Here is a 143,250-nt window from a genome sequence, read left to right as displayed (position 1 = left end):
TAAACAATATAATTTAACATGTGTATATATTCTTTTGTTTATTAAAGTTTTATAGATGTTATGTGTATCTGTGTACATGGGAATGCAAACACAGAGGGGGCCAGAAGAGGATGCTGGATGCTCTGACTGGCTGCTGGGAACCACACTCTTTCCTCTGTTAGAGAAGTGTGTGCTCTCAACTACCTCTACAGTGTAGTTTTACAATTATAACATCATTCCCAGTTCAAAGGAACTGCACAAGATTATGAATTAATCACAAGCCATGTGACTTAGGCCACTTATCATATCACAGCCAGCAGGCTGCAGAGGGTCTTGGATCTTCATAAGAGCTGGCTTGCTTCCAAGCTCCTGCAGATCCCTTATGGCCTTGCCCACAGCACCTGGTCTTTCCCTATCCTATCTGGTGCAATTGACGTGACTCTTCTCAACTGTGGGATGTGACTCATAATAGAAGATACATTCTGGGCTGGAGAGATGGCTCAGGAGTTAAGAGCATTGGCTGCTCTTCCAGAGGTCCTGAGTTTAATTCTCAGCACCCACATGGTGGCTCATGACCATCTATAATAATGTCTGATGCCCTCTTCTGGTGTGCAGGTATATATGCAGAGCACTCATATATAAAATATAAATAAATAAAAATTTTAAAAAAGAGAAGATACATTCTATTAATTCCATGAGTCCATACAATATATATATATATATGTATATATATATATATATATTTAGTTTGGGATATGACCTTTATTGAGCTTATCCACCAGAGTGGAAATAATGTGTATACAAAACCAAATGTTTGTTACTATAACTTCTGCAGCACAATTAGAATCCAAATGGCTTTAAAAAAAAAAAAAAAGTCAACTCAATCAAAACCCACTACTTCAGAATCAAAAGCTTCTTCGAAGCCACAGTAATACTTAAATATGGTTAAGACTCGAATTCAGAAATTTGATTGGCTGGAGGCTTAATTAAGCCTCCAACTTGCTCAAATAGAATTACAAAAAGGCAAAATTGTGTTTTTCACAGAGATACAGTCCACGGAATCACCGACACTGGACAGCTGTTAAGAATATAGAGACCTGAGATAATAAGGAACCAGGCATCCTTAGCAGTCTTCTGTTGTCCTCTCTTCCCATCAGAGACTTGGGGGGGTTTGAAGACACCACCACTAGCAATTGTAGCCTTGATCAGAGAGTCCAGTTCTTCATGTCCACGAATAGCACGTTGCAAGTGACGAGGGGTAACACGTTTTACCTTTAAGTCTTCTGGTGCATTTCCTGCCAACTCCAGTACCTCAGTGGTGAGCTACTCCAGGATGGCTGCACTGTACACAGCGGCGGTCACGCCCACGCGTCCCTGGCTGGTTGTCCTAGATTTCAGGTGTCCATGAATTCGGCCCACAGAGAACTGCAAGCTGGCTCGCTGCGAGCAGGAAACCGCCTTAGTCTTGGCCTTTTCGGAGTCCTTCCCAGCCTTACCGCCAGCCACCTTCGACCATGTGCAGATCCTTTTTCGTTTGTTTGTTTGTTTGAAATTGGGTCTCCCTGTAGTCCTGGCTGTCCTGCAGCTGGCTATGTAGACTAGACTGGCCTTGCTGTTCCACAAGTCTTAAACAAATCCCCTAGCCGGACACCAGTTGTGCTCAGAGAAAAGGACTGTTCCGGTATTAAACCAGAATCCTGCTGGGGTGAGAAACAGCTGTGGAAGCCACTGAGCTCTGCCCTCCTCTACTCCCTTGGCACTGGACTCTTTAGAAAACTGTGAGGAAGACCAGGCAGAGTATGAGCCCAGTAAATAAATAGAAGTAGGGCAGGGGATGGCGAGAGGGAGGCAACTTGGTAAGATAAATGCCTCTAGAACAGAGGGTGTGGTGCTGCTGTCTTTGGGGGGGGGGTGTAGATGAGGGGTCGTCTTTCGGATCCAATGTTGACACATGAACAGAAGATTTTCTTCTGGAAAATGGCAACTATAAAATGTCACCTTCATGACTCTTGAGACTGGGAGTGAGGTGTGTCCCAGGGGGTGGACAGTAGGAAAGAAAGAGTGTGAGGGAATATGGTGAAGATGCATTGTATACTTTGTACCTGACTGGTTTCTGTCAACCTGACACAAGCTGGAGTCGATGGAGAGGAAGGAACCTCAGTTCAGAAAATGTCTCCATAAGATGCAGCTGCAGGTAAGCGTGGAGTGCATTTTCTTGATTAGTGATTGATGGGCATCAGAGGAGGGTGTGGTCAGCCCCTTGTGTGTGGGGTCATCCCGGGGTTCTATAAGAAAGCAAGCTAAGCAAGCCATGGAGAGCAAGCCAGTAAGCAGCACTCCTCCATGGCCTCTGCATCAGCTCCTGCCTCCAGCTTTCTGCCCTGCTTCAGTTCCTGTCCTGATGTCCTTTGATGATGGACAGTGATGTGAAAGCTTAAGCCAAATAAACTCTTTCCTCCAAGGTTGCTTTGGTCATGATGTTTCGTCACAGCAAAGATAACCCTAACTAGGACAACCTGTATGAAATTTTCAAAGGAAAAAAAAATGAAAGCTGAGCCCTGATTTGTTTCTTGTCTGGCTTTGTCAATCACCAGTGTGTGATTAATTCTGCTGAGTCTCAGCTTTATCAGTAATATGAGAATAATGATAAACAGGCTTATGGAAAAATCAGGATGCTTAAATAATGTCAAAAGATCTTAATAGGTTTGGGGTCATAGTGGTGGGAAAGAAGAAACAGAACAAACACAACAACCACAAGAGACCCCACGCTAATCTCTGTGTGACATTTTGAGATTATCCGAGACAAAATGGTTGGATGGACCTGCAAGTTTGCATGAACCGTCCCGCACACCTGTCTCCCAGAACTAGTGTGGGCTGTTTATACTTTTAAGTCTTCAGTGATAGGCACTGTTCCAACAGGGCAGGTTGACACGGGAGAGGAAAGAGCTGAGAACAATGAGGTAACAAAGTACGAAGTAAAGCAGTAGCTGAGATCAGGCACCATGTTCAGTCCGCCATCGTGGTTTTGGGGCTTGTGAGGTTCTTCAAGAGCTCAGGACCAAGAGAGTCTGTGTTGGCTCTCTTGGAGATTCCCCGCCTAAAATACACTTACAAATGCAGGGATTTGAGATCTGATGGTGGGGATGGGGGAGGGACACCTTGAAGAGAGTGAATGTTTCCTGTAAGGTATAACGAAGAGGTGAGTCTTGGGAGCCTTCTTAGCGCAGTAGGCAGCGCGTCAGTCTCATAATCTGAAGGTCCTGAGTTCGAACCTCAGAGAAGGCAGTTTTTGCTCACTGGCTGATTTCCCCTCAACGCATTCTTACCTAGAGTCTTTTTTGGACAAACGAATACCACACAAGGGTTTAGGATACCCACGCCTGTGAACTGCCTACCCAGATCTTTCTCTGCTAACTTTTATACAACTCACAGCCAATCTTAATGGAACTCAGAGCCATGGATGACAGAGGCGATCTCGAGGTTCAGTGAATGGAATGGTCCTCTAGTGGATCCACAGACTTTCTGGGGCCGCAGAGAAGCAAGACAGGATCGCTCTGTGGCGTTGGCTGGACCGCTCAAAGAGGCGGGACCTCCTTCTCCTGGTGTTTGGTACTTACCGAGCGACTGGACATCAACTTTGTGGATAGCTACAAGACTGGGCTAGTTGAATTGGTGTTCTTACTGAAAGGAACTAGGAAACAGACTAAGCCTGACCAGAACAGGGAGAATCCAGGCTGTGAGAACACTGGTCCTGGGTCAGGTGGATCTTGGTGGAGAACTGCAAAGCTTCCTAAGGAGGTCCTGACACCCAGGGGACCTGAGTAGTCCAGGAGAGAGTCCGACCCTGAGGAATGCTGTCTTCAAGGAGGCGTTTGTACCTCGCATTGCACATCTACCAATTTCAGCTGTAGCCTCGGAATTCTTCACATTTCTGACAGGACACACAACGACCAGCCATGCTTCCACAATGACATCCGGATAATCTGCTATGAAAAACCGCTGACGCCAAGAAATGATAAAGGATAAAAACCCCTGTGTCTCGTGGGGGTGGGGGTGATGGGGGCGGGGCAGCAACCAGGTGTGCTGGAGAGCCAGTGCCAGACCTGCCCTTACTAATTAGCATAAAAGTGTCTCGCTTAAGAATAACTCCAACAAAGTAGACTAAACAGGTGTTCTGTTAAATCTCTACCCTTTAAATAACAGCAATTCCTGTCTTCCAGATGTCCTGCCTTGAGGCCTATGTTAGAGTTTCTTACCGAGCAGTCACCTGACCTGAAATTGGACACATACTTGAACACTTCTCAGGCTGCAGTCTAACGTTTCCATTCCTGACCTTCCTGGGATTTCTTGGGAAGCACAGTTTTCAAGTTCTAACAAGACATCAGTCTAGGAAGAAGGAAATGGGAAAAATACAATTTCCTGTTTTACACATTGTAAAGTCCCTTCCCGAGATCCTCATGTCTGAGTTCCTGGAACCAGTGAGGAGACACCTTGCATGGGAAGATGACTGTGTGGCTGTGTTAAGGTCACAGAATCGGGAAGAGAGTTTAATTTTCTTAGGGTTCCAGAGAGCTAAGAGGCCAGCATGGGGGTGGTGGGGAGGCTGCCAAGCAAGCCACAGGCATGGCTGGATGTGAAAGAGGAAGCCAAGAAATCACACCTCAGCCCCAAGCACCAAGCACAGAGACTGGAGGTAGAGTGAGCCTATGGAGTCTCAGGGCTGACCCCTGTGACACGTCCAGCAGAGGGCAGCACTTCTGTAAACAGCTCCACCAACGGGGAACCAAATCTTCAAAGTACCTGAGCCTAAGAGGGGACATTTGTCATTCTAATCATCACAGAGAGATTGTCTGGGACTACCCAGGTCAGTTCAATAGAATCACACGAGTCCATAAAAGTGCAGAACCTCTCCTTGATATTATCCAAAGTAATTCAGTGGCAGGAGACAAAGAGAGATGTATGTGAGAAGGAACTGGCCCTTCAGTGCTAGAACTGAAAATGCTGGGAGAGGGCTACAGTGAAGGGAGAGATGAAACCTAGAAGCTGGAAAGAGAAGAAAAATGATTCTCCTGATGGAACACATACAGCCAACAACACTCCAGTTATAACTGAGAGAGACTTGGAATAGACTCTTTCTCTAAAGAACTGTGAGATGGCAAAACCATCATCATCATCATCATCATCATCATCATCATCACTAATATTGAAGTGTATTTGAAGATATATGTTCTGGCAAAAAAAAAACAAACATGCAAATGAACAAAAGCACATTTCCTTTGGAGTAGAGGAGGTAAGGAAGTCACATCTCTCTTGAGAACTGCTACTCTGCCAAAGACCTGTTTCTGTGGGGGGTTCAGGTCCCCCAGAGGACGTGTGGAGTCGGGTGTGGGAGGTGGGGAAGGAGGAGATGGACATGATCTGAGGGTGAATCAGGATGGCTGCCAGCAGGTTTTATTGACAAAAGATTACACCTTTTATTTCACAGTGGATTAAATGGGAGAAAAGGAGCATGTGAGCTGGCGTGTAGCTTGAAATCAGGAATTGAGGCCTTGACTTGACAATAGCCACCAGTCACATGTTAATGCAAGGGCCTCTTGCCATAGATAAGAAGAAAGACTGCTTTATCAAGCAGGAGCTTACCTCAAGTCCCCAAGTTCAGAGACCCTTCTCCAAATGCCTGACCTTGGGAAAAGGGCTTCTGGGGAGCAAACACTGTATTACAGTTTCTTAGTCTCGCTATGTGGGCCTGTTTCCTCACAACACTCCCAAAAGGGAATGCTTACTATCTTACTCTTTCCCCACTACACTGTACCATTCTGATTTCCCTATTCTTATTAACTGAACTCTTGCTTACATGCCTCAGGCTCTGGCTATGAATTGTAGACAGTTCATCCTCGGGACCAGGTGTGTCTAGTAAATCTCTAACTTTCCTGTTCTTGGTGTAATTAGGAGGGTGCTGTGGGATGTTTTGTATGGCAAATGTGTTAATAAATAAAATACTGATTATCCAGTAACCAGGCAGGAAACATAGGCGGGACTAACAGAGAGGAGACTTGAGGGAACAAGAAGGGAAGGGAGAGACAGCCTGCAGTGGCCCCCAGGACAAGGAAGATGTAAGGTACCAGTAAGCCACGAGCCTCATGGCAAAGTATACACTAATAGAAATGGGCTGAATATAAGAGTAAGAGCTAGACAATGATAGGCCTGAGCTAATGGCCAAGCAGTTTAAGTAATATAAGCATCTGTATGTTTATTTTATAAGTTGGTTAAGGGACTGCCAGGGCTTGGCAGGACCCGGCGAGAAAACTCCAGCTATAGGAGGGCACATGGGATTCCTGGTTCCATGGTGTTGGGGAATTTTTTCCAAAGAATTCTTTTGTTTGGAGAGGCTACCATTGCACATATTTTCATCCTTTACCAAAGCCCATACTAAATTTCCCATAAGGGAAAAGTGGTCCATGTGTTATGCTCACATCACAGGGACCCCCAGATGATCACCATAGAAACTGCATCCCATCATATATAAGCAATGAGCCTTTATTTCAAGCTTGAGCTTGGTTCCTCTGTCTGTCTGATGCAGCAGTGAGAGCAGAGAGCCCCATGCCCAGGTGGAGTAGGGGTTTTAATCATAGCAGAGGTTGGGGTAAAGGGATTTCCAGGTTTCAGGACCCTGATTGGCTGACATTTGTCTGCAAAAAGGAAATAGATGTGTGCTAGGCTCAAGGACATCTGGCTATCTTATCTGATGATTGGAACGTTTGGAATGTCAGGTTCTTCCCCTTAGATGCTGGCCCATCCCTGGGTGGATCCCTAGGTGGTATTAGTGAATGGCTTTTCCAGGATCCATATGTTGCTTGCCAGTAAGCCTGTCATGGCGCTACATCTAGACCTCTAAGCCTGTCATGACAGCTGTGTTGTCAAGCTGTTTTGGGCCCCCCACATCTCCCCTTCACAAGTCCCAACGACAGGAATCAATCATGAGTCCTATCTGTCCAGGGGTTCAAGGGTATTGGGACCTAAAAACCATTAGCCGACAGATTTTTCTAGGGCAGTGACATCTATTGTCATTCTTAAGGCCCTGTAGTTCTGATCTTTGAGTACAGCCAGATTATAATCATGAATTATTAATATAGAAATAATAATTTCTTAAGGCCATATAATATCTCTTTGGTTCTGCATAAAGAAGGTCAATTATCTTATTGCAGAACCATGGTAGTTAATGGATCCATCCATTGAGAACTCTAGGCCTATTTTCCTGTTGTGCCAATGGACGTCATTGTTAGCCATTTAGTTCTTTATGCCATTGAGTTTTCTGTTGACTTGGCATTTCAACCTCTTCTGGACAGGGAGCCCAGGACAATGAATTCTCTTCTGGAACTGCTTCCAGCTGACACTGGGACATTGTTGTCAGGGCCTAAAAAGGCTGAAAGGCCAGTAAAAGGCTGGGCAATGGGGCATTTGTCAGAGCATATAGTTATCTGACCCAGCTGTAGAGACAGGAAACAATCACTGTGGCTGGGCTGGTCCACATCAGCTTTCAGCAAGTCTAGAGCTCAGAGTCAGCAACTGATGCTTGGCTGTGTCTGTCAGTCAAGTGGAAGCATGTTAAGACAAGTTTAAACTAGGAACAGAAGTTAAAATTTATGAACTTATTTGGAACTTTTAGGCCCATAGTCTTAGTGATTGGGAAGGGGAAGAATTCCAAGTTCAGGAGAGAGAAAATTACCATCCTTAGGAATAGACAGGTGGACAAAATTTAGGCTGTACTTATCTGGAGACCTTTTGACTCGTTTATGAGAAGTGGATCCAAGTTTTATGAATTTTTGATCCTCTGGGGTCTATATGAATTTTTATCTTACAAAATGACATTAAAGTTTTAGATACATTAGCATTATTAATCTGTACTGAACTCCATATCATAGACAAAGCAGGCAATGGGTGTCTGTAAAACAACAGAAGTGGACTAATACCTTTGAGTCCTAGCAAAAACTACAGACTTAGATCAAAATTGCCAACCTGGTGGAAGGCTCTTTTGGAAGGCAGGTCCCTATCACTGGCTCAGCTGCCAGTATTAGCCTGGCCCAGTATCTAATCAATTCCAGACTTTCCTCTGAGAAGGGCATCGGGTACAGCTAGAACAGTGTAGGTTCGCTCATAACCCCCTTCTGCTGTTTTCCCACGTCCAACTGTGTAATTTCTGGTCAGTGATTCCAGGTTTTAAATAATTTGTAAGTGTTTAGTTTCTACACTTTATCATCAGCTAAGAATTTAAAAAGAAAATCACATTCTCTGTTAATCTCAGCTGTAAATGCTGGGATCCATAATTAGTTTTATAAGCTTTTCTCTTTTTTTTTAATTTCGTTTGTTTTTTTTGGCTCATGGATTTTATTTCTGTTTGTCGATAAGAAATGTCAGAGTGGAATGTTAATAAATTTCAGTTTAGTTCTGTAATGTCAAGAATTTAAGAATTAAAAAAATGGATTGGTTAAAAAAAACCTACAGACTTGGGTTAAAAGCATGTACATTATCTTTCTGTACAGAAAGCCAGGTATAGATTGGACAGAGATTTGTTTGGCCTGATGAGAAGCACTTTTAAGTTTCTATTTAGAAGACTACCAAAATAATCTAAATTCTTGAGCTTGTGACCCAGACAGTAAGCAGTCATTGTTCTATTAGCCTATTAGAACTCTATTAATGTTAAACTCCAGACTTTTGAAATCTTAATAGAACAACATCATAGAAGGGAAAAGAAATCCGAAGCATTTGAGTTATCTATTTATATCTTTGTAACTTGTATTTACATCTTAAATCATTTTGAGACCCTCAAAGCTCATAAGCTTTCACCTCAGAACTTCATATATCTTAAAACATTCTTAGACCTTCAAAACGTGCATCACCTTAGATTGCCAGCTCTCAAACTTTCAAATACACACACAGAGACACACATACACACACACACACACACACACATACACACACACACACACATACACACACACACACACACACACACACACAAAGATTCAAGTCCTGGCTGCTCATTGGCCTCTGGGGTGACAGGTAGCACTAGTTACAATGTTCTGTCTATGTTTTAGTAGCTCAAGTAAGATGACTTTGAACCTCATAAGGAGTCAAGATTGTTCCCTAAGCTGGTTTGACTTCTGGATAAATATTTGTTTGGGTTCTTATTTAGAAGTGCTCTGCCTTGTTTTTCTTTTATTTGATTGATTGATCCCCCCCCCCCAAGTTAAAGCCTGTGTGGCCTCTGGTTTAGAGTTACTTTTCTGTTCTGTTTTCTTCTATCTGGTTTATTTCACTCTGACTGTTAGATTTGGCAGCACAGCCTGAATGCCAGGGACCAGGCTTTGGGGGCATGTTTTAGCAACTTGGTCCTACAATGCTTATGCTCATGCAAAAACTCAGTTCTCACTTAAAGTGGATAAGATAGTTTATTCTGGAACCAAATTTGAGTGACCAGCCTGGAAACACAATTACGTTATCCCTAGTCCCATGTTCCAATTTGGAAACAATTTTGTGAAGTTTTCATAATAACAGAACAAAGAACTTCATAAACCAAGGCACTTTTTAATACATTGATGGAAACATTTTTAGGCAATGGCTTTAAGGCTTCCGTTCACCATTTCAGAAACCCTTCCTTTTTATGCTGACCAATTTTGTGGTTTTGGTGGACATTCTCTGTTGAAAATTATATTTCCTTTTTACTTTTCTTTTTAAACCCAATTTAAAGTGTGTGTGTGTGTGTGTGTGTGTGTGTGTGTGTGTGTGTGTGTGTGTGTAGTACAAACTATCCCATTTTAACTAGCATATGTCTATGACTTGGTGACATTAATCACATCCACAGTGCTTTATATTACTGTTAGTACATATGCTTAGTGCTAAACTTATGTTCTCTTCTAAATCACTACAGCTTTATTATACAAAATATTTGACTCCAGGGAGAGATCAGAATTAGCCTCTCTCATCACATTAGTTAGTTCACTCACTCGTACCACTCATCCTTTCATGATTTCTGCCCTGGGTTACAATTCCTAACTTCTTCACCTGGAATCGTAACCCTCACAGCTAAATCAAAGGAGAGACTCTTCAGAACCAAAGGATACAGATGTGTCCATATCCCTTGTCCAAACTGATCTTCCATATGGGAATACAACTCTAAGGAAAAAGAGAAAGAGCCTAGAGACTGTAGATAAAAGGACAGACACTAGCTAACAAAATGAGAGGGAAGGAGAAATCAGTGGTCAGGACACTGGAAGCAAAGGAAATGGTACAGCTTAAGAAGCATCAGGGTTTTGAGATCCCCCCTTTTTTCCTTGGTAGACAAGTGCCTACATATTATAAAGCTTGGGTCAGTGAAAATTGCTCAGTGATATCTAGCCTGCCACAGCTGTCACAGGGAAAAGCAGAGATTTTTTTTTTATAAAGATGGCCTAGATATTACTAAACGTCAGTAGAGGGAGATGGGGAGGTTGGGCATGGGATAGATTGAGGGCCAACACAGAAACCTGATCTAGTGTCCTGAGTCCCCTGGAAGAGGCATGTTCTTGTGAGAAGGGAGGAAGCTGATGATGGGCTGGGAAAAGATGTGCTCAGGAGCGCCTCTCTGCTCTTCCTCCCTCCAGACCTGAGTTATTGGCTCCTTCCCTTTGAGTATCTTTCCCCCAGATATTTTTTAATTGTTTTAATTTCTCCCCCTCCTATTTTTCAATTTAAAAAATTTTAAAATTATGTGTACATCTGTAAATGTGAGTGCATGTACCCTCAGAGATTGTTGGATCTTCTGGAGCTGGAATGACAAATGGTTTTAAGTCACCCAACAAGGGTGCTGTGAGCTGGACTCAAGCCATCTGCAAGAGCAGTAAACAGCCGAGTGGTGGTGGTGGTGGCGGCGGCGGCGGCGGCGGCGGCGGCGGCGGCGGCGGCGGCGCACGCCTTTAATCCCAGCACTCAGGAGGCAGAGCCAGGAGGATCTCTGTCAGTTCGAGGCCAGCTGGTCTACAGAGTGAGATCCAGGAAAGGCGCAAAGCTACACAGAGAAAACCTGTCTTGAAAAACCAAAAAACCAAAACCAAAACAAAAGAAACAAACAAAAGAGCAGTAACCTTCTTAACTGCTGATCCATCTGTTCAGCCACACTTGACCATTTTTGAAAAAAGACTTGCGGGAAGGCCAACTTCCTATGGGGGTTTTGAGTAAGAGGTGATCGTCTAGAGGTGGACAGACTGTCACAGTAAGGACTCACTCAGCTGGGGCTCAGAAACAGGATTTCCTTGAGGACTTTGACCCAAACCATATCATCAAGACAAAATGGGGTATGCCCCCACCTCTCTCCTCCAGGATCTCTGAGCCTAGGCTCTGAGATAATTTGTTGGAACCTGGCTATATAGATGGATAGGTGATGTGTGATACCAGCTGGATAATCTCAAGTCAAGTAGCAGGTCCCGTGAAATGAAGGGCCTGAATATAAAGCCTCAAAAGGAGTCAGTAGCAATGGCCCAACATACTCCTCAGTCACATAACAGGTAACATCAGGAAATTCGGACCTCCGTAGGTGGAGTTTCTCTTTGTCTTGGCAACTACTCCTAAATAACCACATAGAAACTTAATATTAATTATTAATGCCTGGCCAATAGATCAGGCTGTTACTAGCTAATTCTGACAACTTAAATTAACCCATTTCTATTAACCTACATTCCGCCACATGGCATCACCTCTCTTTCATCTTGCACTTCCTGTTTCCTCTCCATGCCTCCCTGGCAACTCCTCTAACTCAGCCCTCCTCCTTCCCAGCATCCTCCTAGTCTGGCTTTCCTGCCCAGTCTCTTCCTGCCCTAGTATAGGCTAATCAGTTCTTTATTAACCAATGAGAGTAATACATATTTGCACTGTACAAAGGTTGTTCCACAGACCTCTTGCACCAAATTAGTGAGACTGTGTTTTGAGTAGGTCATTTATTTTCTCTACCTTCTCAGAAGATTGAGGCTACCAGGCACAGTAGAGACTAAATTTTGTCACCAGGGCTCTAAAGACTCCCCAGTGACTTTTGTTTTGAAGGGTGGCTCATCACTTTGTATGCTCCTAGGCATTCTGAATCTAGGAATAGTTTCATTTGAGAAGACCTTTATCATTTCCCATGATCTTTCTGTTTGTCAAGGGAAAACTTCAATCTGTCCAGCGAAGATGTCCACTCAAACTAATAGCAAATAGCAACTACTTTTGGTTAATGAGTAGAATCTATTTGCCAATCTTCCCTTGGGTCTTCTCCCTGCATCTGCATTCTAATGGGAAACGGGTGATTTCTGTAAGAATTATTTTTGACAGAGTTGGCATCAGTGAACTATTAGGGGTATAACCTCTAATAGTTCTCTCTGTAAATATCTTTTTAATTGAATGACATTTTTCTTCTTCCCAGGTGGTACATTTGGTGAAGAGATTTTAAAGTTTTTCAGTATAGGGACTGATGTAGCCATAGATTACCATCAGCAGTACCCACCATTTAGGATGGTCCAGACTGCAACCCTGTCCCTGGGCTTCCTCTATCTTGAGGAGAAGTATAATATGGCCTTTCAGGAGGAGGACAGAGTCTTCCCATAGAAAGGGAAACATTCCTTCTATCTTAAGTTCCACAGCTTCAGCATCATCATCGACTAGGTGATCACCCAAGACCTTCAGTGCCTTTCCTTTTGGTACTTTTGGCATGCATGACTGCAGCTTTCTGGGAAGCAAGACCTTATATAATAACTTCAAGACTGTCTTGGAGTGTTTGATAGATGTCCCCAAGATAGTCAGAAATCCTGTCTCCTTCCAGAAGTCAGTATGGGCACGCAGTATCAGTATGCGCATTTGGAATTTGTATTTCCATTACTATGGTCAAAGCCCTTGTTAGGATGATAAGTTCTTCCAGTTGGGCAGTGGTGTTAACTTGTAGAGGGTTAGGCTCTAGATTCTCAGATCTGGTTATCATTACATACCTCACTCTAAGTTCTGTTGTGGGATACTTAATCATTTGTGAACCCCAAGTTTGTGTTTGCATTAATTAATTAAAGCCAACCTTGGGTTAGGAGGCAGAGCCAGCAAATAGTTGACAGAAAGTTGTAGGCAGAAGTTTCTGTCCCGACAGCAACTCCCAAATACCAAGTCACCACATAGAGGCTTATGTTAATTATAAATGCTCGGCTGGTAGTTCAGGCTTATCACTAACTAGCTCTTACACTTAATTTAACCCATAATTCTTATCTATGTTTAGCCACATGGCTTGGGATCTTTTTTTAGTACAACATTCTCATCTTGCTTCCTCTGTGCCTAGCTGGCAACTCCTGACTTCATCCTTCTTCCCATCATCCTTCAGTTGGTCACCAGGCTTGAGACTTATTAGTTTTGAATGTTCAACCTAGCTTAGGCTTGTTTCTGGCTAGCTCTTTTAACTTAAATTAACCTGTTTTCTTTATCTACCTTTTGCCTCAGGGCTCTTTACTTTTCTTTCCTTCTGTATATCTTACTTTTATTGTGTCTGTCTGTCTGGCAGCTGCCTGGCTTCTGGCCCGGGGTGTGTCCCTCTCTTTCTCCTTGTTCTCTTCCTTCTCTCACTCTTCTCTTCTATTTATTCTCTCTGCCTGCCAGCACTGCCTATCTTTTCTCTGCCTATCTATTGGCCATTCAGCTCTTTATTAGACCAACTAGGTGCCTTAGGCAGGCAAGGTGAAACAAAGGCAGCACATCTCTACATAATTAAACAAATGCAGCATAAATGAAAGTAACACCCCTTTACACAGCTAAAATAATATTCCACAGCATAAACAAATGTAACATGTCTTTGCCTAGTTAAAGTAATATTCCACAGCATACTCGTGTTTAACCTGAGATCCTCCCTGCCAAGCCTTGGGTAGTCAGCTGCTTAAATATCCATAGCCAGTTTGGTTTGGTTCTGAGACAGAGTCTCACTACCTAGCCTTAGCTATCTTGAAGCTCTCCAGATAGACCAGACTGTTCTCAATCTCAGAGAGATTTGAAGAGGCTTTGGAGTCAGCATAGAACACAACTTGACACTAAATTCTCAGCACAAAGGAGATTTATTTACCCTAGAAGGGACAATTAGGGATAGGGACTGCCTCTGGATCAGGCAAAGACAGTACCAGGTTTCTCTGTAGGGGTGGTTTTTCAGGAGAAAAGGGGGAAGTCTGTGTTAGGATGAGTTGCTAAGTCCTGATTGGAAATGTTAGTCAGTATAGCCAAATAATGAATTTTGATTGCTGGACCTTGATGTTTTGATAGTTGGACTCTGGTGTTTTAGTCAGGCATAAGGAAGTGACCAAATAAGGCGACTAGCTTTAGGAATGTGGAAATGCCTAAATAAGGGAATCTAACGGTTTAGCATGGGAGAGGGAAGTGGTGAGGGCAAGACCTGCCGGTGCCATGTTTAGCAAGGATTGGGCCTCTTAGAGGGCCCTTTAAGACTTGTCTGCCTCTGCCTCCCAAGTGCTGGAATTAAAGGTGGGTGCCATTACACCTGGCTTCAATTATTTTAAAGGTAGGAAACAACTTTTACAATTTTCTACTTGTAGTACCTGGCTACAGTATAAAATAGGATGTTCATTAATTTTAAAGTTAAATGGGATCTGCAGATTAGTTGTTCACCAGATTAATTTGATACTTTTACATTATCTTCCTGTGTATCAGTGGAAAACCTGAGATGCCGCGGCAACTTAAGGGGTAAAGAGAAATGAAGTAGGGTTGATAAAGTGCCTGGAACACAGTGTATACACCATATAAACATAATCCATAGTATATGAAAGGATGAACGGCGCTGGTGGGTTGGTGGAAGCGTCATGGCCACGGCAGAACCCAATATTAGTTTTTAGAGCTTTAATGGAGGGAGGGGGTGGTGAGGAGCCAGGCCTGGCAGGGGAACAGAGCAGGAAGAGAGGCACAGAGAGAGAGTGTGGGGGTCCGTGTCCGGCTTTTAAGGCCATACATAGTCGCCCGCTGATGAGTAAGCCATCAGACAAGACTCAGAGCTGTGCATGTACATGTAGCTAGAGTTTTCCTGCCTTGCCCACAGTCAGGACAAATCTCTGTCACCCGCCAGTCCCACAGCCGCTCAGACCCAACCAAGTAAACACAGAGACTTAATTGCTTACAAACTGTATGGCCGTGGCAGGCTTCTTGCTAACTGTTCTTTTATCTTAAATTAACCATTTCCATAAATCTATACCTTGCCACGTGGCTGGTGGCTTACCGGCGTCTTCACATGCTGGTGGTCATGGTGGCGGCTGCAGTGTCTCTCCGCCTCAGCCTTCTGCTTCCACAATTCTCCTCTCTCCTTGTCCCACCTACTACTTCCTGCCTGGCCACTGGCCAATTAGTGTTTTATTTATTGACCAATCAGAGCAATTTGACATACAGACCGTCCCACAGCATGTACAGAATCCTAACAGTATATACCATCCAAACATCACCCAGGAGTCTACTTCATCTGATCTCTGTAACACCTGACCCTGCTAGTAAAAACTTAATGTTATTATTACTAAACTTATTATTATCTTTGTCTCTGTATTTAAAATGAAAACAAAAAGAAAAAAATCTTTAAAAGTATTTGAATTTCAGCGATAACTAAGCTACTCCAGCATGCTTAAAATTTCAGGAATGATTTCTCTTTTAAAATCATTATTATTTATTGTGTGCATATATATGTGGGGGGGGGGGCTAGCTCGAGCATACTACCACCCAGGTGTGGAGATTAGAAGACATGGGGAAGTCAGTTTTCCTGCCTCTTGACTACGGAGAATCAAACTTGGGTTGTCAGGCTAGGCAGCAGGCACCTTCATTCACAGAGGCACCTTGCTGGCCTAGATTTCTCATTTCTTATAAGATGAAGCCTGCCCCTTTGAAACAACTGTGACTCATTTCCATCCCATCGAATCTTTGACCTCACGCCTAATTGTCTGTTCTTCTCTGAACTTTCCCCTAAGCTGGCCAAGTGTCCCATCCCTATGCTCCCACACCATCTTTTACAACTTCTCAAAACTATTGACACCTGCAGTTTCTAGACTGTGAGCTGAGGACTGAGCTGACTTGTGTATCTGTATTGCATTGTAATGTCAGGTGAATCAGAGATGCTCAATAAATATTCAGAGACTGAATGCACTGAATACTCTGCTTGAGCACACATGTTTATGTCTGTCTTAGTTAGGGTTTCTACTGCTGCAATGAAACACCATGACCAAAAGGCAAGTTGGGGAGAAAAGGGTTTATTTGGCTTATACTTCAGCATTGCTGTTCATCACTGAAGAAAGTCAGGACACGAACTCAAACAGGGCAGGATCCTGGAGGCAGGAGTGGATGCAGAAGCCATGGAGGGGAGCTGCTTACTGGCTTGCTTCCCCTGGTCCACTCAGCCTACCTTCTTATAGAGCGCAGGACCACCTGCCCAGTGATGGCACCACCAACCATGGTTGGGCCCTCCCTCATTGATCACTAAATGAGAAAATGCCTTACAGCTGGATCTCACTGAGGCATTTCCTCAACTGAAGCTCCTTCCTCACTGATGACCCTAGCTTGTGTCAAGTTGACACACAAAACCAGCCAGCACACTTATAGTAACTGACAAAGGATGCTCAGCACTTATCACATCTTAATTTTCACTCAAGTAATTTCTCATAATACTCTGAGGTAGCTATTAGTATAGCGGTTTCAGTAATTGACTTTGGTATCATTAGTTCAAACCAGCTTCTCATAACTAAATGTGTAATCCTGGCAAGTTAATCTCTCTGTTTACAGTAGAGTCTATGCATGGACCTTGGTAGCTCTAACAAGCTAGGCTCAGCCACGTATCTTAAATATGTCAAAAATACAGGCAAGGAAAAGCAGAGAAAAGAGATTTACTCAGTGAAGAGGAATGAGTAAAGATGTTCAGTGACTCCCCCAAGTCCATCTTTGGCAGCCCTAACATGAGGTTCAGTTGTTTTTTTTTTTTTTTGGGCGGGGGGGGGAATGAGACGTGCATAAGTTAGCAGTCCAGGCCAAGGTGCAGCCTCACTCATCATCATAGTCAGAGCTGTGTGAAATCTTGCTCAGAATTTCCCACTGGCTGGCACCAGGGCCCCTTCTTCCAGTATAAGACTCCTGCCAAAATTCCAGTTCCTTGGAGTCCATTGCCTCAATAGTCTCATAGCTGAAGGCATATCTTAGAATATCTTCCATTCTGCAATTGCATGTGTATATTTCCTCCTACTATAGTCATACACAGTCCAATCTATAAAGTGATCAGAATTATGTTTGGTACATATCACATTCAAAAAAGTTAATACACGTTATTTAAATATTAGAATGAGGGCTAGAGAGATAGCTCAACAGAAAAGAGCCCCCGTTCTTGCCCTGCTTTGCTTCCTAGCCAGTACCCACATGGCAGCTCGCAAACGATGCATAATTCCAATTCTAGGGAATCTGATACCCTCCAAGAACACCAGGCACTCAGGTGGTGCGCACATACATGTGCACATATATGCTGGCAAAACACTCATACACATAAAATAAATAAATCTAGGGAAAAATTTAAATGTTAGAATGGCCATAATGGGATTTTTTTGCCTTAGAAATTTTTCATTTAAGACAAACAAGCTGCAGCAACTGCAGAATTCCAAAAACAGCAGTTAGTGAATCCAGAACACACTGACTGCCATCCTCAGGCCCTAACTCTAGAGTGTAACAGCGAATCCAACTTCTTCGCCAGACCAGAGGGTTGTGGTACTCATCTTCCCGTGAGGGTTTTTATTGTATACATATATGTAGGTATGTATAGATACATGTGCTATATTATATACTTATTTTTTTTTTTATTGTGTGTGCGTGTCAGAAGGCAACTTTTGTGGAGTCGGCTCTCTCTTTCTGCCTTTTACATGAGTTCCAAGGATGAAATTCAGGTCTCTATGTTTGAGCAGTAAGCACTCTCCGCTCATTTCCCACAGAGTCATCTTGCCGGCCTATATACATTTCTCTTCCTTCAAGTTAAGAGGATATTTACTGTTCTTCTTCTTCTTTTTTTTTAATATCTCAGTTCTCTAGCCTGGAATCGCAATCAGAAAGAACCGAAATCCTTTCAACAGCACTGTTTCCCCGCTGCTTTCTCCACGTAGCAAGGCCGTGCCGCCGCTCCCCTTTCAAAGCCCTCCTCATCCTTCTCTGTCCTTGGCTCCCGCGAGTGACAGCTCCGCAGCGCCTTGGATTCGCCACTGCTCCGGATCTTCTCCGGTGTTTCAGTCTGGGTCCGCAGCGTCTATCCTTAGGACGCTGCTCCTGGCTCCGGATTTGAACGGACGTAGCGAAAGCAAACAACGTGGGACGTGGTTTCACCCCCGCGGGGACCACCTCGGAGGCCCGCGTCCCAGCCTTGCCTTCCAAGGACTGAAAACTGGATTTGCCGGCCGTAAGCGCCAGGGCGCAGGCGCGCTCAGGCCCCGCCCATTTCCGGAGGCTGGCTGCCTATTGGCTCCGGGCCCCGGTGACGCCCTTTAAGGGAGGGTTACGTGCTGGGGGCGGGGCCGCGCCGCCGTGGCCCAGCTGTGAGAGCTCCCGGTGTTGGCCTTGCGGCGCGGGTGGCCGGCGTCGCTCGGTAGGAACCTCACGATCGGCCTGCTGATCTCTTGGCCTCACACTCCCCTCCTGACACGCTGGACCTGGACCCGCCGCCGCAGAGTGCGCGGCCCCGGAAGCCCCGGCTCAAGGGTCCAATCACCGGAAGTGCCGCCTAGGGCGGCCGGGTAAGCTGGCGGCCGGGCAGCGCGGCCTTTAGCGATGCGGGGGGTCAGGGACCGGGCGCAGCGCCCCGATGTCAGGTGCCCCGTCAAGGAAAAGTTGGGAGGTGAGCCTGTAGGACTGTCTTGGAGGTAGCAATGAGGCCGGGCTTGGTGGCAGTCTGTAGCCTTCCTGAATGTGGAGAGAACCGGGGGCGTTGGGAAGACCCTCCCCCAGTCTTAGGGGCGGAGATTAGTGAAGCGGCAGTGGAATCTGTTTGCTCAGAGCATTCCAAAGTCATTTATTTTTAGGGGCCTTGGTTAGATGTAACTCGGCATTCGTGTGTCGGCTTCCTGCAGTTTTAGTGTGTGAAGAATGAGTCTTTGGTCTCAGAAGTTGAAATAATGCTGTGCCTATCCGTCACTTCAGCGTTTGGCGGGTGGAGGAGGCAGGAGGGTAGCGAATTCAAGGCCAGCCTCAGCTGCCTGGCGAGTTTGAGTCCAGCCTGAGCTACACGAGACACTATCTTAATAGCATGGGACAGTATTTAAATGGTTTGCTGTAAGAATGTGTAAGCTTTGAAGCCATGTTCAGCGCTGTTGCTTTTTCCTCTAGGAGAGGGAAGAGTTGAATATATGAGTAGTTCTGGATGAGAGACCTCGTGGAGCCAAGAGGAAAGGTCATTGAGCTCTTGTTGTGGTAAGTGGCGTATGTCTGTTTCTATATAAATGTGAATTTTGATACAGGGATGGTCTAAGGAAGAAGGAAATGGATTTGTTCCTAACATAGTGGTGCCAAACCTGGCCCGTCATACCAGTTAAAGGACACTTTACTTTTCCAGCAGACGTGCAGGTATTCACAGTAGGTGATTTGCCATCCGAAGAAGCCAGTGTGCCCGATGCTCAGGCAGGCTCTGGAGGAAAGGATGGATATTTAAACCCTGGCTTTGTTACTTGACTGTCTGTGAGGTCTTGGATAATTAGCTAACTACCAAAAGCAACGGGTGTTCTCTTTTAAGATGCAGGCATTGGTGTTGATAACTGACTTTACAGTGTTCTTGGGAGGATTGAGTGTTCATAATCCATGTAATCAATGAAGTGAGGCAGTCTGTAGTCTAGGCCTATACAGCAGGTGTGGGTTTTCAAATAATACTTTAAATATTTACTTTTGATTGTCCCATATATCCTTTAACTGAAAAGATTCTTGAGCACTGAAGTTCTGTTTCTCAGCTTGTTCATTTGGACTTCTGTTTGCCCTTTACTTATGAAATGCGGTCTGATGTTGCTCATGAAAAGAGAGAACTTGCTCCTTCCTAGGAGGGGTAAGAGAAGCATTTTAGAGACAGTAACCTGGAGTTATGATTTGGAGCATGTGTTTGTGTTTGCCAGATGGACAACTTAGCTTATATTATTGTTGGAGACCCAAGGATATTGATAGCCTTATTTGATTCTGATACTTGTTTACTTGTGGGGTTTTTGTTTTGTTTTGTTTAGCAGCTGTATTCTTTTTTTTTTTAAGCAGATGTATTCTAAATGTACCAGTTTTCTAAATGTAACAGATAAGATGTTGCAATAACCAAAAGACAATATGGTAACCTTAGTAGATGTTATGTTATAGTAGGAGAGCCAAACAGGGGAACATACATAAAATACATGTGGTAAAGTTGGATAGTGATGTTGAGAAGTAAGGTGGTGTGAAGGGACATGAAGTCTTCTGATAAGGCAGTCAAGGTGTGCTGCTTTTTGAGGTAGTAAGTTTCAGTCTGCTGCATCCTCAGACAGTGGAGAAAGCTGCATGGAGGAGCAGCGGTTTAGGCAGAAGAAACTGTTAACTTTCTAAGGTGCCTGTGAGGATGAAGATGGCAGAAATTCCATGTTATGGAGGACAGTAAAAACCTGGGATTTTATCCTAGATATGGTAAGAAACCTTTTAAGATTCCTGCTATAAGAAACAGTATTTTAAACTTCGGAAGTGTCATAGTCTGTTTTGAAGTTTGACAGCCAAATTGTATTTTGTTTGCATAGGAAAATTGTTTCCTGGTTTTAAATATTTTTGTTTTGTTTTTTTGTTTGTTTTTCTTGTGCACCACACATTCTTGGCTATTGAGGGCAATTGTGATGCTTTGGATTGGTAGTTTAATGAGATAATCTGATCCATTTTCCAAACTGTGAGCAAGCTCAGTTAAAGAGTTGAGGCAGGAAGATTCCAAGTTACAAAGCTAGCTTGGGCAACCTAGAGAAATGTAAAATGTAAAAAGGATAGGGTATATAGCTCAGTGGTAGAGTGTAAAAGTGTGTACAGGCCTTGGGTTCAGTCTCCATTACCACAAGACAGTAAAAAGTCAACTTACCATATTTCTGTTTGAGCACTTCTGCATTTTGGCTCAACAAAGATATTTATTCTAGGCTGGTTTGAAAACCCAGTTATCTAACATGTCTCCGGATTCCTTTCAGTGATGAATAGTATCTAGAACCCAGAGTCTCAGTGTACAATAAGTACGTTATTGCTGGGCTTGCACTTCTGTGACTTGACAGCTGACAGCATTAGGAAAAGAACACATTTTCATATGTACACACAAGTCTATTTTCTCTAAAATACAAACTCATTCTGACACTGCCCTTCTAGTCCAGCTAACTACAGTACAGAATTCTGATTTTGTTCTTTTCTACTTGTAACTTCCTCTGTGACTGTGGGAATCTAAGTTTCATTATCCAACTCCGGTAAACACACCAACTGGTATGTGCTATGAGGAAAAGCCCTCTCTCTAAAATTTCAGTAATTGTATAGAGTTGGGAAGGCTCCATGTGCCTGTAATCTCAGCCCTCTTGGATCTGAGGCTGGCAGATCAGAGTTCAAGACCTGCCTGAGTACATAGTGAAACTATTTCTAAAAAAAAAATACAAGGAAATGAAAATAGTAATTGTTTATTATTATTGTCTTTAGCGTGAGTTAATATAGTTTTATACTATGTCAGAGTTATTTTTTTCAATTTCCGTCTTTTGAGTGATGGTGTTATTTGTTTGAAACACACTGTCCTTTGGTTTGTTTTGAAACAGGGTCTTACTTTGTAGGCCAAGGAGGCTTAGAATTTTACAGCCCAGACTGGCCTCCCATTTATGACAGTTCTCCTGCCTCACCCTCCAAGTACTGAAACTGTAGGTGTGAGCCACCATACTCAGCTGTCATTTGCTTTTATGGGACAAACATTCATAATTGAGAATAAGCCTCTGTGTGTGATTTATTTGGGAGCTGGGTGGTAGGCCCCACAAAATAGCAAAAACAAGCAATAACGTTTCATGGTACGAGTGTTTTGCCCGCATGTATGTTTGTATACTATATCTGCGTGCCTGGTGCCTCAGGCCAGAAGAGGGTGTTGGATACTTTGGAACTGGAGTTACCAAAAGATGGTTGTGAGACATCATTTGAGTGCTGGGAATTGAGTCCTCTGGAAGAGCAGCACATGCAGCTGAGCTATTTCCAACCCTCATTCGCCATTTTTAAGGGAAATGTTTATTCACTGTTAAGTCCTTTATGTATAAATGACCTAGTATAAAATTCATTTTGTCCTTATATTTTACAGAAAGCTGTTTTAATTTTGATTTTCTCAAGACCAGAAAGTGAATACTGTTTTTCTTCTGTCTATATTATAGGTAAGCTACAGTTTATTCAGTCTTATAAAATGAACCTCTTCTCTTTCACCAGAGTAGTGCCCATCTTCTGTGATGTGTTAACCCTTCTAGTTTATCAGGTAAGGGGGAAACAATTTTAATTTTTTCCTTTAATTATTAATGGATTATGTGTATTAGTGGTTTGCTGAGAGGACACACTGTTTTCTCCTGTATCCGTACATAGTTTTCACTCTCGGGGTGTGCGTCTTTGCTAACTCTGGGTATCCTAGTCTCTTGTTAGAAGAACATCCGTCCACTTGAATCAGGGCCATCCAAATGGCCTCATGTTGTAGTCATTCTTTAAAGATCATGTGGCCAAATGTATCACATTCTGAGATGGTAGGATTAGAAGTGGTACACAGTTTGGCCTATAATAGATAACAACCAGCTAAACAGTTATAATAATCCACAGGAGATGTGAGAGTGGTTGGAAACAGATTGGCAGCAGCAGAAATTGATGAGAAGTGGTTGGATGTGGGTTTATGAAGTTTGAAGTGGAGCCAACACATTGTTGACACCTTGTTTGTGAGGTATAAAACAAAAGAGAGTGCAAGGTGACCCTTCAAGTTTTTGGATGGATTGAGAGTTTATTGTAAGTGTAAGGAAGGCCTTGCTTACTCTGTTGACTGGAAGACACGAGTAGATTCCAGACAAGTTCTAGGCACTCATTTCTGTAAACTCAGCCTCATCAAAGAAAGTAGGAATAATGTTCTCTGATGGTTTTAGGATTTGAGGGTTGGTTGTGAGAGGGTCAGAGCATGCTCTCTGCTCAAGATGCTAGTGATTTTTCTGACAACTGTCTCCTGAAAGGGAAGACGGTGTTTGGTGTGGCTTCTTCCCACCAGGCATCCTTTTAGCTCTTTGACACCCACCATGCATAAATTGACAAGGTGGACTCTGATTCACCATCTTGGTAAGAAATACATAGAGAAGCATCCGCTTATGTAATAAGGGTGGATCTTCTATTGTCTAACAAGATTCACTTAATGAGTGTATTCACACTTCTAAGATACTATCAGATGAGCAGAGAGAATGGGTTTAGAGTGTGAGGAGTTCCTCTGTGATGCCAGGAGGAACTGTGTCTGTGCCTTTGAGTTCACATTTCTCAAAGACTGCTTTACTTATAGTTGCTAGTCTTACAGCACATTGTTGTCTGCCCCTGTCCATCTCCAGCACAAAGGTACATCTGTATGCCTTGTAGTCTTGACTTTTCAGTTCTTATATCCTCCAAAACTAAATTGTGAAGCCTTTCCAAGTGACATTTGGAACACTGGTATCTGTTTAAGCTATTTTTTTTTTTTGATTGCTTAAATTTCTCACTCACTACAATAAGCAAGGGCATTGTCTGTGCCTTTCAGAAAGAAATAATAAAAATTACTGAGTGAAAATTAGAAACCTGGAATTAATAAACTGACGAAATAGGAAGTCATGTATCATCTCATTAGCAGGAGGTAAGCATGATCTAGTGTGCCTTTGAGATCCTTTTGATGATGTGTTTTTTTTGAGCTTTGCTCCATTTTATCTATAAGTGTGCTGAATTTGGTGATCATTTACATTTACTAGCATGCCATTTTCAGTGAGTTTTGATATTTTCATTTATAAATTTATATGTAGGCGCCAGTCTACTCTTGGATACTTGACCTTTGTGATGAATTTTAGACATTCTCCCTAGAAAAATAGACGTATAGTGAGCAACAAATGGTTCATAGGTTATAAAGTAGCCTATAGATGCCAAATAAGATCTGTTGTAAGTTTGAGAACTTGCATGTGCCAGGTATTGTCCTGGGTGTTAAACAGCAGTGAATAAACTGAATAATAATAATGGAAGTATGTGTGGGGAATCTTGTTTATTAGGGTTAACATTCAGTGGAGAAAAACAAAGTAGAAAGGATGGAAGGAGTGTTATGTAAGTTGGGATGGAGAATAAGGTGACAAAAAAGGCCCCACTGAGAATATGTAACAATTGAGCAAAGATTTAAATGAGGTAAGGGAGAAGCTTTGAAGACATCTAGAGGAAAAGTCCTTAAGCAAGAGAGGGAGAGAGAGACAAAGGACATAAAGACCCTGAAATGGAAATAGTTCTGGTTTGCTTGAACCGGGGCAAAGGCCAGCGTGACCAGAGTAGGGGAAGAGCACAGAAATGACTCAAGCTGGGACCTAGGGGTCAGGTTTCCTTGATGTTTGCAAGTTTTTAAAGGAATTGGGGTAGAAAGTTCAGGTGAAATATCTAATTGGAATATGTTCTAGAAACCCTAGAAGACAAGAACTGGAGGCAGTCAACAGGGTTTTGTTGTTGTTGTTTTTTGGTAAGTTCTAAAGGAACTATAAAGGAAACATGACGAGAAGATTAGTTTGAGGCTGAGATAATCATGAAATTTTGCTTGTTAGTTGTGCCTTTTTTTGTCTTGAAGAGAAAGGATAGCCTGTTTACTAATTAGAATGATCCAGTAGAAAGGAGTAAAGTGATAATGCAGGAGAGTGGCTGAAGAACTGCTGTCAGGATGCAGATGAAGGAAGCAGATGGGAATCCCATTCAAAGATGCAAGTTTGTGGATTGAGCAGCAGCAGCCTGTCACCCCTGGTGAGAGAAGGAAGCAAGCTGTGCTTCAGCACACCTGCAGGTGTGCAGGCTGGCGGCAGGATCACAGGGAAGGGTGGTGTTTGCATTGATGTGTGTGCTTTATGGTTCTGCGTGCTCGCTTTCATTTTCTTAGTACAATAAGATGAAAAGTCATATTTATATTACTAAATAAAAGATGGTGATGCTGTGTGAAAAAGATTCCATAAGACAGTAAGTGTGAAGGACCAGAAGATGCTTGCCTTTGGTTTATTTACTTCCTATGTGTCCTGCTTATTAGGCCTGTCCTGATTTCCCAGCTAAAGGAAGGGAAAAGACGAGCCCAAGTATGCAAAGTGCTCCTAAATTTGAAATATCTTGAGTGCCAAACCCTGCTATGAAAATTTCACATAACAAACTTTTGTTTCATTCACAAAATTATTAAAAATATATGAGGAATGGTGAGATGGTTCATTCAGTAAAAGTGCTTGCTATGGAAGCCTGACATCCTGAATGTGCCCCTAGGGCACACATAAAGGTGGAAGAAAAGAACAAACCCCTTAGAATTGTCCTCTGACTGCAGTTATACATTGTGGTCCAGGCATAATAACAAGAATTTTTTTTATTTAAAAATACTTTATGAATTTATCTTCAGGTCCCGTGTATAAGTTGACTATGAGACATGGATGAGTGTTGTGTTTAGATATGTGTCCCATCCCCAAGACAACTCATTTTGTATATACAGATATTTAAAAGTCTCAGATCCCAAAAATTGTGTTCCCAGGATAAGGGGTCCATGCAGACTATACAGTTTATTCCTCTTCCCTCCTCCCCTCTTTCTCTCTCCCATTTCCCTCCCTCCCACTCTCTTTATCTCCCTCCATCCCTCCTTTTCTTTTCTCTGCAGTTATTCAGTGTGTATGTAGGAGGTGGGCGGGTGCTGCATGGCAGCAGTGTGGATATTGGAGGACAGTCAGTTCTCAACTTCCGCCATGGGAGCAGAGCTCAGGTCGTCAGGGTTGGCAGCAAGCACCTTTATCCCCTAGCCATTTCTCAGCCTCAGTAAAAAGTTTCTATGTCTTTCCTGCAGTGATTTTGGCTTTGAGACTTCTTAGTGATAGAAATATAAATATTTCTACTTTGTCTCATAGGTTTGGAGGTACCAAGTAAGAAATTAATATATACGATGCTGGAAATTTGTAAACGCAAACTGCTAATGAATGAAAGGTTTGAAACAGATCTGTTTTTGAAGTTACCAGGAAAATGACTATGAAAACGGCTCAAGAAGACCAATGGAAAACCACTTAGAACGGAGCCATAGAAAATGTACACTTCAGAAGAGAGATGTAACCAGAGAACTCAAAAAAGAAAAATATACCATGTATGCCCTCAGAAGGGGAAAAAGATTTATATTCATGTACATGAGATTACTCAAATAGATAATCAAATATATCAGTGCCTTGAACGTGAACAGAACTTTTGTGAAAACTTAGCACGTATGTGTGAGAAAACATATACTGGGGAGAAACCTTATAGATGTGATATGTGTGAGAAAACCTTCATCCAAAGTTCAGATCTTATTTCACACCAGAGGATCCATAATTATGAGAAACCTTATAAGTGTAGCAAATGTGAGAAGAGCTTTTGGCACCACTTAGCCCTCTCAGGACACCAGAGAACACATGCAGGTAAAAAGTTTTATACCTGTGACATCTGTGGCAAGAACTTTGGTCAGAGCTCTGATCTGCTTGTCCACCAACGAAGCCATACAGGGGAAAAACCTTATCTGTGTAGTGAGTGTGATAAATGCTTCAGTCGAAGTACAAATCTCATAAGGCACCGAAGAACTCACACAGGTGAGAAACCATTTAAGTGTCTGGAGTGTGAAAAAGCTTTTAGTGGGAAATCGGATCTTATTAGCCACCAAAGGACTCATACCGGTGAAAGACCCTACAAATGCAATAAATGTGAGAAAAGTTACCGACACCGTTCAGCCTTCATTGTACATAAAAGAGTCCATACCGGGGAGAAGCCGTACAAGTGTGGTGCCTGTGAGAAGTGCTTTGGCCAGAAATCAGACCTTATTGTACACCAGAGAGTCCATACCGGTGAGAAACCATATAAATGCTTGGAGTGCATGAGAAGTTTTACCCGGAGTGCCAACCTAATTAGGCACCAGGCAACTCACACTCATACTTTCAAATGCCTTGAATATGAGAAAAGTTTCAACTGTGGCTCAGACCTTATTGTGCATCAGAGAATTCACATGGAAGAAAAACCACACCAATGGTCTATGTGTGAGAGCGGTTTCTTCCTGGGTATGGACTTCGTTGCCCAGCAGAAAATGAGGACTCAAACAGAGGAGCTACATTATAAATACAGTGTATGTGATAAAGGCTTTCATCGTAGCTCAGCCCTTCTTCAGCATCAGACAGTACACATTGGTGAAGACTACATCTGTAATGGGAGTGAAAAAGGTCTGGATCTTAGCTCTCATGCATCGGAAACCTCACGGATGTCTTGACAGGAAGTCACATAACCTTAAAAAAAAAGGTATTTTACACATCTGAACTCATTAAGAGAAAGACTTGTAGGTGAATTTCAGATTTCCCTCAGATCTCAGACTTCATTGGGGGCCAGAGACAAAGAGAGTCTACAGTCTTAGGAACTGTAAGAAAAGCTTTATGCAGAGAATGGCTCTATCAGGACACCATTATTAGCCACATTTGTGAGGAACTCCACAAATGCTCTGGGTTTTGGAAAACCTTCCACACAAGAAGTTTCATCAGATCGGAAGCTGTACACGTGCAGTATGGGAGCTCTCCAGCAGTGGTAAGCCCTCATCATTACAAGAGAATTCACACCAGAGAACAACCATTTAAATGCTTTGTGTCAGCAGTACTTTGGACACTATGTACGCCTTATTGGATATCAGAAAAGTCACCCTGGGGAGAAACCCCAGAAATTAGAGGAAAAAGCTCTAACAAAATTCTGACTATCTTACCCATCAGAGAAGCCATACTGGTATAGATGAATATTTGTCTTGAGTGTGGCAGAAACATTTGTTGGAGAGTCTTACATGGGTTTGCATCCTCCTAAACAAGAATCAGAAGACAGATAAGTGTCTGAATGAGAAAAGCTTGTTAATTTTCAGCTTTTGGGGTGTATCTGGCAACTCACAGCAGTAAAAACCCATAAATGCCTTGTGTCTGAGAAGCTAGAAGCTCTCATCTAATCGGGCCCCAAAGAACTGGTTCTCCAGAGGAGTTGTTCCAGTGTGAGAGATCTAGTTGTGGGTGAGAATCTGTATATATGCTATGTCTGAGAAGAGCTGTTCTTGTAGTTGAACCATATTGTAAAAACTTAAATAGAGTTGTATGGAAGGAAATAGTGTCTTAGCGACCCAGAAGCTTGTTCTGGAGGAGCTGGGGCAGGTCAATGTGGATCTGAAGGGTAACTCAGGTAAAGACGCTTTCTTTTGTCTGAACCACTTAATGATTGCTTTAGTTTCACTTTTAAAAACCCATAAATCCAGTAAGGAAAGGATTGTAATCTTGTGTATAAGGTAGGGCATGGGCTATTGTTGGAAGGAGGGAGTGCTTTGAGTTTTCCTTGCTTTTTTTAAACTCTCTTCTCTAGAACGGGAATGGTGGGTTTCTAGCAGGCTGGGAAAAGAACTAAGAAGCTAGGGAGTACTTAGTTTGGGTTAAAATTCTCAGTAGTTTCCCCATTGCATGATCAACTTCAGCAAAAAGCAGAATACTCAGCTCTTTACTTAGTGTTGAGATCTGCCCTCAAAATTGTCCCTAAAGTATCTTCTGGTTTAGAGATTCATTTCTTTTCAAGTCAAAATAACAAATTCCAGGATACTGGTTATGATGATGTTATAGTATCTAGGTTTTTGTGACTTGTTACATCTCTTTCAGTGATAATTACCATATCAGCTGCCTCAGAGCAGGAATAGGACGAAAGTTGTTAACCAGAGAAAGCAGAGGAGAGACACAATGAAGCGCTCTTCATGGAGGAAGTGGACACTGATTTTGAGGGTCCTGACTCCAAAGCTTATGTTTTACATTCTATTATCCTGATGCTTGCAGCAAATTAAGCTTCATAATGACACATTTTTTTCATTTATTTCAGTTCTGTCAAGGAAAGAAAAATACAGTTTAATCCCAGGGAAAGGATTGCAGTCAACACAATATAAGGTATATTCTTGGTTTGGAATGCAGGATTCTAAATGTTAGAAAAGTAGTTGGCAGATTCACCTGAGGTTTAAGGATAAATAAACATTTGTTTCCAGTGCAGTAGGTTAATTGTCTTTAACATACTTTGGATAGCTCACGACCCAAGCATCTTATGGTTACTTCTCATTATTTTTCTTTCTTTGGCTTAAAAGACTTTTAATTCAAATATTTCAAGTTCCTGTGGTATTTGGGACTCTGTAGAATATAATTATTTTATTGTTAATCACAGCCTTCTGGTTTTGTTGTAATTTGTTTAATGAACCCCTGAATTCCATGGGGTATTAGTGTTTAGCGTCATGAAATTGATCTGGTGATACCTTACATGTGGCTGTAAGCTCTCAACCTGATAGTTGTTTGATAATCATAATCTTAAGGCCAGTGAATTTAGCTCAGTAAAGAATCTGGTTCCAGTGTTTTTCCTTAAAAAAAACCGGTTGTGTCAGTTTTAATCTGACGTGTTCTAGTAATTTTTATAAATAACTTTAGTATTATGAAAATTTGTCCATTGTGATAAACACAAGATACGTAATTTTCTCCTTGGGGAATATCATGCCTATTACTAGCAAAAGTTTCATAATTGTGATGCTTAAACTAATATTGGGTATATGACAACCTCAGTAAAAAATGAATTAGTTATTATGGCTGCTCATTAGTGCTCATTAGAGAGACCATGGAGAAAGAGACAAAGTTTAAAACATTAGTAGGTTGGTGACTTACCCTTCAGCCTGTCTCACTGGTAATCGTCTATAGTCTCTAAGTAAACTAACAGTGGACCATTCCTCAAACAGAACTTTGAGGATGTAAAGCAGGCCTGAGGCCTGTTAACTATGGTGAGAAGGTGTTGGTATTACATAGCATAACCTGAGGTTGGAGAGGACCACTTGGGAGCCTGTAACCAAAGCTAGAAGGTGGTCACTTCTGGGATGGATGGAGGTTCCCTTGAAGCAGTGCCAACCCAAATCTACCTCAGGTAAGTAGTTAGAGTAACTTTTTCAAGATTTCAGACCAAATGAGATAAATTATATTCCGTCCATGTATTCCTCTATGCTTTATTGTTTTTGTTTACCTTTAATTCTTAAATAAACATTTGTTCTGAAAAACTCTATTTTTGTTTCCACTATACTATGAGAAATTAACAAGTCCCCTGCATTTACATTGGAGTATTGTACTTAATGATGCAATGTGTAGGTGGTAGCCATAACCATTGGACAAGGGCAAAAGGCAACCACATTCTTTGCCAAAATATCACAAGGAAGATCTCTAGCCCATTTACTAATATTCTTCCTCTCTGAAACCTCTTGAGCTTAGTTTCCCCAGTCTGCATAGCTCTCAGCACTACAGTAAGGCCCACTGAGCTCTGCTTACAGAATTCAACTGCTTTTCTAGTCCAAAATCCCAAAGTCTGCCATATTCCTCCCAAAAAACCACATGGTCAGGTCTGTCACAGCAAAAGCCCACTCCCTGGATTCTGTTTTAGTTCCTTTTCTAGAGAGGCTGTGATAACACACCATGACCAAGGCAACTTATAAAAGAAAGAGTTGAGTTTAGTGTACTGTTACAGAGGCATAGAGTCCGTGATAGTGGGGGCCAGGAACAGCTGAAAGCTCACATCTGCATCCACAGCCACGAGGCCAAGAGCTAACTGGGAATCACAGGAGTCCTGAAACTGAAAGCCCACTCCCAGTGACATGCGCCTCTTCCAACACGTTCACACTTCCTAAACCTTCCCCAAAAGTTCTGCCAACTGGGGACTAAGTATTCAAATCAATGGGCCTATGGAGGCTGTTCTCATTCAAACCACCACAGCCGAGAGAACCTGCATGTGGGTCCCCAGAATCAGTAAATCCGCCAGTAAGTCCTGGCAGTGGCGGAGGAGAGACAAGAGGATGCCTGGGGCTCGCTGGGCAGCTAGTCCAGCCACAGGGTAAGCTCCAGGTTCAGTGAGATTGACAACACTGGACATTTTCTTCTGGCCTCTGCATATGCACACATACCGAGTTGTGGGAATAAGGTGGGCAGGGCGGCTTACTCTCAGCACTCAGAAGGTAGATATCGGTAAGAAGGTCAGGAGTTTGTCAGCCTGGGCTACATGAGACCCTCAACCAGCACAAAAGTCAAGATAGAAGGACGGTTGGTAGTGACCGGTAACATCCAATTGACGGTTAGAATCTAACGAGAAAGTGGAGACTCTTGGGGTAACTGTTTTGAATGTATTTTGTACTCTTTCATGCCTGTTTTGAAGTTCTGGACAGGCTTATTTTCAGGACTCAGTCTTAAAATTGACAGATGGTATTATCTGAAAACAAGAAGCCTCTTCATGTAGAACTCTTAAGTAGACTCTTCTTGAACCCAGTATCTCTTCTGAATGAGGGCCTTAGTTTTAATAAGTAGGGGAAAGGAAACTGCTTTTAAAGGCATGGCACTTGGCTCAAAAACAGCGTGGCCTTAGGGAGTTACCTATAACAGCTTATCTGTAGCATCCCCCTCCCCCAGGAAAGGAGTGCTGAGGGAATTCTATAAAATAGCAGCTTTCTCATGATCTGTCTGTGTTGATGCCCCAACCCACATTCAGCCCTGCGTACTTAATCATTCCCCTAGTTAACTATTTGACCAGGAAATAGTATCTAGTAGTCCCAGCCCTCCTGGCTACATAAAGGCACACATCTAAGGAAATTAGTGCCTTGACTCCATTTGAACAGGCCAACCCTCCATCCTCTCGTTCAAGTCCATTGTCTTCAGTAACCTTTAGAACCCTCTTTCCACGATCTCTACTGATTCATTTTCTTCTTTGAGGTTTTTCCTGTTTCCATAATATGTTCAGGTTGCCTTTAATTCCCTGTTGAAAAAAGTTCATTCCTACAGTTAACCCCTCCCCAGAGTTTAAAGTACTCGTGGTTTTCCTTTCTAAAATATCTTACTCTAAATCTGACTTCTAGCTGCCGTTGAACCCAAGTGCAGTGTGTAGTCTCCAGCCCACCCATCTCATTTTCCTGTCCTTAGCAACATAGGATAATATGGATTCCTTTCGTCTTAAGCCAGAGTTTCAGCCCAGACTATCTTCAAACTGTGTAGCCTAGGATGATCATGAACTTTTTAATATTTCTTTCAGACTTTTCCTTTTGTTAAGTGTTTTGCCTGCATTGTGTGTATGTGCATTATATGGATGTCTGGTGCCCAAGGAAGGCAAAAAAGGGCATTGGATACCCTGGAGCTGGGCTTAAGGATGGTTGTGAACCACTATGTTGGTACCAGGAACCAAACTTGGGTCCTCTGTAGGAGCAACAAATGTTCTTAACCACTGAGCCATCTCTCTAACCCTGACCATGAACTTCTGATCCTCTTGCCTCTGCCTCTCTAACTAACACTTGCCACCATACCCAATTTATGATATGCTGAGGCTCAACCCGGGGTCTTGTGCATGCTGGGCAAACACTGTACCAAGCAGCTATATCCCCAGCCCCACTGACTTTTTCTTAACTCCTCTGTCAGATCCCTTCCCATCTCAAAAGTTTATGCTCTCATACACCGTTTTCATTCTTATCCAAAATCACTGAAGTGTAGAAGCATACTCAGAGGTCTACACATATCTGAGTAAGTCCCTCCTCGATCACAGGAAGCCAGTGACTGAATTTCTTTTCTTTCTTTTTGTTTTTCATGACAGGGTTTCTTTGTGCAACAGTTCTGGCTGCCCTGGAACTTGCTTTGTAGACCAGGCTGGCCTTGAACTCAGAGATCCACCTGCTTCTGCCTCCTGAGTGCCGGGGATTAAAGGCATGTGCCACCACCTCCTGGCTGTAACTGAGTTTCTTAGATTAGTCTTTGTGAACAGACTGGAAAAAGATTCTGCTTGCCCTGACCTAAGCTTTCATGTTACAAGAAAGGGACATAGAGAAGACTTTATGGTAAGGACCTAAAGGCAGCCTTTAGGAACTTGTCCTGAAGTGATGGCCTACAGGAAAATGGTTTCAGTCCTGTACTTTGAAAGCTGTGAATTCTACCAACCACCAGTAAGTTTTGGAAAGTGTCCTAACCTTGCAAAGACCGAACAACAGCACTAGGATAAGCTAGACTGTAACCCCAAAAAGTTTAGAGGTAATTGGTTTAAGAAGTAAAATCTGGTAGTTTATTACAGTAACAGAAAACTAATACATGGACTAAATAAGCAAACTACTTTTGTCTTATTGCTGCCTCTCATTGAGTAGAAAGGGAGACATCTGTGTGGTGATATTTTATTTGTGCTTTAATAAATAAAGCTTGCCAGGATAGCAGAGGTAAAAGCCAGCCATTATAAGTAAACACAGAAGTCAGGTAATGGTAGCACACGCCCTTAATCCTATCACTTGGGAAGCAGGGATGTCTGGATCTCTGTGAGTTCAAGGCCACACTGGGAACAGAGCCAGGTGGTGGCACATGCCTTAAATTCCAACACTAGTTAATCATGGAGGTCTGTACAGACAGGAAGTGACAGAACTGGGCAGGAAGAGGAAGTGATGTAGCTGGACAGAGAGAGCAAATCAGATGGCAGAACAGCAAGACATACAGGCATGGTTAGACAGGAAGTATCTCGCTTTTGGAAGCTGCAGAGTTGGTGAGGTGAGGTTAGCTGTGGCTGTTCCTAGTCCTCTGATCTCTCTCAGGCTTTAACCCCAATTTCTAGCTCAATTTCTAGTTTTTAATTTAATAAGACTGTTTAGAAATTTGTCTACACATCTGCTTTCCCCATCCAGAGCCACAAAAGCATCTCTGTTGTCATCTCTGTTTGCTCTTACTCCTTTAGCTTTATTTTGTTCTCCTGTATTTAATGTTGCATTTCTTTTTGGAGAGGGTGTGTGTGTGTGTGTGTGTGTGTGTGTGTGTGTGTGTGTGTGTGTGTGTGTTTATAGGCATGTACATGTATGTACATGTAGGTGCCCAAGGAGGCTGGAAGAGGACATTGGATCTCCTAGGGCTGGAGTTACAGGTAGTTAGGAACCTCCTGACCTGGGAATCAAACTCAGGTCCTCTGGAAGAGCAGCAAGTGCTCTTAACCACTAAGCCGTCTTTCTAACCCTTTATGTTTTGTTTTTGTTTGCTTGCTTGGTTGAGACAGTCTCACTGTAAAGGCCAGACAGACCTTAAACTTGTAATTTTCCCACTTCAGCTTCCCAGTTGCTGAGGTGACAGGAAGTGCCACCATGCCTGACACCTATTTAAAATTTTACACCCAAAGAGTAGACGAAACTTCACTTAGATTCCCTGCTTAAAATTTTGCCACATTTGCTTTATCTGAATGTATTACGCTTCTGAGTTTTTTAAAAACTTGCCAAGCCTTCGACCCCTAAACACTTGGACGTGTGTGTCCTGACAACTGGGGCTTCTGTTACGCACTGCCATGTCTAAGGAAGGTAGAGTGCATTCTCCACTAGGTTGCTCTGGGAGGCAGAGGATGTCTGTTTATCTCATTAGTAATGATGCTCTTTGACTTGTTTATATTTTAAATAAAGGTACCTTTTTTCTTTTGTAATATGTACTAAGTGCTATGCTACATTAACAATGTATGGAAATTTTAGCATTCTAGATTATCCTTGCCTAAATGTATTTGGTAATTGCAAAATGGTCATTTCCTATTTCTGGAGTTTGTTTTATATTTACTAGTCTTGTATAGAAGCAGGACTCTCCTTAACTCTCTTTTTTCCTCCTAAGTATTGGTGTAGACAGGGGTTTTTATTGGTATGTTATAGTCCACTACCATCACTCTTTTCAATGTTTAAATTATGGCAAATATAACCCTCTCACACCACTTCCTGTGTTTTGGTGTGAGCATGTCCCTACAACTAGTTTGATTTATAGTTCATACAGTATTCCCAAAGCCCTTATTCTTGAACTTTTACAGTCTTGGATTGGCTGTTTCTCAAAGAATCCCCAATTAGTGCTTAGAAACTGAAATTTGAGCGCTAGCTTTATTTACTCTTTGTGGGAAATTGGCTAGCTTCTTTCGAGAGCTCAATTGATAATCTAATTTGAATGCCACTTCTCAAAATTCATCCTCACTTTACTCTTCCATGTCTGTCCCTAGAATCTTTACTTAAGAGGAGACCCACTCACCTTGTATGCTCATGAATAGGGTGTGGGACTGAATTTTAAATAACAAACTAAGCCAACCAAGCAGAAATCCAAAATGGAATGTAGTGAGTAATACATGGGAAAAGGTGCATTCTATTGAACCACTAACCAAAGCACTAGAACTGGCAACCATTGAGTTTGTAGTGATAAAATTAGAATATTCCTAATTCATTTACATCTTTATGAATTGATGTCCTCATCCAATCCAAAAAGTGCTTCCTCTCCAAACCCATAATTAGCCATGCTTTTATGGTGCATGCTTTTAACCCCAGCACTCAGCCTTCTGCAGGAGGCAGAGGTAGACAGATGTCTGAGTTTGAGGCCAGCCTGGTCTACAGAGCAAGTTACAGAACATCCAGAAAATAACAACAAAATAACAACAACCTCCCATAATGGTTGCTGACGATCCACCCAGTTTTGTGTCAGCCTAGGTTTTCTGCAACAAAACATGCATAGAAAAGAAGGCACTCAGAACTGCAAACAGATGTCTGTTACTCCTTGGATTTTTCACCTTCTTCACCTAAAATATTACACTATTCAATAGTTACTCCCAGCAAACGAGAGTAAAGACCACTACTCAAATTCTTTGGTCAAATCATTCACACTGTTCTGTGGGGGAGACAAGGCTATCTCCCTAAAGTGGGTTTTGAGAAAATAGCATTGAACATAGGAAAAAAGTGAGGCTTATGTAGCCCAAAAAACTGCAAGAGTAGGGGTTCTTCAAGGGTTGGGGGATTTCTAGAGCAATTTTGGTTATGTAGGAATTCTGCTGAACATTTCAAAATTATTTGGCAGAACATCTTATGAGGGTGGAAGTTAGGGTATAAAGTATGTAAGATGTCAAATTCCAGAAAATGGGTCAAGACCTGTTAAATCCATGTTTTACAGAAAACAGGAATGAATTTATTTTGACGTTGTAATAAGGTGGCTTCTAAAGATGAAGTCGGGATGGTCCATCACTACCTATTTATGTTTATTATTTCCCTTCTGAAAACTAACTCTAGTCTACATCCATTGGACAGCTATGGGTCCAACGGGCTAGAACAGCGCTCAGCTCTGAGGGAAGTTTAACTTTTTCTGGAGACCAAATGGAAGCAGACATCAGAGAGTCAAAAGGAAAATGTTGCTGATGGAAGCTAACTATTGTATTTGTGTGGGGTTGAAAAAAGGTGAGAACTTGGCATCATATCCACTTGATCATACCCATCATATTCTTCCATTCAAACCACAGATGCTTAACAAAGGAAGAATCAGCCATAACCCCAGAGCTCTATAGAATTAGAGGATCATGAGTTCAAGACTACACAGGGCTACATGCAATTTCCAGGCCAGTCTAAGCTATATAGGGAGGCTTCATCTTGAAAACCAAAAGAAAAAAATTAAAACTCATTAATTTAAATGTTTAGGGTGCTTTCTTCAAAATATCCCATGGTAATAGGATGGGGCCTTTGGGGTTTTTGTTTGTTTGTTTGCTTGTTTGCTTTGTTAACTCTTTCCACCTCCATGGCTCAAAAACCTACTAAAGATCTTATTGATATTTCACCCAACCTAATTGTTTTTGCCATTAGCTTGTATGTCATCATTCCAATCTTACTGATAAAGCAGAGGCTTAGTAGAACTAATCACACAGTGGTAATTGATAAGCCAAGCAGTAACCCTGCAGAATATAAAGGTGCCATTATCTGTCATCCTGTCCCCTATTAAATTAATTCAATCAGGATATCATGTCCTTTCTCTCTTGTAATTGATTTTCATTTTGTTCACTTTCTTTTTGCAGCAAGGTCTCACTGTGTAACCCAGGCTGACCATACACTTTCAGCCTTCATGCCTCACCCTCTCAGATGGGGTTATAGACATGCACCACCATACCCTAGACTTTGTTCATTTTGTTTTGCTAGACAGGCTTTCTCTGCGTATCCCTATCTGTCCTGGATCTCACTCTGTAGACCAGGCTGGCCTTGAACTCAGATCTACCTGCCTCCACCTCCCAAGTGCTGGGATACAAGGTATGTACCACCACTGCCTAGTAAAATTAATTTTTATTTATGTGTCTGCTTGTCTAGATGTGCACTGCATGTGTCTAAGTGCCATAGGAGACCAGAAGACAGCACCAGATCCCCTGAAACTCGACCTGCAGGAAGCTGTGAGCTGCGCCCAGTGTGGGTGCTAGGAACTGAACCCAGATCTTTTGCAAGAGTAACTGGTACATGTAGTCACTGAGACATCCCTCCAAGCCCCCAAGACTCTTCTTGATTTAAAATGATTTTGGGGGCTAGAGACATGGCTCAGTGGTTAAAAGCACTTGCTGATCTTGCAAAGGATCCTAGTTTAGTGTGCACACACATCATTGGTTCACAACTGCCAGTAAATCCAGTTTCAGAGGATCTGATGCTCTCTTCTGTCCTCTGTGGGCACATGCACATATGTCCTTGTGAAAAGTTCAAGAAGAGAGGATTGGAACCATTTTAGGAGTTGAAATTAATTTCCAAAAGAATTGAAATCAGGGTCTAGAGAGATGGATCAGCAGTTAAGAGCACTCGATGCCTTTGAAGAGGTTTCAAGCACCTAGGTCAGGTGGCTCACAACCATCCCTAACTTAAGCGTGTCTGATGCCCTCTTCTAGCTTCTCTAAGTTCTTCCTGTATGTGATACACTTACAAATAAGCAGGAGCAGGTACATAAATACAAATAAGTAAATTAAAAAATTAAAGTTTAGAATTGAAATCTGGATCTCATATAGATACATTTTTCAGGTTCCTTGCAACATTGTGATATCCATGATATGGAAACTACCTCAATACACATTTCTGGATGAATGGAGAGACTATAGCATGTTCATGCAATAGAATATTCACTGAGCCTTAGCCAAGAAGAAAATCCATTTTATGTGACAATGTGGACAGGCCTGGGAAATACACTAAGTGCAGCAAGCAAGTTTCAGAAGGACAGTACTACATAGGACTACATGAGCTGTCAAAAGTAGTCTAACTCTTATTAATAAACAGTAGAATGGTGGTTATCAAGGGAATGAGAGAGAATTGTTGATATTCAAAGAAATGAATATAATGTTCATGTTTCAATATGTAACTTGAAACTAGATGAGGAAACAATACTGATTATAATATTGTACCCAGTGTTAATGCTGACAATATAAACCCTGCCAGGGAACAGAAGTAGATGAAGACCAAGAGGTCACTGGCTTCTATTTAATTATAGGCAATTTGTAAATACGTCTGTTTTTCCTTTGCATATGGGAACACATTAAATTTTAAACTTTTAAATTTAATAAACCATTGTCTCCAGTTTGGGTTGTCCATATCCTTCTGGATATGGGGCCATACACTAGAGTGTGGTTGGGCCTCAAGGAGCCAAACCTTTAAGAAAAACTGATTATCCCTTTCCCAGAATCCATGAAGTATCCACATTTCCTCAGGAATGAGACCACATGGATCACTTCCTATTCCATGCTAGACTATTAACTGACTTGATTTTGAACAGGTCTTGTGCAGTGGACCACTGCTGCTGTGAGTTCATAAGTGCAAAGATTCTGTCATGTCCAGAAGACATGTTTCACTGATCCTCATTGACCTTTGTCTCCCATAATGTCCCCCTTCCTCAGTAATTCTTGTACCTTAGGGAAGGGGTCTGATAAGACACCACATTGATGGCTGCACACTCCACAGTCACTGACTCTGCTCTTTGACTACTTGTGAATTTCTACATTAACCACCATCCACTCCACGAACTCTTATGAGCTCTCAGAGCTACACTAAGATATGGATAGATGGAGATGGATTTAGAGGTCAGTTTGATACTAGATCCATGCACTAAAATAATACCAGTTGATTCATCACTGGGGCCTGAGCTCCTCAACCGGATTAACAGAACCAAGCCCAGGTTTCTTGCCTGTGGCCCTAAACCCAGTCAGAAATCAGTTCATTACTCCTCTAACATCTGCTCCACTGCTGCACCTCTGGCCGTATTTTGCCATGCTGGTTGTTCTTGCATGTCAAAACATTCACAGCTAGAACACATTACATTTTATGAATACAAAAATGCTGTGATGTGATAGACTTCATGTTTTGTAAAATTTCCCATGTATTTTGAAGAGATTGAGTAGAAAGCGCTGCACCTGCAGGGATGCCAATCATTAAAGGAACTGAAGAGAAATGATGATATTCTGGTTCAGATAAGCAGTGGTAGACATGAGGAAAATGTTCGTGCGGCTGTAGACTCCTTGGAGATAGAACTAAGATAATTTGTTGGTGGATTATTCATAGACATTGAAAGGAGAAATACAATGTAATCTTCATTTCTCTTTTAAAAGATTTGTTTATTGTACTTATTTGTGTGTGTGTGTGTATGTGTGTGTGTGTGTGTGTGTGTGTGTGTGAGAGAGAGAGAGAGAGAGAGAGAGAGAGAGAGAGAGAGAGAGAGAGAGAGAGGCAGAGACAGCAGAGAGACAGAGGTGTATGGATGCCTTCAGACCTGGAGGTAGGGGTGGTTCTGTACTACCCAATGAGGGTGCTGGGAAGTGAACTCAACATTCTCTAAAAGAACATTCTTAACCATGAAGCCATCTCCCCAGCCCTGAGACCTGTTTTTCAAAGTCTTTAAAACTATAGACAGAACTAGAAATTCTTAAATTATATTTTTAGTGAATTTGACTGAAAATATCCGTCTTTAGGGATTAAGAAATCTTATACATCACTGACTACCTTCCAGAGACTAGAGAAAGACAAGGCATAAAATGTATAGAGAGCAGCTGTCAATCTGTATGAACAGAGGTTGGAGTTCATGCTAGCAAAGTTGATATCTGAATGCCAGGACTGTGAGGAACTTTAATACATTACAAATCCTCTGCGGTGCTAGAGCATTATATTTATAATAAAATCAACATTTCAAAAGGGATTTATTCTTCCCTCCATTCCTTCTCACAGAATTTTTAATGCTATTCTCAGAAGCCAGATAGCAAAGTTTATGTTCTTCCCATTGGTTACCGTCTCTCTTTTTTCTTTTTAATATACAATTTATTTGTATTTTGTGTTCATTGGTGTTTGGCTTGCATGTATGTCTGCATGTGGGTGACTGTCAGAAGCCCTGGGACTGCAATTACAGTCAGTTGTGAGCAGCCATGTGAGTGCTGGGAATTGAACCAGAGCCCTCTGCAAGACCAGCCTGTGCTCTCAGCTGCTAGCCATCTCTCCAGCCCCTCATTGTCTCTTCTTTTGAGGTCATTCTGATTTCACTTGAATTCTTGTATCTGTGATGTGTTACATCTTCAGTCACCACCAGCAAAACCAACAAATTTGGTACAGCCTTCCCCTAAATCATAAGCTGGTCTCCAAGCATCTGAAATCATTCTGTTTACTGTACCTGCTAGTCTCCATCTGTGGCATTAATTAGCAGCTTGCACACAGAAACCCCATTCTTCATAAATTCTAGTGGGTAGAGGGGTAGCCTTCAAAACCATTTATTAGCCAGTAGTTTTTGCTGGCTCCCAGAAAACTGTTGTGTAAGTGTGAAATATTCTAGAAGAAAAAAAAAATGTGCCTTTGAAGTACTTAAGCAGTTGTACGTAGCTGATGGAAGATGGCCCGGCTGCAGCTTGCATGCATTATATAAAAAGCATATTTTATGCTTATATGGAAAGAGACAATATTGCCTGTCAGAGCACAACTACTGATTGGTTACTGCCCTTTTCCAATCACATTCTTATTGTCACCCCCATTCCTTACACTGCATATGCCCACAGGTGCACACACAGGAACTGTACAAATATTTGGATGATTTTAATGCATTTTTTTGTTTGATAAAAGACAAAGATACCGCTGGGTGGTGGCACATACCTTTAATCCAGCACTCGGGAGGCAGAGCCAGCCGGATCTCTGTGAGTTCGAGGCCAGCCTGGAATACAGAGTGAGATCCAGGACAGGTAACAAAACTACACAGAGAAACCCTGTCTCCAAAAACGATAAGGAAAAAAAAAAAGACAAAGATACAAACAGGATATACAGGAACAGAGAAACAGCAAATTTTCAGAACATGAAGGGTGTGTGTGTGCGTGTGTGTTCCTCTAAGAAATTATGTAGTGGGAGATTGTATCAGTTTAGTTTTGTTGAACTTCTGTTGCTTCATATATATCCACGAGTACAATAAAGATGATCGTAAAGGAAGAGGCTGCCATCAGTTAAACAGCTCAACAATGAGTAGGTGTAGTATGTAAGATTATTTCATTAGAGAAACTCCTGTCACATATGAGTAGGAGGATGTTCACATTTCTAATGGACTAGCCATTGTTGGAATATAGCGTTTATTTTGGGAAAAAACTATTTGGAAAAATTATGGAACTTAATAGGTATAGACTAAGGAAGAATCTTTTTGACATACATTAAGACACGCGTGGCTGTGCCGAGAGGACTCCGCCGCCTGTGCCCGGCGGGGACGCGCTGCTCCTGGACTCACTCCTCACGGGACTCTGCGGACCGCGACAGTGGCCGGAGGGACGAAGCCCCGCGGGCCGCGAACGGCGCAGATCTCCCGGGCACCGTCCCCGGCCTCTGGATCCCCGCGTCCACCGGACCCGAGCGATGCCCTGGCGGCCCAAGAGACGCGCGACCTGGCCGAGGCCCGCCCCCCACTGCGCTATCCAATTGTTTTTGGTGAACTGAAGGAGAAATGGGTAAAATTGCAGATTGTCACTTGGAGGCAGCAGGGAGATCTGCGCAGGATGCGGACTCGGTGAGGGCTGGAGGGGGCCTTGCGGTGGTGCGGCCACCGAGCGAGTGGACCGGGCTGTCCCGGGCCAGCATCTCTGCGTCAGGACTCGCTGCAAGGCGACATTGCTTGCTCTCGTACAGAATTTTGTTTCTGCTCAGAAAACTTTCTACTGAGAAAAACTCAAGATTCGTACATTTTTTTCAATTTCAAGAAAAGTTTACAATTTCAAAAAAAATATCAAAACCAAACCCAAAATAAAACCGAAAAACTTTGTCATTTTGCAATTACCGTTTTTCCTAACTGTAGAGACTGAGAAAACCTTCACGTGTATATGGCCGGTTAGCTCAGTTGGTTAGAGCGTGGTGCTAATAACGCCAAGGTCGCGGGTTCGATCCCCGTACGGGCCATGTGATATCTGCATTTTGGAACAAACTCCGAGATTTCCGTCTACTTGGAAGCTATCTAAGCATACCACCTTAATTCGGAAGCTATCTAAGCATACCACCTTAATTCGGAAGCTATCTAAGCATACCACCTTAATTCGGAAGCTATCTAAGCATACCACCTTAATTCGGAAGCTATCTAAGCATACTACCTTAATTCGGAAGCTATCTAAGCATACCACCTTAAGTCGGAAGCTATCTAAGCATACCACCTTAGAAGGGAACACAGCTCAAGCTGCTCTACAGTCTTCAGTTCGGCCGCTGGAGGGCGACTTGCAGTCTGAGCAAGTATTCTGTGCTTGTCTATGCTCTAAGAAACACCCGGATCAGCGATCCTAGGAACGGGACGTCGTCTACATTTTCCTTGCTCATGCTTAGAACAATCTGTGGTTCACAGATCTTTTACAAAAAAATTTTTTTTTTTTGAAAATTGCCACAAACTAACAAAACACCCCAAATCCTCTGTCAAATGACATTTGTGTCATTCTCTGCCTGTAGAGGTAGACAGAAAGTTAAACTTTTATATTCCGGAAAGCTCAGTTGGTTAGAGTGTGAGGCCAATAACGCCAATATCGTGGGTTCGATCCCCGTACTGGCCAGTTGCTTTTTTATTCAATAAAAATAAGCCAATACTAATGTGCTAGAGAAAACACACACAAAATCTATTCTGTGCAGCATTTAAGTCATAACTCTTTCAAAGGACTCTTTCTTTATTGCCCCACGGCTCCTAGCTCTGGCTTGTTTAAGGAATCTGGAAGCAGAGGGATACAGAGAAGACCTGAGCCTTTGTCCTCGTCACATTTCCTAGTGTCCTTCTCTCCATCCGCACTGACTCCTCACCTGACCTCCTGGGTGGGTCAGAAGGGTGGGAGACTCCTGCGTGCTTCCTGCCTTCTGCTCATCTAGAGACACTGAACTGAGGAATGTCGGGTTCAGAACCCCAAGCCATTCACCAATGTCCAACAGCTGAGTGGGGGCCAAAGCGTGTCCTGGCAGATTCTTTCCTGACAGTTCTCTGAGCGGGAGCTTTGTCCCTCCCAACAGTCCCAGGGAGCCCGGCAGAGGTCTGCGTTGTGGTTTTTACTAAGAACCTTTCAGTGAGCTCCCCCATTGCATTAAAGGCAAGGATCACAATGAGTGTAAAGCAATAAATCAGATGTCCTCAGAATTTTCTCCAAACTTTAATTAGTTCTCCAATGGAATGGAATTGGGGCTTTACACACTAGGCAAGCACCATGGCACTAAGCCTCTTCCCAGACCTTCTATTGAAAGGTCTGTGGAGTGAATTTGAGCGCCAGAGGTTCGTCACCCAAGCGTGGGAAGCATGAGTCCTCCATTATCTGAGCATCACTGTGTTATGCGTGGCTGTCCCAGCGGTAACATAAAGAGTGGAGGATGTGGGCATCGATCACCCAAGCGTGGGAAGCATGAGTCCTCCATTATCTGAGCATCACTGTGTTATGCGTGGCTGTCCCAGCGGTAACATAAAGAGTGGAGGATGTGGGCATCGATCCCACTACCTCTCGCATGCTAAGCGAGCGCTCTACCATTTGAGCTAATCCCCCGATGGCTTCTGCCTTTTCTTGTATTTTCTTGTGTCCAGTGCATCCTCACACAATTATGTACTCGGTCTTTGGTCCAGGAAAGTATGACAATGAAGGTCAAAATGTTAGTACAGACTCTTAGGTCCTAAGGGGTAAAAGTGTCGGAAGTGAGCTAAGTTGTGAAAACAGAAAAGATAAAAAGTGACCTTGTTCCCACCGGGGACCTCTCACGTGTTAGGCGAGCGTGATGACCACTACACTACGGAAACTTCCTATTCATACACAATTTTCTAGTTTCCAGACAGACATTCTAAACTTCCTTAGTAAACGGTTTGATGATGGCGTTCATTGTATATCCCTGCATCATGGACTGGCTAAATCAAGGTAACTAAGACGACTGACCTCCTCATCGCCAGCCCTTGGTGACCCCACCCTACCCTGCTGCTTCCAGATGAGCACTCATGTAAGCCAAGTCCTGTGGAACTTGTCCCTCGGTGCCTGGTTCACCTCACTCAGCACCATGTCCTCGGCTTCTTTGGTTTGAGGGACAGAGCCGCTTTTTAATAAGAATCCTTCTGACTTCTCAAGGGACACTTTGAAAACCAGTGGGGCCTGGACAGACGTTCCACAATCTTGGAGATGACAGGTGTCAGCCCAGACTACTATACTCAGCAAAACTATCAATCACCATCAGCCGGGAAAGAAAAACATTCCATGACAAAACGAAATTTAAGTAATCTCTACCTACCAATCCAGTTCTACAGAAAACATTAGAAGGAAAACTTCAGTCTGAGGATATTAGCCACATCCCAAAAGACACAAGGTGTGGTCACTTTTTATTTGTGTTGAAATGTGATGATATTTTATTTGTGCTTTGATAAATAAAGCTTGCCTGGAGATCAGGGGGAAAAGGCCAGCCATTTTAAGTAAACAAGGTCAGTCGGCACCTGCCCTTAATCTGATCACTTAGCAGGCAGGGTCTCTGTGTGTTCAAGGCCGCACTAGGGAACAGAGCAAATGTCTCAGAACTCCTTGATCCCACTACTGTGGCCATGTTCCCACTAGAGGGATGGCTCTGTGGCTCTATTTGCAATTTCTAAAGGAATTGTCATGCTAAGGACCATTTAGATATTCTTCTACAACAAGGAAAAAATAATCCCACAACAGTACATCAAAAGAGGGTGGGGAGGAAAAAAAAGTGTTGGGGAGGACTCACATCCTAACAACAAAAGACCAGAAATCAATAAACACTGCTTATTGACTGACAAATTAGATGAGAAAACAGAATCCAACTTTCTGCTCTAGCCAAGAACCAAATCTCATCAACAAGGATGCGTGTCACCTCGGGGTGAAAGAGTGGAAAGAGGAATTCCAAGCACCTGGACCCAAGAAGCAAGCAGGTGTGCTTATCTTAATACCAGACAGAATGGATTTCTAACCAAAACTGACCAGAATGGACTAAGCAGCAAACTTTAAATAGCAGAGATCAAACGTATATTCAAGAGAGCCGGCATAAAGTGCTTGCCCCACACTTCAAAAAAGTCAGTAATTGGAAATGTTAAATAATGCACTGTTATTACTGCAGTTTTGGTGTTCAAACCCAAGGTCTTCCTCAAGCTAGGCATTCTTTCACTAAGCCCTCCTTTTGGTATCATCTCAGTATTTGAGGACCTTTAACAAAAAGACCTATCCCAAAGCTGAGGGCATATGCAGCTGTTGAAAGAAAATAAAGTAATGTTTGGAACAACTAACCAATGCAAACGGAAGTGAAATGTTTTGTTTGATAAATGACAAAGATAGACTGGGTGGCGGTGCTGCACACCTTTAATCCAGCACTCGGGAGGCAGAGCCGGGAGGATCTCTGTGAGTTCGAGGCCAGCCTGGTCTACAGAGTGAGCTCAGGACAGGCACCAAAACTACACAAAGAAACCCTGTCTCCAAAAACGATAAAACAAACAAACAAACAAACAAACAAATAAATAAAAAGACAAAGATACAAACAGGATATACAGAAACAGAGAAACAGCAAATTTTCAGAACATGAAGGGTGTGTGTACACGTGTGTGTTTCTCTAAGAAATTATGTAGTGGGAGATTGTACCAGTTTAGTTTTGTTGAACTACTGTTGCTTCATATATATCCACGAGTATAATTTCATATAATTACATTTTAAAGGAAGAAAAACGATTTTTTCAATAAAGATGGTCATAAGGAAGAGGCTGCCATCAGTTAAACAGCTCAACAATGAGTAGGTGAAGTATGTAAAATCATTTCATTAGAGAAACTTAGTTTTCAAGAAGCTCCTGTCACATATGAGTAGGAGGATGTTCACATTTCTAATGGACTAGCCATTGTTGGAATATAGCGTTTATTCTGGGAAAAACTATTTGGAAAAATTATGGAACTTAATAGGTATAGACTAAGGAAGAATCTTTTTGACATACATTAAGACACGCGTGGCTGTGCCGAGAGGACTGCGCCGCCTGTGCCCGGCGGGGACGCGCTGCTCCTGGACTCACTCCTCACGGGACTCCGCGGACCGCGACAGTGGCCGGAGGGACGAAGCCCCGCGGGCCGCGAACGGCGCAGATCTCCCGGGCACCGTCCCCGGCCTCTGGATCCCCGCGTCCACAGGACCCGAGCGATGCCCTGGCGGCCCAAGAGACGCGCGACCTGGCCGAGGCCCGCCCCCCACTGCGCTATCCGATTGTTTTTGGTGAACTGAAGGAGAAATGGGTAAAATCGGGGAGGCCGTGGGTCAGATTGTCACTTGGAGGCAGCAGGGAGATCTGCGCAGGATGCGAACTCGGTGAGGGCTGGAGGGCGCCGTGCGGTGGTGCGGCCGCCGAGCGAGTGGACCGGGCTGTCCCGGGCCAGCATCTCTGCGTCAGGACTCGCTGCAAGGCGACATTGCTTGCTCTCGTACAGAATTTTGTTTCTGCTCAGAGAAACTTTCTACTGAGAACAACGCAAGTTTCGTACGTTTATCCAACTTCAAGCAAACTTCAAAATTTCAAGAAAACCAAAAAACCAAAAGACCAAAAATCAAACCAAACCCCAAACAAAACCGAAAGACTGTCAATTGTCAGTTACATTGGTTTGTAACTAGGATGAGACAGCTGCCAGTGTTGGCCGGTTAGCTCAGTTGGTTAGAGCGTGGTGCTAATAACGCCAAGGTTGCGGGTTCGATCCCCGTACGGGCCATGTGATATCTGCATTTTGGAACAAACTCCGAGATTTCCAACTACAGGAAGCTATCTAAGCATACCACCTTAAGTCGGAAGCTATCTAAGCATACCACCTTAGAAGGGAACACAGCTCAAGCTGCTCTACAGTCTTCAGTTCGGCCGCTGGAGGGCGACTTGCAGTCTGAGCAAGTATTCTGTGCTTGTCTATGCTCTAAGAAACACCCGGGTCAGCAATCCTAGGAACGGGATGTCGTCTACATTTTCCTTGTTCATGCTTAGAACAATCTATGGTTCACATTTCTTTAACAAAAAAAAAATTTTTTTTTGAAAATTGCCACAAACTAACAAAACACCCCAAATCCTCTGTCAAATGACATTTGTGTCATTCTCTGCCTGTAGAGGTAGACAGAAAGTTAAACTTTTATATGCCGGATAGCCCAGTTGGTTAGAGTGTGATGCTAATAACGCCAATATCGTGGGTTCGATCCCCGTACTGGCCAGGTGCTTTTTTATTCAATAAAAATAAGCCAATACTAATGTGCTAGAGAAAAAACACACAAAATCTACTCTGTGCAGCATTTAAGTCATAACACTTTCAAAGGACTTTTTCTTTATTGCCCCACGGCTCCTAGCTCTGGCTTGTTTAAGGAATCTGGAAGCAGAGGGATACAGAGAAGACCTGAGCCTTTGTCCTCGTCACATTTCCTAGTGTCCTTCTCTCCATCCGCACTGACTCCTCACCTGACCTCCTGGGTGGATCAGAAGGGTGGGAGACTCCTGCGTGCTTCCTGCCTTCTGCTCATCTAGAGACACTGAACTGAGGAATGTCGGGTTCAGAACCCCAAGCCATTCACCAATGGTCAAGAGCTGAGTGAGGGCCAAAGCATGTCCTGGCAGATTCTTTCCTGCCAGTTCTCTGAGCCGAGGCTTTGTCCCTCCCAACAGTCCCAGGGAGCCCGGCAGGGGTCTGCGTTGTGGTTTTTACTAAGAACCTTTCAGTGAGCTCCCCCATTGCATTAAAGGCAAGGATCACAATGAGTGTAAAGCAATAAATCAGATGTCCTCAGAATTTTCTCCAAACTTTAATTAGTTCTCCAATGGTATCGAATTGGGGCTTTACACACTAGGCAAGCACCAGAACACCTCTTCCCCGACATTACATTGATCTATAGAGTGAATTTTTGCCCCAGAGGTTCGTCACACAAGTCTGTGGGAAGGATGAGCATCACTGAAGCTATGAGTGGCAACATAAGAATTGGAGGATGTGGGCATTGATCCCACTACCTCTCGAATGCTAAGCGAGCGCTCTACCATTTGAGCTAATCCCCCGATGGTCTCTGCCTTTTCTTGTATTTTCTTGTGTGTCTAGAGCATCCTCACACAATTATGTATTCTGTCTTCTGTCCAGGAAAAGCATGACAATGAAGGTCCATATGGTAGTACAACTGAGATCCTTAGGTTCTAAGGGCTGAAAATGTAGGGAGTGAGCTGAGAGTCTGAAAAGAGAAGAGTGAGATAAAGTAATACTGTTTCCGCCCGGTTTCGAACCGGGGACCTCTCGCGTGTTAGGCGAGCGTGATGACCACTACACTACGGAAACTCCCTATGCACGCACAATTTTCTAGTTTCCAGAGAGACATTCTCAACTTCCTTAGTAAACGGTTTGATGATGGCGTTCATTGTATATCCTTGCATCATGGACTGGCTAAATCAAGGTAACTAAGACGACTGACCTCCTCATCGCCAGCCCTTGGTGACCCCACCCTACCCTGCTGCCGCCAGATGAACTCTCATGTAAGCCAAGTCCTGTGGAACTCGTCCCTCGGTGCCTGGTTCACCTCACTCAGCACCATGTCCTCGGCTTCTTGGGTTTGAGGGACAGAGCCGCTTTTTAATAAGAATCCTTCTGGGAATGACCCTTCTGTGGAGGTGAAGGAGTGAGCATCTCAGAAGACAGTGATTAGTTCCTGTGAACGAGCAAATGTCTCAGAACTCCTTGATCGCGCTGCTGTGGCCATGTTCCCACTAGAGGGATGGCTTGTGGCTCTATTTTCAATTTCTAAAGGAATTGTCATGCTAAGGACCTGGCTTTGAATCCCAGCACCCACATGACCTCTCCTCCCCATTTCCAGCTCCAGTTTTAGGGCATCTGTCGCCCTCTTTCGGCTCCATGCGGCACTGCATGCAAATGCCCATGCACATAAATACTCTTTCCTGTGGATCCTCTGAGCCTTCCCTTCCTTTGGGTCAGCAAATGACATGCAGAAACCCTTTCACCCGGGACCGCCTTCTCTCTTATTTTCCAAACACAGAATCTTTTACCAAAGTCTTTCTTGTGGTTTCCCTCAGTCGTCTAGAATATATTGTATGGGCACAATATTTTAAATAACAACAGAAATTCATGCATATACCATAACAAGAATAACTAAATTTGCGTCAACACTCTACCCACGTCAAGCATCTGAACCTAGCCGTAGGTTTTCCTTTTTTTCTTACCCTAATGGATAACACTTTGTACCCAACCCTCTAAGCTGTGAGCAGGTCTCCCAGCCCATCTCATAGTCATGGGATCTTTCCCCAAGCATTTCAGAGTTGCCTCCACCCCCCGCATGGCTCAAGCAGTGGAGTCAATCCCTGGGCCAGGTGCAGAAGGAAGCCATGTCATAGTGGGTAGTCCCCTGCCCCCACCACAGCAGGCTGCAGAAGCCCCCCCCCACCGGCATGGGAGGGGACAGCATGCACACAGTACAGCCAGGCCAGGAAGGAGGGTACCCTAGGGGCTGGTAGGAGTCCCCGTCAGACAGGCCTGAAGACCCAGAGACAGAAAGACACCCCTGTGAAGGTTGGGGAAGGTAGGGCCTGTCATGGTAGCTGGGTCTGGGCCTCTAGACCTGTCATGGTAGCTGTGTGCTCAAGCTGTTTTGGGCACCCCCACATTCTCCAGTTGTGAAATAGCAATGGGAAAATCTTGTAATGGGGGCTGGTCATCGCCACAACGTGGGGAACTAAAGGTCAAAACGTTGGGAAAGTTGAGAACCAGTGGTTAAGAGAATGCCTCTTCTTACTCAAGGTCTGTTCAGGTTTAAGAATGTATGTCTAGCCTCCTTGTCTTTGCTAACTTTTCTAAGTTATTTAGATAAACTGAGTCACATAAATGACTAAATACTAAAAGGAGCTCCAACTGATAAATTGTTTTTTAAGGCTCATACTTAACAGAGATAAAACTATAAAGTCCTTTTGCCAAGGTCAGGCATTTGGATAAAGCTCCCATTCCCTCAAGGGCTTGGAGAAAGTTCCTTCTTGCTAAAACAGGAGTCACCCTCCTTATCTCTGGCAAAAAGAACTTGTGGCCCTTCCATTAACATGGCTGTGGTGCCTTAGACCTGGTCAAGGACAATGCTGTCCCCTAGGCTCCCTCAGTCTCTGCTCCTGGGCCATGCTCCAAACGCACCCTTTCCTCCTGTTCCCGTTTGGCCCTGGGATCTTCCCTTGTGGCTTCCTTGCCTTCCCAGGAGAAGTCTTAACAGGTTGGTACAAACTTCTTCTGTTTTTATCCAGGGAATGGTCACTTTGGTCTCTTTACTGAACCCATATTTGATACTAGAAGATCTTCAATTCAAAATCATTGTTTCTAAGGCTAAACCTGACTGGAACAGAATGTGAAGTCCTAGTCTTATGAAAGCTGCCAACTTAGTGTGGACTATTAGAGAACACAGGTAATAGTCAGTCATCTTACAATAATCAAGTCCTTTAATTGTAGTCATGTAATTACTAATGTCATTACTTTCTTGGTCCCTTGCATGTTTTCAGAGTTGAGCTTAAAATAAGTAGCTAGAAACAAAATCTGTCTATTCAGATATAGCTGGACAGCCCTCAAATACTTTGTACATCTGCAGAATATGGCACTTAAAATGTTGATTGAAAAGTGTATTGTGTCAGTCAGGGACTCCCAGATCCTAGCAGTCTTTGGAGACCCAAGGTCTCCAAAGAAGATTATGGGGCACCATGATGTCTCCACCTGGATTATGGCAATGCTGACCACTGGGCAAGATGCCCTGGCGCAACACCTGCTGCCAGGACCTGGCCCAGACTATAGACAAGCAGCAGGACAGTGGAGAATTGATTGCACTCCTTTTGTCTAGATAAAGTAAGAGCAGTCTTCTCCATGTCCCTCTTCTACAGCAAAACTCTCACCTTAGGGGACTGGTGAAGACTGATGCTGTTCTGATACTTTTGCCTCTAACTCTATGGAGACATGGGTATGAATAACTGGATGTGGACTGCTGTCATTTTTAATAGATTCAAAAGCTGCTTGGTCTGCATGAAGGTATAATTTATCCTTCTCAGATCTCTGATAGTATTGACAGCTAGGCTAGCTATAACTTTGTCAGCTTGACAGCATCAGACAACCAGAACCTTCCACAAGGCTATAGCCAGTTTATTAGCTCATTTTATATACAGAAAATCAAACCTTGCTTTTTCTAAAGCCACCAGGTCTCTCTTGATTTAAAAAGGATTCTAAGATATGAAAGTTTAAGTATGTTGTAAAGGTTTAAATATGGGTCTGAAAGAAATGTCTGAGGTTATGAAAGTATGCACGTTTTGAAGGTCTAAGAATGTTTTAAAATATATGAAGTTCTGAGGTGAAAACTTATGAGCTTTGAGGGTCTCAAAATGATTTAAGATGTAAATACAAGTTACAAAGATATAAATAGATAACTCAAATGCTTCAGATGTCTTTCCCCTTCTATGATATTGTTCTATTAAGATTTCAAAAGTCTGGAGTTTAACATTAATAGAGTCCTAATAGTCTAATGGAACAATGACTGCTTACTGTCTGGGTCACAAGCTCAAGATTTTAGATTTCTTTTAGTTGTCTTTTAAATAGAAACTTGAAAGTGCTTCTCATCAGGTCAAACAAATCTCTGTCCATTCTATACCTGGCTTTCTGGACAGAAGGATAATGTACAGGCTTTTAACCCAAGTCTGTAGGTTTTGCTAGGACTCAAAAATATGAGTCCACTTCTGCTGTTTTACAGATTCCCATTGCCTGCTTTGTCTATGATATGGAGTTCAGTACAGATTAATAATGCTAATGTATCTAAAACTTTAATGTAATTTTGTAAGATAAAAATTCATATAGACCCCAGAGGATCAAAAATTCATAATACTTGGATCCACTTCTCACAAACAAGTCAAAAGGACTACAGATAAGTACAGCCTAAATTTTGTCCATCTGTCTATTCCTGAGGATGGTATTTTTCTCTCTCCTGGTTTTGGGATTCTTCCCCTTCCCAATCACTAAGACTATGGGCCTAAAAGTTCTAAATAAGTTCATAAATTTTAACTTCTGTTCCTAGTTTAAACTTGTCTTAACAGGTTTCTACTTGACTGACAGACACAGCCAAGCATCAGTTGCTGACCCTGAGCTCTAGACTTGCTGAAAGCTGATGTGCACCAGCCCAGCCAATGTGACTGTTCCCTGTCTCGACAGCTGGGTCTGATAACCATATGCTCTGACAAATGCCCCATTGCCCAGCCTTTTACCTGCCTTTCAGCCTTTTTAGGCCCTGACAACAATGCCCCAGAGTCAGCTGGAAGCAGTTTCAGAAGAAAATACATTGTCCTGGGCTGCCTGCCCAGAAGAGGTTGAAATGCCCAGTCAACAGGAAACTCTATGGCATAAAGCACTAAATGGCTAACAATGACGTCCATTGGCACAACAGAAAAATAGATTTAGAGTTCTCAATGGATGGATCCATTAACTAACATGGTTCTACAATAAGATAATTGACCTTCTTTATGCAGAACCAAAGAGATATTATATGGCCTTAAGAAATTATTATTTCTATATTAATAATTCATGATTATAATCTGGCTGTACTCAAAGATCAGAACTACAGGGCCTTAAAAATGGCAATAGATGTCACTGCCCTAGAAAAATCTGTCGGCTAATGGTTCTTAGGTCCCAATACCCTTGAACCCGTGGACAGATAGGACTCATGATTGATTCCTGCATTGGTACTTGTGAAGTGGGGGATATGGGGGGCCCAAAACAGCTTGACAACACAGCTACCATAACAGACTTAGAGGACTCCATGTAGCTGCCATGACAAGTTTACTGGCAAGCAACATATGGATCCTGGAAAAGCCATTAACTAATACCACCTAGGGATCCACCCAGGGATGGGCCAGCATCTAAGGGGAAGAAACTTCCCCTTCCAAACGTTCCAATCATCAGATAAGATCGCCAGATGTACTTGAGCCTAGCATACATCTATTTCCTTTTTGCAGACAAATGTCAGCCAATCAGGGTCCTGAACCCTGGATACCACTTCACCCCAACCTCTGCTATGATTAAAACCCCTACTCCACCTGGGCGTGGGGCTCTCTGCTCTCACTGCTGCATCAGACAGACAGAGGAACCAAGCTCGAGATTGAAATAAAGGCTCATTGCCTTTGTATGATGGGATTCAGTTTCTATGGTGATCTTTTGGAGGTCCCTGTGATGTGAGCATAACACATGGACCACCTTTCCCTTATGGGAAATTTAGTATGGGCTTTGGTAAAGGATGAAAATATGTGCAATGGTAGCCTCTCTAAACAAAAGAACTCTTTGGAAAAAAAATTCCCTGCCACCATGAAACCAGGAATTCCATTGTGCCCTCCTAATTACACCAAGAACAGAAAACTAGAGATTTACTGGTCACACCTGGTCCCGAGGATGAACTGTCTACAGTTCATAGCCAGAGCCTGAGGCATGTAAGGCAAGAGTTCAGTTAATAAGAACAGGGAAATCAGAATGGTACAGTATAGTGGGGAAAGAGTAAGATATAAGCATTCCCTTTTGGGAGTGTTGTGAGGAAACAGGCCCACATAGCAAGACTAAGAAACTGTAATACAGTGTTTGCTCCCCAGAAGCCCTTTTCCCAAGGTCAGGCATTTGCAGAAGGGTCTCTGAACTTGGGGACTTGAGGTAAGCTCCTGCTTGATAAAGCAGTCATTCTTCTTATCTATGGCAAGAGGCCCTTGCATTAACATGTGACTGGTGGCTATTGTCAAGTCAAGGCCTCAATTCCTGATTTCAAGCTACACGCCAGCTCACATGCTCCTTTTCTCCCATTTAATCCAATGCGCAACAAAAGGTGTAATCTTTTGTCAATTAAAACCTGCTGGCAGCCATCCTGTTCACCCTCAGATCATGTCCATCTCCTCCTTCCCCACCTCCCACCGCTGACTCCACACGTCCTTTGGGGACCTGAACCCCCCACAGAAACAGGTCTTTGGCAGAGTAGCAGTTCTCAAGACAGATGTGACTGCTTTACCTCCTCTACTCCAAAGGAAATGTGTTTTTGTTCATTTGTTTGTTTTTGTTATTTTGCCAGAACATATATCTTCAAATACACTTCAATATTAGTGATGAAGATGATGATGATGATGATGATGATGATGATGATGATGGTTTTGCCATCTCACAGTTCTTTAGAGAAAGAGTCTACTCCAAGTTTCTCTAGGTTAGAACTTAAGTGTTGGCATGTGATGGAACTGCATGTGTTCCAGCATGAGAACTACTTTTCTTCTCTTTCCAGCTTCTAGGTTTCATCTCTCCCTTCACTGTAGCCCTCTCCCAGCATTTTCAAAGCTAGCACTGAAGGACCAGTTCCTTCTCACAAACATCTCTCTTTGTCTCCCGCCACTGAATTTCTTTGGATAATATCAGGGAGAGGTTCTGCACTTTTATGGACTCGTGTGATTCTATTGGGCTGACCTGGGTAGTCCCAGACAATCTCTCTGTGATGATTAGAATGACAAATGTCCCCTCTTAGGCTCAGGTACTTTGAAGATTTGGTTCCCGGTTGGTGGAGCTGTTTACAGAAGTGCTGCCCCCTGCTGGAAGTGTCCCAGGGGTCAGCCCTGAGACTCCATAGGCTCACTCTACCTCCAGTCTCTGTGCTTGGTGCTGAGGTGTGATTTCTTGGCTTCCTCTTTCACATCCAGCCATTCCTGTGGCTTGCTTGGCAGCCTCTCCCCATGCTGGCCTCTAAGCACTCTGGAACCCTAAGAAAATTAAACTCTCTTCCTGATTCTGTGACCTTAACACAGCCACACAGTCATCTTCCCATGCAAGGTGTCTCCTCACTGGTTCCAGGAACTCAGACATGAGGATCTCGAGAAGGGACTTTACAATGTGTAAAACAGGAAATTGTATTTTTCCCATTTCCTTCTTCCTAGATTGATGTCTTGTTAGAACTTGAAAACTGTGCTTCCCAAGAAATCCCAGGAAGGGCTGGAATGGAAACGTTAGACTGCAGCCTGAGAAGTGTTCAAGTATGTGTCCAATTTCAGGTCAGGTGACTGCACAGTAAGAAAATCTAACATAGGCCTCAAGGCAGGACATCTGGAAGACAGGAATTGCTGTTATTTAAAGGATAGAGATTTACCAGAACACCTGTTTTGTCTACTTTGTTGGAGTTATTCTTAAGCGAGACACTTTTATGCTAATTAGTAAGAGCAGGTCTGCACTGGCTCTCCAGCACACCTGGTTGCTGCCCCGCCCCCATCACCCCCACCCCCACGAGACACAGGGGGTTTTATCCTTTATCATTTCTTGTCATCAGCGGTTTTTCATAGCAGATTATCCGGATGTCATTGTGTGTAGCAGTAGCGCCTGCGTTACCGCTAACCGTTCACCATGTCTGAGCGAAGGGCTGCGGATTAAAAAATAGAGACAAGAGACAGCGAGTCATTCGTACGATTGGATGTCGAATGCCGTTTATTGAAAGAGGGAGGAAACCTTAAATACAGGCTTACAACACAAATGGAGGATCCCCTGAGGGCAGAAGTTCGCTACCAATGGTCTACATTCTAGACCCAAAGTTCTGCATTCTTGCATCTAAGTTGTTTACACCAAATACAGGATGCACCTAAGTTGTTTACATCACAAGCAGGATGTAGGAACAAAGAACCTCCGGTAAGTTCTCCGATGATCCTAAGGTGAGAAGGACACCGGCAGGGAATCTGAATAGGAAGGACACCTGGTCAGGCAAGCAAGGCTGCAGCCACTCACAGTCGGGGGTCAGGGCCCATGGCGCCCACAGGTCCCCCCTTTTTATTAAATGAGCTTCTGACTTAGGTTGCGTGGGACCAGCAGACCACCTTACCCGTCATAGAGACACTTGCCCAGGCCACACAAGTGCTCTGTCTTAGGTTGGAGGCAGCGGCCCAAGCATTACCCGTCTCTGAATACTCATTATCATACAGACTCAACCATGTGAGCTGTAGAGTGACTGCCGCCAAAGATCTCAAAGTGGCACTGGGCTTGCAATCTGTGCGACACAGAAAAGACCAGCAGAAGTCCTAACCCACCCATAGCCAGAGGGCTACAGGCAATTGAACCATTCCCTATTTAAACGAGCCTTACCGCAAATAGGAGTCCTGTAAGGTGGTATCCTGAGCAAATGGAACTTGAGTTTTAAATAATTTACAACTTACAAAGCCAATTATAATGTATAAAAGTGGAATTAAATTTATCATGCCCAATAAGAAGAAAGATTAACTAACTGTGGTAGCTACTTTTGCTGCCAGGGTCTCCATTGTGCTAGCTGTAGTAACCAATTATGAAATAGCAATCCCAGAAACAATAGCAGCAGTGGCAACAGCGATGTCAGAGTCTCTTCTGGAGCGTGTGAGCATCATCTGTGTCTAGCTGCCACGGTCCACTGGCATGGACACGGCTCCAGGAACACGAACCACCAAGGCCCATTTTTCTTGATCCCAGCACTACTTAGGCTGGCAGGTCTGCAAGAGAACAACTGAGAAACATAAAGAAAACAGAAAACAAAAACAGCAAACAAGGAGCAGAACTAATGGCCTCAGTAATGGCTACATTTAGGCTCACAAATTTTGAGGTATCTTCAGAAAGGCTAGATGAATTTCAGGAGGCAAATAAATGTTGCACAGAGCCATTCCTGAAAAGTAGGTACTACACCAGCTTGAGGGGGGTTGCAAAATGCGAAAAGCTTAGCTGGCATGCTACTGTTAGCAAATGAAGTTCATTGACCTTCAGAGTTATCCTTAATCTCCAAGGTGTGATACATTTTCAATGTTTTTTGAAAAAAGTTACCATACATTACCTTCTGAAGAATCCAACCACATGGCTACAGTTCCTAGGCTTACAATAATGTTTGCCAAGGCTGGCCATATTGGGCTCTCAATCCCCATTGGCATCAGAAGGGGAGAGTTTTTTACGAAGGCCCAATAGGTCTCTGCCATGTTGGGATTCAGCAGCAGCCACAGAGCGCACACAGCGTTCAGGAACCCACAGAGGAATTTCATTGTCCTGTGGAAAGACACAAACAGATCCCCGGGCCCACACCAACACCGGATCGGGTCCCCTCCAAGTGCCAGTAGAAAGATCTTTCCATCGCACCAGAGGATGATTTGCAACAGGAGCCCTCCAGTGCTTATCTGCAGCAGATACTCCAGCAGAATCCACCGATAAAAAATTTAAAATATATAAAACAAGGGAGAGAATAGAATGTGGAGAGGAGAGATGAGCCCCTAACTCCCCCCTTTTTACTTTAGCAATATAAGTTTTTAAGGTACGATGGCAGCGTTCTATTATAGCCTGCCCTTGAGGATTATAAGGAATACCAGTCTTATTAACAATAGAAAAATCTTGGCAGAATTTTGAAAATCCCGTACTATTGTAGGCAGGACCATTATCAGTCTTTATGCATTTTGGCACTCCCATGTAAGCAAAAGCATGAAGACAATGATTCTTTACATCCTTAACCTTTTCCCCTGAATGGACAGAAGCAAAAATTAGAGAAGAATATGTATCAATAGACACATGGACATGTTGTAATTTTCCAAAGGAAGGCACGTGTGTGACGTCCATCTGCCACACATGATTAGGTAAAAGTCCTCGAGGATTAACTCCCAAATGAGGAACAGGTAAAAATTCCACACAAGTAGGGCATGATTTAACTATCTGGATGGCTTGTTCCCGGGTTATGCCTGTATGATAACGGAGAGATCCAGCATTAAGATGATAACGCTGATGCAACTGAGTAGCCTTATCAAAGGCAGAACAGACTAATGTGACAGCCATACGAGTAATGGCGTCAGCCCTCTGATTACCTTCACTTAGAGGTCCAGGCAATTGAGTATGAGCTCTGATGTGGCCCACATAAAGGTTATGTGAGCGAGACCATATAAGTCCTTGCACTTGCAATAAGTATTCATGAATGGAAGAAATGGATGGTATGTAGGCTGTTGTTTCCAAAGGCATAATGGCATGTGCCACATATTGACTATCGGTATAAATATTTACACTCTCATCAGAAAACATCTGTAAAGCAAGCAACAGCGCCTGTACCTCTGCCACCTGGGCAGAAGTGCCCTGGACTTTTATTCTCTTTACTATGTTACCAGAAACCACCACAGCAAAACCACGTGAAGTGCCATCAGTAAATACCACACGGGCCTGAGGAATAGGAGTCATTTGTACTATCTTGGGAAATATAACAGGATGCAATTTAAAAAATTGACACACATCATTGGAGGGGTAGTGAGTATCAAACTGACCCTGCATGGAGCATGTCAATATGGCCCAATCATTATCATTAGCTTGCAACCATGCTACTTGAGACTGGGTGTATGGGGTCACCACAATATCTGGCTCCTTACCAAAAGTTTGAACACTGATCTTGATTCCCTTAAATATAATCTGAGCGACAGCCTGTGGATAAGGAGTGATGATTTTTGCTGGAGAAGCTGGGGAATGTAGCCATAAAATAGGACCTGTTTGCCAAAACACTCCAGTAGGTGAATGAGTAAAACAAAATATCAAATACAATAAGGAAGAATTAAGATCTATATACTGTACGTGAGCCTGTTCCAGGGCCTCTTGCACACGTTGTAGGGCTACACGTCCTTCAGCTGTTAATTTACGGGGAGATGAAGGGTCAGGGTCGCCCTTTAAGACATCATACAAGGGGCGAAGCTGACCTGTTGGAATTTTTAAAGTGGGCCGAAGCCATTGAATATCTCCCAGAAAGGTTTGGAAATCATTAAGTGTGCGTAGCTGATCCATGCGCAGAGTAATCTTTTGTGGGCGTATACCCGTGCGTAACAATTCATGACCTAAATAATGATAGGGAAAAGATACCTGTACCTTTTCTGGGGCTATCTGTAAATTAGCCAAGCTAAGAACCTCTTGTAAATAAGAAAAGGCATCAAAAACAAGTTTTTTATCTTTAGCAGCCATTAATATATCATCCATATAGTGAATTATATAAACACCTGGAAAAGCTTTTCGAACTGGAGCTAGGGCCAAAGACACATAAATTTGACATATAGTAGGACTATTGGCCATTCCTTGAGGCAATACCACCCACTGATATCTCTGATAAGGTTCCTTAAGATTCTCTGAAGGAACACTGAAAGCAAAGCGAGGACTGTCCTCGGGATGCAAAGGAATGGTGAAGAAACAATCCCTCAAGTCAACCACAATTAACTGCCAATGCTTAGGAATTGCCACAGGGGCAGGCAGGCCAGGCTGTGTTGCTCCCATGAGAAGCATGGTTTTATTTACAGCTCTAAGGTCCTGTAATAGCCTCCATTTTCCTGATTTCTTTTTAATAACAAATATAGGTGAGTTCCAAGGTGAAGTGGAAGGAATGATATGTCCAGCATCTAACTGCTCCTTAACCAATGCATACGCAGCCTTCAATTTTTCCTTAGCAAGGTGCCATTGCTCCACCCATACAGGGTCATCACTCTTCCAAGTGATTTTTATCGGTTGTATTATTGAAGGCTGCTGTGCAGTGACCCCTATGGAAAAGACCCTAATATTCTAGTATCCCCAGGACCCCTAGTGACACAGTTTTTGTCTGCCGCAGGGAGCGGGTCTCCTTGCAACATTTTCCCTAAGCCTTTGCCCGGGCAGTAGCCCTGACTCTTCAGCATCTGTTGTACAGGCTGTGTAGTAAGCACCGCTCCCATGCCATCCAACACATCCCGTCCCCACAAGTTCACTGGAATGTCAGGTAGCACAAAGGGTTGAAAAGTTCCTGCATGACCTTCCTCATCCTTCCAATTTAAAAGTAGCTTGCTCTGTAATGGCGTCTGAGCTGTGCCAATACCTTGTAGGTTAGAGGTAGAATTTTTAAGGGGCCAATTGGGATCTCAGGATTCTTGTGAAATTATAGATATATCTAGCACCAGAATCCAATAATCTTTCTATCTCAATCCCATATAATTTTATTTTTAATTTAGGCTGTTTATCATTGATAACTGTTTGTTAAAAACACCTTTTTCTCTGTACTTCCAAAGCCTCCAGTTATACACATCGGCGCCATTTTGAATTTAAAATATGAAAGCAATAATAATTGAGCAATTCTATCACCAGCTTCTGTTTCCATGGTCCTTTTTACATATGCCAATTATAAAAGCATTAAATATAATCTCTATAGGATTTGAAAAGGTAAACTTTAGGTAATACTTTTCAGTAGTATTTTATAAAATCTTAAAAAGAGGATTCTTTTTTATAGATTTCAAGTAACACATTAACACAAATAGCCAATTATTAACAATGTGGACCAAACAATTTACCTGTATTTTATTTACTGCAAAAATAATTTTGTAACCTCTTTATCAGTAAGAGATTATTATTTATGGGTTTATCTTAGCAACATTATTTAATAAGCTAATAACCCAAACCATTTCAGGTGTTATATTTTTATAGAATTAAACCAAGAATTTCTAGAAAGCAACTTAAATTGTAGAGCCAAATTTTCAGTGATCAACAATGATCAACAATCAATGATCAACAGACAAGACCATACCTAATATATAGTTCAAAATTATGAATTTTGTTCCTTTAGTTTTTCAACCATGAGGATCAAACATTCATCCAAACATTTATCAAGACAATCAAAAGAACAGAACATCCTTTATTTAAACAGCATTGACTTAGCATTCAATGTCCTGACCGAAACCATTTTTCACCAGAAGTTAGGCCCGGTTTAAACTTTTAGTGCTAGTCCCTTCCCGGCCTCAGCTCACTGAGGCTGCAGCTTAGCTTTGCTCTGCCCACTGCTCGGGCTCTATCGCCAGCACCTGCCTGGGCTGCACGGCTCTGCCTCCCACCGGCGCGTATCTGTCCGCCCGCTGCTTCGGGCTATCTCATGCACGCCTTTGTCCGCCACATCCGCTGGGCGTGCCCCGCACACACAAACTCACGTTTAAATTTCCTCCTCCCATGAAGGGACTACCTAATAACGAGTTATTCCCACCATAAGGGAAAACAGAAAAACATTTCCCACGAAGGGATCCTAAATATTGAACTATTCCCACTCTGAGGGAAAAATAAAAAACATTTGAGCCAAAATTAAGCAAACAGACAGCAAAACTTCTAACCTCTAAGCTTGCTTGCTCTCCAGTCAGCAGCAATGAGGCCTACCTGCCGATTCTTTGTAATTCAGATGCTGCCGCTCTGCACCGGCGGGAAGAAAAAACTCAAGAGTTTCCAGCTATCCTGAAAACTCTACAGTTGGAAAAAGTCTTTACATTCTCCATTACCACTGAAAGAGGCTTCTCTCTTTCCTTCATCTTTTCTCTACAGGGCCCCAATCTTTAGGCCTAGTTTTAAAAATTTTTCCCCTTTTTACCGGGAAAATCCTTTTTTCTTGATTAAAATTTTTCTCCCATTTCTAACGGGAAATTTCCTTTCCTTCCCTCTTCTCTATTGGGAAGATTTCCTTTTTCATTTAAAATCTTTAGCTGTCTTGCCCTTTCTTAACTTTGGTACCTTCCTGCTTCAACAGTCCAATTAACTGACTGTGAGCTAGCTGTACCCATTCCAATCCACTCTTACCGTAAAATGCCGGCCGGCCTTCCAAGAGTGTCCGTCAGCTGGTCCTTTCTTTCTCAGATCTCGGTAGGAACCTCCATCTGTAGCAGTAGCGCCTGCGTTACCGCTAACCGTTCACCATGTCTGAGCGAAGGGCTGCGGATTAAAAAATAGAGACAAGAGACAGCGAGTCATTCGTACGATTGGATGTCGAATGCCGTTTATTGAAAGAGGGAGGAAACCTTAAATACAGGCTTACAACACAAATGGAGGATCCCCTGAGGGCAGAAGTTCGCTACCAATGGTCTACATTCTAGACCCAAAGTTCTGCATTCTTGCATCTAAGTTGTTTACACCAAATACAGGATGCACCTAAGTTGTTTACATCACAAGCAGGATGTAGGAACAAAGAACCTCCGGTAAGTTCTCCGATGATCCTAAGGTGAGAAGGACACCGGCAGGGAATCTGAATAGGAAGGACACCTGGTCAGGCAAGCAAGGCTGCAGCCACTCACAGTCGGGGGTCAGGGCCCATGGCGCCCACAATTGTGGAAGCATGGCTGGTCGTTTTGTGTCCTGTCAGAAATGTGAAGAATTCCGAGGCTACAGTTGAAATTGGTAGATGTGCAATGCGAGGTACAAACGCCTCCTTGAAGACGGCATTCCTCAGGGTCGGACTCTCTCCTGGACTACTCAGGTCCCCTGGGTGTCAGGACCTCCTTAGGAAGCTTTGCAGTTCTCCACCCAGATCCACCTGACCCAGGACCAGTGTTCTCACAGCCTGGATTCTCCCTGTTCCGGTCAGGCTTAGTCTGTTTCCTAGTTCGTTTCAGTAAGAACACCAATTCAGCTAGCCCAGTCTTGTAGCTATCCACAAAGTTGATGTCCAGTCGCTCGGTAAGTACCAAACACCAGGAGAAGGAGGTCCCGCCTCTTTGAGCGGTCCAGCCAACGCCGCAGAGCGTTTCTGTCTTGCTTCTCTGCGGCCCCAGAGAGTCTGTGGATCCACTAGAGGACCATTCCATTCACTGAACCTCGAGGTCGCCTCTGTCATCCATGGCTCTGAGTTCCATAAAGCCTGGCTGTGAGTTGTATAAAAGTTTGCAGAGAAAGATCTGGGTAGGTAGTTCTCAGGCGTGGGTATCCTAAACACTTGTGTGGTATTCCTTTGTCCAAGAAAGACTCTAGGTAAGAACGCGTTGAGGGGAAATCAGTCAGTGAGTAAAAACTGCCTTCTCTGAGGTTCGAACTCAGGACCTTCAGATTATGAGACTGACGCGCTGCCTACTGCGCTAAGAAGGCTCCCACACATCACTCCTTTGTTATACCTTACAGGAAACATTCACTGTCTTCAAGGTGTCCCTCCCCCATCCCTACCATCAGATCTCAAATCCCTGCATTTGTAAGTGTGTTTTAGGCGGGGAATCTCCAAGAGAGCCAACACAGACTCTCTTGGTCCTGAGCTCTTGAAGAACCTCACAAGCCCCGAAACCACGATGGCGGACTGAACATGATGCCTGATCTCAGCTACTGCTTTACTTCGTACTTTGTTACCTCATTGTTCTCAGCTCTTTCCTCTCCCGTGCCAACCTGCCCTGTTGGAACAGTGCCTGTCACTGAAGACTTAAAAGTATAAACAGCCCACACTAGTTCTGGGAGACAGGTGTGCGGGACGGTTCATGCAAACTTGCAGGTCCATCCAACCATTTTGTCTCGGATAATCTCAAAATGTCACACAGAGATTAGCGTGGGGTCTCTTGTGGTTGTTGTGTTTGTTCTGTTTCTTCTTTCCCACCACTATGACCCCAAACCTATTAAGATCTTATTGACATTATTTAAGCATCCTGATTTTTCCATAAGCCTGTTTATCATTATTCTCATCTTACTGATAAAGCTGAGACTCTGCAGAATTAATCACACACTGGTGATTGACAAAGCCAGACAAGAAACAAATCATGGCTCAGCTTTCATTTTTTTTTTTTTTTCCTTTGAAAATTTCATACAGGTTGTCCTAGTTAGGGTTATGTTTGCTGTGACGAAACATCATGACCAAAGCAACCTTGGAGGAAAGAGTTTATTTGGCTTAAGCTTTCACATCACTGTCCATCATCAAAGGACATCAGGACAGGAACTGAAGCAGGGCAGAAAGCTGGAGGCAGGAGCTGATGCAGAGGCCATGGAGGAGTGCTGCTTACTGGCTTGCTCTCCCTGGCTTGCTTAGCTTGCTATCTTATAGAACCCAGGACCACCAGCCCAGAGGTGAACCCACACACAAGCGGCTGACCCCCGTGCCCTCCATACCTCCTCCACAGCCCATCAATCACTAATCAAGAAAATGCACTCCAGGCTTACCTGCAGCTGCATCTTATGGAGACATTTTCTGAACCGAGGTTCTTCCTCTCCATCGACTCCAGCTTGTGTCAGGTTGGCAGAAACCAGTCAGGTACAAAGTATACAATGCATCTTCACCATATTCCCTCACACTCTTTCTTTCCTACTTTCCACCCCCTGGGACACACCTCACTCCCAGTTTCATGAGTCATGAAGGTGACATTTCATAGTTGCCATTTTCCAGAAGAAAATCTTCTGTTCATGTGTCAACATTGGATCCGAAAGACGACCCCTCCATCTACACCCCCCCAAAAAGACAGCAGCACCACACTGTCTGATCTAGAGACATTTATCTTACCAAGTTGCCTCCCTCTCGCCATCCCCTGCCCCGACTTCTATTTATTTACTGGGCTCATACTCTGCCTGGTCTTCCTCACAGTTTTCTAAAGAGTCCAGTGCCAAGGGAGTAGAGGAGAGCAGAGCTCAGTGGCTTCCACAGCTGTTTCTCACCCCAGCAGGATTCTGGTTTAATACCGGAACAGTCCTTTTCTCTGAGCACAGCTGGCATCCGGCTACAGGCTTTGTTTAAGACCTGTGGAACAGCAAGGCCAGTCTAGTCTACATAGCCAGCTGCAGGACAGCCAGGACTACAGGGAGACCCAATTTCAAACAAACAAACAAACAAACAAACAAACAAACATTTGTGGAATGAAGAAAGCTAGCCAGGTAATTTAGAAACCTTGAAGGGAAATGCATTTTCAGATAAAAAAAAAAAAGTGGACAGAGACAGGGTCTGAAAAACCATTCCTGAGAAAGAAATGTCATTAGGGAATAGAGGGAGGGCATTGAACTCAGAGTGACTGATGGGACAGACAGTTACAAGTGCCTTCCATGGAACTGTAAGTGCCTGAGGCGCAGGGGTTCAGGACCCTTATTACGAGTCTGTTTGCTAAGAGGGGCAAAGAATTATTGTATGGACTCATGGAATTAACAGGCTGTATCTTCTATTATGAGTCACATCCCAGAGTTGAGAAGAGTCACGTCAATTGAACAAGATGGGATAAAGAAAGACCTGGTGCTGTGGGCAAGGCCATAAGGGATCTGCAGGAGCTTGGAAGCAAGCCAGCCCTTATGAAGATCCAAGACCCTCTGCAGCCCGCTGGCTGTGATAAGATAAGTAGCCTAAGTCACATGGCTTGTGATTAATTCACAATCTCGTGCAGTTTCTTTGAACTGGGAATGATGTTATAATTGTAAAACTACATTGTAGAGGTGGCTGAGAGCACACACTTCTCTAACAGGAAAGAGTGTGGTTCCCAGCAGCCAGTCAGAGCATCCAGCATCCTCTTCTGGCCCCCTCTGCATTTGCACTCCCATATACACAGATACACATAACATCTATAAAACTTTAATAAACAAAAGAATATATATACATGTTAAATTATATTGTTTATATACATATATCAGATATATATCTGAAGAGCAAACAAAAGTTATATGTATGATATACTATCCAAAAGATGATGAGAATAGTCTAAATGACATTTATATACATTTAGAATTCCTTAGGGATTCAGTAAAAAAAATTAGCATTTTTGTGGGAAAGCCAGACTTCAGACTATGTGTACAAGTTGGGAAATGGCTTGGGGATTGAGTCAAGAGGTCCCATCGACCGTGTATGTGACAACTTTTTGTTTTATTCACATTCACAAGCTGTGCGCAGAGGGCGCAGGAAGAGTCATCTTCTAGCAGACTGCCTGAGGGTGGACCAGGCCTTCAGAGGGAAGATGAGGTAAGAAGTGAACCTGGTGGAGGGGTGAGGACCCAGCCTAGGAGCCCCAGTCAGCAGCACACTCTCACTTAGGGAGGTGCAGCCCATCTTTAAACCCAAGTTTGATCTCCAGAAAGAAAAGAGTTTCTTTTTAAAGCCCAGGTGTGGTGGCTGTGCTTGTAGTCCTGACTCTAGAGAGGCAGAGACAGGATGGGGCTTGAGGCTCCCTGGACAACTAATCTAGCCTAGCAATTACAGGCCAAAGAGAATCTGACCCCAAACAAAAATGAAAGCACCAAGTGGGTGACTTAGGAGGGACATGTGGTTCCCTGGTCTCTACACTCCAACAGAGATGTACACACATGTATATATAAATAATATATTAAATATATTTTATTATATATATCATATAACAATATGTCAAATAACATATATACCACTTTCATTTGCTTTTTATTTATTTACTTTTTTTGTTTTGTTTTTTGTAACAGGTTTTCTTTGTGTAACCCTGGCCATCTGGAACTAGCTCTGTAGACCAGGCTGTCTGGAACTCAGAGATCCGCCTCCCTCTGCCTCCTGACTGGGGTATTGAAGGCATGCACCACCACCCATTGTCTTTCAAACCATCAAGCACATCCAGGGCACTGATCTGAAGAAAGGTAAACCCTTGAAGGTATTTACCAGAAAATAGGGCCATGGAAGCCTAGAGATGTAGCAGGGCCCCAGACCTTAGCACAACTGACTCCATGATGGAAGTACTATTAAGGCTGTAACACTCAGCAACTAGGCAGCACCACCTGCCAAAATGAAAACAGGGACTTGATCTACCAAGTGCACAGTTCTGGAACAGTCTCTAAATGCACTAACTTTGGTTTTTGGTTTTTTTTTTTCTGCTTCTGCTAACTGTTCTTGTTCACAGAAGTATGTCCACCCAGGACATGGTTTTGGTGCTTCAAAGCCCACTCTGAGAAAGACTCAGTGCTGCACTGGGATGGGAGAGCCCAGTGTAGTCCCCAGCCGGCTAATGAAGATTTTCCATTGTCTTAAGCTCATGTGTGAGTGGTCTTCTCTGGTGAGTAGCCCACAACAGGGGCTAGGGAGGAAAGGACAAACTGGGCATGGCTGGCATTCACCCCTTACCGCTCATTCTGGACCAGTGACTGCTCTGCCCTTTAGCTAATCACCCCACAGCCTCGGACTTTTCCAACACACAGTTATTGACTCTTTTGTGGTGCTGGAGATGAAATCCAGAGACTAACGTATGCCAAGCCAGCTGCTCTGCATGTTCCCTCCATCTTTAATCAGGCATGTGAGACTTCTGTGTCTAGGGGATTGATGTCTTTGCCAATTAATTCATCTTCTCAATTTTAAATCACCGGATAGAGTGGGTTCGTTTTCATTCAGAAATAACTCGAGGGAAGAACCCATTGCCTTAATTCTTCCGCATTGCTCAATATCGCAATGCTTCTTACAAACAGGGCAGAGGCACTGAGTGGATTGTGGCTTTTCCACAACCGGGGAATTTCTACAACACTTCTCTGTCTGGGGTCTGGAGCCCTGATGTCTGAACCTGAGACTTCCACAGTCTCCCGGATGGAGATTCCCAGATAGGAACTGGGAGTTCTGTTTTAGGGTGCGATTCGACAGATTTTAGCAGTACTGAGACAGCTCAACGGGAACTGAGTGGGAGTTTTGAATGTTAACCTCCTGTGGAGATACGCAGAACTGATCTATGTTGTCTAACACATACCAATGGGATCAGAGTATCTATGTACTTATAACTTCCCACGCACGGCGACCGGAGTCAACATTCTGAGGACCTCTGCTCCCATCTTCCAAAGAAATTAACTATGCCACTAAAATGTCCTAATCAAGCTCGCTGTACCCAAGAGCACCGACTGCACGGAACCTCAGTAGTTTTGTTAGGGAGTAGATGAGAATCCGAGACCCAGTTCAGGGGCTTTCGGGGTGAAGCTTTCCTGGGATAACCAGGGAAAGTTGGTTAGGTCCTTGTCAGCTGCGCAGGCACAGGAATTCTAACCCTGGAGAGTTACTGGGTGGATGTCCAGGACGGGGCTTTGAATGAAGACGCGGCAGAGCTCTTGGACAGCCTTCGGGACCTGACAGCCCGGTGGAAAAGCAGTTGAGTTGAGAGAGGTGCAGTGGCTTGTGAAGTTCTAGGAGCTGTGCGTCACTTGTCGCCCGCTCGCGCTGTTTCGAATCCTCCTTTGTTCGTGTCTCCTGTGGTTGTTGCCGCCACCAGTCAGGGAACTGGAGCTCGGAGGGTCGGTCGGTTCCCCGTGAACACGATCAACAGTGTCTTTTCACCAAAAGGTGAACAAGGAGGAACAAACGACTGGGAAGGTGGAGGCCGATGCCCTGCTTGACCTCCTCGGTTACAGACTCCGAGGATGCGGGCGATTCGGAGTCACAGACAGTCCGTGTCACCAAGGCTCCTGGTTGCGGCGACGAGGGGCTTTCTGAGAGGTCAGGATGAGGAGACTCCAAGCCGGGCCATGGCAGCCTCCGGGTCAGAGGAATCCCGGGCATCAGGTCCTGCAGCGGTCAGCATGGGCTCCATCCAGCCTCGTGGGCGTCGCCTTGGGCTTGGTCCGTTTGTCGCCGGGGTTCTGCAGACGCTGAGACCAAAAGCGCCCAAGGTCAGTGTCTTCTGTGCGACGTGAAAATACTCCTTTCAGAATCTCAGGTTCTCCACTCCCCGAGACTTCATTTAAAGGGGAACGGAATGAACGCGGGAGACCATCTCCGAATTCAGACCCCCAGGACACCACAGCCTGCTGCCGCCTCTTCGGGTTCCCGCGGAGACAGCTATGAACCGCCCGGAATCGCAGGCGTCCCCGGACTTCTGGGACAGCTGCTGGTCTAGCGACGACGGTAAATCCGGGTTCAAGCCGAGCAGAGCTGGCGTCGCTGCCTCTCAGGACACGCGTGGCTGTGCCGAGAGGACTCGGCCGCCTGTGCCCGGCGGGGACGCGCTGCTCCTGGACTCACTCCTCACGGGACTCCGCGGACCGCGACAGTGGCCGGAGGGACGAAGCCCCGCGGGCCGCGAACGGCGCAGGTCTCCCGGGCACCGTCCCCGGGCTCTGGATCCCCGCGTCCACAGGACCCGAGCGATGCCCTGGCGGCCCAAGAGACGCGCGACCTGGCCGAGGCCCGCCACCCACTGCGCTATCCAATTGTTTTTGGTGAACTGAAGGAGAAATGGGTAAAATTGGGGAGGCCGTGGGTCAGATTGTCACTTGGAGGCAGCAGGGAGATCTGCGCAGGATGCGGACTCGGTGAGGGCTGGAGGGCGCCTTGCGGTGGTGCGGCCACCGAGCGAGTGGACCGGGCTGTCCCGGGCCAGCATCTCTGCGTCAGGACTCGCTGCAGGCGACATTGCTTGCTCTCGTACCGAATTTTGTTTCTGCTCAGAAAACTTTCTACTGAGAAAAACTCAAGTTTCGTACATTTTTTTCAATTTCAAGAAAAGTTTACAATTTCAAAAAAAAATATCAAAACCAAACCCAAAATAAAACCGAAAAACTTTGTCATTTTGCAATTACCGTCTTTCCTAACTGTAGAGACCGACGAAATGTGTGCATGTATATGGCTGGTTAGCTCAGTTGGTTAGAGCGTGGTGCTAATAACGCCAAGGTCGCGGGTTCGATCCCCGTACGGGCCATGTGGTATCCGCATTTTGGAACAAACTCCGAGATTTCCAACTACTGGAAGCTGTCTAAGCATACCACCTTAGAAGGGAATACAGCTCAAGCTGCTCTACAGTCTTCAGTTCGGCCGCTGGAGGGCGACTTGCAGTCTGAGCAAGTATTCTGGGCTGTCTATGGTCTAAGAAACACCAGGGTCAGCAATCATAGGAACATGATATTTACATTTTCGTTGTTCATGCTTAGAACAATCTGTGGTTCACAGCTCTTTTACAAAAATTTTTTTTTTGAAAATTGCCACAAACTAATAAAACACCCCAAATCCTCTGTCAAATGACATTTGTGTCATTCTCTGCCTGTAGAGGCAGACAGAAAGTTAAATAAACTTTTATATGCCAGATAGCCCAGTTGGTTAGAGTGTGATGCTAATAACGCCAATATCGTGGGTTCGATCCCCGTACTGGCCAGTTGCTTTTTTATTCAATAAAATAAGCCAATACTAATGTGCTAGAGAAAAAACACACAAAATCTACACTGTGCAGCATTTAAGTCATAACACTTTCAAAGGATTCTACCTTTATTGCCCCACGGCTCCTAGCTCTGGCTTGTTTAAGGAATCTGGAAGCAGAGGGATACAGAGAAGACCTGAGCCTTTGTCCTCGTCACATTTCCTAGTGTCCTTCTCTCCATCTGCACTGACTCCTCACCTGACCTCCTGGGTGGGTCAGAAGGGTGGGAGACTCCTGCGTGCTTCCTGCCTTCTGCTCATCTAGAGACACTGAACTGAGGAATGTCGGGTTCAGAACCCCAAGCCATTCACCAATGTCCAACAGCTGATTCTTTCCTGACAGTTCTCTGAGCCGAGGCTTTGTCCCTCCCAACAGTCCCAGGGAGCCCGGCAGAGGTCTGCGTTGTGGTTTTTACTAAGAACCTTTCAGTGAGCTCCCCCATTGCATTAAAGGCAAGGATCACAATGAGTGTAAAGCAATAAATCAGATGTCCTCAGAATTTTCTCCAAACTTTAATTAGTTCTCCAATGGAATCGAATTGGGGCTTTACACCCTAAGTCAAGCACCATGGCACTAAGCCTCTTCCCAGACCTTCCATTGAAAGGTCTGTAGAGTGAATTTGAGCCCCAGAGGTTCATCACACAAGTGTGGGAAGCATTAGTCCTCCATTATCTGAGCATCACTGTGTTATGCGTGGCTGGGAGCGGTAACATAAAGAGTGGAGGATGTGGGCATCGATCCCACTACCTCTTGCATGCTAAGCGAGCGCTCTACCATTTGAGCTAATCCCCCGGCATTCTCTGCTATTTCTTGTATTTTCTTGTGTGTGCAGTGCATTCTCACAAAATTATGTACTCTGTCTTTGGTCCAGGAAAGTATTACAATCAAGGTCAAAATGTTAGTACAGACTCTTAGGTCCTAAGGGGTGAAAGTGTGGGAAGTGAGCTAAGTTGTGAAAACAGAAAAGTGATAAAAAGTGACCTTGTTCCTACCGGGGACCTCTCTCGTGTTAGGCGAGCTTGATGACCACTACACTACGGAAACCCCCTATGCACACACAATTTTCTAGTTTCCAGACAGACATTCTCAACTTTCTTAGTAAATGGTTTGATGTCTTCTATTCAGATATAGCTGGACAGCCCTCAAATACTTTGTACATCTGCAGAATATGGCACTTAAAATGTTGATTAAAAAGTATATTGTGTCAGTCAGGGACTCCCAGATCCTAGCAGTCTTTGGAGACCCAAGGTCTCCAAAGAAGATTATGGGGCACCATGATGTCTCCACCTGGATTATGGCAATGCTGACCACTGGGCAAGATGCCCTGGCACAACACCTGCTGCCAGGACCTGGCCCAGACTATAGACAAGCAGCAGGACAGTGGAGAATTGATTGCACTCCTTTTGTCTAGATAAAGTAAGAGCAGTCTTCTCCATGTCCCTCTTCCACAGCAAAACTCTCACCTTAGGGGACTGGTGAAGACTGATGCTGTTCTGATACTTTTGCCTCTAACTCTATGGAGACATGGGTATGAATAACTGGATATGGACTGCTTTCTGTCATTTTTAATCGACTCAGAAGCTGCTTGGTCTGCATGAAGGTATAATTTATCCTTCTCAGATCTCTGATAGTATTGACAGCTAGGCTAGCTATAACTTTGTCAGCTTGACAGAATCAGACAACCAGAACCTTCCACAAGACTATAGCCAGTTTATTAGCTCATTTTATATACAGAAAATCAAACCTTGCTTTTTTCTAAAGCTACCAGGTCTCTCTTGATTTAAAAAGGGTTCTAAGATATGAAAGTTTAAGTATGTTGTAAAGGTTTAAATATGGGTCTGAAAGAAATGTCTGAGGTTATGAAAGTATGCACGTTTTGAAGGTCTAAGAATCTTTTAAGATATATGAAGTTCTGAGGTGAAAGCTTATGAGCTTTGAGGGTCTCAAAATGATTTAAGATGTAAATACAAGTTACAAAGATATAAATAGGTAACTCAAATGCTTTAGATGTCTTTCATTGAAGATTTCAAAAGTCTGGAGTTTAACATTAATAGAGTCCTAATAGGCTAATGGAACAATGACTGCTTACTGTCTGGGTCACAAGCTCAAGATTTTAGATTTCTTTTAGTTGTCTTTTAAAAAGAAACTTGAAAGTACTTTTCATCAGGCCAAACAAATCTCTGTCCATTCTATACCTGGCTTTCTGGACAGAAGGATAATGTACAAGCTTTTAACCCAAGTCTGTACTTCCTACTTGGAACAACCCAAGTTTCGTACATTTTTTCAACTTCAAGAAAAGTTTACAATTTCAAGAAAAAAAAAATCACATCCAAACCGAAAAGAAAACCGAAAAACTTCGTCATTTTCCAATTACCGTCTTTCCTAACTGTAGAGACCGACAAAAATGCATGCATGTATATGGCCGGTTAGCTCAGTTGGTTAGAGCGTGGTGCTAATAACGCCAAGGTCGCGGGTTCGATCCCCGTACGGGCCATGTGATACCTACGTTTTGGAACAAACTCCGAGTTTTCCGTCTACTGGAAGCTATTTAATGCCTTAAATAGTGATATGCCTATCACCTTAGAAAGGAACACAGCTCAAGCTGCTCTACAGTCTTCAGTTCGGCCGCTGGAGGGAGACTTGCAGTCTGAGCAAGTATGTTGACCAAGGAACACCTGGGTCAGCAACCATTGGAACGTGATATTTACATTTTCGTTGTTCATGCTTAGAGCAATCTGTGGTTCACACCTCTTTTCAGAAAACCTTGAAAATTACAACAGACTAACAAAACACCCCAAATCCTCTGTCAAATGACATTTGTGTCATTCATTGTCTGGAGAGGTAGAGAGGAAGTCCAACCTCCATGGCCGGTTAGCTCAGTTGGTTAGAGCGTGGTGCTAATAACGCCAAGGTCGCGGGTTCGATCCCCGTACGGGCCAAGTTGTACTTTTATTCAATAAAAAGCCAAAACTAATGTACTATTTTTAAAAAATTTAAAAAAAAACACAACTAACTAACAATAATAAAAAAAATCTACTCTGTGCAGCATTTAAGTCATAACTCTTTCAAAGGACTCTTTCTTTATTGCCCCACGGCTCCTAGCTCTGGCTTGTTTAAGGAATCTGGAAGCAGAGGGATACAGAGAAGACCTGAGCCTTTGTCCTCGTCACATTTCCTAGTGTCCTTCTCTCCATCCGCACTGACTCCTCACCTGACCTCCTGGGTGGATAAGAAGGGTGGGTGACTCCTGCGTGCTTCCTGCCTTCTGCTCATCTAGAGACACTGAACTGAGGAATGTCGGGTTCAGAACCCCCAGCCATTCACCAATGTCCAACAGCTGAGTGAGGGCCAAAGCATGTCCTGGCAGATTCTTTCCTGCCAGTTCTCTGAGCGGGAGCTTTGTCCCTCCCAACAGTCCCAGGGAGCCCGGCAGAGGTCTGCGTTGTGGTTTTTACTAAGAACCTTTCAGTGAGCTCCCCCATTGCATTAAAGGCAAGGATCATAAATATCCTTGTAACGTAAAGAGCGGTAACATAAAAGGCATCGATCCCACTACCTCTCGCATGCTAAGCGAGCGCTCTACCATTTGAGCTAATCCCCCGACGGTTTCTACCTTTTCTTGTATTTTCTTGTGTGTTCAGTGGTCCTCACACAATTATGTACTTTGTCTTTGGTCCAGGAAAGCATGACAATGAAGGTCCATATGGTAGTGCAGCTGAGATCCTTAGGTCCTAAGGGCTGAAAATGTAGGGAGTGAGCTGAGAGTCTGAAAAGAGAAGAGTGAGAAAAAAGTAACGCTGTTTCCGCCCGGTTTCGAACCGGGGACCTCTCGCGTGTTAGGCGAGCGTGATGACCACTACACTACGGAAACTTCCTATATACACACAATTTTCTAGTTTCCAGACAGACATTCTAAACTTCCTTAGTAAACGGTTTGATGATGGCGTTCATTGTATATCCCTGCATCGTGGACTGGCTAAATCAAGGTAACTAAGACGGCTGACCTCCTCATCGCCAGCCCTTCGTGACCCCACCCTACCCTGCTGCCGCCAGATGAGCTCTCATGGAAGCCAAGTCCTGTGGAACTCGTCCCTCGGTGGCTGGTTCACCTCACTCAGCACCATGTCCTCGGCTTCTTGGGTTTGAGGGACAGAGCCGCTTTTTAATAAGAATCCTTCTGGGAATTACCCTTCTGTGGAGGTGAAGGAGTGAGCATCTCAGAAGACAGTGATTAGTTCCTGTGAACGAGCAAATGTCTCAGAACTCCTTGATCCCGCTGCTGTGGCCATGTTCCCACTAGAGGGATGGCTCTGTGGCTCCATTTTCAATTTCTAAAGGAATCGTCATGCTAAGGACCTGGCTTTGAATCTCAGCACCCACATGACCTCTCCTCAGCATTTCCAGCTCCAGTTTTAGGGCATCTGTCGCCCTCTTTCGGTTCTATGCGGCACTGCATGCAAATGCCCATGCACATAAATACTCTTTCCTGTGAATCCTCTGAGTCTTCCCTTCCTTTGTGTCCGCAAACGTCACGCAGAAACCCTTTTGTCAGGGACTCCCAGTGGCCACACTGGGCTCAAACACAGAAGCCCTTCTTTCCTATCCTACCCTGGGGACTTCGCCTCTTGTTGAGCATCCAGGGTCCCCTTAGCTCTTTTCCACTGACCCCCTCCCCCCCCAGGCTTTCCTCATAGCCCAACTCCACTCTTTTGTCGGTTAGGGATCAGAAATGCTTTCTACCATGGACCCCCAGGGACCACACTGAGCTAGGACACAGGTAGGCAGTTTTCGCTATCCTTCCTGCCCTGCATTCTGATCTCTCCAGACCTGCTCTCAGTCCTGTAGCAGCCTGCCTGCAGGGCTCTCCTCCCTCCTCCCTCCACTCTGTGGGAACCTTGTTGCCACCCCTGGTCCCCCAGCTCTTTTCCATTCCGCTCTGGTTCTTTTCTAGTAGCTGTCTCCATTCCTTTATGTCACCTGTCAACGTACAGAATCCCTCTCTACCAGAACCCCACAGCCTCGGATCCAGAGTGGGCACTAGCTACCAAAGAACAGAATACCCACCCAACCGGGACAAGATCAGATATCGTCCCCGAGAAACCCCTCAAATTGCATAGCTCCAGTGCCTATTGGACAGGGAGACAGCAGCCTCCAGGAGAAGCCCTAGTCCTACTGCAGTAGACCTTTAGAAATGCAATGAAGCTGCAGCATCCGACCAGGACTTCCAAATAGCAGTTATGAGTATGTTCAAGGACCTTTAAAAGGATGTGAACAAATAAATGCCTTACTGAAAAACCATGAAAACACAAACAGTTGGATGAAACCATGAAAACCTTTTGAGACCTGAACATAGAAAGAGAATCACGGAAGAAAACCCAAACTGAACCAAAACTGGAGATAAAAACCTTAGGGTGTCAAATAAAAACCTTAAACTAAGCCCCATTAGAAGATGATGAGACATTGAAGAAATAATGTGAGGACAAGATAGGATAAATAAATAGCTCAGTCAAAGAAAACGTTAAATCTAAAAATAATTAAAAGTACAAAAGTAAATCCATGTCTACCCTAATTGTCCTCATAGAACCTACATCCAGTGACTGATGGAAGCAGATGCAGAGACCCACAGCCAAGCACTTGGCCTAGCTCCTGGAATTCAGCTGAAGGAGGGATTATGGGAGCAAGGGGCGTCCAGATCATGATGGGGAAAACCACAGAGACAGCTGACCCGAGCTAGTGGGAACTTAAGGACTCTGGAGTGGCAGCTAGGGAGCCTGCATGGGACCACACTAGGATGACATTTCTGTGGCTTGATCTGTTTGTGGGACCCCTGACAATAGGACCAGGATTTATCCCGAGTACACGGACTGGCTTTTTAGAGCCCATTCCCTATGGTGTGATGCCTTACTCAGTGGTGATGTAATCGGGAGGGGCTTGGTCCGGCCCTAACTTGGTGTGCCAGCCTGTGTTGACTACCCAAGGAGGCCGTACCCCTTATGATGAGGGGAGGGGGAAGCAGGACAAGTGGAGGGAGGGGAAACAGATGTTAGTATGTAAAATGAAAAAAAAATGAATAAAAAATTATAAATAAATAAATAAAACCAAGTACAAAACATCCAGAAAATCTGATCAATGCTGAGAAAAAAAAAGTTTTTGCTTTTGTTTTGTTTTTTTTTGTTTGTTTGTTTGTTTGTTTTGTTTTGAGACAGGCTTTCTCTGTGTAGCTCTGGCTGTTCTGAACTCCGTTTTTAGACCAGACTGGCATCGAACTCACAGAGATCAGCCTTCTTCTGCCCTCTAGCCCCACCACTGAGATTAAAGGTGTGAGCCACCACCACTGGGGCAAAAATATGTTTGGCACAAGCACAGAAGAAATTTACCCAATCTGAAGACAGAGGTGCCTGTCCAAGCACAAGACGCACACTGAACAACAAATAGATAGGACCAGAAAAGAAATTCCCCATAACACATGATGATCAAAACACTAAAGATACAGAAGAAAAAAACAACATTGAAGTTGAAAGAGAAAAAGATCAGTCATAAAGTGATATTTGTATAAGTGTTATAAGGACATTTCAAAATCTTATAAAAGTCTTAAAAATTCTTGTAAAGGCATGCATATTTGAATAATACCTAATTTCTCAAGGGACACAATGTTGGACCCCAAAATCTGGGGGTCTCCAGTGGGCACCCCAGGAACCCAGACTCCAGTCCAGTTGATGCAATAGCAAGAGGTTTTTTTTTTTTTGTTTTTTTTTTTATTGAAGCTTCTATATAGAAGGGCAAACTCTGCTACTAAGAGCAAGAGCCGCATCTTACTGCAGCCCCATGGGGGCCTTTAAAGGAAAAACCCACAAAAGCGATCAGATTACAATTCCCATACAGTTTTGTTTCACAAGATCATGGTCTGGGTACAGAATGATCACAGAGGGGGTACAGTTACATCAACAGGCACATTCTTCCTGAAACCTCAAGGGGGGTATCAGGGCAGGAGTGGAGTTTACACAAAGGTCACAGTAGTCCTTCCTGGAACACCTGCAACTATCCCAGTCACAGTTGAGTACATCTCTTAATAGAAATCTCTTTATATTGTTATATGGTTGCAGGGGAGATTGAACAATGGCTGAGTCAGCTTGCTCTTGGAACTAGATTTTTAGTTTCTCACTTCCTGGTGCTTGAAGTTTCTCTTTTCCTGAGGCTTGGGGGTGTAAGCCTGAAGGGCTAGGGTCTTTCAACTTTGAAAACCAGTGGGGCCTGGACAGACGTTCCACAACCAAGGAGATGACAGGTGTCAGCCCAGACTACTATACTTAGCAAAACTATCAATCACCATCAGCGGGGAAAGAAAAACATTCCATGACAAAACCAAATTTAAGTAATTTCTACCTACCAATCCAGTTCTACAGAAAACATTAGAAGGAAAACCTCAGTCTGAGGATATTAGCCACATCCCAAAAGATACAAGGTGTAGTCATTTTTTATTTGTGCTGAAATGTGGTGATATTTTATTTGTGCTTTGATAAATAAAGCTTGCCTGGAGATCAGGGGGAAAAGGCCAGTCATTTTAAGTAAACAAGGTCAGGCGGCACCTTTCCTTAATCCGATCACTTAGCAGACAGGGTCTCTGTATGTTCAAGACCATACTAGGGAACGGAACCAAGCATGGTGAGAGATACCTTTATTCCCAGTACCAACCACAGAGACCTGGAGGTCTGTACAGACAGGCAGTGACAAGGAAGTGAGGTAGCTGGGCTAAGATAGCCAATGAGAGGGCAGAACAGCAAGGCAATAAAGGCTTGGGTAGACAGGCAGTAGCTCACATTTGGAAGCTGCAGAGCTGTGAGGTAAGGTGGTTGGTGGCTGTCACTATTTCCCTGATCTCTAAGGCTTTCACCCCTATATTTGGCTCTGCATTTTTTATTTAATAAGACCATTTAGAAATTCTTCTACAACAAGGAAAAAATAATCCCACAACAGTACATCAAAAGAGGGGGTGGGGGGACCCACCTCCTGACAACAAGAGACCAGAAATCAGTAAACACTGCTCATTGACTTACAAATTAGATGAGAAAACAGAATCCAACTTTCTGCTCTAGCCAAGAACCAAATCTCATCAACAAGGATGCGTGTCACCTCGGGGTGAAAGAGTGGAAAGAGGAATTCCAAGCACATGGACCCAAGAAGCAAGCAGGTGTGCTTATCTTAATACCAGACAGAATGGATTTCTAACCAAAACTGACCAGAAGAGGGGGAAGGACACTTGTAGGAGGCCGTGGGAGTGTACATCAGGTGACAACTAATTTTCAACAGTTCCACCTACCAGATGATTAACTCTGATGGGGAGCCCCACTGGGCAAAGACCGTGGGATCACTGACTGTCAATGACCAGTTGTTTCTGTCTATAGTTTTTCTCATGTGCCACTACATTTCTTCTCTAAAAACTGCTACAGGTGTTTTCCCACTGCTTGTGTGTTTATCTCATGTATATATTCCATCTATTGGGCACACTTAGAGTTGTGGATGGTCAGGAAGATGATTTCTACTTAAGCTATATAATTCTAATGAATAGAAAGAATATTCCAATATTTTTCATACTCAGACTGGCATAGGAAAATTCTCAGCTACAAAGACAGCCTTTTATACATTTAGCTAAGACCTCAGAACAAATTCAAAACAGACTAGCTGCCCCTGCAGAGAATACACAAGGACCAGTTCCCGGTGTTTGTTAAACCAAGATTAGGCCACTTGAGAGCGAGTTCCAGGAAAGGCACAGAGCTACACAGAGAAACCCTGTCTTGAAAAAACAAAACAAAGCAAAACAAAACAAAACAAGATTAGGCATGAAGCAACTTTGGAAGACACAACCCCCTGCAGACTTATTGTTTATGTCCTAAATTTCAATGTCACTCTCTGTCTGAGAACATTAACCACAATTCATGCACGGACAAGCATTACTCACCATCCCTGGTCAGTATGACCTCCCTAGCCTGAGAGAAACTGTGTGACTTACCACGTGTTACGAGAACGCATCAGACCCTGTATATGTAACATAACTGTCTAGAGTTTGGCTGTTGAGGTATGTGGCCTGAAAGAGGGATGTGGCTGAATGCGCAGTGGGAGAAGTGTGGGGAGAAAGAGTGTGTAGGGAGAGAAGTATGAGAAATGCAAGAAGAGAGAGAGATGTGTGTGTAGAATGTGTGTGAAGAGGTGAGTGTGTGGGTGAGTGCATGATGTAGAAGAGAAATGCAAATTATTTGTGAAGGACTGTAGCAGAGTAGAGAGAAGAAATACATATAGAAGAGAGATATGTGGAGAAGAGATGTAGCTGCTGAGGAAAGCAATGTAGCAATATGGAAAGGTGTGTAACTATGTTGAAGACTGATTTTTTTAAGATGAAGTAAAAGAGAAAGTTACCATCATAATCTGTGTGTTTCCTTTTTTGATACTCCTCAGATAGCTGGGCAGGGGGGTGGGGTGGGGTGGTGGCACACGCCTTTAATCCCTGTGAGTTCGAGGCCAGTCTGATCAACAAAGTCTGGTCAACAAAGTGAGTCAGGACAGCTAGGACTGTTACACAGAGAAACCCTGTCTTGAAGAAAAAAGAAAAAAAATAACCCTCAGATAGAAAAAGTCTAGCCCTGGCCACATTTGTGGATTTTTTGCATAACCTGGTGGCAATCTTGGAGCTACATCTCCAAAAGGCTGTCAGGATCCACTACATACTCTTTAAAGGAACACCTGCCAAAAGGATATTGCCATTATAAACAGTTATGCACCAAACACAAGGTGCTCAAGTTCATAAGGAAATATTACTACAGGCAAAACCACGTATTTATTGTCACACCGTGGCAGTGGGTGACCTCCATTCCACACTTTCCTCAATAGACATGTCATCCAGACAGAAACCAGAGAAATGCTGGAGTCAAATAACATCCTAAGTCAAATGGACCTGCAGACACCCACAGAACATTCCAACTAAACACTAAATGATACACTTTCTTTTCGACAATGCTTGGGACTTGCTCCAAACTTGGCCACAGTCTAGAACACAAGGCAAGTCCCCACAGATACAAGACAACAGAAAACTCTCTGCCTCCTTCCTGATCACAGGGGTAAAGCTGGATATCAACAGCTGCAGAGAGTGCACAAACTCATGGAAACTGAACAGCTCACTACTGAATGAAAAATGGTGGAAAAGAAATTAAAGCCCTCTTAAATTGAATGAAAATAAAAACACAACACCCACACCAATTGGACGCAAGGAAGGCAGTTCTCTGAGGCCACTTCACAGCACTAAATGACTACATCAGAAGACTGCATCAGAAGACCTGAGAGACCTCACAATGGCAACTTAGTGACACAGGGTTGTCAGGAAAGCTCTAGACAATGACAGGGAGGAACAACACCCCATCAGAGTAGATGACAGGAAAGAATCCACTGCAGGATGAAATCAGTGAAACAGAAACAAACATAAAACACAATTCAAAGAATCAGTGAAATGAATTAGTTCTTTGAGACATTTAACATGACTGACAAACTTTTAGTCAAATTAAATAAAGTACAAGGAGAAGATCCATATTTTAAAAAGTAGATATGAAAAGGGGATATTACAGCAGACACTAAGGAAATGCAGAGAATTATAAGGACATACTTTGAAAAATCTATATTTTACCAAATTGGAAAACTTACAAGAAATGGAAGAATTTATTTATATGTATGACCTATCAAAGTTAAGTCAAGATCAATTTAAACATGCTCATAACCTCTAGTCAAATAGAAGTCCCTAAGCCAAACAAAACAACAAAAACAAAAACAAAACAAAAACAGGGCCAGATAGACTCTTGTGCAGAATTCTACCAGACATTCAAAGAAGAATGAACAACGATACTCCTCAAATCATTCCACAAAATAGTAACTGAAGGAACATTTTCTAATTCTTTTTTTTAAAGCTGCTATTATTCTGATACCAAAGCCGAACAAAGACCCAACAAAAAATTATAGACCAATATCATTTATGAACATAGATGTAAAAATTCTCAATAAAGTACTTGAAAACAGAATCCAAGAACATAGCAAAAAGATTATCTACTGTGGTGGTTTAAAAGAACATGGCCCCCAAAGAGAGTGGCACTATTAGGAGGTGTGGCCTTGTTGAAGTAAGTATGACCTTGTAGGAAGAAGTGTGTCACTGTGGGGGTGGGCTTTGGGGTCTCTTTTGCTCAGGCTTTGCACATTATGATACTAAGTCTACTTCCTGTTGCATTCCAGATGTAGAACTGACTGCTGCTCCAGCACCCTGTCTGCCTGCACACTGCCATGTCCTAGCATGGTGATGATGGACTGAACCTCTGAACTGTGAGTGAGCCACTGCAATTACATGTTTTAGTTTATAAGTGTTTCTGCTCATGATGTCTCTTCACATCAATAGAAACAAGATATCTACCAAGATCAAAAGGCTTCATCCCAGAGATGCAGGTCTGGTTCAATATATGTAAATCAATAAACATATTCCACCACATAAACAGACTGAAAGAATAGAAATACCATCATCTCATTAGATGTATAAAGGGCCTTTCACAATATCCAGTACCCTTCATGGTAAAAGTTCTGGAGAGACTAGGATGCTAAAGGATATAATAATGGCAATTTACAGTAAGTCCAAAGCCAACATAACCAAAACAAAGAGAAACTCAAATCATTTCCACTAATATCAGGGAGAAAGCAAGGATGTCCACTTTTTCCATCTCTATTCAATATAGTATTTGAAGTCTTATGAGAACATTAAGAAAACCGAAGGAGAACATGGGGATACAAATAGGAGAAGAAGTCAAAGCATCTTTATTTGTAGATGACATAATTTTATACACAAAAGACCCTAAAGATTGCACCAGAAAACTTTTATAACCGATAAACACTTTCAGCAAAGTAGTAGGATACACGTTAGCAAATAAAAATCAGCAGCCATCATATATACACAAGTGACAAACAAATGGAGAAGGAAATCAGGGAGACAGTGCCTGGCACAGTGTCCTAAAAAACAGCCCAGGATAACTGTAACTAAGGAAGTGTGTAAATAACAACTTTCAGACATTGAAGAAAAAGATTGAAGAAGACACTAAAAGATGGAAAGACCTCCCATGCCCATGGAGTGGTAGGATTAATATTGTGAAAATGCGCATCTTGTCAAAAGCAACTTACAGATCCAATGTAATCCCCATCAAAATTCCAACATAGTTCTTTATAGGAATAAAAAAAATTAGCTTTCTGTGGGAAATAACTCAGGATATCTAAAACAACCCTGAATGATAAAAGAACTGCTGAAGGTATCCCACATTTCAAGTTGTATTATAGAGCCATAGTAATAATAACAGCCTAGTATCAGCATAAAATCAGACATGTTCATCAATGGAATAGATTTGAAGGCTCACTCATTAGTTCACACACTTATGCACAACTGATTATTGAGAAAGGAGCCAAAAATACAACCCAAAGAAAAGACAGCATCTCCAACGAATGGTGCTGGACAAACTGGATGTCTGCATATACAAAAATGAAAATAGACCCATGTCTATCATTCTGCACAAAAGTCAGCCCCAAACGGATAAAGGATGTCAACAGAAGACCAGATACACTGAATCTGAAGGAAGAGAAAGTAGGGAATAGGTTTGAATTCACTGGCACAGGAAAGGACTTTCTGAACAAGATACAGATAGCACAGGCACTGAGGTCATGAAGTTAAACCCTCTGTACAGCAAAGGATACCATCACTGGGACAAGACAGCAGGCTACAGGATGGGGAAATTTCTTTACAAATTATCCATCTAATAGAGCATCAATATCTAGTACATATTAAGATCTAAACAATTGAACATCAAGAGAACAAGACAATTAAAAATGGGCTACAGTACTAAATGGAGAGCTCTCAAAGGTTGAAGTACAAATGGCTAAGAAACAAAAATATACTGAACATCCTTAGCCTTCAGGGAAATGCGAATGAAAACTACATTGAGATTTCATCTTTCCCCAGTCAGAATGGCCAAGAACCATAAAGCAAACAACAGCACATGCTGGCGGGAATGTAAGGAAAGGAGAACACTTATTCATTGCTAGTGAGAGTCCTAACTTGTACAGCCACTATGGAAATGGGTGTGGTGGTTCCTCGGGAAGTTGGGAATCTATCTGTCTCAGACTACCTAAAACTAGCATGGTGGCATATGCCCGAATCCCAGCACACATGATTTTCATAACAGAATACAGCTGATATATAACAAGCCAAGTAACACCAAAAACTCCTTGGGATTTGGCTTCCTCTGGAGGAATTCCCTGATTCCTCCAGGTAGTGAATTTGCCATAACCAGCTGAGTTCTTATGATATATTCCTGTGGCCCACAGCAGAGGAATAAATGAGTGAATGACTTCACATCACTCTTTGTGACTTAGCTGCAGCCGGGCAACTCCAGAGCATCAAATTTAGAGGGGATTTAACCTGCTTCCTCCATCACGCAATAGGATGAAGACATAATACATACTTGCACTGTCCGGTATAGCCTGAATCTCTTCACTCTGCATCTCATCAACCAGGAATTGATTTCAATATGATCACCGTCAGCAGCTGTGATTCTATTTTTTCAGATGTGACTTGGAATTCTCTCTAGTCCTTCCTTGTCACCCACGGTCAACCTGCTACAAAGGCACCTAATAGACCCTGGGTAGAGAAGGACGCCTCCTTCTGTGCAGAATGGACTTCAGGGTCTTCTGTGAGGAGAGTGACAGACATGCAATTGTCCTCAAATAGCCCTGCCCATCAGCAGCGTCACAGTGGAATCTTAGTCTCCAGCACCCTGCATCCACCTGCAACTTTTAAAGACCATAACATCACTATGAAGTTACACCGTATCAGCTAGTGCTGATTCTGAAGCATCTCCTACACAGGATGGTGGAGTCCGCACCCTCTGGGTTCATCTGAACAAGACCCTGTGAGCTGAGGGAGCGGGAGAGTTACAGCTGCCCTTTGCCTCTCCCTTGTTTCACTGCTCTGGCATTCTCTTCCCTCAGACGTCTTTCCTTCCTGCTCTCCTTTGCTGAAAAGTAACACAGGAGCTTCTCCGTTCCCTGAAGGGCAGGGAAATGGAACTGATGTTTGTTCTCTGTCCATTCTACTCTGTTGTATCTTCTGCTTCCATCTGTGTCTACATGTAGTGCCTGTTCTCGGTTGTCAGTTTGACTATATCCAGAATTAACTAAAACCCGAAAATGGCTGGGCCAACCTGTGAGGGATTTTTGCTTAGTTAGATCATCAGAAGTAGCCTTCTGATCCTGACCTTTAAGGTAGGAAGACACACCTTTAATTCAGATCTTTCAAGGAGAGAAAATCCACCTCTAACCTGGGTCACAGCTTGTGATCTATAAAGGACTTGGAAAATGGAAGTATTTGCTCTTTGCTTTCTTGTTCTTACTTCCAAGTGAGTCCATTCCTTCACTGGCATTAGAGTCTTAGTGTCAGGCATTCCAGCTTCTACTGATGACCAGATGAAACATGCAGTCCCATGGACTCAGCTACTGAACTTCTGGACCTTCCATTCATAGGCATTCACGGTTGGATTAACTGGAATACTGCTTGCAAGTCAATCTAATAAACCTCCTTTATTTATATGTAATTTTAATATAAATATTCTATTTTTATATAATCTAATATCTCCTCTTTAGATAGGTAGATAGATAGATACATACATAGATAGATAGATAGATAGATAGATAGATAGATAGATAGATAGACAGACAGAGTCATTCTCTAAGTTCTGTTAGTCTAGAGAACCCTGTTTAACACACCATACAATGAAGGCATTCCTCTTAAAATCACAAAATATCCTGGGTTTTCAATTCCCTATGCCCTTACCTACTCTAAAAGATTTGTCAAGTTTAATCCAAGTAGTCCGGTTTGGCAACAAAAGGAATTGTCCAAATCTGCCCTTTCCTGATGCAATGAAGGCTCAGGGAAATTGAGTATTTTTCTCAGGGTTCAGAGTTGGGAGGTGGTAAGGCCTGAATTGGGAAACAGATTGAGTGTGTAATAATGAGTTCTTTCGCTGCCCCAACTCACCTATCACTGCCTGGTCTCCATAGTAAACTCACCCATTAACACACCAAATTTCTAATCTCCCAACCTCCACAGCCTTGAAAGTAGACTGGACTCCTAGCAATAGTCACCTGCCCCAGAGATGGAGAGAATTAGAATCTGGGACTCTGCCAAGGCGGTTCCAGACCAGGTTGGCATTCAGGTCTAGGCTGCAGGAGGAAATTCTCCTGCAGGGAAAGAGCAACTGAGTATGTGTTTGCCATCTCAGCTTCTGGAGGAAAGAGAGCAAATTGTTCCGCTCCAGATCCATTGTCAGCAGGTCCTTTCCTGGACTGGACTGAGTGTGTGCCAGCACATCACCAAGCAGAGGAGTGTGCAAATGAGCCCTGTGTCCAGACACTGTTTTCTTACTTATGTGGTCAGAAGATTTCTCAAGTGAGGAACCAAGGTGCAAAGGAAACCTGCAGATTGTGTCTCTGAAACCAAACCTGGAGCTTCTTCCCGTCCCCGAGATGTAGCGCAAGGGTCAGTGGCCTTGATCCCCTGCTTCAGGGCGTAGCACTTGGCCTTCAGGTGAGAGAACTGTTGATGGGCAGAACCTTCTGCTGCTGGCCCAGGCAAGCAACCCTGCGGCTTCATTCTTCCAAGAAGGAACAACAATGTGAACTCAGATTTCAGAGTTGGTACCTGAAGGATGCTAGTCCTGAATCTGGGATATATGGGTTCAATGGATTCAAGACTGTCCACGGAGGATGTTGAAGTTGCCAAGGTAGAGGTGTTCTTCATGGGTTCAATGGTTGTTTTTCAATACCAGGTGGGAGCCTTCCCAGTTCCAGGGACCTCTCCCCTGTGAAGCGAGTGTGATAACCACTATACTACAGAATTACCCTACATAGCCAGTTTGTCGCTCTGCTATCCAAGACAACTACAGTCTCCTTGCTAAGGTGCCATCCAGAAGTTCCATATCTACATTAACAAACAGAACCACAAAGAAAGAAATCAAACCAGGAAAAAAAGCTGTGGATGAGAGGACAGTTAATGGTACAGGAAGGTGTCCTGGCTGGTTGTGTGTCAATTTGACACAAGCTACAGTCATCATGGAGGAAGGAGCCTCATTGGGGAAACACCTCAGTGAGATCCAGCTGCAAGGCATTTTCTCAATTAGGAATCAATGGGAGAGGCCCAATCCATGGTTGGTGGTGCCATCCCTGGGCTCCTGTCCTGGTTTCTATAAGAAAGCAGGCTGAACCAGCCAGGGGAAGCAAGCCAGTAAGCAGCACCCCTCCATGGCCTCTCCATCAGCTCCTGCCTCCAGGTTCCTGCCCTGTTTAAGTTCTGTCCTGACTTCCTTTGGTGATGAACAGCAATATGGAAGTATAAGCTGAATAAACCCTTTCCTCCCCAACTTGCTTTTTGGTCATGGTGTTTCCTCCCAGCAATAGAAACCCTAACTAAGACAGAAGGAGTAAGGAACAAATAAACGTGCAGACAGAATCAAAAGTAACCAATCGGCTGGAGGATGTGGGCAGTTCTTCCTCCATGCTAATGGAGCACTGTAGCACTTCAGCTAAGAATCCCTCGGTGCCTGGACCTTCTGGTCCCTTTTATTTGCAGTCGCCTGCGGTTCCCCGGGATCGCATGACTGTCAAGTCTCAAAACGCAGAGCCCAGACTCTCATCGCAATCTTCTCAAAAGCTGTTCGGACAGGAACTTATTATGCCTGTGCCACTTCGCTAAGAAAGTGGTTCTCAACCTCTGGGTGGAGACCTCCCGAGACTTTCACAGGGGTCTCCCAAAACAAACGGAAAACACAGATATCTACATTTTGATTCACAAGAGAAGCAAAATTACAGCTATGAATTAGCAACGAAAATAATTTTATGGTTGGAGTGCCCACAATATGAGGGACTCTATTAAAGGGTCTCAGCATTAGGAAGGTTGAGAACCACTGCTCTAGGAGAAAGAGGACTGGAGCAATGTGGAGAGGCAACGCACACTGCTGTGAGGGGCGGTGAGGCTTCCTTTGCTTGTTCTTAGAGAGGATGGAGAATGTGTTCCCTTAGGACTCATCCAGAAAGATGGCCGCGTGATCCATTGCAAAATCTGAGAACTTCAGAATTGCAGAGAACTGCAGATGTAATGGTCTTATTAAGTAAGAAACACAGAGCCAAATGCAGAGTTAAAAGCCCAAGAGGTCAGAGCAGTAGCTAAGAGCTGAGACTAAAACATTTTCTTACCTTTCGCTGCCGTTGCCTTTCTTCCCCTCCGAAAAACGGTTACATCTACAGAGAACAGTAAAAAAAGAAAAACTGCTGTTCCCGCCCGGTTTCGAACCGGGGACCTCTCGCGTGTGAGGCGAGCGTGATAACCACTACACTACGGAAACGCGCCTTGGCAGCGTTTTTGTCACTTTCCAATTCAAGACAGACGTTGTGTGTTCTTGCTGAAGTGTCATCCAGAAGTTGCAGATCCACATTAACAGAGAGAACCGCAAGGAATGCAAGCAAACCGAAGATAAAAGCCACAGTGCAGAGGCGACATGGCCCCGGAAAGTTAATAAATGTGGCTTGGGCGGCGCTCCAGGGGGAGAGAGCTCAGGGGGAGGAGAAGCGCGGGTGTAGGAATTCCCGCGTGGAGACGCAGCGTGCACCGTAGGGGAGTCGCGCACGTGTAAAACACTCGGAGGGAAGGAGGACGGAAGGGCCTGATCACCCGGAGACACCTCGGGGAGGAGAACATTGGAGACCTTTCGAGAGAACCCGGACAGGTGACCAAACGGTCACAGCAATGAGTTAGCAAAGGATTTACACCTTTTAAAATTTATTTTTATTTTTTAACAGAGCTTAGAAATGGAAAGTGGAGAGTAGTAGAGAGGGTTCCACTCGGGCCGCGTTTGCCCACGGGACGCTGTGGGTGGCAGTGCAGGGCTCGGGGTAGCTCCAGTGAGGCGCACAACAGTCCTCCACCCACGAGCTTGAGTGGGCGGAGATAGACGAGGAAAAGGACGATTGAGAGAGGCCGGCAGAGAACTTCCAGCACGGCCTGATTTAAGGGGAAATCCTAAGCCTGGTGGCACAGAAGAGGTTCTGACTCAGCGTCTGGCGAGGAAGGAACAAATAAAAAAGGTTACAAGCATTTGTGAGATGCACAGAATAACGAGTGCATGATGTGAATGGGAAAACTCACAGGTGACTGCTCCAGGGAGCGCTGAATTTCTAGGTGTGAGGTTAATTATTAGTCCTCAAATTAGTGGAGGTGAGGCAAAGACAGAGTAGGAGCACCTCAGTAGAGCCTTGGTTTCAGGGGTAGCATAAGAATTGGAGGATGTGGGCATCGATCCCACTACCTCTCGCATGCTAAGCGAGCGCTCTACCATTTGAGCCAATCCCCCGGTGTTGTACATATTTTCTTGTACTTGCTGTGTGTCCAGTGGCTCCGCTGGTCCTCACAAAATTGCCTGTTGTATCCCCAGGTTAGCATAAGAGTCAAGGCCAAAATCGTAGAGTCGAGATTCTTAGGTCCTACGGGCTGAAAAGTGTAGGGAGTGAGCTGAAAGTGTAAAAATAGAAAACAAGTAGTGTTTCCGCCCGGTTTCGAACCGGGGACCTCTCGCGTGTTAGGCGAGCGTGATGACCACTACACTACGGAAACCCCCTACAGCCCCACCATTTGTAAGTTTCAAGACATACATTTAAAACTTTCTGAGTAAATGGATTGATGATGGCACTTGTTGTATGTACTTCTGTCATGGACTGGCTAAATCAAGGTAACTAAGACGGCTGACTTCCTCATCCCCCAGCCCTTGGTGACCCCACCCTACCCTGCTGCCGCCAGATGAGCACTCAGAATCCACACTGTAAATAAAAGTCCTGTGGAATTCGTCCCTGGGTGGCTGGTTCACCTCACTTAACACCACGTCCTCAGCTTCACTCCAGTGGTTGCAAGTGACAGAGTCGCTTTATAGAAGGCTGAGTAGCTAACGTTCCACGTCTACCTGCTGAGTTTTCATCTGTCCGTTGATGGACAGTAGCTTCATCCTGTGACTTGATTGTTGGGAATAACCCTGCTGTGAGTGTGAAGGAACCAGTGTGTCAGAAGACAAGGATGCCTTACCATGGACAGAGCAAGTATGAGTCAATGACTGGCATTGCGCTCTATTGCTACATTTCTAAAGAAAGTTCCATGCTAGTGCCTTTAATGGCTGTAATAATTTACATCCCATCGAAACTGAGCAAGCATCCTCTTTTCTCCACACCTCACCAACACCCGCTCTTTTCTCGTTCTGGTAGAATAGGAGTGATAGAATCAAATACCTCAGAGGGCTTTGATTCTCATTTCCTTGATCACTCATGAACTGGGCACACTTTCACAGATCAGTTTGTCTCTTGTCTTCTTTGAAAAGCACCTCTTCTGACCCTTTGCTCCATTTTGTCAGGTTGTTCGTCTTCTGGCTGCGGAACTTGGTGTGTATTGGGTAGCAAGCCCTCATGTGAAGTGAGATTGTCCATGCTTTCTCCCTCTCCACAGGCAGCCTGAGGCTCTCTGGTTGTTTCTTTGTGCAGCTTGTGTTTCGGGATAAGAAGCTTGTGGTTTCTGTCTTTGCCCTGGTGGCCTGTGCTTATAAAATGCATCCAAAGCCATGGCCAGACTCATGGCATGCCGCTTCCCCCTGCGACCTTCTTCTGGCAGTGTTTTCAAGTCTCGTATTTAAGTCTTCAGCACACTTGGTATTTGCACCTGGTGTGTGAGATGGACTCAGTTTCCTTCTTCTGCATGCAGACGTCCAGGCATCCCACATCTGCGTATTGAAGAGAGCTTTCTTTCTCTGTTGTGCCCTCTCATTTTTGTTCTCTTTTAGGTTTTGTTGTTTTGTGTGTGCTTTATTTTTCTTGGAGATAATTCCACCGTATACCTCCAAGCTGGCCTAGAACTCACTGTAGAGCCCAACCTTATTAAATAAATAAACAAACAAAAAATCACGATGTAGTGGTACATGACTTTCATCTCAACACTGGGATAGCACGGCACACTGAGAGGAGGTGGACATGGGGAGAGTGGAGGAGTGGATCTCTGTGAATTTGAAGCCAGCCTGGTCTACATGGTGAAGTCCTGGTCAGCCAGAGCTGCATAGTGAAATCCTGTCTCGAAAATAAATTTAAGAAAAGAATAATATCTTAATTGGCTTTATTTCCAGGAAGACTGTGAATGGTGTGAGGATGGAGCAGAGGGCTGTGCATAGAGCGTGTGAGGCTGGGGAGGGGAGGGGTCAGGAGCAGAGGGCTATGCATAGAGCAGGTATGGGGGACCTGCCCCCACTTTTCCCCCAGGGTTCTCTTGAGGAGTCAGGAATAAGAGATTTAGATAGAAATATAGAGGGGAGAGAGACAGACAGAAACACAAGATATCCTCATCAGGGCTTGGATTTATATCTACTGACCCCTTCTGTCTCTTCTAAAGGACTTTTTATAGGAATGCCAAAGGGTGGAGCAAAAGATCTCCCCCTTGCCAGATCAAAGCACACTGCACATCCAAGTGCAGACCCTTCCAAACCCCTGGTAACCATGCACGTGGTCAGTCCATCCCCTTATGCAGTTCTGCTGGGTAAAGCAAGCTCAGATCTCACTAGGAAACCTCTGTGGGCTCCCACAAGCAGGTGAGGCTGGGACGGGAGGGGTTAGCAGCAAAAGGCTGGGAGGACTGAGATAATTTCCTTTCTACATTTGCTAAACATGGCTGTCTTGATGAAGGGGTAACGCCTTCTTCAGTCAGCTTCTGAGGTCACAAAACATTAATACTGAAGTTGTTCTAGTGACTGAATAATATGTCTAAACCTGTGTGTCCCTAAAGGGACACCACAGAGGAAGTTGCATTTTATCAAGAGTCATCACCAGGCAGGTGGTGACATCTGGAATTTCCCACTGCAGTTTCACAGTGGCCAAAGTCTCAGGCTGAAAGTAAGAGAAGATTACATTAGGAGTCTTCCCAATGAATATGAGGAATAGGGAAGTAAATGCAGGGGTATCACTCAACATCCAGGTGGTTGCTTTAGAGATCCAAAGATGGAAGGGTTTTTGGAGGCTCACCTCTCTCCTTTTGACAGGTCAGGCCATGTTTACCTGTAGAGATTCTAAGGCAGCTGGAGGCATAACTGTAACGGGAGGCCTGGTGTCGTGTGTTTGAAGCAGAAGAGGGCAAGAGTGTGAATCATAGATGCTTTGCCCTGCACCAGCCACACAAGGGCGTTAGAAAGGTGGGAGTGGGCAGCCCCAAGCAATGGTACTGACCTCGGAATTTCTACCCCAGGAGCACTCCTCCTCTTCCAACCTTACTTTTACTTACACAGAGACATGCAGACACACACACACACACACACACACACTAGGTTTATTCACCAACAATGATACAATTTAGAATTCTAACATACTGTGAAAACAAAAACAAAGTTTCTCAGAATTTTCAGATAGATTCTTGGCATGCTACTTTTTGAGATTCGGGGCAATACATGCCAAGTATCTAGAGTATTTTAAATTGTGACATTTTAAACATACTTTTTAAATAATAAAATACCTTAAGTATTGTAGTACAAAGAACTACATCGCACAGGAATATTCAATGAAAAACAGAATTTAAAAAGTCTTCCCAATTAAAACAAACAAACAAATAAAACTTTGAGTTTTACTTCCCTACAAGGGTATAGAACAGCCATAAGAGAGAAGACCTGCTTAGAAGTGCCAACTCCAGTCTCCTTTTCTGGCCTGCACTTACTCAGTGATCCACTTTCTTAAGGCTGACATCTGCTGCTCTTCCTGACATTTGTCTACCCTCCAGCTTCTCAGCTTAGTAGATGTAAACAGCCTTTTGTTTTTAATTCCTTTACATATATTTATTAGGAGGCTGGGGACGAGTGAATGGCTGTGTGGGAAATCCAGACAAATGCGGGAATTGGTTCTCTCCTCCCACGTGGATTCCAAAGAACAAACTCAGGTCATCAGGCTTGGCAGCAAGTACTTTTACTGCTGAGTTCTCTCACTGGTCCCAGATCACCGCTCTTGAAGCCCCATTTTCTGACAGATTCAAATCCCTAACCTCACTAGGAGGGAGGAACCTGGTTTAGGGGTCTGTTTTTCAAACAGGGGTCTGAAACCGATAGGCACGATCTTTTCTGTTATCCCAACACTTTGAGGTGGAGCAGGATTGAGAATTCAGGACCATCCTGGTCTACCTAGGCAGGCCCAAGCCAGCGAGGACTATGTAGTGGGGCCCTATCTCTAAGTAAGGAAACAACAGAAAAACTTCTCAATCCGACTGAATTAATTTTCATTGGGTTGGGTTCCTGCCTGTCCTCGGGAGGGCAGCAAATGCTCCAACTGTGATGCTCCTCACATGGCTTGCTCAGCTGTCCCCGCCCCCCTTTTCCTGGCTCATTCCTTGATGCAACATTCCCGGTGTCTACAGTAACTGACTCAGGCTGGAGCAAAAATGTCATCACCAGGAAAAAGGTTAACTCACGGTCTAGGTAGCTCACAGCCATGTGACCTTGTGCTATCCCAAGCCAGGTGTTTAAATGAAGAAAGCACAGTGGTGACTATACACCTACAGTGATGTTTTTCTCTTCTCAAGTAAGGCTTTGCTCTTCTCTCTGTCTAGCCTGACACAATTTCCATTTTGACTTTTTACTTTCAGGATTTTCTTTCCATTTCAAGTGGCTGTTTATCCTTGGGGGGTAGAGTTGGTGCTGGGCCTGTAGTAATTAAGAGTAAAGATTTTGACAGTCAAGCAGGGCTGGGCTCCAGTCAATAGAGAAGCAGTCCTCAAAGGAAGGCCAGAACATCTGGAATATGGAGGTGGGAGATCTTGCTGACCTTCCGAACACGGATTGCCTGTCACTGACTTGAACTTCTCATTAGGTAGTAGTCAGAGGAATTCATAGATATGACAGGATAAAAGGGTAGATTATTGATCTACTTTTAAAGAGCAACAACTTGTTTAAAATATTTTGCATTCTATGGATTTTAGTTTGTTGATACAAATTTAAAGTTAATTTTGTTATAGTGTATGTACATTTCTACTCTTGTTTAAGGTATGTTTGTGCAGCTCATTTGAAATTGTAAAGTATTATTAAGAAATACAGATTAATAGTTAATCATGTATGATAATAAAACTTATAATCATATTAGTTGTTTTTTAGGTATTCAAAGATATATTTCAGATAGATAGGTAATCTTCAAACACTTCAGAGACCTATAGAACATGGCATTTAAAATGTTTTAAAAACTTGGGCGGTGGTGGCGCACGCCTGTAAAATGTTTTAAAAACTTAGACTATCTAGGCATTGAGACACGTCTTCTCCTGGCAGCACCGATCTACTTCAGAGAAGTTGATGGGTATTGAAGAAACTCCATATGGAGTTTGCTTTAGTTATGACAAAAGTTAGCCATTTGGGCAAGAAACTGTTCTTGCCTGGACTACTTGACAAAATACTGTATAAACTGGACATACAGGACCCATAGGAAGATGACCACTAAACTTTGCAAGATGAGATGGTCCTTCAGGTTCCTGCTTCACAGAGGAGACTGACAGACATTCTACAAGACACAGGGAAAAGCGTCTGAGAGAGTCTAGGTCTATAGGCTGAAGATGGATGCCCCAACATTGCAGAGGAACTTTGGATGACTGTCCAGGCAGCCAAATGTCTCTATCATTTCTAGAATTATGGAAGTTGCTTACAATGTATTTCCTGTTTACTTAGGTAATATTATATCCTTCTGGGGTCTTTGATGTATCTGAAGACTATTTAGTTATAATTATAATTTTCCTTGGTTATGATAAAAGATTAATTAGATATGAAACTTTAGACTCACAAATACAGAATAGATGACAGAATATTTTCTTTAAGTTTGTCAAATACAAATAGACTAGATATTGTAATTGTTATTTTATGTTAAAGTTAAGACCTTTTGTTTTGATTATACAAAAAAAGGGGGAAGTGCTGTGGGATATTTTTCTGTATGCTGTGAATATGTGTTGCTATGATTGGTTAATAAAGAAGTTGTTCTGGACTATGGTGAGTCAGGTTATAGCCAGGCAAGAAATCCAAGAGAGAGAGACAGGAAGAATAAAGGCAGAGGTGGAAGACACGCCAGCCTACTGCCCAAGGAACAACATGCCAGCAGATTGGTAAGTCATGAAACACATGGCAAAACATAGATTAATAGAAATGGGTTAATTTAAGATATAAGAGCTAGCTAGAAAGAGGCCTGCCATAGACCATACAGTTTGTAATTAATATAAGCCTCTGTGTGTTTACTTGGGGTCAAGTGGCTGCAGGACACAGGTGGGAGAGATTTGCCCTGATTGCAGGGCCAGGCAGGACCAGAGAAACATCTGACTATAGAAACTGGGACATAAACTTCCCATGCTGAGTTATGAGAGCGCTAGCCTAGGAGCTTTCAGCAGCAAATGGCTTAAACAAAGTGGATATATTATCACAGCCCACACACCTGGAGACAGAAACGACAGAGGTTACTTCAGGGTCTCCCTCATGTCCTTGGGATGTCTGCTGCTCCTGAGGACCTGGGTTCCCAGCATTCACAGATGTCTGCACAGGGGATCTAATGCTCTGTGCTGAGACATACATACCTGACCTGACAGACCTGACAGACATGATGTCATTGGATCTCTGCCATCATCCCCAACACAGGCCTCACACTGTGCTGTGGCCTGAAATTCCTCTAGCCCTCACTGGCACCTGACAAAGTCCAGAGGAAAAGCAACAGACCTCCCTCACCTGCACTTCTGGAGGACAACTACATGCTGAGTGCATTTCCCTCCTGAGGTGGATCTGATTACACATCTCACCCAACTACTACCAAGAGAGACCCTAGGATTAACTAATCAAATAATATCTTGGGAGCTGTGCATGGGCAGGGAAGTTTGGAATAAAATCACTTTTTTTTGCTGGAAGGGAGAGATGGGCAGTTATGGTCACTGGTGATGATACAGTCAAGCATTGGTGCTATGCCCTTCCTCCTTCCCCAGATCAAAACGAGATGCTATTCCTTGATGCCAGAGATGGCTCCCCAGTCAAGAGCACTGATTGCCCTTCCAGAGGACCTGGGTTCCCGACATTCACATGGTGGTTCACAACTCTCAGTACCAGGGGATGTTATTTATGCCTTCTGTGCACAGACATACATGAAGGTAATCATCCATACACATAAGAAAAGAATTTTAAAAAATGTCAATTTAAGCCGGGCGGTGGTGGCGCACGCCTTTAATCCCAGCACTCGGGAGGCAGAGGCAGGCGGATCTCTGTGAGTTCGAGGCCAGCCTGGACTACCAAGTGAGTCCCAGGAAAGGCGCAAAGCTACACAGAGAAACCCTGTCTCGAAAAAAACCAAAAAAAAAAAAAAAAAAAAAAAAAAAAAAAAAAATGTCAATTTAAAAAATGAAAGCACTATTCCTTACATTGAACCTACATCAGACTATAATTTCCAGGGATAAGCATCACAGAAGCAAGCTAGTCCATAGCCAGTATTGCCAGCTGAGATTCAGCAAACATGGGCACAATGACCTTAACTGCACATGACTCCACACGGCCTTACAAGTCAGGGTCAGCTAACTTTGGCTGTAATTCCACACTACAGACCCTACAGTCAACAATAAAGTGACAAGGCACTTTTGGAATCCTTAATGTCCCAGGGAACACAAAGATCACAGTGCAGTTTTTAAGTCAGTTGAGGTAGCAGGCTCCACTTTCCTCCACAGGACAGGGTAGGAGCCCTAAATACCCAACTTAGGAAACTGGAAATTTATCTACAAAGTAGAAAATGTTCATTGCTTCCCAGTCTTACTTTTGAAGTATCTCCACCAACACTTGGTTCTTTCTTGTCCTTTTTTTTTTTTTTCTGGTGTCCTCTCTTGTGAAAATAAAAGTTCTTGGCTTCTAGTCAATATCTGATTAGTAACTCTTTCCAATCTAGTTAACAAGGTTGAGTGTGTGGCTGTGAAGGCTTAACCATAGGCCAGGCATGACATTGCGCTGAAATTAGTCTTGCTATCTGGTGGATGACATCTTCATTCAGTTCCTCTCCTGCTTTTCGAGTGACTTGGCTCTGGTCACAAATATTTTCCTGGGTTTGACTTGTCTTGATTGCAAGAAGCATCCCAAAGGACGATGATGAGCTGAAGGAAGAAGCAGAGGCTTCCTGAGGAAAGAATGATGAGACTGAAAACAAATTCTTGACACTCACTGATTGTTGGTTCTGTCAATCTGGCACAATCTACAGTCACCTGGGAAAGAGAGTATCACTGAGGGATTATCCAGGTGAAGTGATCCTGTGGGCATGTCTGTATGGTGTTAGCTTTTTACTATGTAGCTCTGGCTGTTCTGAAACTCACTACGAAGACCAGGTTGGCCTTGAACTCACAGAGATCCACCTGCCTCTGCTTCCTAAGTGTTGGGATTAAAGGTGTGAGCCACTATGCCCGTCTGTTAAAAATCATTTAACAAAGTTCAGTATCCATTCATGATTTAAAAAAACAAAATAAAGAAGAAAATTATCTCAATGCATTAAAGTCCATTTATGAAAGGACACCATAACATAACTAATGAGGCAATCTTCAAGGATTTTCCTTTAAGATTGGATACAAGGTGATTGTCCATTCTTTCCTGTTCTTTTCAATCTAGCATTAGAAGTACTAACAAGAATAATTAGGAATAAGAAATTAATGACAGGCAAATATGGGTGTGAGGAGAAGGAAAAACTAACCCTTCCTGATGACAGGTAGAAATCTGTAAAGGCTCTACTACAATGTACGAGAATAAACAACTTTAATAAACTTTTGGGATACAGAAAAAAACCAAACATTTGGAGTTTTTTTTTTTTTTTTTTTTTTTTGGTTTTTCGAGACAGGGGACAGGGTTTCTCTGTGTAGCTTTGCGCCTTTCCTGGAACTCACTTGGTAGCCCAGGCTGGCCTCGAACTCACAGAGATCCACCTGGCTCTGCCTCCCGAGTGCTGGGATTAAAGGCGTGCGCCACCACCGCCCGGCACATTTGGAGTTTTTTAATATCAATATGATCTAATCAGAAGAAGAAAACAGTCCCATTTAAAAGTCCTTCACACAGTTATATCACACCCTACCACCAATAGTTCAGGGACCCTACAGAAGAGGGAGCAGAAAAACCAGAGACTGGGGAGAGTCGGAGTGAGCCAGTGTCTTCTGGATAGGAAGGACTGCAGCACTTAGGAGCTAGCTCACAACGGCTGTGGTTATCTGTACACGGTCATCAGCCAGTCAACAGTCTATGTCACTTCAAAAAAAGTGTAACGTACACAGGCAAAGGATGCAACCGCGTTTAACAAGGTTTGGAGATGGTGAAATTGTGAGGTTTTTGTGGCTAAAGGGCACACAGCTACAGTTACGTAGGTTGAGTAATTCTTGAGATTGAACGCACGTCATGCTGCGTGTAGATAACACTGTATTGAATACTGAAAATCTACAAAGAGAGGTTTCAGGCATTCTCACTTTGTAGACAAAATTATAACTACTTCAGGAGATGGAGATGTTAATTAGCTTGACTATAGGGATCTATATCATATCACTATATGACTGGTGTCTACTGTGTATCAAAATGGCATTCTAACTGAGCTTGTCAAAGCTGCATGTAATCGAGTTAAAAGATATAGCACGTGTAATGTCTTTATTCTTAAAGATGTGAAATAAATTGGGTGTGCTAGTTTACACTCATAATCCCAGCATAGGGATGGCTGAGACAGGAAGACTGGGATTTAAGCCTAGTCTAGGCTACAGAATGGGGTCTGATCTCTCAAACCGAACCGAACCAAATCAAACCAAACCAAAGATTAACTGCTTGGTTCTCTGGTCCTTGCATGCTCCCTCAAACGGGTCAAGAGATGCACAGTGTATGTAGAAAATAGGGTTTAATACAGAAGAAGCACTCCCAGGGGAGTGAATGGGCACTGACCAAGGGACCACAGCTCAGACTGACATTAGACGAAGATTGGGCACGTTCAGGGTACTTTGGTCATAGGTCAGATTTACATTAGGGAATAGGCTTTTTACAGGTTTTTGGTTTCTGGGGGTGGTTTTTCCAGGTTATTGACAACCCCAGTTGGATCAAGTAGAAAGGGAAGAGACAATAGTACTAATGCTTCAATCTGGGGGCTGGGCTGGGTGGGTGGGTGGGGGACACTGCTCAGGGCATCCTTAGGCCAGAGGTTGAACTCAGGCTCTTCTTTTGACCGCGGGGAAGAAGCTATCTTCTTACGGGCCTCAATCAAGATCTAAATCCTCCCCCTTTTCATACAGCTCTTTAAACCACAAGAGAACTGTGAGGCTTCCCTTCAGGGCTACTGGAGAAATGAGAAATGGGAGGTGGGGTTCAAAGCAGGTTATGAGGTAGGGGTCCATTACAACAGCTTCTAAGCACGTGAATGCATCTAGCTACCTAACAAATCTCTCACCAAAAAGACCCACGCTGTGTGTAAAGAGTCTAGAAATACCCTTTCTCTATTCCCCCTATATCAAAACATGCTTTACTATGGGATCTTTAGTACAGATGTTTCTCAAATATCTAGTTCAGTTTTGCACGGAGACATGCAGAATTTCAGACCCAGTCCCGGGATGTTTTCCCTCATTTCAACTCTCAAGACTTCCACGGAGTCGCCTGAGGAACACAGGAGTCTTGTTCCCTCGCAGAACCTGTGTGGGGACCACACAACACAAGGCAAGGCCCCAGGAACGTCCTTTTCTCTCTGGAACTAAATCCTTTGGTTTCTCCAGCATTTGTTTGCCCGAACCGAGGCAGGAGGGAAAACGCAGCTTTGGGGAATCCCGTTTGCCGCCGGGGATCTGCGTCTCCCGGGGAGCGTCCACGGCAAGGTGGAGGACGGAAAATGACTTTGGGGCCGAGCCGATAGCAGCCTCCTCCTACTGGGGTCTTGAGGGCTGTGCTAGCCGCTCGGCGGGACGGCCTGAGGATTCGCAGCTCTCGGGGCCGCACCGTCCTTCCGCCTCAGCTTCAGAGTCGCAGTCACCGCATCCACGGTTGAACCCAGCGCGCCTGCAGAAGCACCAGACGCCGGGGACTGGGGGAGGAGCGGGGAGAGCGAGGCCGGTGTGCATCCACACCGTGGTCTAGCAAACGCCGACTATCCCGTGTAGGCCGTGTAATGAGTGTCCGGAAGTGTACTGCGGATGCTCCAGTGGCGCAATCGGTTAGCGCGCGGTACTTATACAGCAGTGTGTGCGCGAGAGCGATGCCGAGGTTGTGAGTTCGAGCCTCACCTAGAGCATTGTTTTCAAATTTGAGGTAGAACCTTCTGAACACGTCACCCCCTTTCACGATGGTCTTTAACCTGGTTTAGAATTGGTCAGCTTTGTTGCTTAACAATTTTAGAATCCAGCAACGACTAACAGTTACGATGGACCTCTGCCTTCCCTACCTTGCTCTCCTACTCTGGCTTGGGGAAAATACAGTAGGATTATGGTAGCAGCTTCGGCTTCACTATTTTTTTTCCGGCACAAACAAAAAGTCACATGATAGCAGTTGTGGAATGGGAGGCTACAATCTGTTTTCAAACTTCCTGGAAATCTTGAACAAGTTTTAGATTGCCTAGTAACATCTAAAACTAGTTCAATGAAAGACCCTAGCCCTTCAGGCTTACACCCCCAAGCCTCAGGAAAGGAGAAACTTCAAGCACCAGGAAATGAGAAACTAAAAATCTAGTTCCAAGGGCAACCTGACTCAGCCACTACTCAATCACCCCTGTAACAATGTAACAATGTAAAGAGATTTCTATAAAGAGGTGTGCTCAACTGTGACTGGGAAAATTGCAAATGTTCCAGGGAGGACCACCGTGACCTGTATGTAAACTCCACTCCCGCCCTGATACCCCCTCTTGAGGTTTCAAGAAAAATGTGCACACTGATGTAACTGTATCCCCCTCTGTGATCACTCTGGAACCAGACAATGATTTTATGAAATTAGCTTCTAGACATAAATCAATCGAAATAACATTATATGGAAATTGTAATCTTGTGGGTTTTGTGGGTTTTTCCTTTAAAAGCCCTTATGGGGCTGCAGTAAGATGCGGCTCTTGCTCTTGGGAACAGAGAAGCCCTTCTATATAGAAGCTTCATTAAAATCCTCGGGACTGTTGCATCAACTGGACTGGAGTCTGGGTTCTTGGGGAGCCCACTTGTGACCCTGAAAACTTTGGGGTCCAACAATCGGAGGTTCCACCGAGATTGGGGTGCCCCCCGACCCCACTCTGACAATTGGAGGTAAACACGAGCTCGATCTACATTTTATGTTATTATGTCTTGTCCTTTGGTTGATTTGGCATTTGTATTCGGTGCTGACAGAAGTGTGCAGGACTTGTGTCTGGGACGTGTGTGGGAGAGCAGACGTGCTCAAGAGTTCCTGGGTCCCCACTCTCCTCCGGAGTGATCTGAAGAAGGAGAAGAGTCTCTCCTTCCTTGGGGGAGCGAGGCTGTTCGTGGCCACTTCCATTTGAATTTGTGTTTTTGCTTGTGGAGCCAAATCAACCACCGCGCGGATTGTGTCTTTGTCTGTTTCTGCTCTTTAATTTCCTCTCCATGGGGCAACAACTAACTACCCCCCTAAGTTTGACTTTAGATAACTGGAAGGATGTCCTCGCTCGGGCTCACAATGCCTCTCTGGACGTCAAGAAAAAGAAATGGATCACCTGTTCCTAGGAATGGCCGGCCTTTGGGGTCGGCTGGCCGAGGGATGGGACTTTTAACACTGACATCATTTCACAGGTGAAGGCTCAGATCTTTGACCAAGGACCACATGGACACCCGGATCAAGTGCCTTATATTTCGGTCTGGGAGAGTTTAGCTAGAGATCCACCTGTCTGGGTGAAGCCGTTTCTCACGGCTTCGCCTGCCCCAGTACGCTGGGACCCAGACCTCCCCCTCTCCCTTTTCAAACTCCACTTATACCCTTAGCTCTGCAGCCCTCAGCCCCGGCTGTTCCCCAACCGTTTCCCAGCTCTCCTACTTCCTCCCTTTACCCCCTTAAGGAAATCCAGCGTAAAGAATCTAAAGAAAAGAAACCCCGGATCTTACTAGGGGACCAGGAGGATCTGCTCAGATGGAATCAGCCTCCCCCCCTTACGCTGATCCGCCAACACGAGAAAGGGAGTCAGTCCTCAAAGAGGGTTGTGGGGGCGAACTCTCCGGGCAGAGAGCAAGCACTCTCCTCGCCGGGATCTCCCCCGACCCCCAGCAGCCGTCTCCGCTCCTGCCGGGAGAAGGCGGGGGACGCAGACACGGACAGGGGGACGTCACAAGTCCTTCCCCTTCGCTCGGTAGGTGGACAAACACAATACTGGCCGTTCTCCGCCTCGGATCTCTATAATCCGTCCTTCTCCCAGAACCCCCAAGTTTTAACTGGTCTAATAGAGTCCATTCTCCTCACCCACGCCCCCACCTGGGAAGATTGTAACCCATTATTACCGGCCCTCCTCACACCGAAGAGAGACAGCGTGTCGCCCTAGAGGCTCGTAAGAACGTGCCGGGGGACGATGGCAGGCCCACTCGCTGCCAAATGAGATCGAGGAAGCCTTCCCCCTGACGCGCCCCGACTGGGATTTCAACACCCCTGGTGGTAGCGAACGACGTCTCCAAGGGGCAGGTAGACGCGCCACCAATTTGGCTAAGGTACTGTGCTATAGTACAAGGGACAGAGGAAACTCCGGCAGGGTTCCTAGAAAGACTGATGGAGGGATACCGCATGTACACTCCCTTCAACCCCGTGGCGCCGGACAGGCAGGCCTAGGTTATAATGTCCTTTATTGGACAATCGGCCCCGACATCCGCACTAAGCTACAGCGGCTGGAAGGGCCCCAGGGATATACCTTGCCAGACCTAGTGAAGGAAGCTGAAAAGATTTATAACAAAAGGGAGACGCCAGAGGAAAAAGAAGAGAGGTTACGCAGAGAACAGGAACAGAGAGAGGACTTCAGAGACAAAAAGAGAAATAAAGAATTATCTAGAATCCTGGCCACCGTAGTCTCAGGGACAGGGCAGAATAGGCCTAGGCAGAACAGGAACCTGGGAAACAGAAGGAAGCTGCCGCTGGAACAGGACCAATGTGCCTACTGTAAAGAAAAGGGACACTGGGCCAGGGATTGTCCAGTCCTTACCCAGAAGACAAAAGCGCGCAAGCCTGTCCGGTTGCTGTCCTTGGAAGAAGATTAGGTGAGTCAGGGCCAGGAGCCTCCCCCTGAGCCCCGGGGAACTCTTAAAATGGGAGGCCAACCAGTGACATTCCTGGTTGACACAGGGGCCCAGCATTCGGTCCTTACCCAGACCAAAGGGCCCTTGAGTACCAAAACATCATGGGTCCAGGGAGCCACCGGAGGAAGGCTATATAAATAGACTTCAGAGAGAGACGTCCACTTACCCACGGGAAAAGTTACTCATTCATTCTTGCTGGTACCAGACTGTCCATACCCATTATTGGGAAGAGATCTCCTCTCCAAGGTAGGAGCCCAAATTCATTTTCAAGAAAAGGGGGTCTCTGTTATAAACCCAAAGGGTCAGCCCCTCCAGGTACTGACCCTGAGATTGGAGGATGAGCACCGGCTTCATGAAGCTCCTCCAAAACCCCTCCGAATAGACCCCAAATGGCTCACCAATTACTCCTTGGCATGGGCAGAAACAGCAGGCATGGGACTGGCCACCCAGCATGATAACTCTAAAGTCTACCACCACCCCCTTGTCCATCCGCCAATATCCTATGACCAAGGAGGCGAAGGAAGGGATAAGACTTCATATCCAGAGACTCTTACAATTGGGCATTTTGAAGCCCTGTCAATCAGCATGGAATCCTCCCTTGCTGCCGGTCAAGAAACCTGGTACAAATGACTATAGGCAGGTCCAGGACCTGAGAGAGGTAAACAAAAGGATGGAAGATATTCATCCTACTGTACCTAACTCTTACAATTTGCTCAGCACCCTGCCTCCAGGACGTATCTGGGTACACCGTACTTGATTTAAAAGATGCCTTTTTCTGTTTGAGATCGAGCCCTCAGAGCCAGAATCTTTTTGCCTTTGAATGGAAAGGTCCAGAGTCTGGGTACTCGGGACAGTACCTAAACCAGGCTACTGCAGGGATTTAAAAATTCCCCCACCTTGTTCGATGAGGCTCTACATACCAGGACCTGGAGGACCTTGAGTTAACCACCCAGATGTGACCCTCCTCCAATATGTAGATGACCTGCTCCTGGCAGCTGAGACGGAACAAGGATGCCTTCGAGGTACCGGGGCCCTGTTAAAAAGACAGAGAGAGCTGGGATATCGGGCCTCAGCCTAAAAGGCCCAAATCTGCCAGCGAGAAGTGACTTACTTGGGGTATCTTCTACGAGGGGGCCGGAGATGGCTGACCGAGGGACGCAAACAGGCCGTGGCTCTCATACCTCCGCCCTATAGTGCTAAGAAGCTGAGAGAGTTCCTAGGGAGTGCAGGCCTCTGCCGCCTCTGGATACCGGGGTTCGCAGAAATGGCAGCCCCGTTATACCCCCTCACAAAGGCCAATGCTCCCTTCACCTGGGGAGAGAAGGAACAACAAGCCTTTGATAACATCGAGAAGGCTTTATTGTCAGCCCCCGCGTTGGGCCCCCGCCCCCCGGACATGAAAAAGCCATATGCAGATAAACGAGGAGGTATAGCAAAAGGAGTCCTAACCCAACAACTGGGCCCCTGGAAAAGACAGGTAGCCTACTTTTCCAAGAAACTGGATAATGTAGCGTCAGGATGGCCTCCTTGCCTCCGCATGATAGCCGCGGTAGCAACCCTGGTCAAGGACTCTGATAAGATCACACTGGGACAACCTGGCCCCACATGCTATAGAGACAGGGATCCGACAGCCCCCTGACCGGTGGCTCTCAAATGCGAGAGTCACCCACTACCAGGCTACATTGCTGAACCCTGAGCGGATGGATCCGTTTTGGGACCCTCGCTTCCCTCAACCCAGCCCCTCTGCTCCCTGAGAGAGGAGCAGAAACTGCGATGGCGCACGACTGCCACCTAGTGTTGGCCGAGACTCACGGCACTCGAGAAGATCTGACAGATCAGCCACTTCCGAGACCGTAGACTTCACTTGGTTCACAGAGTAGCTCACAGGAGTAGCTTCCTGCATCAGGGAGAACCGAGGGCAGGTGCAGCCGTGGTGGATGGCACCACCGTGATCTGGGCAAGGGCTCTAACCCCTGGGACCTCGGCCCAGCGGCCTGAACTAGTGGCCCTCACACAGGCCCTGAAGGCAGCTAGAGGTAAGGCAGCTAATATTTATACTGACCACTGGTATGCGTTTGCTACTGCGCATGTCCATGGGGAGATAGATCGCAGGAGAGGATTACTAACATCTGTGGGAAAGGACATTAAAAACAAGCAAGAGATCTTGGATCTCTTAGAAGCCCTTCATCTGCCCAAGAGACTGAGTATTACACATTGACCAGGACGCCAGAAAGGAGATGACCCGGTAGCCCGGGGAAACAGAATGGCCGATGAAAGAGCCAAGGCCGCTGCTCTAGGTGAACAGATACTCACCCTAAAAGAGCCTAGAGAGCAGCCCCAAACCCCAGGATATAAATACTCAGATAGAGATCTGGACATTGTTCAACAGAGAGGGGTGCAATATGATAAACAAGAAGGAGCTTGGAGACTTCAGGACAAAACAGTCCTACCCCAAAAGATGGCTAGCATGCTAGTGACTGACCTCCACCGCCTGACCCACCTAGGACACAAAAAGCTCAGAGAGCTACTACATAGGGAAGAACAGTTTTATTTCATACCTAACCTAAGCTCCCTGATTAAGCAGGTTACGGGATCCTGTGTGCCTTGCGCCAAGGTAAATGCCAGTCGTCGGACATTGCCAGAAGGAGTCAGAGTTCGAGGATCCTGCCCAGGAACAAACTGGGAGGTGGACTTCACTGAGACCCGCCCAGGACGATATGGAGCTAAATATCTCTTAGTCTTTATTGACACGTTTTCGTTATGGGTGGAAGCTTTCACGACAAAGAAAGAAACGGTACAGGTGGTGGTCAAGAAGATCTTAGAAGAGATTTTTCCCTGTTTTGGCCTGCCCAAGGTAATAGGGTCAGATAATGGCCCTGCCTTCGTTTCCCAGGTAAGTCAGTTGGTGGCCAGAATTTTGGGGCTGAGGTGGAAATTACATTGTGCTTATCGACCCCAAAGTTCAGAACAGGTAGAACCTACCAATAGAACCCCCAGAGAGACCCTCACTAAATTAGCGATAGAGAATGGCACTAGAGACTGGGTCAAACTCCTCCCCATGGCCTTTTTCCGGGTTTGGAACACCCCTGCCTGCTTTCTTTGGATTAACCCCCTATGAAATCCTCTATGGGGGCCCTCCCCCAATAGCAGACTTATTGGGACCTGACATAGATTCCTTTGCTACATCCCCCAGTCTCCAGGCGCACCTAAGGGCCCTACAGCTCATCTAGAACCAAGTCTGGAAACCGCTAGCAGCTGTGTATCAGTCCAAACCACCTAGTGTGCCTCATCCTTTCCAGATTGGAGACTGTCTACGTTTGCAGACATCAGACTAAGACCCTGGAACCTCGCTGGAAGGGACCTTACACCATATTGCTGACCACCCCAACAGCTGTCAAGGTTGACGGGATTGCTGCTTGGATCCACGCCTCCCACATCAAGTTGGCACCTGCTGAGGTCAACGAGGACCCTACGACCCCGAGATGGAAGCTTCAGCAAACTCAAAACCCTCTAAAGCTCAAAATTGTGCGTGCCTGACACTGATCTTCATAATGGAGATGACTGGGACACTGTCTATAAACAACCCCCATATACCAGGAACAACTATCTGGACCCTAACTGTTGCGGGTACTGATGTTGTTCTGGCTACTAAATCTTTCATCAGCCCATACGGAGTTGGATGTCCAAATGAAATGGAAGTAGACCTCAAAAAGATCCTCGAAACTCTAGGTGAAAAGATTCATTGGACTGGTGATTGGTATGTTTGTCCTGGGAACAAAAACACCTGCCGCTCGGGATGTAAACTCCCCACAGCAATTCTACTGTGATAAATGGGGTTGCGAGACATCGTCTTTCGGTAGAGTAGCAGGAAGATGGGGCACAAAGCAAGGTAATGACCCCCTTTCAATTGAATGGAAAGATTGTGGGCGAATTTGCTATCCAGGCCGGGGTAAAAATCTCCGACTGAAATTTAATTATACAGACCCCTCCAATGTGCCAGGAACCTGGGGGTTACGGCATTACAACCCCACGGAATATGATTGGGGAGTCCTCATCACTCTTTCCCATCAATTCATGCCTTCAATCCCTCCACAAGTCTTGGGGCCGAATAAGATATTAGCAGAACAAGAGACACCCCACAGACCCATGGGGTCGACTCCCAGATCTACCCTGAGCCAGGGCATGGGAAAGAGAATGCTTAACCTAATAGAGGGAGCTTTTGAGATCATCAACCAAACCAAGCCTAGCCTAGCTGACCTATGCCTAGGGCAGCACCCCCTTATTATGAGGGAATTGCCATTGTTGGGAATTACACCATCGTTGAGGCTTCCACTTGTCACTGGAACGCAATCCCTAAACTAACCCTAACTGAAGTTAACAGAACGGTAGGCCTTTGTATTGGGCAGCCTACAGGACCGCAAGCGAGCCTCTGTAATAAGACCATCCCAACTTCCAAAATACAAGGACCATACATTGTCCCACCTAAAGACTCATGGTGGGCCTGCACCACTGGGCTGACTCCTCGTGTAACCATTGAAGTCCTTAAAAGGATAGAAAGAGGGGGATGCTTCTGTGCCATGGTGCAGATCATCCCCAGAATATACTTCCACCCGGCAGGCACTCTTGAAAATTCTTATTCCAGCCACCCCACTCACTTTAAACGTGAACATGTGACTCTAACTCTAGCAGCTCTACTGGGGTTTGGAGTCGCTGTGGGGGTTGGGACTGGGACAGCAGCCTTGATTCGGGAGAAACAGCATTATTCAACTCTCCAGGCTGCAGTTGACGAGGGTCTCCGAGCATTGGAACAATCGGTTTCGAAGTTAGCACAGTCTTTTACCTCCCTGTCAGAAGTAGTACTCCAAAATAGAAGGGGATTGGATTTATTATTCCTAAAAGAGAGTGGCCTCTGTGTTGCCTTAGGAGAAGAATGCTGTTTTTATGTAGACAATTCAGGAGTGGTCAGGGACTCCATGGGAAAGCTTCGAACTAGATTGGATAAAAGACAGAAAGATCGAGAAGCCCAACAAGGCTGGTTTGAAGGATGGTTTAATAGGTCCCCATGGGTGACAACCCTGCTGTCTGCGATCATGGGACCCCTGGTTATTTTACTCCTGCTTTTAACCTTTGGCCCATGCATTTTAAAAATGATACTGCAATTTATACGGGGAAGATTATCTATTGTACAGTCCCTTGTTCTAACCCAACAATACCAAGCTTTAAAGGTCACTGAATAAATTTTAAGATTAAAATTTGCCAAAAGAAAATGGGGGAATGAAAGACCCTAGCCCTTCAGGCTTACACCCCCAAGCCTCAGGAAAGGAGAAACTTCAAGCACCAGGAAATGAGAAACTAAAAATCTAGTTCCAAGGGCAACCTGACTCAGCCACTACTCAATCACCCCGGTAACAATGTAACAATGTAAAGAGATTTCTATAAAGAGGTGTGCTCAACTGTGACTGGGAAAATTGCAAATGTTCCAGGGAGGACCACTGTGACCTGTATGTGAACTCCACTCCCGCCCTGATACCCCCTCTTTAGGTTTCAAGAAAAATGTGCACGCTGATGTAACTGTATCCCCCTCTGTGATCACTCTGGAACCAGACAATGACTTTATGAAATTTGCTTCTAGACATAAATCAATCGAAATGACATTATATGGAAATTGTAATCTTGTGGGTTTTGTGGGTTTTTCCTTTAAAAGCCCTTATGGGGCTGCAGTAAGATGCGACTCTTGCTCTTGGGAGCAGAGGAGCCCATCTGTACAGAAGCTTCATTAAAATCCTTGGGACTGTTGCATCAACTGGACTGGAGTCTGGGTTCTTGGGGAGCCCACTTGTGACCCTAAAAACTTTGGGGTCCAACATTCAAGATTTCCAGGAAGTTTAAAAACAGACTTCTTTCCTGCTTCTGTAAATCTAATAATATACTTTTTAATGTTGTGATACATTAGAACTTGAGAATAAAGTGTGAAGTAGTTGTGCCAGCCTACCATTTGAGATATTGAGGCAAGAGGATCAGCCCCAGGTACATGGCAAAATCCTGTTTATTTTCCTGTTTATTTTATTTCTTTACTCACTAGAGTAAAGCAATATCTGGTGTATATACCTTTAGTTCAGGCAGAATGAGGTTAGAGTGCTCGCTCATAAGTGGATATTAGGGATAAAGTACAGGGTAACCAACCTACAAGCCCCAGCCCCTGAGGAACCAGGTAACAAGGAGGACCCAAAGAGGGATGCGTGGATTTCCCTGGGGAAAGGAAATTGAAGAGATCTCCTGGGTAAACTGAGGACAGGGGAGGGAGAGATGGAGGGATGGGAACTTGAGGGAGCTGGTTGGGCGGGCTGGGTGCCTAGGCCTGGGGGAGGGGGAGACAAGCTTTCAGGGTTAGGGAGAAACCTGGCACCAGAGAAACCCCCAGGAATCCACAAGGATAACCCCAGCTAGAACTACTAGCATTAGTGGAGAGGGAGTCTGAACTGACCATCCGCTGTAATCAGATTGGTGACCACCCTAATTGTCACAGAGATACTCTATGCAGTAACTGATGGAAGCAGATGCAGGGATCTACAGCCAAGCACTGGGCTGAGTTCCGGGAGTCTTTCAGAAGAAAGGGAAGAAGATTGTATGATCCAGGGGGGGTCATGACAGGGAACCCACAGAGACAGCTCATGGACTCTGGACCAACAGAGAGCCTCCATGGGACCGACCTAGGCCCTCTACATGTGACAGTTGTGTAGCGTGGTCTCTTTGTAGAGCTCCTAGCAGTGAGATCAGGACCTGTCCCTGGCCCTTAGCTGGCTTTTGGGAACCTGTTCCCCTTGCTGGATTACCTGGCCCAGCCTAGGGGAGGAGCTCGGTCCTGCCTCGATTTGGCATGCCAGGCTTTGCTCAAGTCCATGGGAGGCCCGCCCCTTTCTAAATTTGGAGGAGTGGAAGGGGATGAGGGGATTGGGAGGGGAAACTGTGGTCCGTATATAAAATAAATGGAAAAAAGTTATTTAAATAAAATAAAAATAATAATGATAATGATAATAATAATAATAATAATAATAATAATAATAATAATAATAATAATACAAAAGCTTGGTTAAATGGAATGGCTTCCCAGGGGAAATTATATGCCCCTTTCCTCTCCTTAACCCTTTGGCCATAAACGACCCAGAGGTTAGGGAGGTAGAAAAGCAGCCGAGTCCAGGGAGCTGTCCTCCAGGTGGAAGGATGTGGTGGTAAACTCCGCTCCCAGTGTTCCGCCCGAGTTAAATTGTGGAAGTTCAGACTAAGAACGCGGTTCCTGGGGGGAAAATCGCCTTCACTAGGAACTCTTCCCTAACAGATATGAGGAACACAGTCCCGGTGTAGTAAAGACTTGACAAGAATAACTTGCTGATGGTTTTTTCTTCATGAAAATACGTTTCTTTAAAAAGCTTTCCGGTGCAACATACAAAAGCAGGGGAGTTTACCTTAAAGTATGAGGTATCACATCCATAGCCTACTCGCCTAATTATGATGATGATGATGATGATGATAATAATAATAATAATAATAATAATAATAATAATAATTGGTTTTTCTGAGACAGGGTTTCTCTGTGTAGCCCTGGCTGTCCTGGAGCTCTGTAGACCAAGCTGGCCTCGAACTCACAGAGATTACCTGCCTCTGCTGGGACTAAAGGCGAGCACCAGCACCACCATGCTCAGCTTGTAATTAAAATTTTTTGTATGAGTCCCATTTTTTTAATTTATGTGACAGAAAAATGAAAACTTAACAAAATGCATATTGAAAACACCAGAGTAAGAAAAGTATTAAGATATATTTAAATCAAAATTTTAAGTGCTAAAAGTGCTAGCAGTGTTTGCTTACAATTAATTCTTAAAGCAGCATTTGACTGTTTACAAACACAACAGCAGGTGATAAAAATCTACATCTTTCGATTGCTTATGGTTCACACTACTACAAATCTGTGTGTCTCAAACCGAGGTTCAGGAAGCTTACCTTAAGGTGTAGAGAGGTTGTCATTACTCAGTAGATGGAAAAATCACAGTCTCAAGAAAAATGTTACAGAAAACCTTTATACTGCACTGACGAGAAGTCGAGTTGACTTAAGGCAGTGAGTCAATATCTGTTCTTCAGTGACAGGCTGTGCGGTTCCTTCAGAAGAGCAAGGAAGGCTGTGAGTTTGAAGGTTGGATCAGTCTAGTTACGTTCTCAGTCAGAAATACCCCAGTCTGCCAGTCCTCGCTAGTGTCCCATTTTGTGATTGTAATCACTTTCTGAACGGTATCTTTTCCGCCCCTGTTCTTTACTTTCTATATTGTGGTCAAAACGAGCTTTTGAAGCAGAAACGTGTTCCGTTTGCTTCATCCCTCACGAAACACGCAGAGCGCCCGCATGTCAATAATAATTGATTTATCCTTCACAATTTGGCATCTTCTCTTTATCAAAGCTGTTGTTTTAACTTCAGTACAGTGGCTGTGCCTTAATTTACTGATATTTCAGCCAGCAATTGCAACTCTACAGTTACCAGCCTGTTTCTTTAGCAGCGGCCTGGATGCTCAGGCCATAGCCTGGAGGGAGTTCTGTTCCCCCAAGTACTGGCTCTGTCACTTTGGTTAAAGGTAGCTTTAGCTATAGCTCTATCATTCTACGTACAAATAAGACTCAAGATTCAAAGGCTGGGGTGAAAACCTGCTAGCTCAGAGAGGCTGGGCTGCAACTAGATAACCTTCTCTTCTTTCTGACATCTCCGAAGGACCTGTGCTTCCACTTTGCCAAACTAGATTTCCACGAAGTTTGAAGACAGATTCTATCTTCCTATTCCACCACGTGACTCTTCATTTACACTGGAAAAAATAGTGAAGCCAAAGCTGCTATCATAATTCTACTGTATTTTTCCCCAAGTTTGAGTGCAAGGCAGGGAGAGGCCGAGGTCCATCATAATTGTTAGTTGTTGCTGGATTCTGAAATTGCTAAGCAACAAAGCTGGCCAATTCTAAACCTGGTTAAAGACCATCACGAAAGGGAGGAGGGGGCTTGTTCAGAAGGTTCTATCTCGAATTTGAGAACAGCGCTCCAGTGAGTGCACACATGTGGTTGTACACATACTTCCAGCTAACTGATTGCACCACTGGAGCATCCACAACATACTTCCAGTCACTCATCACACAGCCTACACGGAACATCCAGTGTTTGCTAGACCACGGTACTGGTGCACACCGGACATGCATTCAGATTCTCTCTTCTATCTCTTGTATTCTGTTGGTGATGTTTGTATCTGTAGTTCCTGTTCACTTACCTAGATTTCCCATTTCTAGAATTTCCACAGTTTGTGTTTTCTTTATTGCTTCTATTTCCATTTTTAGGTCTTGGATAGTTTCATTCATTTCCTTCAACCATTTGTTTTTTCTTGGCTTCTTGACATTCTTTAAGGGATTTATTGATTTTCTCCATTTTTTTATTGTCTTCCTTGATTTCTTTAAGGGATTTATTCATGTCCTCTTTAAGGACCTCTATCATCTTCATAAAGGTGGTTTTAATGTCGTTTCCTTCAGCTGTGTTGGAGTATTCAGGGCTTGCTGTAGTGGAATGAGCTCTGGTTTTACAGGTAAAGTAGCATCATTACAGGAGCAATCACTCACCTTAGGTTTGATTTTGTCCATACATATGGCGGAATTTTGCTCCCTGCTGCATCCTTCTAGGGTAAGACTAAAATCAATTACTTCCCTTTATATTAGCCCACAGCCTGGCAAATCCAACAATGAGGTGGTTTGTCGTAATTATTAATATTGCCCTCTAATGGGACAGGCTTCTAAATAATGAAGTTGACTTACGTGTGTGCATGGTATTGTGAGTTCAAACAGGAAAACGTTAAAGATGGGTATAGAAAAGAACACCTTGCTTCCAAAGCAAAACACCATTAGAGAGTTAACAGAAAAAGTCAAAAGAAATGATGGCCAGTGTTGAGAATATTGGAAAACATTTCATGAACAAATTTGTGAAAGTAATCTTCCTGGTGGTGCCATAATATTAACATGTGGAACTGGAGTGATAAAAGAGTTTTTATTTTTCTTTCCTTTTCTTCTTCTTCTTTTTTTCCCCTGGGACAGTGTTTTTCTATGTATCCCTGGCTGTCCTGGAATTCCCTTTGTAAACCAGGTTGGGTTTGAACTAAGAAATCTGCCTGCCTCTGTTTCCCGAGTGCTGGCATTAAAGGTGTGAGCCATCAGGCCTGGCTTTCATGGTTTTTCTTGACACTTTGAAAAAGTACTTCCATTTGTCTAAGCTTTTTAGAGACACAAAATGAAACCTCAGGGGAGACCCACCCCAGGGCTGTCTCGTGCCGAACATGGGGACAGAGACGCTTCAGCATTTGTGAGGAAACAGCCCGTAGACTGGTCCCCAGTATTTCTGGTATCAGAGTTGAGATTGTTTCCTTTTAAAGAAATCACTTAGTATACCCCAGTGAACTGCAGGGCTGGGGGATTCAGGGGAAGGAGTCCCAGGTCGTATTTGCACTTTCAGGATTCCTGTGGTTCTCAGCTCGAAGGAAGCACCGCACAGACATCCGTTGTCATCATCACATGTCAGGAAGCTGCAGTCGGCCTCTGAAGTGCAGCTTTCCTTATTCCTCCTTAGCTATTACGTTCGCTTGGCTCAGAAGTTATCCCAGCAGTCAAGTTTCTCCAGACCCGTCCTCCTCTGCCCACAGTGCCAAGGTATGACCCAGCTCAGGGACCCTCTTCTGAGTCACAGAATAGGTGGTCACTGCCTCTTCCTCCTCGGGTCCTTCTTTAAACTCCGGCACAGAACTGTTATGGAGATTACAGAGGATTGTGTCTTCTGACTAAGTTCCAGCCAGGGATCTGAACAGATGAGAGTCACCTTGCTGTATCTATACCACAGGCACTTCAAGGTCATTGGTGTATTTGGTACTTTTATTCCTTGAACACTAAACTACAAATGGGACTCAAAATCTTGATTGGCTCACCACCCCACTTCAAAAAGCCAAGAGCCTCATATTCAGCTTGAAGGGAACCTGTACAACTCATCTGCCTTCGGGATGCTTCTCTCTGTCGCATGCTGTCCCACCTAGGAGGGCCTTTCCATGCCAAGTACTGTAAACAACTGTGGGCACAGGGCTAACACACAGGTGAGAGGAGCATCCCTAATCCAGAAGTGAGAGCAGTGCTTGGCTGGCCTGGGAGGAGGCTTCTGGTCACTGGTCCTGTCCTGGGTGGAGCCTCTTGGCCACTGTCCTGGTCTAGGAGGAGGCTCCAGGTCACTGTTCACCCTATTTTTCAGATGTGAATCAATGAGCATTACTAAGTGATATACTTTGCACAAAAAAGAGGCTAAAAACTCTTGTGCCATAAATAAAAGAATGAAGAACTCTGAGATCTACTGTGATACCCTTGAAGTGACCGTGAATTGGGCTTGGGATTCAGCATCTGAAGATTATTAAGAGAGCATTTTGAAGAAGGAGTGGAGAGAATGTATGAACCAGAGGAGTAATGGAGTTTTGTGGTGGGTCTCTTTCCTTCAGGAGTGACATGTCCTGTCTTAGTTAGGGTTTCTATTGCTGGGATGAAACACCACAAACAAAGCAAGTTGGGGAGGAAAGGATTTATTTGGCTTACACTTCCACATTGCTATTCATCACTGAAGGAAGCCAGGAGAGGAACTCAAAAGGGACAGGAACCTGGAGGCAGGAGCTGATGCAGAGGCCGTGGAGGGATGCTGCTTACTGGCTTGGTCATCATGGAGGCTGAGCCTGCTTTTGTATAGAACCCAGGGCCATCTGCCCAAGGGTGACACCACCCAGAAAACAAACAAACAAACAAACAAACAAACAAACAAACAAAAAACCCAAATACCCTACAGCAGGATCTTATGGAGGCATTTTCTCAATTTAGGTTTTGCCTTTCAGTTAGCTCTGGCTTGTGTCAGGTTGAATGAAAGCAGCTGGTGCATGGCCGTTGGCCACCATGAAGCAGCGACTGTGTGTCCCACAGAGTAACTTCGGCTAAGTCACAGCAGTGAAGTAAGTGGATTATATAGTGGCAGCTTGCCCTGGGGTACTGGTAATGAGCCACTTACAGTGTCGGGGTGGGGGGGGGTGGGGGGTGGGGTTGTGGTTGTTTTCACACCTTCCCCTGAGATTCTAGTCTCCACTTCTTCCTGCCCTAGCTGCATATTGGCTTGGGGAGTACACAGGAGGCAGAATGAATGTAAGAGCCAGAGGGGACAGGACACCAAGGAAACAAAGCCTTCTAAATCAACATGATCTACATCAAAGCTCACATGGACTCACAGAGGCTGAGGCAGCATGCACAGGTCTGCACAGGTCTGCACAGGCCTGCACAGGCCTGCACAGGTCTGCACTGGCCTGCACTGGCCTGCACAGGCCTGCACTGGCCTGCACTGGCCTGCGCAGGCCTGCACAGGTCTGCACAGGTCTGCATCAGGTCCTCTGCATTTATAGTGTGGGATTCCTGAAAGTGCAAACAAGTGGGTCTCTGACTCTTTTGTGCCTTCTATTCGACTCATTTCCTTCTGTTGGTTTGTCTCATCTAACTTTGATGTGATGGTTCTTGTTTTGTCTTACTATATTTTATTTTATTATGTTTAAAAAGGAAATAAATGAATGAATGAGGGCCTAGCCATGAGGCTGAGGGTAAACAGCTGAACTGCTGCTGTTGTACCTGCTGGGAGAGGAAGGATTGGTTTTCTTCAGTGGAGTGACAGGTGGGATAACAGCCAATCCAGGGCTGGCTTCATGTTCAGGAGTGGTTGACCAACAAAATGATGAACTCCATAGTGGTGTGTGTGTGTGTGTGTGTGTGTGTGTGTGTGTGTGTGTGTGTGTGTGTGTGTTTATTGGTTTTATTTGGTTATAGTTTTTTTTTTTTTGTGTGTGTGTGTGTGTTGTGTTTTGGGGGTTTTGTTGTTGTACTGGGTTTTTGGTTTGTTTTTGAGAAAGAACTGAAGTTTGGTGGTTAGGTGAGGCACCCGCCCTACTCCATTTTGTTTCTGGGACACCATTTTAAGTCTGTAGCTAAGCTTCTGTTAACTGTAGAACTTAAGTTTCAGAGCTGGGCTGTGCCCCACCTCATAACCATGAAATGTTCTGTAACCAACATTCCAAGATTTCCTTAACGGCTTTATAAACTCTTAACTGCTTGGTCTCTCTTCTATAACCACACTGGCTGGAAAAGATCCTCCACCTTGAGGTTTTGCCCTAAAAAAGAGGTATGGAAAATTGGGGGTGGTCTTATGAAGCCTGCCTTAGGGGGACACAGTTGCCGATTTGGCTCTGCGGTGTTCACGAGTAAAGCTGGCTATGATTTGGTTATGATTTCTCCTCACTGTCTGTGAGATTAGCACAGGGGAGAGGAGAGGTTCTGCAGGATTTGGAGGAGTGCAGGGATGCGATCAAAGTATAGTTAAATTTGACAACTTTTTTTTTTTTTTTTTTTTTTAATTTGTTTGTTTTTTTGAGACAGGGTTTCTCTGTGCAGCCCTCACTGTCCTGGAACTCACTCTGTAGACCAGTCTGGCCTCAAACTCATAGAGATCCACCTGCCTCTGCCTCCTGGAGAATTGTTTTAAATAATAAAAAACAAAATTAAAACAACAACAACAACAACAAAACCCCAAATCATATGCAGGTAGTTTCTGAGGGCTGTAGGCTGCACACCACACACTGAAGCCTCTGTTCTCTTCTGTATTTAGGTTCCACTTATTAGTAAAATCTCGTGGTGTTTGTCTACATTCAGCTGACCTATTTCATTTAGCATACTGTCCCACAGGTCCATGCTAGTGACGAGCAGTACATCCAGCAGAAGGAAATGGTGACATTGTTTATACTAATCCATCTGTCAGATCTCGTGTGATTTACCTGAAGGGCATAACTGAATCCCATGTTCAGGTGCCTTCACTGTCCTCTACTTAGTTAGAATTTTCATCATGTATAAAAATTTTAATTTGTGCTCTGATCAAGATTTTGTTTTATTGTTTCTGAACATACTCTGACTTTTAGAGAGAAGTTGAATAGAGAAACTTTGTGCCACTGAAGTCCAGGCCATCCATGGTCACGCTGTGTCGACAATTACATGTCTCTTGTCTATCTTATTTTTAAAATTTTTAAAATTATTTTAAAGCCCCCATATATATTTTTAATGTTGAATAATCTCTTCCTGATTCAGATTAAATATATCTTTCTATCATATTCTTACATCGCTTCTTTTTGAGTTAAATTACACAGGCTGATTTAGAAAGTGTTTGATTTGGCTGGTCATTTATATCAATTACTTAGAAAAAGACTTTCACAAAAGAGCTGTGAGACTAAGTTGAGCAATAGATGATAAGTACAAACAAGTTACATTTATGTGAGAAAGACAAGGAGCTGGAGGGATGGTTAAGAGACCTGTTCCTTTTGTGGAAGATCCCGGTTCCTCAACATCTACATCATAAAACTCATAACTGCTCTAGCTTCCAGGGACTCAATGTCCTTTCCTGTCCTGTGTGGGCACCTGTAAAAATGTGGTATAAACTCATATAGACACATACATAAAATAAATCTTTATATTACAAAAAATAATGTATTTAATAAGCTACAACACAGTGCAATATAGATCACTTAAAAGTTTTGTGTATACAGTGCAACCAAGCAAAAAATAAATCCATATTCATCATTGTAAAGATCCATGATGCACCCAAATGTTTGCAGGGGTTCTAGTCAGACATGACAGATAAGTTTTTAAAAAGTGAGACATAAACCTTCATCAAATAATTCAACAATGTCATGTTCAATGATGTATCACTAAGTATTTTTCAGAATGTGTCCATCAGAGTCTTAGAACCATGTCAATATCTTATTGTGTGGATCCAATTTGGGAAATCAAGCAGAGAATCCTTCTTCTAAACAAATGTAGACTCAGATCCTTTTGCAGCTCTTTGATGACAAACGGCTGGATAGTGTCGTGGAGCGCACCAGGGCATTAACAAAGAACAGCTGCGAGCCAGCCTCAGTCGGCTTCAGTCCTGTGACTTGTTCATTGCAAAAAGGCAGATCCATACCTTTTCATCAACACAGAAACTGCAGACGATATAACAGGAAACTTCACTGAGTATTTGTTTTCTAGTTTATCCCACATCTGCCGTCTTTATTCCTGCAGAGAACCTTCATGAACAGACCACCAATGAAATGCTTCAGGGCGTTTAATGTCTGTGACTGGGGCGTGGGGCTTCTATGAACTGAATGCAGAGTGCACGTCCTTCTTCCACAATTCTATAACATCTTCTCTATGGATGCATAGTCACAGACACTTGGAAATATCCCAAAAGAGCCTCGTGGTTACCACCTAGCAAGCACAGTGTCAGGTACAAGAAAACAGATTTCTTGGACTAACATGATTAAATCACTATGAATTTTGATAAAATTTACCAAATTCACCTGAATGCTCCCGGCCACGGTAGTAGTAGTGTGAATCCTACAAACCCTAATTAAGGTGCTGGTGAGAGAGCTCAGGAGTTAGGGGTGCTCTAGAAGACCAGCCGGGCTCGGGAGTTAGGGGTGCTCTAGAAGACCAGCCGGGCTCGGGAGTTAGTTAGGGGTGCTCTAGAAGACCAGCTGGGCTCGGGAGTTAGGGGCGCTCTAGAAGACCAGCCGGGCTCGGGAGTTAGTTAGGGGTGCTCTAGAAGACCAGCTGGGCTCGGTTTCTAGCAGGCAAATTTTGTTTCAGAGCCATCTGTTTAACCCCAGTCAGTCACAGGGCATTTGATGGTCTCTTCCAGCAGCTGCAGGCTCCAGGCAGGCATTTGCTACACAGACATAAATTCATGCAAACTATTCATACACAATAAATGAATACAAATATAGACAAGTAGAAAAAATAAAATCCTTTCAAAAAGGTGGAAATACAGAGAATGAGCTTTCATTTATCACTGTAATTTGCTAAGATCTCTCTCTCAGCTCAAGGCAGTGAATCACCAGGAAGATTTCTGAGAATGTACACATGCTTGAACTGCTTTGTGGGATTTTGAATTCCCCACAATACTGCAGAACCGAGAGCTCTTTCACACTCACTGAACAGCTACACGAGAGAGACATTTTCTCAGTTTCTCCCACTGAGCATGCCAACACTCAGGCAGAAGTTCATCCCTGTGAATCAGCACAAGAGGGCTAAAAGTTGCATAACCAAGGGTCATAAATTCTTGAATATTTATAATCAAGGAATTATCCACTAAATAGAAACTTAAAACTAGAGAAAAAGCACAGTCAGTCCAGTAGAAGAAAACAAAACAGAGCATCAGAAGGAGGACACTCTGGGCAGCTCTCAGCTCAGGGGGAGTTCTGTAGAGAAGCTTGGCCTTCTGAAGGTAGAGGACCTGCTGGTGGTGCTTGTGGAGAAGAGATACCATGTAGCCACTGGCCCCTCCCATGGCCCCCTGAAACACTGCATCTCTCAGGACCATGAGAGGGAGAACAATCCACTTTGTTTTCTGACTTTCTAGCATAAAATAACAATGGTTGTCACCATTTTCAAGCTGTGACATATTCAGGTTTATACTTGTGATGGAGTGGATTAGGTTCATACTTATTAAAGCATTGAGTATCCAAAAGAATGAAAAGAATGGAAGGATGTGCCATGCAGACTTAGGTCTGAGCCTCCTCCACCCAGATGCTCTGGGACTGATGATGATGGCCTGGACCACAGTGAGGAGACTGCTGGTGCAGATGGAGAGGCCACGGGCCACCCTCTGAAGGTAAATGACGATCTTACAGCCTATGTCATCTAGGAAGTTTCTCAAACCAAAAGCTGCCATTGTATTTGGCAATCCTTTAGCAAGGAGGATTATGATGTTTGTAAAAGCCAAGTGGATGAGAATAAGGTGTATGGGTTTCTTCTCAGGGCCTCTCCACCAACTGAACATATAACTCACTAGGAGTCTAGAGGAACCCTTGGTGCTTCCCAAGAGAGTGTGTGGCAGAGGGCTGTGACCCAGGGAATGAATTCAGAGCACCTAAGGGAGCATGGGACAGCTATGGACAAGATGCTGCTGCTGAGGTGGATGGGAGAAGGAGATTAATTAAGTTTTATGTGCTACCACGAGATGCGTGCAATTTCTGAGTTATGGGTCTTCCATATCAGCTACAAACAGCGTAGTAGTTGGGGTATACAGTTGTGAGCGGGGACCCCCCCATCTCAGAGTTCACGGTGCATTTGCCTCTGTGGGGCCTTGTGAGCAGCAGTTTGTCAGTTTGCTTTGCAGCTGCTTCTCCTGATTCTTCTCCAACCTGTGTATCAGGCAGGCTGCTTTGTTCTGCATCAGTCTGAGCTGATTCCAGAACCTTAGATCTCAGCAGGATGTTATTCTTCATGTTCAGGGGCTCCTCCCTTCTCATTTCTCAGGGACTTATGGTAAGCTTTGAGCACCTTTTCGACAATAAGAAGAATCTGGATGTTTTACGGGTTTGTGTGTTCTGAGTACTTGGAATGCCTCTGTTCCCTTTGTTCCTTCCTGTTAAACTCTGTGTCCCGATGGTCTCACCTGTGACCTTCATCAACCTAAGCTTGTTGCTACCTTTGTGTCCAGGTGGCCTCATGGCTTTAGAAATGCCAGTTATTGCCTTTCAACTAATGCCTCTGACAAAGGTGTGATCTCCTGTAGTACTGCATCCTATAAATCACAATACCATCCTAAATATCTGAACATAATGAAATATGCTCCAGACATTAGTAACAAACACATCAGCATTCACTGATGTATTTAGAATAAATATGAAGAGATTAAGATCTGTCAAAGTCCCTGCTATCAATTCACCCCAAGTCATGATAAAAAATATTAACACTTTTCTGGTTATTTAATGCTTGCTTTGCTGGGGATTCCTTTCTTTTGTCTTGTAATTTTTGAGAAAGAGTCTCTGTATGTAAACCAGAATATCCTTGAAGAACAATTACCTTGTCTCAGTCTCTCTAGTGTTGATGTTACAGGAGCGTATCATGATTGTCTTCAGGGTTTGACAGACCTCTGAAAATCTTATTTATCTTACTGATTCATTTTAAAAAGGTCACTTTAGGCAAAGACCCAGCCAGAGCTCTGTCATGATCCTCAAGCCTAAGGATGGATAGCAATGCCTTAGCTTTTCTGTTCCATTTCTGTATCTCTAGGAACTAGTCTCCTTTGGTCTTTCTGGAGTCCGGGACCAGCCTTGTAGGGCCAGAAGGAGAGCAGAGGTCCTGAGGATCACAGAGCCTCTCAACTGCTCCCTGACTTAGTCAAAGGGAGAGACTTCTGCTTTAGTGAAACTCTCCATGGCACAGCTGAGGGATTGAAGATCTTACCTCCATGAACTCACCTGGACCTCTGTGGTGCAGACAGTCTCCGGAGCAGCTCTGGGAAGTGACATTTGCCAGGTCCTACTTGTACTGTCAGGATTTGTGGGGCTCTTGGCTGCCATCAGGTAGTGTGGACTTCAAGTTTCATGTTGTCACAGTGTCGGGGGGAAGGAAGGCCTCTGCAGGGCCCCAGTCCCTGAAGTACAGCTTCCCCTCTCTCCACAATTACTACATCTGTTTTCCTCAGAAGTTATTTCAAGTTTAATTAAGGTTTAATTATTTTGTGAGGGAAGATGTGAGGTGAGAAAATGAACAGCTAACCATGTTTCTGTGTGTTGTACCCAGAGTCCCCCAAAGACCACAAGAGAACAAGTCCGATGCAAAGGCTAAGAGTCTTTTATTATTTCGAGTTAACTTGGGCCTCTCCATCCGTCTGACGCAGCAGCAGAGCAGGAGAGACCCTGAGTAACAATTGGGCAGGGGCTTTATACTTTTTGGGGTCGGGGATCTAGATTCCAACTCTACATAGTTACAAGCTCAGAACTGGTGCTTACTTCAGGTTAGAGATGCTTGGTTGGAACTGATTGGAGAGTTGCAGCTGCAAGGAAATTGCTTTCTCCTCTAGTAATCTATGTTATTGCATCTATTTTGCCAGCAGACCATTTCCTGTGATAGTTAGACATCCCAATTTTATCTACCCGAAACTCATTCCCTCTGACAGCCTGGCATACAATCTACAACAGCAGAAAACATCCCCCAGGACATACCTGGTGCTTTGTTTATTATACCAGTTATGGGGTATCATATCCTTTAGGTTATGGCAGGAAATGTCTGGAACTTGTTTTTGTGTAGCTCCTAATTTTCTGGGTTTAGGGGTGAAGGGACAGTACATCCTCTGGTGTTTTTTTTTTTTTTTTTTTTTTTTTTTTTTTTTTTTTTTTTTTTTTTTTTTTTCAACACAGGATTTCTCTGTGTAGTTTTGGTGCCTGTCCTGGATCTTGCTCTGTAGACCAGGCTGGCCTCGAACTCACAGAGATTCGCCTGCCTCTGCCTCCTGAGTGCTGGGATTAAAGGCGTGAGCCACCAACGCCTGGCTTGGTGTGTGTGTGTGTGTGTGTGTGTGTGTGTGTGTGTGTGTTTTAAACAATTTGTCCAAGGGCCTGCTGCCCCTTGTCTGACCCTTCTCTAAGATGGCTGCAACTCTGGCATCCTCTCATGTGTACGGAGCTTCCCACATCTCCAGACTGGTTTTCATCTTCCCAAAGATGACCAAGTCACTTGCTTCTCTGTCTTAAATCTCTTGCTAGACTGGAGTAGAATAAATGATGCTCAGCTTTGGGGGGGGGGGGTCTGTTTCCCTGAACTAGTCCCAAACATGGACCAGAACAAATTCAGAGTCCCTTGTTCTACCTGTGGCTGCCAGTTGTGAAGGTCTTTGCTGTGTCTGATTATTTCATTCCTGCACATTAAATATCATATGGGACTTGAAGTCTGAATGCCCCCCCCAAAACCTTGGCCTTATTCCAAAGCAATCTTTACTTAGTATAAAACTTATTAAGGACCCTTTTATAACTTATGTGTGCCCAAGAATGGTCCTTCTAAGTAACTTTTCTAGTTCCTAGGAGGCTCTTCCTATCCTGGATGCAAGGTGATATAAATAAATGTGCAGGGCTAAGATTAGGAGTGATAACATCTTCACTTTGTTCTTGAAGAGAAAGCATCACTGGGTTTCCTATCGCTCTAGGAAGCTGAGTAGTGAGATTAGCATCTTCATGTGTTCTGTTTGACCAACTCAATAAAGTGGAAAATGAAGGATAGTTCTTGACATCAACTTCAGTCTTATGCATGCAGGTGAGCACAAATGTGCATGTGTACAAATGCGCGTGTGTGCATGCACTTGCGCATGCACTCTCACACACACAGACACACACGTGTGCCTGTCCATTTGCCAAGATGGACCTTCAAAGCACTTTCAAAGCACACACATATACACACAGGCACACATGAAAAATGGAAACTGCAAAATTTCATAATGCCACTTCTTCCTTAAGGAAATTAGGAAACAAACTGGTTAAGCAAATGGATTTATTTGTGGTTTGGCAAAATCAGGGAGAGAAAGAATCTTCCTTTCTTTCTCCCTTCTCTGTAGCAATGTTACTGAAGGGGCCTGCACACGTCAGGGTGCTCCCCTCTGGGCCCCAGATTAGGCACAGACCACCCCCAAACACCAATCTCCAAGCACAAGTGCAAACCAAACACAAAGAGATGCTTTATTAAGCAAGGCAAAGGGACAAGTTGGCTGAATCTGAATCGGGCAGAAGCAGCAGCAAACAGCTTTGTAAGTGTTCGTTTTAAGAGGGAAAAGGGGGGGGGGTCTGTGTTAGAACGAGCTAGGATAAGTTGGTAAGTTTTGATTGAATATTTTAATTAGGTTAGTCAAAATAAGTAATTTGGATTCCTTGACCTTGATGTTTTGATAGTTGGACCTTGGTGATCAGCCTCAGGAATGAGTCAGTGGCCAAATAAGGGAATAGACCTTGGTGGCTAGCTTTAGGAATGTAATCTAATGGTTTAGCAAGGGAGAGGGAAGGGGGAAGGGCAGAACCTGCCAGGGCCATGTTTGCCGTACTTGGGCCTGTGTTTGCCATGCTCAGGCCTGCTGGTGCCCTTCAGTTACAATTTTATAATAGAAAGGAAATCCAGGAAATGTCCATGTGTCACTATAACTGTGTGAAGCTTCTCTGGGGAGGCAAGTTCCTCCTCTGGGAGTCCCTGGGAATGACTCCCAGGCAAATGGTAATTCTTTGGATTTATTGTATCAATATTCTGATAGTGAAAAGGAGGGAAACACGTCTCTTTAGAATATCTGCTCTTCTGCCAAGACAGGGACATCCTGACGTCCCTTTCCCCGTTGGTCTCCTGCTCATGGCTCCTGGGGACGCCAGTGACCAATAGGGAGTCCTGGGTAGCTTCCTTGATAGCCACAGGAACACATCGAGGGGACAGAAATGTGGACAACCATTAGCTGTTCCTTCTTTATCTGTAGCTTTAGCTTCCTGGCTTTGGGGTCACTGTTGGTTTTAAATAAGCGGCGCTGGTTACCGTTTGAGAGAGGTCACAGGCACAAGGCATGACAAAACCCAGTATCAGAGCTTTACTAGGAGGAAGTGGGAAACAGAAGAGAGCATGGCCAGGCCTGGGGTAGAGAGAGAGAGAGAGAGAGAGAGAGAGAGAGAGAGAGAGAGAGAGAGAGAGAGAGAGAGAGGTGGTGGGGGAGCAGAAAGAGAGGGGAGGAGTCTGTGTCCAGCTTTTTAAGGATTCCCCTGCACATGTGGGCTTAGGGAGCTATGCCACACATGTGCTGATTGTGTGACCACACTGCATGCATTTGCACAATCACACAGCACACTGATGACGTAAGACCCCCCTCCCCCATTAGCTACTGAACTGCGCATGTGCAGTCATGCCGGGGTGGCAGAATCCTAACAGTCACCTCCATTCTTTTTCCTAAGTAATCAAGAGGCGCAAAGACACACGATGGGCACAGTGGAGTGGGAGGCAGGTAACAATCTGTCCCTCCAGCTTTCAGACTCTTTGGGCAGGTCTTAGATCGCCTAGTACTGATTGTGTAAAACAATGAAAACCTCTTTTTAAAAAGCCTTGAGTAACTTGAATGATTTAATATATTAGAACATTAGCGAACTGCAATCTGTGATACATATACTTTTTTCACAGAGGAATGGGTGTAAACATTAACTGATGTATTTTTCAGGGTGCCCCTTATCATTTAGCAATACCAACATCCCTGTTGAGCAGAAGTAAGGGGCTCGGGACAGCAGAGCCAAGTCTTTGAAATATCGTAACATTTGGTGTTGTAGAAGCGTGTATCAAGGAAGAGAATGGTTTCAGGTTTAGGGTTCAAGGGTGACACTGCGGTGGACTAACTCTTGAGGGTAAGAGTATATTAGAGAGTTATTAACACTGAGGACAGACAGACAGACAGACAGCTCTGAAGAGAGATCTGCCCCACAGGGCACAGTCCAGTACCAGCTTAGAGGGGTGGGAAGGAGACTGAAAAGTTTTTTTCTCTTCCTTCCTTTCTCTCTGTCTCTGTCTGTCTGTCTTTCTGTCTCTCTCTCTTTCTCTCTCTCTGTCTCTTTCTTTCCTTCTCTCCTTTATTTATTTTGTCTGCAATTGACTGTTGTTAGAGTTAAGCAGAATTAGTAATTACTGGGGATCCATACACACAAGAATCTAGAAAAATAATTTGCTTTATTTCTAGAGCTTCACTTAGGGGAATTGTCACAGTTTTACCAAAATGGAAGAGTTTTACAAATGGCATAGCAGTAGGAAACAGACAGAACCCGTGTAAAAGGATAAAATGAAACTGACTTGAAAAGGAGATAAGGAAACAGATCATGGGAAGGAGAACACTGCAGTTCTGATTTCTGAACTGGAACTGTTTGCTAATCTACAGCTGCGAGGTGGGAGACAGACTTGTGATGTTTATACAGGAAGAGTACCATGGACCCACTGCTGAAATCCGGGATATTCTGAAAGATGACATCACTAAGACAAGGGGGAGGAGGGCAGAGGCAGGGCAGAGGCTGAGGGGAAAGGAAAAAGTATATAAAGAGAGAGGAGAGGGAGAGACAGAGGGAGAGACAGAGGGAGAGGGAGAGGGAGAGGGAGAGGGAGAGGGAGAGGGAGAGGGAGAGGGAGAGAGAGAGAGAGAATCAGTGAGAACATCCCGGTTATAAGAACGAGTGTCTATCACATCAATTAAGACAGTCAGAACAATTTTAAGTTGAGGCTCCCCACTCAGATGATTCCGATTTGTGATAAGTTGACACAAAAACTATAATAGTGGTCTTTATATTATCAAAACATCGAGAACCTAGTTTATTTTACCAGAGCAGTAAGCACCCACTGCCTAGCCTACCTCTCGCCTTACTCTGGACCCAGGAGGGAGTGCAGGGAGCCTTGGCTCCCCTCCAGGCACAGTACTGAGCTGCAGGAGAGAGCAGTTCAAGACCATTCCCTACCATTTGGGTCTTTCTGTTTATCCTGGGGCAGGAACTGCAGTGAGCTGATGGACAGCTATGGTGAAGAGCTCTCCAGCGTCCTGCATCCCTTCAGGAGGGAAACTCAACACAGCTCAGAGGAGACAGGAGCCTCCCTGGGACAAGTGCAGTGTGTAGTGTATTGAGGACGTGGGGTCAGTGCGATTTATGGACACTCTAGGTCCACTTGGGCTGGAGGCTGTGGAGTTCTTAGTGCCACCAACGTCCTACTGCTTGGTAAGGTCATGCCACCTCAGCTTCACCAAGCAGATCCCCAATGTCCCCTCATCACTATGGTTCCCTTGTATGTAGGTCAACAGGATGCATCCACACAGCCTAAGGGAAAATGGAATCTGAGATTCAGGGGGCAAGGAGGCTTAGCAAACACCAGGATATCACTATAGGCCATAGTGAGTCATAGTGAGTCATAGTGATGGAAACTCCAGTGTTAGCAATCTGTTAGCGAGGAATTTACACATCAGTGTGCCAGTGAGGCCCTGGTCAGGAGCACTGTCTCCAGACCCACGATGGCATCGTTTGAGAGAGGCCATTTTCCAGAGTGTCCTGTTGTGATACTTTACACTAGTTTTCTTTGCAGCTTTGGAACCTGGCTATGTCATCCAGTTGTTGACTAAATTTGCCTTGCTGTGGTGACATCACTCATCTCACTGTCAGCTTTACTCTGCTGTGTAGGCTCACCTCAGATCAGGGCCACCTCCCCATCTCCACCGACCCTCTCTTGCGCTCATGCTCTGGGTTTGGGGAAAATGAAATACTGATTTCTGACACTAGCTTTACCTCCAGCATTTCCCCCAGTGCTAAAGAGAAGCTGAAAGTCACATGACAAGGTTGGCGGAGTGGGAAAAATGGTAGCTATCAACTTTCCTCCTTCCTGGAAACTCCGAACTTAAGGTTGCATGGTGCCAGACTGCTTAAGACAATGTAATGTATTACTATAATAGTTGATCTGATGTTGTGATATGCCAAAACAGTAAGGCAGATGGCAGTTTGGTGGCCTGTAATATCAGCTTTTGGGATTCTGAGTCACCTCAAGGTCAGCCTGTGCTACACAGCAAACATATGTCCCCTGCCTCTAAAATTCACCATGACAAAGCAATTTACAATGTACACACCTTTGGCCCATAGAGAAGAGATGTAGAATGTAATTTCTACGCTTCTCAGTGAGCATGCATGACATTAGGAATGTGGACATCTCGGCTGATCAGAACATAGGGGCTGACACTAGCATAACCAAGTTCTAAAAATGTTTTAATATTCAGTAAAATAGAATCATGTGTCACTGTGAAACCTGTGTAGAAGGAGAGAATGAAATCTACCCAATAGAAGAAAAGGAAGCAGCTCATTAGAATGAGAACACTCCATGTAGCTCTGATTTCTGGAGGGGAATTGTTTTCAAGCCTGGAGCTGTGAAGGTACAGGACTTGCTTGTGATGTTTATAAAGATGGAGAGCCATGGACCCACTGCTCCAGCCCATGAGACTCTGAAAGGTGACATCACGAAGAGTCATGAGAGAGAGGAAAAGCCACTTGATTATATTTCTGGATGGCAACATGTAGCAATGTCCAATGAATGTTCCGGGTGTAGACATGTTCAAGCCACCACCTGCTTTGATGTAGTAGAGCAAGTTGGAGGTTATGAGAACATTACCGATCCAAAAGAGTAAGACATAGGTAAGAATTTGCCATGAGGTCTGTGGTTTGAGCTTTCTCCAAATGGTGGTCCCAGGACTGATCGTGAGAGCCTGGACCATGCTGAGGAGACAGGTGGTGCAGATGGAGAGGCCCCGGGCCATCCTTGCCAGATAAACCATAGCTTTACAGCCAATATCGCCAAGGAAGTTTCTGAAATAAAACAGTGTGGCTATATCTGTGACCCCTGTGGTGCAAATAATGATCATATTAGAAAATGCCAAGTGGGTGAGAATGAGGTTTATAGGCTTTTTCTCAGTCCCCAAGGCAAACATGTACAAATATCTTAGGAATACTATGATATTTCCTACAATTCCAGGTCCAGCAAGAGAAAGGAAGACTATTGCCTGGGTGATGTTGCTCCGTTTCATCTTCAGACTTCATGCACAGCACTAGGAAAAAATTATCAAAAAAAAAAAAAAACACGTAAGATTTTTCTCTGCTTATGCTGATAAAAAGAATGGTCTCAAGTATGTAAACACATATGGTTCTTTACTTTATGATGCTTGATCATCGTTTGTTGGTCTTTTGGTTTGCTTGTTTTGTTTTTCATTTTTGGTTTTCAATTCTGGTGGGAATGATAATAATTACAATCAGGGCATAAACTTTATATTTTCCCATCTTTCACAAAGATCCTTCATTCTTCAAGTTCATATGACCACGCTCTTCCTAGACAAAAACTAAATGCATGGCATCGCTTTGGCAGTTTTCCAAACAACACAGTCCTTACAGGCCTCTTCCTTTTCCCTCCTCACACCCATGTGACCTCAGGCTCCTGGACTGTGCTGGCTCCTCATCCTGGTCCTCTTCACTGCCCATATGCAACTATCACCTGATTGTTGAACTAATAAAAAGCTTGCAGCTTCTCAGAAAGTTGTTTTTGGTCAAGTGGTCCAGTTTCTCAGGGGATGATATGGTATTCTCCTCTTCCCAAGCCCGTTGATCAAAATTATACAGATGTTAGTGAATTAGTGGGCAGTGAAAGTCTAGATCACTGGCCTCAATATGGAACTACGTGTGAGTAAAAGTTGTGTTCCCAATCAGCATGGGTAGAATCATACTGAAGACGATTTCCTGTTTACTCCAATTTATCCTGTTTTTACTCTTTTGTTTGTGAATACTTTCCACAATATAATACCAGGAAACTGTTCCTGTAGCATCTTAACAAAGGCATGTATTGCTGATTGTTTTAAGGTTGGTTCAATTTAGTGATGTTCTCAGTCAGAATCCCCCAGCCTGCGAGTCCTCCCCAATATCTCACACTGTGATTGTCACCATTTTAGAAATGGTGTCTTTTTCTCTGTTTTTTTTTTTTTAAAATGTGTTTATTGCAGTCAAAATGATGCCTTTGAAGCAGAAACTTATTCCATATTTCACCCCTTACAAAATACAGAGAGCTTCACATGACAACCTTAATTTCTACAATTTGTCATCTTCTCCTCATCTAAATTATTTCTGACTTACCTTGTACCTCCTCTTACAAATGTAAAGTTGGCACTTACCTTTCTACAGGAATATGTAATACCCAAGGTTGGTTTTCCCCAACTGCCATGCGTTATAGCACCCTACTTCCATCTCTTACGCTTTCTCTGCTCTTGGAAGGCTGTTGCCTGTGTACGAGCTCCCTTCCTGCACTGGGCAATGAGCAGGCCCCAGAGACACTGGTTCTGCATATTTTATGTGGGTATTTGCATGCTGCCTGATCAAAAAGTTTGAAGGTTGCTCAAGGAAGCTGTTGGTTTTGAAACCACTTTAATCACAAAGATGAGCTGACAAAGCCAGTTTGGAGAAACATTGGCCTTGGTCTCTTTCCTTCAGATTGATAAAGAGTATCCTGGAGAAGTCAATTCATGTTGGATGGCGCATCTGGTAAGTAGTTAGTACTTTTTCACTTGTGCAGTGCTGTGAGGTACCAGGCTTCAACCAATTTAGTGAAGGGCGTGGGTTAGCCTTCAAGAAACTCATCAACAATGCTTTATTTTCTCTCAAAATCCCTCTGTATTCATCTGCTCACGATTTGACAGCTTTTCATATGGTCCTATGTGATCACTGAGATGCCAGTAGCAAAACTTATAGTGATAAAATTGTCTTTGTTTTCCTAAACAGTGTGACATCTGAGTTGAAAAAGCTACCCCCCAAACACACACACACACACACACACACACACACACACACACACACACACACACACACATGTCTATTCCAAGGTGATCATGAAGAGATATTTACATACATATTTAAAAAGCTGTCTCAACCCTCACGCCTCTAGCATGTAAGAAATAGCAAGGCGCTGTGGCTGGAGAGATGGCGCAGAAGTTAAGAGTACTGGCTGCTCTAGAGGACCTGGACTTAGTTCCCAGTACCCATGTAGCTGCTCACAATGTCTGTAACTCCAGTTCCAGGGGATCTGAAGGCCTCCTCTGGTCTCCACCACACATGCACACAGTGCACAGACATACATGCAGGCAAAACATCCGTACACATAAAATAAGTAAAAAAAAAATTTTTTTAAAGGTTGAGGATGTAGCTCAGTAGGTAGAGCACTTGCCCAGCATTTATAACCCTGGGATCACTCCCTAGCACCACATAAAAACAGGCATGATGGTGAAGAATTCTAATCCTAACACTGAGATGGAGGCAGGAAGAGCTGAAGTTCAAAGTCATCCTCAGATATATAATGAGCTGGGAGGCCATCCTGGGATACATAAGACACTACCAAAGAGGAAAAAAAAAATAGCCAAGAGCAACCTATGTGAAAATAATCAAGTCAGGGTTTTCTTTCAGAAATAGATCATGGACTCTAGGGCAGATGTAAGGGCTGAATATATGAGAGAGAAATCAGTAAATCAGAGAAGAATGATTGCAAAACCAGCAAGCTCAAGCTTTGTGACCAGCTATCCTGTCTGTCAGACCCCGCCTTTCCTACCCACTCTGCTCCTGGCTTTGAACAGTTCGCTCGGCCCCTTTAAGGCTCACTAAGGTAGGGTTGGAGCCTGGCACCACTCACTTGTGTTGTGAGGATTCACTGGAGTGGGGGCACTAGTGCTCAGGACCTGCCTGCTGAGTGTCAAACACTCTAACAGCACTGTTCTCCGGCTTTGTGTCATGTCACTTTCCCCCACGATTCTCTGCACTTGCACACCATGTGGAGGTTTGAGTCCTGGACAGGGAAGCTTCAGGAACAACAAAACCACAACAAAGAAGGGCAAAGCCACCCAACCCCCTTCTGAGAAGCTGAAGGACTCCAGATCTCAGATACTGTTGAGCAGAACCCTTCACTCCTGTGAGGACAAACACACACACTGGAGACTGCAGAGAGGAAAAGCTCCTCACACTCAGGCTCAGATCTCAGCCCATGTCTCCTAGACCTGCCTGGGCTGTCATGAGCATCTCTGGCCCAGAGCACCCGACGCAGCTGCACAGGGCTCCCTCATGGACGTGGATACTTTCCTGCATGGCAGGTGGAATGAGAGACACTTTTTCCCTGGGTCTTGTCACCTTCCTCTTTCACAGTGACAGAGGAGCCCAGACCCTTCTCTTCAGTCGCTTCTCTCCCCATCCTACCTTACAGCATCTCTGTCAGGGGGAAAGGCAGCTTCAGTCTACCATGACGGGATGGAACACTCACCTGCGGAGTCTGTGCGGGGCTCAGGGTGGGCATTCACACAGCACAGCCAGGCCCGTTTATCACCCTTAGCCCTGTGTTCCCAGCAACTGTCACTGCAGTTAGGATGTCACCCTCAGGACTTCCCTTCTCCTTATGCACCTCTCCATCCTGGATGGCACCTCTGCGCTCTCCCTGGAGCCCTGCCATTTGCCGAGGCAGAAACTTTCTGTTCCTAATTACAGTCCCTGTGTGGTGACAAGGAGGGCTGTGAGGACGGACAGCACCCCGAGTTTCCTGGCTCCTGGGAATTTTTCCTCATTTTACTCCCAAAGACAGGAATTGAATTGGGAGAAACTTCTGAGAAATTGAACAATTACCTCTCTAAACATTTCCAAGTTGAATAGCTCTGGTGAGGGCTGGAGAGATGGCTCAGTGGTTAAGCACTTGTTGCTCCTACAGAGGACCCAGGTTCAATTCCAAGCACACACAGAGAGGCTCACAACCATATAATAGCTCCAGGGGATCTAACGCCCTCTTCTGACCTAGATGGTCATCAAGAACACATATGATGCACCAACATCCATGCAGGCAAAACACACATTAAATGAATGAATCTAATACAAATACATTTTATTTTATTTTTAAGCTCAATAACACCATAAACAAAATGTTCAAGGGCCTGAGTCCGTGGCTGGTCTTCAGATGTGGTGTCCAGGGTGGGGCAGCAGGGGACATTTTGGAGGTCTGTCTGTCTGTCTGTTTCTTGCTCCGCGTGCTGGCTCTACAGAGGAGTCACCTCCCTCCTGGCTGAGTTCTCCATTTCTCCTCCTGCCTGTTTCTCTTTTCTTCAATATCTCAATTTTCTTGCTGAATGTCTAATACGGATTGGTGACTTTCTGGTCTAAACCTCGAATTCACCTCTGCCATCCTGTTTTCTGAATCTTCTTTAAGGTCACTGATCAACTGAAAACAGCTTTTCTTTTATTCAGTATTTCAAACATTTCATTATTTTCACGTATAATGTAGTATGTGTGAACTTAAGGAGACTTCCCGGGTGGAATCATAAAAGAACATTGCCATTTGAATTCAGTCAACATAGGATCAAGCAATACAGTAAAAAAGCAAATGGTTTGGAGCCTAGAAACTCACCAAAATTGGGTGAATACAATTTCTAAACTCCAATGATGCAGCCAGTGTCATGAAGCAGGACACAGCAGAAGCTGAAGAACAGTGAGTTCCAAGAAACTTTGGTAAAGTTTCTGGATGAAGCACTGAGATGCTCCCATGCACAGGCTGCCCTGGAGCTCTGTGATGAGTGCAGATCCCGAACACAGCGACAGGGATGCTCGAGGCTGCTGGAGGACATCTGTCAGTGGAAAGGCCAGCATTCTGGCCCCCGGCACTTACCTTTCCATCTCAGGTAGGGAGGGAAGATCCTCAGGCTCACCTTTCCCCGTTTCCTGGTTGGGTGATGCTTGTTTGTTAACGTGTGTATCTCCAGGGTTTACAAAGTTATTGGCTACCATAAAATATCAGTGAAACTTCAACTTCCAAAGTTGTCACCATGTCGGGAAGAAGCAAGGCCACTGTGGAATCTCAGTGCCTGATACACAATTTTCATCTCCATCCTCCCACAATTATTTCATCTAACTCTCAAGTTTTCCTAGGCTTAATTATTTATTTTTTACTACATTGTTTTTTATGTAAGTTGACATTTCTTTACAGATGTATTTTTATATTTTGGTTTTAGCTCGATCTCAGGGAAGAGACATATAGATCTGAGCAATGTCTCATGATTTGGTACAAGAATGTTTTGTGTAGAACATGTTTGCCTACATCTACATCTTGAAGTATTTTCTCTGCTGTAGTGTTAGAATTTGGGACTTCACATGAAGGTCTGTGATTTGTCTTGAATTGCCTTTTCCACAGGATAAAAAATAGGGTCCAAGATCATTCTTTACATGTTGACTTATTTTTCCAGGAGGATTTATTGAAGTTTATTTTTAGTTTTTTCTTTTTATTGTTTGAGACTATTCCTAAAAGTATTGTTTTGCTGATTTTGTCTCAATGTTGTTTTTATTAGCACATAAAATACCTTTGGATTTGTATATTGACTTTATATTCCATTTTTTTTAATGGTCAGATCCAAGAGATTTCTAGGGTCATTTAAGTGTAACATCATGTCATTTGATGCAAGGGTAATCACCATCTTCACTCATAATCAGTATAGTGCTTGAATTATTTGCCTAAGTGATAAGGCAAAAAAAAGGTAGAAATAGGAAAGGAAGAGATAAAATTATCCTCCTTTGAAATACTTCAGAAATACTTCACTGTTTGTTGATTCACATAGAAGTAAGTTTCAAAAATTAGTGTGTTACCTGAAAGTTTGTCCTTTTTCAAGAGTGACATTTGGGTTTCTTCATGGTTCCTTTTGAATTTTATATTGTAGCTTTTTGTTTCTTTTTCTAGGATATTATAGTGATTATGAAAAGCTTGCATTGGATTTATAGGTCTTATTAGCATTGACATCACAGCAATATTGTTTTTTAATCTATGGACATGAGGCATATCTCAGTTAAGGTTATAAATGCTGTGATGAAACACTATGACCAAAAACAACTCGGGGAAGAAAGGGCTTATTCTGCTCACAGTTTTATATCACAGTTCATCATCAAAAGCAGTCAGGGCAGGAACTCAAGAAGTCAGGAAACTGGAGGCAGAGGCCATGAAGAACGCTGCTTACTAGCTTGCTCCCTGTGGCTTGCTTAGCCTGCTTTCTTATAGAACCCAGAATTTCCCTGGCACAAATGGGGAGCTTAAGCTGTCTTTCACGGTTGAGAAGATACTGTTATTTGACAAGATATTGCAGAATACTCACGCATTTGCATTCATCAGACAGGGAAAACCTGATCTTGAGTCACTTACATACACACAGCATCATAATAAGGCCCATTCATGGTTCAGTTATAATGGATCTTTCATGTTGTCAAAAACCTCACATACAAAAACATGTGCATGGTAACTGTTATGGTATAAATTACAAATAATTTCCCCTCAAGGTCTTACCATTTCTGTTAACTATTAACATACACCCTAACTTATTTTATGAACTAACCACTTGGGGGAGGCATTTCTGTCTTTAGAGTCCATGTCCTCACAAGTAGTCATACCTCACCCTTCAGTAAATCTTTCTAATCTATTTCATGCCCCAAATTATAAGCTTATATGGTAGAGAAATTTTAACAACAACAAATTCCACAATATAAAGAAAGGAAAAAAGTCCAAAGTTAATACCATGGAAATATAAACTGAAACATAATATAATCCATGAGAACATGCTTCTGCATGATGATTTTTGCATAAATAAATAAATATAAATTATTTTGTTTTTGTTTTTCGAGACAGGGTTTCTCTGTGTAGCTTTGTGCCTTTCCTGGAACTCACTTGGTGGCCCAGGCTGGCCTTGAACTCACAGAGATCCGCCTGGCTCTGCCTCCCGAGTGCTGGGATTAAAGGCGTGCGCCACCACCGCCCGGCCAATATAAAATTTTTTTGACAGAAAACTTTGAAATAAATCTGGAGACACCACGATTCTCACTTTGTTAAATAATGACTGAGCCAAGCCACCTACATTTCCAAAAAATATAGAAAATCTAAAATATAATGAATCTGTATAAAAATAGAGAAATCTGAGCAACACTGATTTGTCATTAGTGATCAAGTTTAAAGTCACCAGTGGTATGTCATGTCAACAGGGTCCACCCCACATGATGTCTCTTCCCTAAAGGCCAAACTTCCCTCAAGGCCAATCCACCCCCAAATGTTTTTTTTTTTTTTTTTTTTTTTTTTTTTTGTGTGTGTGTGTGTGTGTCTTTTTGAGAAAAGATTTCTTTTTGTAATAGCTCTGGTTGTTTTGGAACTCACTTTGTACACCAGGCTGGCCTTGAACTCACAGAGATCTGCCTGCCTCCTCTACTTCCCGAGTGCTGGAATTAAAAGAGTGAGCCACTACTGCCCAGCTTCCAAATGCCATTCTTCCTGGTAGTACCTGATACAGGTTAGAATTCCAACATACAGTTTCTGGGGTGAGGTGGGATGGGAAAGAAACATCCAGTCTACAACAGAGGAGACGAGAAGGGTACCTCATCTCTTTTGCATTGTCTCCCTAAACTCATAATCCCAGTTTATCCATAAACAGATTAAAAGACTAGTCCTAAACCATAGATATCTGCAAACCACTTGATAGATTTCTCCAAATGACCAATGCACAAAACACAGAAAGGTTTAAAGATGTTTTAGATTCACTAAAGCAATCATTGGTCCACAGCTGGTTGGTGAGAGTCAACTGTTTTGCTTCCTATGATTGGAGGAAGCAGACTGGGAGGATCAATGCAGCTGCTTTGGTGGCTTCTTGTCCCCTTGGACCTCAGAACGTTCTACCATTTGGTTTCCAGGAGACTGGCCTGTTTCAAGTTGTCTCAGGTCCCAGAAGGTTGAGTGGGCTGGAGAACCCTTTTTGCCTTCAGATTTCCTCAGCTTGTGTCTTGACACATCTGTGTAATCATGGGGAATGGGAAATATGCATTTCTACAGAGTCTCACCCTAAAGGACTGAGGATCTGCTAGCAGCCTCCATTTGTGTCCTCTTTGAGATTACTTTTTCAGTTATCTGACTCATTTTCTCCTTACTACACTAGGGTAATTTAAAGAAAACTCAGTTTATTCTTTTATTCCAGTGCTAAAAACTTGAATAAAAAACTTAATAAAGGATGATAAATATTGACAAGAATGGAAATACCACACACTGTAATAATACTAATTCTTTATTAAAATATGACATCTAGCAGTTTTCACACAGTAGTTGTTCAGTTATCAATTATTCAATTATCTGTTTTCATTAATTTACCTTAATTTATTTGAAGTAAGACTCCAATGAAATCCAAATTGTGCTTTCTTCAAAGTTCTTTAGCTCTCTTTCTATCTGTTAGATTCTTGGCAGAGTGTGGTGGTAATCCCACCACTTGGAAGGCAGATCTCTGTGACTTCCAGGCCAGCCAAGGTTACATAGTAAGACCTGTCCAGGTTATTCCCATGAGTAAGAACTTCACCAGGATGGACAGCTTCAGGACCAAAACTCAGTGGTGGGTCTTCCTTATAGACATGGAATCCCTGGTCACATTGGGATAATCTGAATCTGAGGGGACAGGTTGGCATGGTTACAATAACAGGCAGAGATCATAGTAGCTCTACTCACAGCAATCTTTGGTACTGACTGGTTGATCACGGAGTTGGGTATCTGTGGAACTGAAGTAAGGGAGAGCCTCTATTAGTCGGTTTTTGTCAACTTGACATAAACCTGACATACATAGGAAGAGGGACTCGTAATTGAGAACACACTTCTATGAGATAGGCATGAAGGCAAATCTGTGGAGTGTTGTCTTGATTAATGATTGACCCAGCTCATTGTGGACAGTGCCGGCCCTTGGCTGGTAGTCTTGAATTCTATAAGAAAGTAGGCTTAGCAAGCCATAGGTCACAAGCTTATAAGCACTAATCCTCTGTGGCCTCTGCTTCAGTTCCTGCTTCTAGGTTCCTGCTTTGAGTCTCATGTGACTTGAGAGTGAGTGTAAGCTGAAATAAATCATTTCCTCCACAAATTGCTTTTGGTCAAGGTGTTTTATCACAGCAATAAAAACCCTGACTAAGAGAGAGCTCTGCCTTAGTCTTACTTGATCAGCTCAAAGAGGAAAACCCAGGATTCAGTTAAACAAATCTTACTTGAGTCTCTAGAACAGGTAATCAGTAAGGTCCCAGGTTTGAGTTAGTGCTCAGTCTCTTTAAGCTTCACCCCCAAGGAAACGAGAAAGACCACGTCAACTATGATATCCTATACACACACTGACACAAACATTATTATCTGTCACAAACATTCTCTTGGTCATTTAGTTAGGTATCATGTAGGTGTAGTTGGGACTGAAACTTAGTGGGGACTTTCAGAGGTGAATGAGTATTTGGTACAAATGACACTAGTTTCTGGAGACCCAGCTTGCCATTCTGCACCATCGGTCAGAGAAGGCGTTTCCTACGGGAAGATGATCAACTGAGTTCTGTCTCGCTTTCATGGTGTCTTATGAGAAAGCAGTGCTATTTGGAAGCCTTTGTTTCCTTACAGATAATCTCTTGTTTCTCTCAGAACACTTTCAAGATTATGTTCACTTTTGAATTTTAGAAATTTTTTTTTATATATGTTTGGATGCAGACATACTGAGATATATCCTGCATGAGGTTTCCTGGATTTCTTGATTTAAAGGTTTAGTACATCAAACTTCAATCTCTTTTTAATTACTATCCATATATATTTTACTGGTAAAATATGGATTTCATGTCTCTACCTCTATCTTACTATAAAAAAAGAAACTTGTAATCATCTAAGAGATGAAAGACGGTCAGTGTGACTTCTAGTTAGACATTTGTGTTCCTGCTGTGAAAACAGAGTGGATTTGAGAGTATAGTGATGGGAGGGACATGAGCCAAGCACCTGAAATGTGCATGTGAGACTGTCATGGAGAAACCTACTAGTTTATCCCCTGAATACTTGCCAATACAAAATTATTTCCAGATTCAATTCTCAATCTCCTACACATTCATATTTGTAATTGTGTTAATTTTGCATTTCTTTAGGCAAGGCTTCCACTGCTGTGATAAACAGCATAACCAAAAGGAACTTCTGAACTTTGGTATGAAATAGACATCATCCATAGCTATTCGTCCCTTTTGTCAGAGAGAAGGGAAGTGACTCCTTTTGGTAGGGGGAGGGGAACCAATTTCCTTTGGATCTAATATTCCAGCATTTTGTTAATGATAAGGGGCAGGGTACTTTCTTTCATCTGAAGTTAGGATGCCATGTTCAGGGCTCAGGAAGGCTGGAATGCCCACCAGAGGCTGGGAGAGGGCAGGATACATCGGTTTTGCTGTCCTGGTTATGTTGGACCACTGGGGTTATCAAAGTGCAGGTAACTTTGGAGCAGAAATGCTAATTTGAAACTGGGCCTCAAGTTGGTAGGAAATTTTCTCAGAAGCATCTGGCTTAAAATGGCTTTTAGTAAGTCCAGGGCTTGCTAGTTTTGAAGGACCACCTGAGGCTGGTGGGTTTGGAGCAGTTTACAGTCTCCAGTTGCTTGGAAATCTGCTGGAGCAAATACAGACTAGGAACAGAAGGTAAAGTCAAAGATGTCAGGGGGAATTTTAACTTCATTTATTAATGTTAAAACTCTGAACTTTTGAAGTTTTAATATAATAATAGCACACTGAGAGGGAAAGAACTCTGAAACATTTTTTAAATTTTTTCCATAAACCTTAAATCATTTTTAGACCTTTACAATTTGCCTTTACATACCTTAAGTTACCTTTTCAGACCCTCACAATTTACTTAAGCTTTTATATCCCCGGACCTCTATAATTTGCATTTATATACCTTAAATTTCTTTCTTAGACTCTCATAATTTATTTAAGCTTTTATATCCTTAGATCTTTAGAGCCTGCATTTTAAATCATTTTCCTAGATACAACCTTTAGAAACTCCAAATCTCTTATAATGTGAAGCCTGTTTGCAAGGTAAACTGTATGAGTCTGACTTTTTTAGCTGGAGACCTAGTATCTCTAGAAAAATCAAAGCCAGATTTTTTTTTTTAAAAATATATGCAATGGACTGACCAGCCAGCCTCAGCCTTGGGGAGGAACAGGGTGCTTGCTGTTGTCGACCTAATAAAGCTACAGTTAGCCGTCAATATCATCTGAGATCTGAGAGTAATTTGAGCAGGAATTATAATCCAAATGGCCTCTGTATCAATTATATTTTTGGTTGTGAGCCTAGCCTTTAATGGCTGAGCCATCTCTCTAGCCCGGGCTCTGTATCAATTAAAATGGCAGAGACATACCTAGATGGTTACTGTAGGCTCTTCCATGGTGGTCTTTAGGGCAAAGGTTGTTGGTCTTTGGCAATTATATAGGACAGAATTAATTCTTCCATTGCCACATAGGGTTTTACTAACTTTAGGTGCCAGACCCAGAAGATAAGACAGAATTCCTGTGGATGAGGAACTTGAAAGACTGGCCTACCTTGGTCAGGCAAAGAGGGACAGTCAATTCTCCAGTGTCCTGCTTGTCCAGAGTTTGGGCAGGGTCCTGATGGCAGGCATGGTGTGGAGCAGTTCTTGGCCCAGTGGTTAGTGTCGTGACAAACCAGGTGGAGCTGCTTGAGCCCTGTCATCTACTCTGGAGGAAACCTTGAGGCTGCCTCTAGGAGCTGAGTTTTGTCTAATGGAAGCTTTTTTGTTAGACATTTTAAATGCCACACTCAGTAGAACTCTGAGGCATTTGAGGGCCAACATTTAATTTATTTAGTATACTTGATTTTAAATAAACGTTGTTTTTAGTTACTTGCTTCAGGCTTAACCTTGAAAATATACAGAGAAGGCTATAAAGCTTGTTGATGTAGTTGAATTACATTTGTCCTTAGCATGACTACAAGCATAGTCCTGAGCACATTAAAGAATTTGATCATTTATAAGGTGAATGACTATTAACTTGTATGTATTAATTATCTTTAATAATTTATAGCAAATTAGCAGCTTTTATAAGGTTAGGATTTTACAGTTTTATCCCTGTTAAATCTTAGCTTTAGAAATTACATTTTTAAAATTGAAACTCTTTTAGTAACAAAATAAAACTTTAAATCATATATGCAGCCCATAGAGAGATTGGAAATTTGTTAAAGCCATAAATATAGCCCACAGAGAGACTGGGAATCTTATTTTCTTGATCTTTTCACAGTGTACCATTATAGAATATCACAGTTTCTGCTAAGTCTCACTTATCCAAATAGCTAAAGCTTAATGAGGTTAGCAAAGACCAAGAGACTATACATATACCTTTAAGTCATTTATTTTTAACCTGAGTAGAGCATAGGAATTTATAAACATTTCTTATTAAATACGTTTTATTTAATAAGCATAGTTGTTTTTAATTTACATTTTTTATTTTAGGACAAAAATCATCATATAAAAATCTATCCTAATCCAAAATATCTTGCAGACCTCTTGTTGTCTATTTAGTCTCTGAAAGAGACATAAGATTTGATTTTAAGTTACATATACGTGTGTCCCAGAGATTGGGTCTACATTTGTGTTCAGGTTTTTTTTTTTTTTTTTTTTTCTCTCCAAATGCTGGAACTCCAAAACAGAAGACAGCTCACAATCGGTCCAAACTTGAGAAGTACATGGGTTGGCAATTCTTTTGTTTTGCTTGCAATTTGCAAGTCTGGGGCATTTGCGGTCTGGGCTCTCCATGGCCTATCAAGTCCATTTGGACTTGCTCACTCTGGGGCCTATCCTGGAACCCCCGGCCAGAGTCCGGGGTCGCAACTGTATTTAAAAGATCCATTGATTAGCTGCTGACAGGGTATCAGCCTTAAAGCTGAATCTCAGGCATGTTGTGAAACAGGGGAATGGGGAAGGCCTTTATTTTTTTAAGGTGAAAAACACAGGGAAACCTTCAATCTCTACCAAAGAAAGTAAGAACTGCCAAGTTTAAATGATTAAGGCACCCCAAAGCAATATTTCAGTGTCTGCATAAGCAGGTTACAGACGCCGAAATAGCAGTTAGTCATATCATAACAGGTTGATGGTCATGCTGTAAATTTCTGGCTTGGGGTCACTGAGTCAAGGTAGCTGAGAATTTATTATCCAAAGACTGAAGTCAGAGACAAATGACTAGTGCTAACAACGTAGATGTCTACCATAAAATGGAGCAATCACAATTACATGTCAATATCTTGGGAATTACTTTTCAGTGTTTATTCTTACCAGTTCTTTAGAGCTTGGCACCCAGCAATGCCAAGCATTCACCTGCTGCTGTGAATTAGCTTCTCTCCCTGGTCATCCCACTTTGCAAGTGATCTTCAGATAAAAGATGCTTCCTGACATCCTTCTCCTACACTTGCTCTCCTGCTCATTGGATTTAGAATAGCCTCTGACACATAGGAAGTGCGTTGTAAATAAGTAGAGAAGTCGATGATCACAGAAGCACATTAGAAGGAACAAGAAGATAGGAAACGTTTGTTAGCCTTGTAAGAGTAAAACTCTAGCATACAGAAAAATACAATTCTACCTTCAGGTGATTGCATGTCCTCCTGCATTTCCTGATTAAGGATGCAGCAAGCTAAATAAACTGCATGATAGACATGGTAGGATGGTGGGATGGAGCAGAAATCTTAACAGTTCTTATTAATAAAATCAAACCTGAGGCCAGGTATTGGGGTGAACTCTGGAAGAACAGAGAGACAGAACAAGCCACAGCTAACCTCACCTGGCCAACTTCTCAGCTGATCCTGTTTCCTCAGACTGGAAGCCTCTGAGTCCTCAACCAGAATGAATCTCAGCTGAACTGCTGCCTGAAAGTCTGAAGCTTAACCAGTCAAATGCTTAACCAGCCTAATACTCAACCAGCCAAATGCTTAACCAGCCAAATGCTTAACCAGCCAAATGCTTCTAGTTTCTGGTCCTCAAGCCTTATATACCTTTCTGCTTTCTACCACCACTCCCTGGGATTAAAGGCGTGAGTCACCATGCTTGGCTGTATCCTTGAACAGATGGATTTCTGCCTCTGGAATGCTAGGATTAGAGGCGTGCACTACCACTGCCTATCCTAAGAATCTAGTGGCTTTTCTGTTCTCTGACCTCAGATAAGTTTATTAGGGTGCACAATATTTTCAGGAACACAATACCACCAGAGTGGGATAGTGAGAATCCCTGCCAAGTCCCTGGAAACTGAGCCAGTCTTCAATTATCTAGCAGCAGCTGTCTGAAAGAAAAAAACCCAAGCTTATTATCTCAATTAATTTATTGCTGTGATACATTAGAATGGCAAGGCAAAGTCCTTCCAGCGTTAGCTTCAGTTCATAAAGAACTGAGTGTAAAAAGGAATTTCTTATTTCTCAGGGGACACGGCAGTGCTTAGCAACATGGACGTCCCTGATGATCAGGACAAAGGGACTGAGGCCAGCATAACTAAGTACTAAAAATGCTTTCATATTTGGTATTGTGGGTTCATGTGTCACTGTGGAGCCTGTGTAGAAGGAGAAAATGAAATCTGCCCAGTAAAAGAAAAGGAAACAGACCATGAGAGTGAGAACACTATGGGCAGCTCTGATGTCTGGCCTGGAATTATTTGCAAACCTGGAACTGTGAAGGTACAGGACACGTACGTGATGTTTATACAGATGGAGAGCCATAGACCCACTGCTCCAGCCCATGAGACTCTGGAAAACGACATCACGAAGAGCCATGAGAGAGAGGAAAAGCCACCTCACTGTGTGTGTGGATGGCAGCATGCAGCAATACCCAGTATACATCCCGACTTCAGACCTGTTTGTGCTGCTGGCTGCTGTGATATAGTGAAGCAAGTTGGAGCTTATCAGGGAATTAAAGATCCAAAAGAGGAGGAGAAAGAGAAGAACTTGCCATGCAGTCTGTGGTTTGAGCTTTCTGCAAAGGATTGTCCTGGGACTGATGGTGACAGCCTGGACCACACTGAGGAGACAGGTGGTGCAGATGGAGAGGCCACGGGCAACCCTTTCTAGGTAAATTAGAGTTTTACAACCAATGTCACCTAGGAAGTTTCTGAAATAAAAAATTGCAGTTATGTTTCTGACCCCTATGCAATGAATAATGATTATGTTCACAAAAGCCAAGTGAATGAGCATAACATCTACATTTTTTCTCTGAGGACCCATGAAAGTATACACATGTCTCACAAATAAGATGATGTTCCCTA

The 143,250-nt window shown here is 43.9% G+C and overlaps 3 protein-coding genes, 2 long non-coding RNA genes, 14 other non-coding genes and 1 pseudogene across 20 annotated transcripts in view; 9 read left to right on the top strand and 11 right to left on the bottom strand.

The window, feature by feature from the left end:
- Positions 1-3,191: 3,191 nt before the first annotated feature.
- Positions 3,192-3,264, top strand: Trnam-cau (transfer RNA methionine (anticodon CAU)). The gene has a single exon. It is a non-coding gene; the product is annotated as a tRNA-Met (tRNA).
- A 19,230-nt stretch (positions 3,265-22,494) lies between these two features.
- Positions 22,495-38,587, top strand: LOC102908714 (zinc finger protein 322). Its single transcript, XM_042278705.2, is given in 3 exon segments — positions 22,495-23,845; positions 26,204-26,346; positions 26,349-38,587. Coding segments are annotated over 3 exon segments (1,293 nt in total). The 5' UTR covers positions 22,495-23,822; the 3' UTR covers positions 27,476-38,587.
- Positions 38,588-42,350: 3,763 nt separating this feature from the next.
- Trnai-aau (transfer RNA isoleucine (anticodon AAU)) lies at positions 42,351-42,424 on the top strand. Its single transcript has one exon. It is a non-coding gene; the product is annotated as a tRNA-Ile (tRNA).
- A 1,528-nt stretch (positions 42,425-43,952) lies between these two features.
- On the bottom strand, positions 43,953-44,025 carry Trnaa-agc (transfer RNA alanine (anticodon AGC)). The gene has a single exon. It is a non-coding gene; the product is annotated as a tRNA-Ala (tRNA).
- A 3,108-nt stretch (positions 44,026-47,133) lies between these two features.
- Trnai-aau (transfer RNA isoleucine (anticodon AAU)) lies at positions 47,134-47,207 on the top strand. The gene has a single exon. It is a non-coding gene; the product is annotated as a tRNA-Ile (tRNA).
- A 1,511-nt stretch (positions 47,208-48,718) lies between these two features.
- Positions 48,719-48,791, bottom strand: Trnav-aac (transfer RNA valine (anticodon AAC)). The gene has a single exon. It is a non-coding gene; the product is annotated as a tRNA-Val (tRNA).
- Positions 48,792-63,277: 14,486 nt separating this feature from the next.
- On the bottom strand, positions 63,278-63,350 carry Trnam-cau (transfer RNA methionine (anticodon CAU)). The gene has a single exon. It is a non-coding gene; the product is annotated as a tRNA-Met (tRNA).
- Positions 63,351-69,764: 6,414 nt separating this feature from the next.
- Trnai-aau (transfer RNA isoleucine (anticodon AAU)) lies at positions 69,765-69,838 on the top strand. The gene has a single exon. It is a non-coding gene; the product is annotated as a tRNA-Ile (tRNA).
- A 2,912-nt stretch (positions 69,839-72,750) lies between these two features.
- Trnai-aau (transfer RNA isoleucine (anticodon AAU)) lies at positions 72,751-72,824 on the top strand. The gene has a single exon. It is a non-coding gene; the product is annotated as a tRNA-Ile (tRNA).
- Positions 72,825-73,195: 371 nt separating this feature from the next.
- Positions 73,196-73,269, top strand: Trnai-aau (transfer RNA isoleucine (anticodon AAU)). Its single transcript has one exon. It is a non-coding gene; the product is annotated as a tRNA-Ile (tRNA).
- Positions 73,270-74,128: 859 nt separating this feature from the next.
- Trnav-aac (transfer RNA valine (anticodon AAC)) lies at positions 74,129-74,201 on the bottom strand. The gene has a single exon. It is a non-coding gene; the product is annotated as a tRNA-Val (tRNA).
- Positions 74,202-87,716: 13,515 nt separating this feature from the next.
- Positions 87,717-87,789, bottom strand: Trnav-cac (transfer RNA valine (anticodon CAC)). Its single transcript has one exon. It is a non-coding gene; the product is annotated as a tRNA-Val (tRNA).
- A 932-nt stretch (positions 87,790-88,721) lies between these two features.
- Positions 88,722-88,794, bottom strand: Trnaa-agc (transfer RNA alanine (anticodon AGC)). Its single transcript has one exon. It is a non-coding gene; the product is annotated as a tRNA-Ala (tRNA).
- A 187-nt stretch (positions 88,795-88,981) lies between these two features.
- Positions 88,982-89,054, bottom strand: Trnav-aac (transfer RNA valine (anticodon AAC)). Its single transcript has one exon. It is a non-coding gene; the product is annotated as a tRNA-Val (tRNA).
- Positions 89,055-99,628: 10,574 nt separating this feature from the next.
- Trnai-uau (transfer RNA isoleucine (anticodon UAU)) lies at positions 99,629-99,724 on the top strand. The gene is made up of 2 exons: positions 99,629-99,666; positions 99,689-99,724. It is a non-coding gene; the product is annotated as a tRNA-Ile (tRNA).
- Positions 99,725-101,978: 2,254 nt separating this feature from the next.
- On the top strand, positions 101,979-108,501 carry LOC143273425 (uncharacterized). Of its 2 annotated transcripts, none has more exons than XR_013051513.1 (3): positions 101,979-102,119; positions 105,283-105,591; positions 105,998-108,501. It is a non-coding gene; the product is annotated as an uncharacterized LOC143273425 (long non-coding RNA). The 2 variants fall into 2 exon arrangements; XR_013051512.1 differs by having other exon boundaries at positions 105,892-108,501.
- Positions 101,989-114,513, bottom strand: LOC121829692 (uncharacterized). Its single transcript, XR_013051514.1, has 3 exons — positions 110,694-114,513; positions 103,810-104,009; positions 101,989-103,731 (listed from the first exon to the last, which is right to left on the bottom strand). It is a non-coding gene; the product is annotated as an uncharacterized LOC121829692 (long non-coding RNA).
- A 4,300-nt stretch (positions 114,514-118,813) lies between these two features.
- On the bottom strand, positions 118,814-120,705 carry LOC102912725 (vomeronasal type-1 receptor 4-like; annotated as a pseudogene).
- Positions 120,706-127,280: 6,575 nt separating this feature from the next.
- On the bottom strand, positions 127,281-128,232 carry LOC102909238 (putative vomeronasal receptor-like protein 4). The gene has a single exon (XM_006993174.4). The coding sequence runs from the start codon at positions 128,181-128,183 to the stop codon at positions 127,281-127,283; it is 903 nt and encodes a 300-aa protein (XP_006993236.1). The 5' UTR covers positions 128,184-128,232.
- A 14,179-nt stretch (positions 128,233-142,411) lies between these two features.
- The window catches only part of LOC143273190 (putative vomeronasal receptor-like protein 4), a 921-nt gene continuing 82 nt past the window's right edge, over positions 142,412-143,250 (bottom strand). The window contains exon 1 of the mRNA XM_076571564.1: positions 142,412-143,250. This exon is cut by the window's right edge and continues 82 nt beyond it. Within this exon, the coding sequence (XP_076427679.1) occupies positions 142,412-143,250 (839 nt within the window).

This window comes from Peromyscus maniculatus, chromosome 5 (genome assembly GCF_049852395.1).
Source record: "Peromyscus maniculatus bairdii isolate BWxNUB_F1_BW_parent chromosome 5, HU_Pman_BW_mat_3.1, whole genome shotgun sequence".
NCBI classification, from domain to species: Eukaryota; Metazoa; Chordata; class Mammalia; order Rodentia; family Cricetidae; genus Peromyscus; species Peromyscus maniculatus.
The sequence above is the reverse complement of the archived record's forward strand: the minus strand, read 5'-3'. Positions and strand labels throughout refer to the sequence as shown.

What these genes read in the sequence shown, in the direction of transcription:
- LOC102909238 (XM_006993174.4), bottom strand. Translation starts at nt 128,183, where the DNA reads ATGAAACGGAGCAACATCACCCAGGCAATAGTCTTCCTTTCTCTTGCT.